The sequence below is a fragment of the Netta rufina genome, assembly GCF_964035555.1.
Source record: "Netta rufina genome assembly, chromosome: 7".
Classification (NCBI taxonomy): Eukaryota; Metazoa; Chordata; class Aves; order Anseriformes; family Anatidae; genus Netta; species Netta rufina.
In genome coordinates this window covers 17672872-17798203 of record NC_140130.1, presented here as the reverse complement: position 1 = coordinate 17798203, position 125332 = coordinate 17672872, and the positions used below count along the sequence as shown (strand labels likewise).

The following is a 125332-nucleotide window of genomic DNA, read 5'->3' as shown; positions in this document are numbered from 1 at the left end:
TCCCACGCGAGGCTAAATTAGTTGTCACGGGTCAGAACCACATCCACGGATGCTGAGCGCAGATTTATCTTCTAAACTCGCCTATATATAGTGCCGGGGAGTACCACGGCGGAGCTAAACCGCCTCCAAGTAGCAGTGTTTAGGCTGAAATCGCTCGCATAGTTGGCATGGGGGGGGGGAAGAAAGGCGAATTGTTGAGCCGCGGAGTTAGCAGCACCTCGAGGTTTTACAGCCGCAGGAACCGGGGAGCTGCCGGCCCTGCCCGCCGCCACACGCCGGGCCGGTGGCATGGGGCCGCGGGTGCCCAGCGCCCGGTGCAGCCCCAGCAGTTTCTCTGTGGGCCCGGATTTCGCCCCTAAATCCTCGTCCCGCCTTGCGATTGCCGGCCTTCGCCCTCGGACGGGAGCCGGGCTCCCTTCCCCGGGTGGAGGCCGAGCAGGGAGGGAAAATGCTTCGGAGGGCTGGAGGCCTTGGGTGATGTGTGTTGGTGGCCGGGCTGGGCGAGAGGAGGCACGAGGAAGATTTGGGCTTCATCAGCTGGAGCGAGCCGGCTAACGAAGCAGACCGAAAGATGGCTATCGCCGAGACTCCCCCCAAAAGTTTATTTTTCTTGAAATTTCCGCAGAGAGGCGGGTGCCTCTTTTGAAGTGTAAATGTTTGTAGCTTGGGGGGGCTGGGTTAGGGAAGGGGGAGAGCCTCAGATCCTCTTTGAGAAAGAGGGAGAAGAAAAGAAAAGGAAAAGAGAAAATAAAAAGGGAAGAGAAAAGAAGAGAAAAGGAGATAGAAGAAAGAAGAAAAGAAAAGAAAAGAAAAGAAAAGAAAAGAAAAGAAAAGAAAAGAAAAGAAAAGAAAAGAAAAGAAAAGAAAAGAAAAGAAAAGAAAAGAAAAGAAAAGAAAAGAAAAGAAAAGGAAAAAACGGAGACGGAAAGGCTCCCTGGAAGTGGGGCGGGAGGCAAGCAGCAGTGCTGCTGAAAGGGACCGGCTCCAGGAGCTGCCGGGGCCGAGGCGCTGGCCTGGGCCTGGCGGCGGGGCCGGGGCGGGCAGGGGGCTGCCCGGTGGGGTCGGGTGGTGACAGAGCGGTGCTGCCGGCTGGGAAGGGGCACCGGGTGATCCTGTGGTGAGGGAAGGGGGCAGCAAGCGGGGGGATTTTCCCTTCTATTTCCTTTTTTTTTTCCTCTCTTTTTCCTTCCTTTCCTTTCCTTTCCTTTCCTTTCCTTTCCTTTCCTTTCCTTTCCTTTCCTTTCCTTTCCTTTCCTTTCCTTTCCTTTCCTTTCCTTTCCTTTCCTTTCCTTTCCTTTCCTTTCCTTTTCTCCATTCTCCTCTTCTCTTCTCTTCTTCCCTCCTCTTCTCTTCTCTTCTCTTCTCTTCTCTTCTCTTCTCTTCTCTTCTCTTCTTTCTCTTCTCTTCTCTTCTCTTCTCTTCTCTTTCTCTTCTCTTCTCTTCTCTTCTCTTCTCTTCTTTTCTCTTCTCTTCTCTTCTCTTCTCTTCTCTTCTCTTCTCTTCTCTTCTCTTCTCTTCTCTTCTCTTCTCTTCTCTTCTCTTCTCTTCTCTTTCTCTTCTCTTCTCTTCTCTTCTCTCCCTGTCTCTTCTCTTCTCTTCTCTCCCTGTCTCTTCTTCCTTTCCTCCACGAGAAACGCTCCCCACTTGCCCAGCTCGGCCCCACGTACCCCAGCTCTCCCCGCACCGTGGGACCCCAGCCGCTCTTGGCCGCGCACTCCCGTTGTGCGTTTCCCCTCGAGTCTCTCACTCCCGCTTTTATCCTCACTGAGTCGGCGATGGGAAGCGACAAAGCGACGGCAAAAAAAAAAAAAAAATCTCGGGAAGAAATCCCCGAGCCACCGGCCTGCCCCCCCACCCCGTCCCATCACAGGGCCGTTCCCCCCGGGAAGGACGGGAAGGCTCCGGGAGGCTGGGGCCAGCTCCCGAGGGTGGCGGTGACCGCCCGGGGGGCAGGCGGCGGCCGAGGAGAAGCGACCCGCTGCGGGCGGCGGAGGAGGGAAGGGGCACCCCGCCGGGGAGCGGGGCAGCCCCCGCCGTGCCCGCGGCCGGCCGGCAGGTGCGGGCCCGGGGCCGGCCCCGCCGCCGCCGCCGAAGTTTCCCCGGGGCCGCCAAGCGACCGGCGGGCGCCATCTGCAGGCGGCGGCGCCGAGCGGCGCTGCCCCGCACCTGCGCCCGGCCCGGCCCGGCCCTGCCCTCCGCCACCGGGGCCGGGGGGCGACAGGGGAGGGGAAGGGACGAGACGGGAAGGGAAGAGGGGGGAGGGCCCGATCCGGTGTTGGGGGCAGGGCCGGGCCGGGCCGGGCGCACAGCGGCACCCCCGGGCTGTGCGGGGCTCCCGGCGGCCGCTCCCCGAGCCGGTGCCCGGCACCCCGCCGCCCGCCGCGCCGCCCGGGGTCGGCGGCCCCTTGCCCGTGCCCGTGCCGGTGCCGGTGCCCGTCCCGGGGGGGCTCTCCCGGCCCCAGCCGGCTCGGTCCTGGTCCCGGTCCCGGTCCCGTGCCTGGGTCCGTGCGGCCCCGCCGCGTCCCCGCGCAGCGCAGCGCGGGGCAGGGAGGAGACCGCTGCCTCCCTCCCGCACGGGGAACCGCAGCCACTGTCAAACATTTATTTTTTTCTCAAATCAGCCTTTTTTTTTTTTTTTTTTTTTTTTTTTTTTACGCGAGGGAAAGAGAGACGGGAGTGGGGGGAGAGAAAGATAAAACATCAGCTGAAGTGCCAAAATGATTTATGAGACAGTGGAAAATATTTCATAAAGATCTCTCGGAGATTCCTTACTTAAACCGTTTAGAAAACAAAGGGACTGTTTCGTGGCAGATAAGCGGAGGGATGGGGAAGGAGGAAGGAGGAAAAGAGAAGAAGAAAGCGTATTTCAGGTGATGATAAAGTCGCAGCCTGAAAACCAGAATTCAGCCCACAGCAATTTCTACCTTCCCCTTCCAACTCTGGTTATCAGCCTAAGAAGGCGTTTCCTCCTTGCTCTCTGTTGCTTGCTGGGTCAAAGGCACGTCTTTTTTAGCTGCAGATCGGCTAGTGAAATAATTCTTAGATTCTCTAGCATAAGAAAAAATAAGGAAAGAAAAGAAAAAAAAAATCAGACATCTGGAGAGTGGGAGGTTGAATTTGCTTTTATTTTCCCAAACGCACACGAGGAAGAACTTTGCAATAACAGCAATGGGCCCAATCTATTGGTTCAAATATGTGCAAAGAGGTCTTTCCTTCTTTTCTCTTTCCTTGTTTTCTTTTCTCTTTCCTTGTTTTCTTTTTCTTTCTTTCTTTCTTTCTTTCTTTCTTTCTTTCTTTCTTTCTTTCTTTCTTTCTTTCTTTTTCTTTCTTTCTTCTCTCTTTCTCTCTTTCTCTCTTTCTCTCTCTTTCTTTCTCTATTTCTCTTTCTCTATTTCGTTCTTTTCCTTTCTCTTTCCGTTCTCTTTCTTTCTCTTTCTTTCCTTCTTCCTTCTTCTTCTTTCCTTGTCTTTCTTCCTTCCTTTTCTTTGCTTTCCGTCTTTCCCTTTCCCTCCTTTCTTTCTTCCCTTCTCTCCTTCTCCCCTTCCTTCTCTCTTCCCCCTCTTCTCCTCTCCCTCCGGCCCTTCCCTCTCCCCTTCTCCCTTCCCTCCCCTCTTTCCCCACCGCCCCAGCCTCTCCCCAGGGCAGCCCCGCCGCGCACCCGCTCCCCCCGCTCCGCCTCAGCCCGAGCCAAGTCCCCGGCGGAGCGGAGCGGAGCGGGCAGCCGGCGGCTCGGAGCGGCGGGAGGCGCCGGGACCCTCCCGGGCCGGGCCGGGAGCACCGCGGTGCCTGCTGCCGGCCGTGCCCCGCCGCCCGCTCCGCGTCCTCCCGGGCCCTCCGGCGCCGGCCGGGCCGCCCCCGCCGCCCTCGTCCCGGAGGCGGCGGCGGCCCCCCCGCGCCGGAGCGGCGGCCCGGCCTCGCCGCGCTCGGCTCGGCGCGCTGGCGAATCAGAGAGTGTCGGAATCTATTGCCTTTGTCTGACAAGTCATCCATCTCCGGGGAGGCGGGCGGGGGGCTGAGGGCGCTGCGGCTTTTAGAGAGACACACACCGGGAGAGGAGGCTCCAGTCTCCGGCCCCGGCTCCTCGCAAGCACTTCCCACCTCGGGCGAAAAGTCCGCCGGGCGCCCGGATCCTCCGCCCGGCCGACACGAGGGGGGCGCGCCGGCCGCCGCCGCTCGCGGCTTTCCCGGGGATTGCTACTCCGCTTTGAACTTCCATCGGCTAGCCCCGGACCCGGGGAGGAAGAGGAGGAGGAGGAAGAGGAGGAGGAGGAGGAGAGCCGCGTCCTCCCGCGCCTTCGGCCGCCTCGCCCCGGCCCCCCTCCCCGCCGCCGGGGATGCTCGGGCCCCCCAGCCATGACAGCCGCCTGCCCCCCGGCGCCGCCAGCCCCCCGCTCCCCTCGGACTCTGCTGACTCGGCGCCGCCCCGGCCCCGGCGCAGCCCTCCCCGGCCCGGAAAGTTCTTCGCTCCCCCGCTCCCCGGGCAGGGGGGCAGCGCGCCCCGCCGCTCCCCTCTCTCCTCTCCCTCTGTGTCCTTTTTGGTTTGCTTTTTTTAAATTTGTTTTGGTTCGTTTCGTTTTTGTTTTTTTTTTTTTTCCCTCTTATTTTTTTTTCTCCCCTAAGTCTTGAAGTTGAGTTTTAGAGGCGACACGGCGGCTTCAGCCGATTTCTTCCCCCTTCCTTTGCCTCCCCATGGATATGCACTGCAAGGCAGACCCCTTCTCAGCAATGCACCGTGAGTACTGGAGCCCGGCTCCTTCCGCCGCTCTGTCCTCCTCATCCCTCCATCCTCCTTCCCCGGCCGTTCCTCCCCCCCGTTCCTCCTCCGGCTCCATCCCCGCACCGCCCGGGGGGCGACACCGGGCACCGGCACCCGCGGAGGGCGCGGGGCCGGGCCCGGGCCCGGGCTGCGAGCGAGCCCCGAGCAGAGCCCGCGGGGGCAGTGCCCGAGCCGCCCCTCGGAGGACGAGGCTTTGCCCCGGCCTCCTGCCCAGCTCCCGGCCTCCGACCCTTTCGATTTCCCCGGCCCCGCGGGGCGAGGGCTTCCCGCAATCCTACGTGTGTGCGAGCTGACAATTTGCCCCGCCGCCGGCCGGGATTTGCTCTCGTTTCGGGTTTCGGCGGCGGAGAGGGGGGCCGGCACTTTCGGATGAACGGCGGGGTCGGTCCAGGCTGCTCCGGGCTCCGCTCCGGCCAGGCTCGCTTCAAGCCTGGACTGCGGGAAAAATAGGGCAGCGGCGGGGCCGGGAAATCGGGCGTTTTCCGAGCTCCCCGAGAAGTCACGGTCCCTCCGGGTTATTTAGCAGCTCCTCGGCGTGCGTTTAAAATGCATTCCTGGCGCCCAGGGAAGTGGCTTCGTGATGTATTTTCACTTTAGAAAACCTTTCTTCCCAAAAAGGGGGACGAAGGAAGGCGAGAAGGCAGAGTAGCGAGGAATTTTCAGGGATTTTAATTTCACCCGCACGGAGGGAAAATAATTCCGAGCTTTAAATTAAAGAGCACATAGGAATATAGAGCCGAGCCTGGGACCGTCTCGAGTCAGGAAATGAATAATTAAGAGCAATTTGTAACTTTTGACACCGAAACTTTTGAGGACACGCCCTGCCCGCTGCATAAAAACAAACCGAAAAGGTCTAAAATCGAAATGTTTGCGGTTTAAAAAATGACGATTTTGCCAGGAGAAAGAAGGCGCAGAGATAGAAAGCTACCATCAGATCCCCAAACGTGGGTGTAGGTAACTGCCTTCCTGCTCGGAAATTAATGCTTTCCAGCACACACCGCTTAAAATTTAGGATTTAATTTTCGAGGACCTCTAACAGAAAACGGCTCCCGAGTTAGGCATTATTTTCAGTTCTCTCGGGCGCGACCTTCCCTCGGAAGTGATGGCAGTAATTCTGCCTTCGGTACGCGCTGGAATATGCAGGCAGCCGAGAGAGGCATCTCGCCACCGAGACGCTCATTTCTGCAAACTCCACCGAGATTCGGGAACAATTTCGGCTTCCGAATAATCCTACTAATACTAATCAGCATTCGATTTGTTCCCCAAAATGCATTTCTAGCTGGGCAGACCTAGATATTGGCAAGCAATTAAAATACGCTCGGGCGCGGGCTCCCGGTGCAGGCGCGCACAGGCAGCAAACGCGATGGGTAGGAAAGCAGCTCGGCTGCTCGGGCAGATGCACACACACAGCCCGGCACCCCCACGAGGATAAATGCCCCAAAACATCCCCCTGCTCGTACGGAAATAACCTTAGGAAAGGACCGTGTGGAGCAAACCCAAGTCTCGTGAAAAAAAAATAAATAGCCGGGGTGCGATAATTTAAATTATTAATTTTTAATCTTTTTTTGCATCTGTTGCCTTTTAATACTTTGTAATGCGAGTTATAAAAGGTGCTCTGAATTATTTATCGCGGAGTTGCCGAAGAAATTGCTGTCTTGTAACTTTAGAGGCAACATGTGCAGAGGGGGCTCTGCACAAACGAAGAAAACACAGAGCAATACGCACCCGCAGGTTTTGGTGGAGGAAGACAAGCGTGCCTCCTCCCTCCGAAGCCCTAAATATCTTTTACGAATGAGCAACAAAAGAGAGCAGCGACACCTCAGCTCCTCGGGCAAGGGGAAGGGACGGGAGCCCCTGGCTCGGTGGCAGGGAGGTGGGGGGTGATCCTGACCGGGGAGGGGGGGAGATGGAAAAAACTCTATTTGTGCGAAAGGACTTGGATCGATCGCAGGGCAATGAGAGTTTCCACTAAGTTCAGAGCCAATAAGTCAGTGTCAAAGCAGGGGAGGAAAAAAAAAATAGGAAAGGAAAGAAAAAAAAAACCCTCAGCGAAAATACAAACAGATCATTTTTCAGCAAACCGCGCGACGAACTAAGATCTCTCCGCGGGGAAGGAGGCTGGGGCTGTGCGAGAGGCCGGCTCGGAGGCGGGCGTGCTCTGCACAGCTCTATCCTCCGCCTGCCAGCCGCCGGGGAGCGGGCACCCGAGCGAGCGGGGCCGCACCCGCAGCGGTTCCCGCACCGGCAGCGGGCGGCGGGGCTCCGGTGCGCGGCGCCCAGCTCCGCCGGGCTTTCCCCCCTGCCCGCACCCCCGCAGGTGCGCGCTCGGTTCCTCCTCCTCCCCGCCAAGTTGTTTCTCGGAAGGGAGAAGGGCGAATCGGAGAAAAAGCGCCCAAGCAGTCCCGGGTGGGAGAGAGCGTTTGTTGTTTTTTTTTTTTTGGTTTGGTTTGGTTTGGTTTTTTTTGCCTGGGAACGGAGAAATAGGGGAAAGCGGAGCAATTTAAATTCGCCCTGATTTAGATTTGCGCGGGGAAAAAAAAAAAAAAAGAAAAAGAAAAAAAGAGAGAGAGAGAGAAAGAATAAAAAAATAAACAAACAAACAAGGAGCCGCGAGACCTTGTTAAGATTTTTTTTTTTCTTTTTTTTTTTTTTTTCTACTGGCGGATTTTTCTTTTAAATACCGAAAGCTGACAGAGAGAGGGTCTGCGTGTAAACGAAGCCCGAGCGCGGGACACACGATATTTTCCTCCTCTCCCCTTCCATTTCTTCCTCCCTCTCCTTTTCCGTCCGAATCCACTCAACTCCCATCCCAAAATAACCGGAGACAAGGCGCTGTGGAGGGGACTTGCTGCGGGATGAGGGAGGGCGGGGTCGCGAGGAGCTGGAATTGACAATGTGCGAGAAAATCGCGGAAAGCGAACTCAAAGAGAGAGGAAAAGCGCAAGGGTAGAAAGCAGGGGGCTGCAGTGGGGGCTGCCCGGGGCCGCCGAGCAGCTGGGCTCCGGACCTGGGAGCGTTTCGCTTCCCAACTCCGAGAGGAGCCGCAGCCGGCACCGGCTCCGTCCTCGCCCCGCGACAATGGCCTCGGGCAGCCGCCGCTGCGGGCAGAGGTGCGGGCGGCCGGGGGCAGGCGGGGCGCGGGGGGTCCCCAGCTGGCTCGGGGAAATTCACGCTTCTTCCCCCTCTGTGCCATCTCCACGGCTCTTAGTCCTTTCTAATTATTTCTTTCTTCATCTTATTCTCACCCCGTTTCCCTTTCTTCCTTTTTCTTTCTTTCTTTCTTTCTTCTTTCTTTCTTTCTTTCTTTCTTTCTTTCTTTCTTTCTTTCTTTCTTTCTTTCTTTCTTTCTTTCTTTCTTTCTTTCTTTCTTTCTTTCTTTCTTTCTTTCTTTCTTTCTTTCTTTCTTTCTTTCTTTCTTTCTTTCTTTCTTTCTTTCTTTCTCTTTCTTTCTTTCTTCCTTTTCCTTTTCCTTTTCCTTTTCTTTCTCTCTCTCTCTCTCTCTCTTTCTCTTCCCTTCCTTCTTTCATTTCTTTCTCGTTTTCTTTCTTCCCCCTCTTTCTTTCCTCTCTTTCTCTCGTTCTCTTTCTCTCTCTTGTTCTTTCTTTCCCTCCCCGTCTCCTTTCCTTTTTCTGTCTCTCTCCCACGTCTCGACCCCCCCAGCCCCTCACCCGTCACCCCCAATCCATCTGTAGTGACGGGAGATTTTGCAGTCCGAGTGGCAAAGAACCCACGACTAACGGTGTGTTTCTGGTGTGCGTGGGTTGTTGTGTTTTTTTTCTTTCTCTTTCCCCAGCAGGGCACGGGGGTGTGAACCAGCTCGGGGGGGTGTTTGTGAACGGCAGGCCCCTACCTGACGTGGTGAGACAAAGGATAGTGGAGCTGGCTCACCAGGGGGTGCGACCCTGTGACATTTCCAGGCAGCTGCGGGTCAGCCACGGTTGTGTCAGCAAGATCCTGGGCAGGTAAGGAACAGACCGCGGCCGCTCTTTCCCCTCCCCTGGGGCGGCAGCGTGCCTCCGGGCGCCGCGCTGCGCCGCTCTGTGCCCCCCCGGCCCTCACCGCGGCGATGCCCGCTCCCTGCTGCCCACCGCCCCCTGTCCACCGCCCCCTGCCCGCCACCGCCCCCGTCACAGCGGCAGGACGCGCTGCCCCGCCGGCCGGGCGGCGTGCGGGAGCTGCGGGGAGGGATCGGTTCGCGAGAGAAGGGCCAGGGAGGGGGAGAAAAGAAAATAAAAGAAAAACACCACAGGAGAACGACCTCCTCCTCCCCACCCCCCAAAAAAAAAGCAAAAAAAAAAAAAAAAAAAAAAAAACCAACCAACAACAACAAAAAGCCCATCTCACAACAATCCGTAGGCGGCCCTAGCAAATGCACAGTAAATAAACAAACAGCGGGGCAAACAGATAAATCTCCAGAAACAAAGATGCGGTGCGAAGCATCCCCGGCGGCCGCGCCGGCGGTGCCGGTGGGCGGGCTGCCTGCCGCCGCCGTGCCCTTCGCGAAGGACGTGCCAGGGCCGCCGGGGGGCCGGGAGCCCGCTGGGGAACCGCGAGCACGGCTCTGCCCGGCTCTGCACGGCTCTGCCCGGCTCTGCCCGCGCCCCCCGGCCCCTCCGAGGCCGCCCGACCCGGCCCCGGGGTCGCTGGGCTTGGCCCCAGCGGGCCGCACCGCGGCGAGGCTTGCCGCTGCTCGGGCCCGAAAGAAGCGCCCTTGGGGAAGGCAGCAGGAGCGCAGCGCTCCCCCAAACACCAGCCAACACGCACCCAAAGGGAAAGGAAAAAAACTGGGGGGTGAGCACTGCACGGGAGCGGCGGCTGCCGCAGCCCGGTACAGCCCCGTAGAGTCCAGTACAACCCAGTACAGCCCGGTATAGCCCCTCGGTGCCCCCAGCGGCAGCCCAAAGGCGGGGGGCGGTTGCCGGGGGGAGGTCGCGGGGCCGCGGTCGCGCCGGGGCAGGGGGCTCTGGGGGCGGCGGGGGGCCCGGCCGGGCACTGACCGAGCGTCGTGCTCTGGCGCGGCAGGTATTACGAGACGGGGAGCATCAAGCCCGGAGTGATCGGCGGCTCCAAACCCAAAGTAGCGACCCCCAAAGTAGTGGATAAAATCGCCGAGTACAAGAGACAGAACCCGACCATGTTCGCCTGGGAGATCCGGGACAGACTACTGGCCGAGGGCATCTGCGACAACGACACGGTCCCCAGCGTCTCCTCCATAAACAGGTAAGGGCGAGCCTGCAGGCACCGGGACCGGGACCGGGAGCCGGCCGGGGCGCGGGGCTCGGTCTGTGTGCAAGCCCCGGGGGCGTCTGGACGGTTTTACCTCCGTGCCCCCGGGGGAGCCGCCAGCAGCCCCGCCAGGCGCCGAGGCTCCGAGCAGAAGCCAGCCCCTGCCCGCAGCCTCGGCCGCCGGAGGCTGTCCCCGGGCCGGGCTCCCCGCTCCGCGGCCGGGCGCTGGCGGGGTCTTCCCTTCTCCTCCTCCTCCCCCAGCCGCTGGGGAACGGCTTCTGTCGGTGGAGGGCCTCGGGGTGTGGGAAGGAACCGCACGACGGGCAAACAGTGGCAGATCGGGGGGGAAAGGCCGGTGATGCGGGTAGAGGAGCGTTAGCCCAGCGCGCATCCCGCAGGCTGTACAAACCCCGCACAGCCATCCGTCCACCCCAGGCTGCGGGTCCTCACACCTTGGTGACACGCAGGACACTGCCCCGCACACTGAGTCACCGCGCTGCCGCCGTGCGACGCGGCTGCACGCACCTCGCCCGCGCCCGCAGTCCCTAGGAACACAGCAATGTTTGCCAAGGGTGCCTATGCAGGCACAAAGTACCGCACCGACAGAGTAAGAGTAAGAATCCGTGAAATTCTGCATGCAGTCCCAAATATACAGAGCTCCCCGTCCAAATAAATGTACACAGGCTGTGCGTAAATATGCAAGCAGACTTCTGCAGTGCCGGCATAGACAAAATCGCCCAAGTCAGTATATCGGTCCTCTTGATATACGGCAAGTTTAGCCAGATCTTTTTAATACCTGGTGTATTTATAGCAAGGGAAGCAAAAAAATAAACAGCAGGGAAAACACAGTGGTATTTTTTGTCTTGCGCTTTACATGGCAGATTTATCAAAATATGTCTAATAACTCAGGCTGTGTATTTCTAAATCTGGCATCCTATATAAATGGGTTTTAATATTTTGCAAATGATATGGAATTATCCCAAATCATCTTGAAAACAGCAGGTAGAATTAGCTGGTGGAATGTACCTTGGCTAAGGAAGATTCCCTCAGACACACTGTCTCTGTAATATACTGCTAGGCTACCCTAGGAAATTATCCCTGTGTGTGCCATCTGTATTAAAATGGTTATTAAGTTATGAACAGGGTAACATAATACTGATCGGCTAATTATACACCCTCCTAAAAAACCTCCAGGTCTCTGTTACTCTCGCAGTCAGGTATTGAAATAATAACAGTTTGACATTCAGACACCTTACAAAGGCAGCTGCGGAAGGACAGCCAGCTCTCCCTGGGAGGAATTAAGCTAGTGGTATACAAGTCCAGAGGAAGGGCTCCAGGGTCTTTGGAGGCATGGCAGACGTGGACCAGAGGATCGCAGAGGCTGGTACTGGTGCAGGGGATGTCAGCACCCCCACGTCACCAAAGCCACAGCCCCATGCCTGCCGGCCCCGGCACCTTGCAGTGCCTCACGGTGTCCCGGGGAGAAGGCCGGGGACAGATTTTGCTCTCGGTTTTGCTACCAGTTTGCGTCGGGGCTTTGGGGGGTTCACACCTCAGTTTCCCCAGCCAGGGAATGAAGATTGAACCATCTCAGGATGTGGGAACAGATGTCAGCTGGATTGCATTTATAAAATGCTTTGAGAAGGACAAGGGCTTTGTAACTGCTAAGTGTTATTGTATTAGAGAGGCTCAGCTGTGACCCACCATATTTGATTCTTACTGTGATGGCATTTGAGTCTGTATGCACCAAGGCGCAAGAACGTTTTGACTTCGTGCGATCAAAGCTTTCCCCATTCATTTAAAAAATTTGGACCCAACTTCACATCGTTCACCTTTGTATGGGGCTCCGACAGCTGTGAGAAGTGAGCCCGTAACAAGACAGGTCGCACAACTTGCAGGTCTGTGCTAGGCAAGAGCAGGTCAGAGAACTGGGAAAAAATTGCAGCAGAATAGGAAACAGCGAGCGTCTGAGGGCCCGATCCTGCTGCCGCGGAAGGTAGCGCGAGCTCTGTCACTCCAGTGGCTTTGTGACTCCAGCTCACAAAACACGAGGAGAGGACTAAGCTCAGAATTCAAATACACAGTTTTTTCACTCTTCCATTGTCCAAGTAAGCAGAGAATTAGGTAAATGCTTTGTGACAGAACGTTCCTTTGCATCCCCCTTACCTGCTGTACGATCACAGCCCAGAGTTCGTCCAACACTCCGGCTCTCTGAGCCACTTCAGATAGCTGACAATTTTAAAAACCAACCTGCTCGAAATATATTTTTTTTTCTCAAAATGTGGGGTTTCCAAAGCAAAAATGTCAGTGGCCCAGTGTCCAGAACCATTAGAGCTATATCCATGAGCTGTTTAATATCTTGAGAATACAAACGGGCTCTTTACAGAAAAAGGTGGTTATCTAGGTCCCTAGATAGACCGTGAATACTGCACTTCAGAATGGAGATCTCTTTGTATACAGAAAACAAGTACTTCACGTTACTACAAGATTTTCTGAAAATACATTAATTACATTTTATCTTCTTTCTTTCTGGGTACTAGCCTGGCATTAACAGCCTTTCAGGTGAAAGACTACAAAACAGTCCTATTTCAATTCCACTTTTACAGTCTCCCTAAATCATTTTAAGAAAATTATTTTCCATTAATTATTTTTTGGTGATAGATGAATTATATGTGCCTACATTGCACTGATCTGTCAGTGTTGCACTGCCGATATCAGGATGCATTTGGGACGATGTGTAACTCAGTATTGAGACATATCAGAAAGCTGTTCATATCAAACTCATGCAGAAAAAGGCCAGATATGAACTACAGCAAAAAATATGTCTTAACGACCCCCTCAAGATTCAGAAAAAAAATACTCCTCTGCTGTGTGGTAGTTTTGCTTTAATTATGGTAAAAAATCTAGACAGTAAGCTAGTTAATAAGCAAACCACACCAGAACTGACAGGATCAAGACAGAGCAGTCATCTCTACACCGGGAGCTCTCCTGTTCCCTTTTCACACATTAGCTCCTCTACATGATGAACCCATTGTGTATACATGCTCACGTATATATATACATGTATCTGTGTAAACACGCACATACGAACGGTGCATGTAATTAAGAAGCTGGCAAGTGACAGAAGCTCGTAATTCTTTGGTAAGCAATTAATGCTTACGTCAAATCACTCAAGTACCTTACTTCCTAAGAGAACTTTTCCATCTATCGTATAACTACAAACAAGTTATCTTCGGTCACTCCGGTTAGAGTATTTCATCTGGATTCATATACGCCCTGCCGTAAACCTTGCGGGGGCCTCCTAACTACGAACTTGGCTGCAGACATTAATGAGAATTTTTGCTTTGTTTTGCAGCATGTACAGTTAGCCTAAGAATACAGGTTTCACGGGATAATAATCATCCCTGAAATGTCTTTTAAATTAGACAATGTACCTTAGTGGGAACAGCACTGGCAGATCATGGGCATACATTCAGGGTTGTGCAGCAAGCAATGCAACAGACGTTGTAGTTTAAGCATCGTTTTCTGCCTCTCTAACGACGTGAATCCCTGACACCTACCTGCAATTTGTCCCTCTATTTTTGCTCTCCTGAGGCTGGGTTCAGGGCTAGGGACTCTCTGTTAGTCCTTATTCAAGGAACACGAAAGCCAAAGAATTATGAAGTTCAGTCAGCCTTCTGGATATGCTTTGGACCCTAGGTTACTAGGAGCAGATCTAGCTACTAAGTCATGGCAGAGAATAGAGTTTAGTGGATACGCTATCTTGGTCAAGCTATTCGGTATTTCGTCAGTTTTCTCTTATGCACTGAGTAAACGTTAATTTTTAGTGCTATGTGATTGGTTTGGGGAGATATTTTTTGTTACATTATCTGATAGTCGGCTAGTGATTCCTAGTTAAAGCCTCCAATAATGACTGCTTTTTTAAAACACATACGGAAAGATACACACATTGATCCAGGTTATAATAACCAGTGAAATATACTTGTGCAATGAAATACTGAGCGTGTGGCCAATGTCAATGGCCATGGGCAGGCCCATAGCTCGGAGCACAGCACAGCGCATTAGGAGATCAGCTTTCTCTTACCAGTTCTGCCGTCAGCTTTCTGGCTGATCTTGGTCAGGTCACACAGACTCCTTATGAGGCTGCTTTACCACCTGTAAAATGAAAATAACAGTATTTAGCTACCTTTGTAAAACACAGTGCGATCTTTCGTTAAAAAATCCCGTGCAGTTCAACACATTAAGAAGGAAAGGCTCGAAACTGGACCTGGGTTGTCTTACATCAGCCGAGGCTTTTGCCCACGCAAGGGAGTGAGAATTGAACAGAATCTCGGCTGAGGTAAACGTAACATCTCGAGACAAACAATCGAGTCTGGAACAAGGCAGGCATATTAGGGCATGTTCTGTGTCATATGCGGAAGAAATCAATGTTATGCAAACAGAGCTTTCTGAGTCACTCTCGCTAGCCTAGCTTGAGAGTTTCCCCAAAGGACACCACAGCCAAAGTCACCGGGTATCTCTCCCTGTCCTTCCCACCGAAGTAGCGTGGCACTCTAGGAAAACAGTATCTCTAATGGCAGCTTGTTCGTACTGACCAAAACCAGTGACAGCTGCATGGTCTGCAGTGAAAACTAGGAAAATTGCATAGTGTATGACCAGCAAGTGCATGTGTCACACAAACCTATCACTACCATCAATATTTAGTAGCCACATGTCCATTTAGCCAACAGAGAGGCCAAGGATTAGACTGGCCCCGTAAACTGGCTTAGCCTCTGACTGGCAATGGGTTGGTGCAAAGCAAGGGTGAAGTAGCCTTGTCCGACAGCACCCAGCATAATTTACCAGCTCTCATAACCTGGCACCCCTTAGTACATGCAGAAGAAACTCGGGATCCTAGCAGGGATCCTCTTGTCTTGCTGACACTCAGTGCAAGGTCCCCATTCAATTTCCTGCATCAGGGCATGCTCTTAAGGTAGAAGGCTTCTACCAGCACTTGCTTTTGGCTGAGCAATGAATGCAATTGGGTCACACAGGGCTTCATTACAAGGAATATACTCCTTTAAATTCAGATTCTTTTCCATCAGACACAAACCTGGCATTATCTTCTTTTCATCATTGCAAATAAAGGACAGGCTCATAAAGCAGAGGTTACAGACAATGTTACTGCAGCTGAAAGAGTAAATGAACGCTCACAGCATTTCTCTTTGTCTTATTCCTCATATCTGGCCACTGGAAGGTTGTATGGTGGTAACTACAATAAGCTAGCCGCATTTTTTCTGGTTTTCATATTACGCAGATATTAGCTCAACAGAGGCAGTTTGTGAGTAGAAGTGGCCGTGACTGGGAAGTTTTGAGCTCTCTGTTCTGGGAACATCAGAGCACAGAACCCCAACAGTCTCTTTATCATCTAAAAATCCCAACCCTTTCTTTTTGTATACATGTGCAGAAAGGTTGATTTTTGTTGGAAGTTAAACATTTTCAGGCTTTTGCATCTAGTGAATGATTGCTGCATTCTGTCATAGAGGTAGCTGCATTTCAGTGCTGGGTGAATGAGCCTTATGGAGCTAAACCTCATTTACCAGAATCACTATTATGTGAAAAAACTCATTTGACTTTGGGAGAAAAGAGGAGAAAATATAAGTGGCTTGGCCAAGCAACGACGAGGTGGTGAGAACAATATAGTCATCTGAAGGGCACAGTCCATCCAACAGGAAAAGAATTATTCACGCTTAAACAAAGCAGTGTAGCCAGGAATGAAGGGAGGGAAATAAGAAAGGGAACATTTAAGTGGTAGCAGAAGGCACCTCCTGATATGGAGGTCCATTAAGTTGTGGAATTGCATCCCACAGGAATTCCTAATTTCTTGGAATATATATAACTAGGTGGCATTAATAACACAAGCAAACATACAATAAGAAATAATCTTGTGTTGGCTAAAGAGATAGATAATGCTCTAGCAGGCCAGCTGGACCCTTTATGATACGATGACACGATGCATACAAAACAAAGTCATGTTTTCAGCCATAGATCAAGTATCTCAGAAAACCTGTCTCTGATCCTGAAGCGTATTCAAACAAAAGATTTCCATATTACTTGAATGAAAAGATAAGACTTCAAAACAGTTGAATAAGGCTGGGCTTTACTTTGATTAACTTGCCATAGTCTTTAATTAAGGCATGCTGAAATTCGAATGGAGTTTAGGCTCACTTCTTGCAATCAGCAAAATATTTAGGGATCCCGATTTGTCACAGGTCTCTATAAATGGACAGACAGGGACTTTCAGAAGCATTTACCACTGGCCTGACAACAGCGCAGCTAACTAGGACTTGAGGAAATCCCGTCTGTGTGTAGGTGGCTCTGATAATGATTACTACTCCTGAAAGCGTCAGAAAGGTTTGAGTTTCGCTCCCAAACAATTGTTCTATAAACTGAGAGCTAATGGGAATGAGGATTTTTCCACTGTAATAGCAATTAATCTAGAGCAGCCTGTACATGCGTGGACATATTTACCAGTCCCAGCTGATTAAAAATACTAAGGCAGAGCCCTAAATTGTGCAATTGGCATACAAATCATGAGTGCCTGTAATACAATGTGGGTTTGCTTTTACTTGTTTTCTCTTTTTTACTTCAAAATTTTAGAGGGATTTGGGTAGCTGACTCCCATTAAGTGAATTTAAAAACACCTCAACAATGCAGTCCTTTGAGTCTTCAGGGAGCCGACAGGACCCTTTTCAAGCTCCCGAAAGCCCTGGAAACATCCCTTATTAAATGAGAACTGAAATTCTCATGCTATCGCTTGACTAGAGGAGCTGGAAAACCAACAACAAACACCGTTAGGCTTGTGATGAAATACTAGACAGTATGATATTCAGCGTTAGCCTCCAATTTTCTCTAGTGCCAGTAACTGAGAGCTGATTTTGTAGCACTTATATGGCTATCTACCCAGCTGAAAATCACAAATCTAATCACTTGGTTTCCAAACTCCTCAGAGTGCACTTACAAATATTCATTTCCAATCAATTTGCACCTGCTAATATTTCTGAATGCTCACATGTGATGACAGAGTCAGAAGCAATGCTGGTGCTTCCTATTTCTATTGCAATAGCATAAAGAGGCTCTGTGCGTAGATCACAGCCCATTGTCCAAAACAGGCACAGCGTAAATAGGAATTTCTTTTGAGAGATTCTTTTAGAAAATCACCATATACGTGTGTCTTTCTTTACACCATCCCCTTAACATCTATGAGGCTCGTCATTCAGACAGTCCTCGAGGTTTCAGGGATTAAACAAACATCTTTGTCTGCTAAAAGGAATGAGCTATCCGGTCAGGGCTCACCCACCAAAGCCAAGTCTAGGTAAAAGGCAGAGCAAAACTGGAGAGCCCTCTTCTTTGGGCTCTTATCTGACAAGACTGAGGGTGAATGCTGGCTAGACTGCGACAGCCTCCCCCCTCTTCCCCGATAAGTAGGCATATAAATAAATAAATAAACGGCATCCTAACTGCACTGAGAACTCAATAAAACAATCACATCAAATATGAGGAGGTATAAATCTCGCGTCTGCACAGGTAACCCACTCAATTGCTTTTATTATGGCTCAGTCTGACTCCATTTATTACCATCCGTGGCCTGGGTGAAGGATGTTTGCATGGAGGGTGGTCTCCTGGTGAAATCTTATCCCCAGAGCAGTGACAATCAGCCCATACAGAGGTGGATTTTGGTGGGGAGACCAAAGGCAGATCCATCTGTCTGCATGAAAACCAATCAATAACCCTGTAACTAGACCTCTTGTCGCTGGGAAATGGACAACACAATAGTTCAATCCTGGAGCCATAGGAGAGAAATAGCTGTGGTTGGAGTGTGAAGAATGACGGGATGTATGCATGATGCGTTTGAGACGTACGGACAGAGCATGTCTGTCCATCTAGATACTGAGGAGTGACGGGATGGGGATAAGGCAGAGGGCACATTTATATATATTGTAGGCAAATGTTGGTGCGTTCAGGGGTGGGTATGGGGAAGGAAAAAGGACAGAGTTGTATTGCATTTTTTATAGGACATTTATATGGGGACTGTGAGTGCAATGCAGATCTGTACCTTCAGGGAAATATGCCTGCTGGCTGGATATTACATATGAGCATTTTGGTATGTGGCAGGGAATGTGTATCTCTTGGCAGGCACGTAGACGGTGACACAAAGCACTGGTAGGCTAAAGGAAACATAGGCAGGAGTTTGATGTAGTCGGGGAAGGATATTCCTTTGTCCTCTGTCTGGCTTGGGATTTATGTGTGTACTAGTTTTGACAGAGAGGAGAAAGAGTGATGTGCCAAAAGCCTGAGCTAACGGCCTGTGAGTTCACAGATACGCTTCCCAGAAAATGCTATGTACGAAACATTTACCCAAACCTCACTGTTAAATCAGGAGAGGAGATTCTGGTGGCTTGTCTCTGCCTGTACGAAAAACAGAAGTAGGACATTCCTTGCTGCTGCCATCCTCTAGCTCCGCAATTCCAGCAGCATTTCTAAAACTTTCACAGCATACCATTCCCCAGACTTTTAGCAACTCCCCATCACACACACACACACGCATGCCTACAGAGAGACGGTGGAGTTTGCCTCTGCTAAATAATTTCTCCTGGGAGCCCGTTTAGTTTTCCTTCCTTTGGTTCCCTTCTGCACAGTTCTTCTCCTCCCAAAGTAAGAGCCCTTCCCTCTCTGCAGGGCGCCAGGCACGGGGCTGACCTCCCGTCCCTGGCTGGGAGGTAAATGGCATCGAGGCCAGTTATCAGCTCTGGCCAAACTGCCCATCACTGTATGGCGCTGGAGAGGGCTGGTAGCCAGGTTTTGCAAGGCAGATTGATGTCTGTTCATCATTTACACAAGGAAAAGCACAGCCTGCGACGAGATGACAAAGTCACAAATGAATACCTGCCAGACAGGATGCCCGGCACCACCTCTCGTCGCAGGGCAGTTTAAATGATTCTGGCAGCAGCGCTATCCCAGCCCTTCAGCTCCCAGAAGCAGCCCCCATTTCCTTCATACAGCTGCTGTTTCTTCAAGCTGGCGGAAACATGAGGGCAACCTCACTACCCAATGCCCACGGTCGGGCACTCACTTTAAAATTGTGAGAGAGTCTTTGGGCACTCACCCTGGGGCCATCCTTAAAGGAACTACTGCCTTTCAGCATGATCGTGCTTCTCTAGAATTTCTTTTAAAAACAGTTTTTGGTCACCTGCCTTTAAAAAGAATGACTGCTGAAAACGTAGCTATGTAACAGTGCCCACTGCAAATATTTGCCTAGATTCGGGCCCAGGAAACCTTTCTTTGTTGATTAAATTTAGGCTTTTGAACTTGAAAAAATATTCATTTATGCAGAAATTATCCATACAAAACAAAACACCATTTCTTTATAAAATGAATAGTAAAGAGAGGCTATCTAGAAGAGCGGAGGAGAGGAAGGAATAATATTTTTGAAGAAAAGGAACCCACACTTGCACGCTGTGAGGGCATAGGGGGAGCGTATGGCTGGGACATGCTACAGACAAATGGACCAGAGCTGAGCAAGCAGAGGCAAAGTGGAAAATGAATAATGCCACAAATTCCCTCTCCCTAGCGAACAAACAGCAAATTTAGGGTTTTACAGAGATGATGTTTGCGGTGCTGCCTCTGACAGAGACAGACAGCTACACCATGAGGCTTGCAGAGCGTGGGGAGAGCACGGCTGGGTGGGGCTGCTGGGAGGAAAGGGCACAAGATAATGATGGAGCAAAAGGCCACGGCGGACCTGACTTGGGTATTGTCAAAAGCAGACCTGCCGTGGTTTTACATAAGGCAGCCTTGGCCGCTGTGCCAAACAAGATGCAGAGACTCGGCCAGTCCTGATACCCAACTCCCGTACGTGGCTCTCACAATTCCACCCCCCTTTGTGGATTACATGAATTTTTGTGCCCTGAGGGGATGTTTGAAGAAAAACACACGACTATGGGTGACTGCCTCTCTGAGACAGATGGGCTCCTGGTGCCCAGCAGGCAGAACTGGCAGGGCTGGTGGCACAGGGAGACGTGGAGCAGAAGGGAGCGTGGCCCATCGCAGGTGGACACGTAGGCAGGGAAATGCCCCGGCACAGTGAAAGGCAGGGGATAAAGCGATCCTGGGGAACACAGCCTTTGGAAGAGTGCAAGAGGAGGGAGCTGGCCACATAAACGAAGCCTTTGTACTGCCCAGAGCACCACCTTTCCCAGCTGAAAGCACCTCCTGCAGTATTTGAATGTGCTACTGGATCATTCTCTGCTCAGTGAAGTAATTTGAGCATGGAAACCTGCATGCATTTGTGTAGATAGACCGCCGGGTCTCTATTGTTCCTCCAGACAATCTTCTCTGTAATGGATATTTGGGTTGGACATGCCCTATACCCCATGACATGTGTACGAGGAGGAGCGTGGGTGTATCGCTAGGGCAACATGTCCGGCTGGGAGTATAGGCTGATAGCAAGTGCGTGTTCCTGCCCTGGGGAAGAGCTAAGAAGAGTCTTATCCATGGAAACAATGCTGTAACCCCGCAGTTACATGCTAGGGGGTACAGGAGAGAGCAGAGCACGGCAGTGCACATCTCCGCAAGCCTGCGCAGTTCCGTGGGGCTCTGCAGAGGTTTCTGCGTGCCTGCGGTGCAGCGGGTTGGCTGCTGGCAAGGCGTGGGTGTGCTGCTGCACCGTGCCTCTGAATGGATCAGGGGGCCAGCAGCGCGCTGTGCGTTTTTTGGTAGTTCTTTTGGGCAGAGCTGGGGGTAAGGTGATAATGTTAGCCACACCATGGCTGTGCTGAGCATGAAGCATCCATGAGGCAGGCAGTGCCCGCTAGCACAGGATGCTTGCGGCAGTGCGTGTGAGTGCAGGGTCCTGCGCCTCTTTGGGGCCCTGGCAAATCTGAGGGAATAGGGGTGTCGAGGGCAGGATGTGTCTGGAAGGCTGTGGCTGTGTGTAGCTCATCTGAGGCACAACCCAGCACTGCAGCAAGCGGTACCCAGGGAGACTGGGGCAGGGGGTGCACTGAAGGCAGTATTTCTAACGAGAGCCATAGTTTAATGCGTTGGACTCTGCCCTCCTCTCCCCTCCCCTCCCACTCTTCTCCTTATTACCCAGGTTATCTTGTTTGGGTTAAGAGGCCAATTTCAACAGACTATAATTGAAGAGTGAAGAGAATCTGATAAGATAAGGAAGGGACATCATTCCTCAAGGGATCAATAGAGGTTTCATGTTCCTCCTTCCCCTGCTGTGTCCCTAACACGCTAACGCTGTGCGGCCGTGGGCCTGGCTTATTTGCTCTGCTTGTCTGCAAGCCAGAAAGGGAAGTGTGGGAGCAGGGGGCGGCTGCCGGCCCCATCTGTCACACGGCAGAGCAGGGCAGGGGCATAACGAAGGGACAACGGGGATGGACAACGGGGATGGCGGGGCTGCGTGGGAAGAAAAGGACAGGGCAACGAGGGACCCGCTGAGAGCCAGGAGCCGCTGGTGGCACTGCGGGCACAGCACAAAGCAGCCCCCCCGGGAGCCCCCACCCCACACAAGCACAGCGGGGCCCACCTGCGGGAGCTCAGGAGCTGGGGGACGAGCCAAGAGGTCGGCACAGCGCAGGATGCGATCCACATCCCATGCGGGAAGGCTGGGCCAGCTTCTGGAGAGCTTGCAAGTCAGAGGGGTCCGCGGCTAAGATATCTTCTTCCAGCTGATTTCTTTTTTATTTTTAACACCCAGAGAAACAGACGCTGAGAGCCAGTCAGTCATGCAGTGAGCATGTGGCAGAGTTGGGAATACAACCCAGATCCCCTGACTCCCAACCTCAGGCTTTAACCAGCAGACCATGCTTCCCTCTAAGCCACCTTGAACTTTCCTCAGTGAGGATGGGGGCTACTAAGCCTCTGCGGGCTGCAGTTTACCAAGCTGTCAGGAGTGTGCTCACTGGACCGCCTCACCAGAGACAGCCTTCCTCACGCACGCTAAAAAAGTTGAAAAGAAATTCATTTCATGGCCGGTGGTTGCTTAAAAAAGGCGATTCCAGCATATGTATGTGATAAATGTTAACTGTGCATTAATCGCATTAAAGAGGACCCTATAAACTTTTCATTTCTAATTAAATTCTGGCCGGTGATTCTGGCGAAGCCAGCACACTCCGGGCCTTTGTTTATGTGGAAAATTAAAATGCAAATACAATGGAATTTATTTCCATTACTAGAGTGATATGCTGGGCTCCTCTGTTTAACAGCCTCCAATTATTTTCAAGCAGGTCTCTCTCCCTCGCTCCCTGCCTCTCTCCCCCTCCCCACTCCCCTGAGATGCTGCGACCCCGCTGTGTGGGGCAGGAGCTGGCAAAGCACCAGGAGGGCTGTGGACGGGGTCATCTGTTCTAGGCCGAGGACAGGCAGGAAAATGGAGGATGAAGGGGGAAGGAAAAAAAAAAAAAAAAAAAAAAAAAAAGGAGTGGGAGAGCACAAACAAGGAGGCAGGGAAAGCAGCAAGGCTCAAGCTAGTGCAAGGGGCAGAAGGGAGTTACCTGTTAGCAACCTTCTGAAAAATATAAGCTAAATTCCTTGGCTCACTGAATCCTGGCTGTATAGGTGGCATTTCGGTGATAGGACAGAGTCGAGAGCTTTCCCGGGAAGTTTTCTGGATCTTTCACAGTCTTTCCTATATACTTGTGACTGCTGCTGAGCCAAATCCTGGTGGCTGAGGGAGCACAGAGCAGACCCAGCGCCAGACACATTGCCTGCACAGAGCAAATAAATCCGGGCAGCAGTGACACACAATCATCGGCAGAGAAATAACTGAGCTCCCCTGCCCATTTCCAAGGGACCGAGTGTGGCTCAGCTTAGGGCAGCAGCACACAGCATGCACACAGCAGCAGCCACCACACAAACACAGACTGGCTGCAGCCTGAGATACTTGCAGATACGTACGGCTAAATGCAGCTGACAGGTCCGACTGACTGCGATTCCCCACGTGAGACACCCGGCCCAGTCAGATGGGAGCACCTTGGGCAGTCACACCCAGCGTAGGCACCCACGGGTGCCCCTCTCTGTGTTAGTAGCCAGAAATTTAGGGCACAGACACTTACCCAAACTGATAACAGACAAGCCCTAGCTAAACTCCTGAGCGTGCCAGCCAGTGCACATGCATCTGGCCGCTCACACAGCCCCAGAAATCCAGCGGTGAGCACAGGCACTCCCTGCTGCTCCTGGAGGCAGGCAGCCGCGCGGCCCTGGAAGGAGAGCTGGGGATGTTCTCTGCTCGCATGTGAGCATCTTAAGGAATCACCTAGTGTAAGTGATCCTGCCCCGGCCGAGACAGGGAAACAGGAGAAGGACACATTCACTTACGACGGTGAAAAGAGGCCATTACCCAGTCAAACAACCCAATCCCTGACATCATTATTCAATACACAGGAGCCCTGAAATGCACACTAACTCAATCACAGAGACACACGATTACAAAATAATACTGATGGAATCAATGAAACAGACATGTGGTCATACAAAGCACACACACCCCAGCGTTAATACACAATAATAGCTGCCCAACAAGCGAATACAAAACAGCCATTCAAAAACACAATGGCAAAACACATGGCCCACGCTCCAAGGGGACTTGGAAACTCCGCCAACGACCCCCACCTTTGTTGAAGGGGGCTCGCAGCAAAACTTGGGGTGCGCCTCAAACCTGGCTCTTGTCAGGCCAGTGAGCACCAGGCAGCAAGAGCCCAAAGGACGCGTGCACTGCGTGTGCCTGTGCTGGGAGGCTGGTGGGCGGCTGCCCGGCACCCTACAGCACAACGCGGCCACTCTCACCACAGGCACGGGGGCACCGTGTTCAGGACTCGCTGTAACACAAAGTTCAGGACTCTGCAATACAAGGAGAACCTACTGCGTGGCCCTAATGCAAGGCAGCCATGCGTTGCACACACACACCCCTCAGCACCCAGAGCAGCAGGAGCATCCCACTCAGGTGCCTCAGCAGACAACCAAATCCTCTCCCCAAGCCATGGTAGCGCACTCAGATGTGCGCCCAGAACACCCCCAGGGCCCCAAATAACAGAGACCCACAGACCCCCAGGGCGTACTAAGCTGAGCACTTCCCATGAGACCCAAACAGCCGCTCCTGCAAACCCTATGGGGTCTTACAGTGAGGGAGACAGGGCACCCTTCTTTGGGGTCTCCTCCCTGGCACGGCAGGCATCGGCTACCAGCAGGCTGCGTGTAACAAGGGGCTGCTATTGGAAGTGACAGCGGGGACGGGGGAAGACTGCTGGCAGTGGCGTGCGTGGTGTGTGCACAGGAATTCCCCTTCCTCTACCAAGTGCGGCTGTTTGTAGCCATTAAAAAGCCCAGGTCCTCATGCTGGGTGTTCAGTGAGTATTGATTCAGTCTGCAAGCAATTTTAATATTTCTTCAGGGACTTTCCAGCAACAGCACAAGTCATTAATTCACCCTCCCAAATTGCTTATTCAATAGCAGGAACATGGCTCCTGAATAAAGTCCCAGAATTTATGTGACTCGCATGAGTCAGGAGGTCAAACAACTGTTATGGAGCGAAGTTAAAAATCCAAATAAAATATTGACACTTTTTTGGGGAGTGGGAGGAGGGGAAGTGGGGGAAGGGGAAGAAAAGGTATTTAAAATAGGGTTTTGTTGCAATGCCCCCAGGATAAGGAATGGAAAGAGATTGAAGACAAGTTGGAGTTTGTAAAATCAATGGGATTTATTGCATATCCGCTTGGCATTTAATAACTCCTTCCTTTCCGCCTCCCCCTGCTCTGTACATGCACGGGGGAGAAACTCTCACAAAGCCACCAGGAGCCAGCCTGCCAGCACACAGCAGCGCTGCAGCACCCGACAGCTCCCCAGGGCCAGGGCCCCATCTCAGATGGGCTGCATTTCCTCCGCCGTAGGTGGGGTCCATGCCCACAATCTTTGTCGGTAGAGAGAAAAAAAAAAAGAAAAAAAGAGGGGAGAGGAAACTGAGGCACAGAGCAAATGAAGAGCCTGCTCAGTCACAGAGCCCACTGACCGCAGGCTGGGCTACGACCCAGGGCTCCCAACACCCAGGCATTCGTTTTGCTGCTGAGGATGCTGTCTTGTAAGGGAACACAAGCACACAGTCACGGGCACCAAACGCAAGGCAGCATCCATCTCACCACAGGGACTCCCACAGCACCTCAGTACAGCCCCACAGAATAGCTGTGCCCGCAGACACCACACAGGCACATCCACATGCAGATAGATGCACAGCCAGACACAAACATACACATGCTCTTACTGAGCTCATTGCTATTCAGAGAGCACTGCAGCCAGATTACACAGAAGTAGGAACATACCTGCAGACTGACACACATGCAAATGAACGTGCGGACAGGCACACATGCTCTGGTACAGCAGGGTAGCCTTGCGCATCCTCTGTGCATATATACATGTATATGTATGTGCACACACGTATTAGACGTCTACACCAAAAGAGTCATGCAAACTGCTGTCTGCTACAAATTCAGCTTTTACGTACAGTGGCCTCCTTTTAGCTAGTTGCACCGAAATGGATGCCCAGATGCACTCAGAGATATTCATTAATATAATTGTGCAGAATGTATGGGACTGTCTCGTTATATCAGACTGGTAACTGTTTCAATCAAACTGTTCTAATTTTATACCAAATCTCTGAGCCTGTTGTATCCACAAACCAACATCTATTCATTAGCACCAGCTCCGTAATAAAACAAGCAGACAAAAATCTAGCTAACCATAGAACTGAAGAGTACTTGATGGCTTGGGTATTTAGGTGTTTTTGTTTGTTTGTTGTTGTTTGTTTTTCTGGTTGGCTTCTTAGCAAAGATTTAGGTCAGATCCTTTATGTGAGTTGAGACTTTATCCAAATGCAGTTTTTCAAGTGCTTTTTTGCTTTGTGACAAAGATAACAATTGCCTATGTTTTCCTCCTAAGCTGTGTTTTGACCAAATATACAGTGTGGTTGAAATTTAGGCAAGGTAATGAGATGTTTGAAATTTCCGTAATTATGTTTTCAAAGATTAAGGTTTTTGCACAAAAGATGCTTCTGTATTAGTTCTCAGATTGCTTTGTTCACAGTTGGTTTTGCAACTGCTCTTTAAAAAAAGAGCAAGATAAGATCTTTGGACTACCACATGCAACCTCTGGTCTTCTTTGACCACAAAATATTCAAGAAAAAACGTAAAGCTGGTATAGTTTTGTAAATACTATTGCCTGTGCTCCTCTGTATGCCTCTATCTGTAAGTCCTGATTGCATCCAATCTCATCCCTACACAAAGCTGGATGAAACCATGAAATAAATTCTAGATGAACAGGTAGTTAGTTCAGCTTAAGAGGATCATGCTTGAAAATAATGTAACCGGATTAAAATCACTAGATGTTCATCAGAATATCATGACTTCCCAAAAGAATATCTTGCAATTCGCCTGAGCCCAAAACAATACAATATTCCTTTGCAAAAACTTGTGAAGTTTGAATAATTAAATATTTACAACTCACATCTTCAGGCAGGGCTGAACAATTAGTGAACCTCTTCTGGACTTGCACCAGCTAGCACTTGTGTCAGTGCACCAAGCCCTGGGCCAGTCAGTCATAGAGCCCAGAGATCAGCTCCCTGGAGCTCAGACACCATGAGAAAAGCTGCCAGCACGAGGAGGTGGGGATGAGGAAGTTCTTGCGTGTGTGGGAGGATCACTTAAACAGCGTGGCTCTTGGGAGGCTGTTTGTCAATTTGGAATTGCTGAAGGCATCGCAGCTGAGATGGTTTCATTGACAGGGAATAGGCAACAGGCTTGCTTACACATGGACAAACAACAAAATTAATCTGAATTAACTTAGAAAGTGCATTGGTTAAAACCATTAAGACATTGTTTGGATGCTCATTCAAAATCTGAGTGTCCCAAATTGAATTTAGTTTACTTTATTTCCAAAGTGAATTAAGCTAAACTAAATTAAGCTGCCTTAATTCTAAACAAGGGAGTCAGAGGTGTAATGCAGTTTAACTAGACCATTTTAATTTCACACTTCCAGTTAATTCAAATTAGTTATTTTGCATAGCCATTTGTAGGTAAACCCTTAGACTGCTACCTCCTATGGACAGAGACTGTATTTATACCAGGGGTAGGGAAACAGGACCCAGGAGTGCAGTGAGTTCTCTGCCAGCCATCATGATCGTTTTGGAATGGGATCTGAGTAACAGCTTGCTCAGGACCCACCAAAATCTATAGCTCTGCACTTGGTCAGATGGATGCAGGCATGCAATTAGGAGTAAAACAGATCCACATTCCCAAACTTATACAGATAGGCAAATGTAGATGTAGGTACGGACCTCTTAACATAGCAAGGTGCAACATAAATTATATATCCGTGTTGATACATATGAGATACTACGTAATGGGTATTATAGCCTTGTTACAGATGAGTTTAGACAGTTATGACTTACTGTTTGCAATAACTGTACTTGGTGCTGTACAACAAGATCAATATAGCTAGCTGGTGATGGCTACAACCACAGATCCGAGCAGCCTATCTGCCCATTAAGCTCTGTTAAAAACTGTAATGGTTGAATAAATGTTTATTAATTCTTCATGGGGTCTGACTACAATATGTGACCCAAATGTTTAACTACGTATAGCCACAGTTATAAATACAGACCTGTAGGCAAAGACAAACAAGTACGCACACCGCTGTATGATAAATTACAACAAACTAAGAGACAAATGCCAGTGCTCTCAGGCCACAAACAACACAGATACAGAAACAAACACAGAGCTCATATTGTTTGAAGTTCAGACTTGTCAGCGACTTACAAGAGCCAAGCAGGCTGGCTACAGGTCTGTCCTTTCCTTACAGAAAGCCAGGAAAAGCAGCCTGCTGTCTCTGGAGGCTGGGGGTCTGTGCTGCTCCCTGGAGCACTTGCCTGGGGCTGGCTGCTTTGGGCAACGTGAGAAAGAGGCATAAAGAATAAGGAGAGCAGTAAGGGCTAGGACAGGAAGGGGAAGATTCAGGAGCTTTGTGGAAATTTCCGAATTTTCCATCTGATTTTAATTTTGAATCAGGGCTTTAATAAAATCCTACACCTACATGCAGGGTAGCTGGAACCTGCTGTTCCATATATTAATATGCTTCTCGTTTTTTGGCATAGCTTCTTGTTCACCTTTAAAAAGTAATTTTAAAGGGAAAAAATATTTTTTTCCATTCTAATAGGCTGAAGTTCTCACTATTTTTTTTTTTTTTAATTTATTTAAAACCCAATGTAGAAATTGCCTTAGATCTAAACTGACACGTTCCCTGCACAGTTTTGGTTTTGATTTTGGTCAAAGACCACCTTCTACTGGTAAGGGCTTCACTCTGAGACTTTTGCCAGTTCTGATAAGCATAAGGAAGGCCCACGCCACAACACCCACCCACCCACAGGACCACTTTCTTGTCCAACACTCAAGCGAACCGCAGGGGAGCCTTCTGCAGAATGCAGAGATAACACACTGCTAATACAGAAATACAACACTGCCGAACCCCGGAACTAAAAAAAAAAAAAAAAAGTCCTGAGTGAACAGCCTCAAAAACTGAGAGATTGCCATAAAATCTGCAAGACTGTAAATAAGAATGTATTTGGTTTTTTTCTTTGCCTCTGGTTCTGGCCCTTTGGGAGACAGCCAGGTCCCAATTCCACCTGTTCTCTGCAGTCGTGAAAGCCAGAAATACCTTGGTTTTAAATGAAGGCTGAAATTTGCATGTAGTTGCTTATCTTCAAGATCTGACGTTTTATATAAAATACTACGTATGGCATAACTTGCAAGACAGTTGGGAATGTTATCTACAGCTATCTGCTGCCTCCCAGTCCAAGCCTCTTTTCTAGTACACACGTCTTCTGTTAATCAAAATGAACATCCACAAGGAATTCGGCACAGACTCCTGAATTTTAATAACTGGAAATGGGCTCAAAGCAAAGCTTTCAATTAAAACTTCCTGTGCTCCAGATTAAGATATTTAACCTTGGCAAGCCCATGTGTTTCTGTAGGTCTCTTTAACTCACCTGCTGGCACAGCCGCTGTTGCGACAGCTCCGGCGCGTGCTGTGCAGCAGTCACCGGCGTGCTGGCAGCTCGCGGGGCCATCGCCTTCGCCAGGGCCGTGCTGGTGTGGCCACGCTGCTAGCAGGACCCGAGCCGGCTGGTCCCTAGGTGACAGGAGACATTGCTTCAGCCTGCAGTCACTGATGGGCTCACTCGGAAAAGGATCAGTTACTAAGAGCTGAAAGATTTTTGTGTCTTTTCACTGAACATTTCTCCTGCTAGTGAAGGGGACGTGACCACTGGCAATGCTTTTCTCCCACTCTCTTCCTGTGGCTTCTTGTATTTTTTGAAGCTTTTGGTCATTTGTTGCTGAGGCTGTGAGTTTGTTGAGGGGGAATGATAGCTCTGTAGCTGCTGGGATGGATACTCTTGTGCGTGCCCTGAGTTGAACATCTGCTCCATGGTTGCCTATAGCACCAGAATTTGGACTTGATGAGCCTGGTGGTTCCTCTCAGGCCTGTGTTTCTACAGACAAAACCAGCAGAACCCTGTTTGTCCTTTAAGATTTCCTTAATTTGCCTTAAATTTGGGATGTCAAACATCTACACTCAATTTGTTTCCAATATTTTGTAAACTGAATGACTTCTAGATGTTTGGATTGTAACGCATTTCTGGGTTTCCTGACTGCAAAGAAAGCCTTCCAAACGTGAACTGAGTGTAATAAAAGTAGAAACACCTGCCTGAGGACATTTCCATGCTGCAGTCACCGCCTGACTGCAGCTCATGTAGATAGGCTTTAGCCAGCTGTAAGCCAGCCAGCCCGGGTCCCGACGGCCGTGCAGCCACAGCTCTGCTCACTGCAGCTCCCCAGCGTGCCTGCAGCCTCCCGGCTGGGCTCTGCACCCCCGTGCCAAGGGCTGACACAAAGCCCCTTGCGTGACTGGGAAAATGTTTCTCAAAGCCTAACGCAGCAATTTATTCTGGGAGGTCAGGGTAGGCGTGGGGCTGTCAAACCCATCCGTACCGGTGGCACGAAGCTGGGTGGCACTGCTCACAGGCGGGCCAGTGCCCTGCCTGGCGGGTCTCCCTGCCCCCAGGAGGCATCCCTGGCCTCACCTTTCTCCCCTTCCACCCCTCTTCCTTACGTCTGGACTCGTACGGTGCAGCGCAGCAGTACTGGAATGGGCAGAGATCTGCTAGGAGCTGCACGTTAATGCTCTGCTCAAATTAAATGAAATAAAACCGTATGGTGTCATCATGGGTCACTGATTTAAAACAACAAAAAAATCCTAGCTCCTCTCTAAGCCCTTCAGATAGTAAAACTGCTGCTGTGATTCTGTCTCTCCTCAAAGTGCAGCCAAGAAATGGTCGTTGCAGTGTGAGAAAAGGGCAGGATTGGGTTTTCTCCTGTGCTTTGGTGTGAGCAGGCTCACCTGGAACAGTGGCACTTCTGTCCCCTCCTCCTAGGCATGGTGCCATGCCAGGGTAGCTCCAGTGAAGATGATGGAGCTACGCAGATTAACAGCAGATAAGGAGCCAAATCTTCTCAAGGAGGGCAGGGATTGTGTTTCAAGAGATGCGAGGCATCTCCATTTCTCCCTTCCGTCTATCTGGAAGCTTCAGGAAAATGGATTATCCCTATTCAGCCACCTCTTAGGATTATCTGTGTAATCAATCTAATTGATCTATCCTACCTGTGCTTATACCCCAATATAGTACATGATCACCTCTCCTCTCTCTTCCCTTCCAAAAGGTAGAGAGAAGGAATTGCAATTTTCATGACAGAAGAGAGTTTGAATGTGTGAATATTGCTCGTGGCCCCTGAATATGGCAAGGTTTGAAGGCATTCTGCTCTCTTGGCAGCGAGTGCCAGAGCCTCGGGCCAGCTAGCAAGGAAGCCGAGTCTGCTGCTCCTGCCAATGTCAGCTGTCGTTCGGAGAGCTGCAAGTGTTGCAGTAGATTTGGAGAGCAGTAGGAGAAGCTACTGCCCCCCTCCAGCCCAATGGAAATTACACTACAGCTTTTGGGGGGTGACCGCAGCTCTCATCTTCCCAACCACATCTGCTGCTGCGAACTCAAACACGGGAGCACTGAAGTCAGCGTAGCTGAAATACAGCTCCTGTTGCCTTTGCCCACCTCCCTTCCCTTCACACGCAGCCCCTGTCAGCAGGGTACATGTCACTTCTGCTTCAAGCGGGGGAATGAAGCCAACGCCGTGCTACAGCTCGCTGAAGCACTTACTTGGCCCCTGTTATTACTGAGTCTGAGCCCTTCACTCCTCCTTCCAGCTGTCCTCACCGTGCCCCAGGTGGCAAGGCAGCGCTCCTATCTTCACACTTCAGGCAGGAAACGGAGCACAGAGAGAAATACCATTTGTCCAAAGTCCTGATGAGAGGTCCATGACAATGCAAGGAATCGAAGCCCTTCCCTTAAGTCGGATTAGGCCGCTACTGTCAGACTTTATTTCCTTTCCTTCACCCCCCAAATCCCTTGGTTGCTTTTCCTCACCATGCTATGAAGCCTGAACTTTGTCTATGCAAGCAGGACTTTCCTCCCTCATTTTTTTTTGGCTCAGCTGTGAATTCAGCCCCATCTAGACCCACGCACAGAAATATTAAGACCATCTCCTGTTTGAACAAAGCCCTGCCCGGAGCTCTTTATGCCTGCACAACACCCTCCTGCAGGCGGGGCACTGTCACCGAGGCACCCAGCGCTGCCTCATCCCATCTTTTCCCCAGGCACCCTTTGATGCCAGCACCACTGGGATCGCTCCCGAGCCCTTTGTAGGAAGGGCTGTGAGGCAGAGGGGGCCCAGCTGTGCCACCAGCCCCACACCAAGGCCCCTCAGGCCACTGTGGCTCTGTGCCGCAGGCCCGGCCGTGCTAATGAAGCAGCGAGGCACCGCGGGGCGCCTGCTCCTTGGCCATCGCAGCCGCCCTTGGACACACTGCAGAGAGCAAGGCTGAAGCTTAGCAGCGTTAGCCTTCCAAGAGCTGCTTTAATTGCCCAGTAATGCACACCCTGGGGTCTTGTAATGTGCTTCTAATATGGAGCATTTAAAGTATGGATACTCCAAAACAATTACGAGGAGTTCAGCGCTCCAACATGTGTACCCTTCCACTCGGAGAAATAATCCATGACAGGGGAATGTCACCGAAGAGAGAACACCAGGACTCGCAGCAGGACAAAGCTCTCTTCCTTAGTGTACTTCACTTGGTCCTTCCAAGATTAAAAGAACTGCTAGATCGGGACCTCCAGATGGCTCAGACCTACCTCATTTCCCTCTGATCTGCCCTAGTTTGAGTTTTGCCTTTGCGATGCTGTCTAAAGACTCTTCCAGCAATAGTAAGAGTAGAGTAACCACAGAGTATGTCAGTCTACAAGACAGCCTGGATAGAAATGTCAGAGAAGCGAGGGATGTTTCTTATGATCTGTCATTCTTTTAGCAAATAACTCCTGGACAGGTTTAGAAGAGATTTTTCTCATGCTTGTTTACAAAGAGAGAAAATTGGGCTTCTCAGAAAGGATTATATCTCAGCTAATTCTATCTTTTAATATTTTTTTCTACATTCTTGACCAAATTTGATTCGAGCTTGTTACAGTTGTCATATTACATGAGTTGACTTTCGTCTGTCCATCTGCATTCAGAATTGGCAAAAGGAATTGCAGTAAAACAGCCCCAAATAACAAAACAGAAATCAAACACTGGAGATTCCCAATCGAATACAGAACATTTAAGGAAGTCAGCTCATTTGGAAACAGGCAGTTGGTTTCAGATGGAGCTGTCTGAAGTATTAACTCTAGAAAGAGTTACTACCAGCCAACCATAGTAACTCATGAAATCCAGGAATGGATTTATAATTCACGGTATGATACTACGTACTGTAATGACATTATATGCCATTACTTAAGATAATATCACGTATTAAATTCAGATGGTGAAATGAAGTTCGGTTGCTTTACTGCCATCAAAGATCTATAAATGTCCTGTTGCTGAAACTTCAGAAGGTTCTGCATTAAAGCTGTGTGTATTCTCCGAAACTCAAAATAGACAACTTGTGCAAAAATCTCCCACTGGAAAATGAAAAATGGGAATCTACAATAAGTACCAGTTTATGCCCCTAATTAAACACAAATGCTGTTATTGGAGTCACTGACTGTGATGGAATTAGAGCAGGGATGAAATTAGTCCAAAGGGACAATTTCTTTTGGAGAAAAGAAATACCTCCGAAAACATTGGCATTTACTTCAAGAAATCAGCACTGCTGGCTGGTATGCCAAGATTTGAGCTGAGGAAGTGTTCTGCAAAATAAATAATTAAGTAAAAAAGGCATGCCTTTCTCCAGTGTCTAGAGGCAAGAACAAGGCATTAAAAGCAGCAAAAGGCAATCAATGTTTTGCTCCCTCTTACAGAGCAGTAATGCAGTATTCCTAGGTTTGGGGCAGCAGTGCTGGCTTAGTGCATGTTCCAGCCTCCAGTAAGGGTGAGCTTTTAGCCATCCTGAAGTTTAAAGACTGCATTATTATGCTGCATCTGTTGCTACAGGATCAGGTCAGCTTTGTTCATCTTTCATCTGCTGTTTCATTAGGTGGTCTCGCGTACAAGACTCACTCGAAGCCTGTCAAAGTGACAGCAGCAATTCCTGGGGACACTGCTGTTTATCACTGTCCCTAAATGAAGTGACCCAGGGTGATGCACTGCCGTATCCTGTACTTCAAGTTAGGGTCTGAAAATTCTCTTCTTTTCTTACAATACCAGAGTTAGGTCATGACTGCATGGCACAGGAACGCTGCTGGGGAAAGCCTCTTCATGACCTGCCTCTTCTTTTAGCCGTAGGAAACATCTTCTACCCCAAACCTCGTTAGGTTCAGCCATTCGATGCCAGAAATGGGTTGAACTGCAGGCTGCAAAACCAGGAGCACTCCCCTTTGCTCACTGCTCCCAAACATTTTCTCTTGACACAAAACCAGTTTTATTCTCAAGAGGGGAATGTTTCCTGCAGAGCCTTTCACCTCGGGGTGACTAGCTGCAGCTGGCCCTGGTTGGTAGCGACTGAAAATCATTACCAGCTGTCGGCTACTTGGTGAAACGAGCTGGTGAGTCTCACTCCAGCTCCTTATGGACACATCTCAGCACACATAGCTGCAATGGGCACTAACTGGCATTCTCAGCTGAGAGCCCAAGAACTGAATGGGGAAGGAAACTGAAGCTTCCTTTTCATCCCTGCCAGGGTTTCTGAAGCATTATGGACAGGACTTTTATACCACCGTGGTTTCCCAGGCTGTTTTTATTCTAAATGTCTTCTGGAAACGTGGTAATTCCCACGCAGCATGATTCAGCACAGCCTCGCTGCCTGTCTCGCTAAACGAGGCTCACCCTATGGATCCCTCCATAGAAGCTGAACTGCCTGCTGCCACCTCCCTCTATGAATGGCAAATCTGATGTCATACCTCAGTATGAACGGGGCTGTCTGATGTCATCGCAGCGCTAATAGGACATTTTATAATATGTCAGCTGAGGCTGCAGGGGAAATCTTCCAATCCATTCACTATGCTGCACTACAATAGAACATCACATAGTATGATGTGTACGTTAACTTGGACACCCTCGGGCAGATTTGGGAGGGATGGATGGATGGATGGATGGATGGATGGATAGATACATTTATACAAAGTATACATACATTATATCACTCTATTGATTTTTAAAAAGTTCCAGGTCTGCCTGGCTATAATGAGATTTTTGAACTTTGTGTTGCGATCAATGAGGGGAATATTATTGGCCTGGAGAATTGATATACCCGCTCTCTGTGGCTTGTTCTGCTCCTGGACTGCCCCTGCCCCCAAGGTGTACGATTCCATCAGACACTTAACCTCTTTTACAGTGTCATCAGGCTAAAAGGAATCTAATAGTGACACGGGACTTGTGCTCAGCACTCTGGCACTATTGCTTTCCTGTCACAAATAATTTATAGCTTTCTATTTCCATCCCTTTGCCTGCACCCCATCCCCTCTTTCTGTTTCTCTGGGCTGGGGGAAATCAATAAACTCACACAACCAGAGTGGCACTTCAGGGGGCTTTAGGGGGAATGTGAGAGGAAAGAAAAGAAAAAAGAAAAAGTAGAAAAGAAGAAAAAAGTTGTGTTATTTGCCCTAGCACAGACTTCTCAGATCAGCTCCTCAGCTAGTGCAAACCTGCGTGATCTCAGAATCTGGCCCAAGGCCCGAGGCCCTCAGAGCCCTTCTGTCCGTGCCCTCAGCAGCTATGGGCTAGGCACCACTGAGCTATATGGGGTGAGGATCTGGATGGATCTCCATCCCCAGCCAGATCCTTGACACTACCTGTGTCAGCTAAGTCCCAGGCATCCTCTGCCACTCCAGGAACTGCCCGGGTTTCACCATCTCTCTGAGTTTCCTAACAAGCTGAGCTGTTATGCTCTGAAATACCTTTCTCTTCCTACAAGGCTTCACTCTGCGGAGCTTTTTCAAAAATATCCTCTCAAAGTCTCTGCCTACCTTTCTCCATGCCATACTGCCCACCAGCTGTACAGTTGCTCTTTGAAGTGTTGCCAACACTTTCTTTAGAATGAATTTTTAAGAGAAGTGCTTGGGTGAGCAGGGAGAATACATTATTTGCTTTCACTTTTTGGAGAGATTTTTGGGGAGAGGTTAAAGCTAACACAATGCAGGGTTGACAGTTCCAGAAACTAAGCCTAAAGAGCATCTGCAGCCTTCATGCTAATTGGAGAGGCTTGATTTAAGCTGGGAAAGGAATTTGGTCTACACGGCCTTCACAGGTCATGGCTTATTTGCTGAGTCCCTTGGTGAGACAGTTGTTCTTGAGTCACAGCCACCCAGCATCTGCCAGCAGGCAGGGCCCCCTCAGCCGAGTATTAGGTGCTAGTGATTTTCTTTCACCACAGGCCTCAGCTGGATTTAAACCAGTGACCTAGAGGTGAAAGATTTCATGTAACAAGAAACGGAGCACCAGCGATTGCAGTTCAGTTTGTGTTCATTCTGAGCTGCATTATGAGCTCTGTGGCATTCACCAAGACGTCTTTTTGGGTTCCCAGGCTGCGTTCCTGCACTACCTGATAAACATCAGTGCTGTCTGGAGCTTCTTTTTCCTGTGACCTATATCCCATCACCACTCCCCACAGATGCCTTCTGCTCTCCTTTATAAAGGGCAAGGGCTTTGGGATAGCTTTCCATTTCAGTTCAAATCCCTCAGTTCTATGCCAGAAAGGTATTTTTGAAGTACACAACAAAATGAAATCTACACGGTTTGTTAATTCAGCAGTGGCTCTACTAACTGCAAAGGCTGCCTTATGACCACGCTGGCAGATCAGATCATAAATGATAATGCAGTTGCTAACTCATAGGAGAGGCTGGATCCCAGCTTGCTCGCTGAGCACTGTGGCTATGCGGGTTTGGGAAGAAGATGGCAGAGTACGGCAAGGACAATTCTTTGGGAATGAGACTGTTAAAGCAGGAGAGTCACAACTACAAAAAGACATAAGGGGCCACTCTGCTGCAGCCGGTTGTCAGGTGGGATCTTCAGGTCCTGACAGCTGGGATCGCGGGCACTGAGAAGTTGCATGAGGAGTTGAGTTCTGAACATGTTTTGCTCTTTTTCCAGGATTATCAGAACCAAAGTCCAGCAACCTTTTCACCCAACACCAGATGGGAGCGGGACAGGTGTGACTGCACCGGGACATACTATCGGTAAGGAGACCGGCACGAGGCGAGGGGTGGCGGCAGGACAAGTGGAGATGAGAATACGCTCAGCTGAGGGAACAAAGGCTGACGAACAGATGCTAGGGAGAAGGGAGGTGGAGTGAAAGAAACCTCAACAGAAACCAGAGGTTCCTGTTCTCTGCTGCCCTAGCTGCGTTGCAGAGAGTTTGCCCAAAGAAATTTGCCCAAAGCGATCCTGCCTCTACATCCATTTCACTTTCACGCTCTCTCCTTCGCCTCCCTAGAGAGAAGTATTTACCGCTACCATACCTAAGCACCAGCCTTCATTTTTTGTCTCTTTCTTTCTCTGACTCGCTTTCCTCCCCTCTCCCTGTTTCTCTGCTCTCCCTTTGCCGGAACTGGTCCATCTCTTACATAGCACAACACAGACCAGGGTACAATATTCCCGACACCTCACAACCGAGCCCTTCATTGTTCTAGCTCTGCAGTCAGGTATCCCATGGGTGTATTTCACTGAGAAAATGCATTTTCTGCTAGGGGAAATGGGTTTATTGAGGTGAGCAGAAGATGGAGGCTGTAATAAAGCTACCAAATGCCTACTAGTCTGTTGTGTTTAAAGGTCCTGTGCTAGATGTGTGATGAGGTGTTTTTCACCGATGTCTCTGTGGGCTGCATGGTGCATATGTCTGCTGCTGCTAGCATCGCGTTACCCAGTAACAAGTCAGAGCAGGAGGAAAAATGCAGTGCTCTGGGATATTATGGCTTGTCTGTGGCCTAAGACACTGCCTGAGATACTGTTGGTTACTGAGAATCAGCTGCTAAACGAAGATTTACTGGAAAGTGCTGTCCTATATGGGACAGAGCTGGCAGATAAACTCCTGTACATGAACTGTGTTCAGGAACACAATAGAATTAATGGCCCAGGATGGAAGAGCATTTCTGGATGCCCTTTTAATCTGGACTTGCTCACTGGCCTGGGAAGCACTGACCACACCAGATGGAGTTGGCAGATATTCTTCCTTCTTGGAGAAGTAGTGCAATGCCGAGGGAATGCACTGGCTGAGCCGGGATAGGGACTGCGAGTGCTGCTGCTGGAGTCTCTCATCGCTCTGGGGGATACTGGGAAGTGTGGGTCTCCATCGGATAGCGTTGGCAGGTTCTCTCCATCCTGGAAAGCTTCTGTTGGACGTGCTGACTGCTTCAGTTCAGTGCTGAATATGAGCTGAATGATGAGTAGTGGCCTATAAGGGACCTGGGGTATTCTCCTAATTACTGGGGCATGTTGGGACATAATGGGCTTGCATACCGGATGCATAACTCTATTTGGTTTATACTCTAAAGCCCTAATTATCAGGAAGTCATCATTTCTAATCTGGGTGACTTGTTATTTCTGATACACTGAAAGTCAAGAGCAGTCCTGGGCACCCCTGAGTGGCAGGAGGAGTCTGCCAGTTTACATTGGGCGGTGCAAAAGAAAGACACAAGGCTTTTATTAATCTGGACTGGAGTACGTATCACCAACTCATGGCTTCTTCTAGTGGAGAGCTGGATTTATTGGCCCAACGCTGACAAGCTTCTAACCTATACTAAGAAAAGTTGATTTTTCATTGAGTGTTTTATGTGGACACCTAAGAGGCTGGTCTGGCTAAGACAGAGTACGTGCACACAGCGTGGAGAAATGCTGGGAGGGATCCATCTGGCAGAACGTGGGTAGCCTGGGAAGTCACCAGGGGACGTGGCCTGTGCAGCACTGCGCGCAGTGACGTGGCAGGCACTGCAAAGCCTGCTCTGAAGGTGGATGGAACAGCGAGGCTTGGCTTCTGGCTGGAGTGCGCTGGCTTGTTATTACGGGCCCTGTCCTGGAAGGCTGTGGAGCTATGGTACAGGCTGGCGAAGCTGGGATGCAGCAGTGTTGGCAGGGCAGTAGTAGCGTGAGTCCTGCAGTGTGAGGGACTGGGAGTTGGTTTAGCGCCCAGGCGTTCCTGTGAGACTGGTGGCATGTGTAGCTTTCAGCTGGGGGATCCCTGAGTGCTGGCTGCTCTCCTCATGGCCCTTTTTCCCTTTTCCTTTTGTCCAGTGCCCAGCACAGCATCCCCTCCCGTCTCCAGTGCCTCCAATGATCCAGTGGGCTCTTACTCCATTAACGGGATCCTGGGGATTCCTCGGTCGAATGGCGAGAAGAGGAAACGTGATGAAGGTAGGGGGAGGGCAGAAGCTCACCCTCCCTTTTATATTCTTTGTCCCCATGTACAGGCTCCAATTTCAGGCCAAGGTTTGCAGCTGCTCCAGGGGCTAGATCAGTTTTAGCAACAGAGACCAGTTCCCCGCCACTGCCCTGCTGGCTCGGACTGCTGTTCTTCCGAGGCCTTTTCATGACAGGCCGTGTCTCCGGACATCTGCTCGGCAGGCAGAGAGCCGTCTCCATTGCTGGAGCTGATCCCAAGTTCATTCACTGCTGGAAACGGCTGGAACTGAGCTCTCCTGGTGCCAGCAGGTGCCCAGACTTTGAGCTGTGGGTAAACAAGGTTTCCCCGACTCCCTCGTTTTCAAACAAAATGCCATCTGAGAGAAGCACCAGCAATTTGGGAGTATTTCTCATTCCTCTTGCAAACAAGCTCCTGTCCTGGTGGTGAGCCATGAACTACAGCAGCTGTGGTGATCATAAGGGCCCAGTTTCCAATAGGTAGCAACCACCACAGCAGAACTGCCGTGCTCACAACCATTGGAGAGCAGAGAGGGAGCTCTTCTGAGTGCTGTGGCCCTAAGGCTGTTATCCAAGCCTTTCAGCAGGGCTCTAAGCAACTAGGATTAAGCTGTCTCCTTCTCTTCCCTACCTGCTGGGAAGGACTCAGGGCAAAGTGAATCCCAAAATGAGCCAGAAGCTGGAGCCTCGGGTCCAGATAGACAGTCAGGATGGGTGGGTGAGGTCTTGGTGCATTGATGGTGGCTTTGTAAAATTTTGTCTTGCTCTTCTAATTTGATGCATTCAAAAACTGAGGACCGGGAGGTGAACTTTCTGAGTAGTGCCTCAGCAGTTTGTTCGGTTCAGCCCTGCCTTCAGGATGTTGTTTTCCACTGCTGCCCGTTGCGTGGGGGACCTCTCAGCAGTAATGGTGGCTCGCTGTGCTGCGCGTGCTGTAGCCCCCAGGCTGTGTGGGGGGACATAATACCAGGGTCTCTGTGATGCATGGCAAGAGGAGAGAGTTCTCCTAAGAGAGATGCTGCACTTTGGGGTTATGCCAGTCATTTTCTCAGCGTTGGTGCTGGTGAGGTTCCCGTTTCTAAGTTCTGGATCCAGACATTGTGACCCCTTTCTCCCTCATACAAAGTAAAACCAGAGGCTGGAAGCAAAGACCCACTTCAGTTCCTATCAAAGCAAATGGGAAGATTTTTGCTGATGCCATTGGAAATTGGATCAGGCCCCAGAGGAAGATCCATTTCCCAGCTAGATGGCAGTAGGGCCCAGCTAAGAGAAAAGTGTAGCAATGGAAGGGCTCAGTCAATGCCTCAAAGTCAAAAAATGTCACAAGTAAGAGACTGCAAACATTGCAAACCTCTCCAGCATTTCTCTTCATTACATACAGAGGGAACAGTGACATTTCAAATCGAGTGACAAGTTTCTCTAATGGTTGTGCAAATCTCTTGGCAGTATTTGGGGTTTCTGTGAACCCCTGTCCTCATGCATTCCAGCTTGGTGATCACAAGCTCTCACCACGGTGTGTCCGTATTTCATTTTGAAATGAAGCAGTTCAATCCAGCTTTAGCAGCTATTCTTTCCAAACACCTGGAACAATCATCCTACTTAGATGCAGCCACGCAATCATTGCCAGCCCCAGAACCTGAGCTTTTTGGAGCAGTATGGTTAAACACAGAAACAATCAAACAGACATCTAAGCCTGTGACACTTCACAATGATATATTGACAGTAAGAACAACTCTCTGTCTCTGTCCTTAATTCATCCTGGACTTGATTTATGAAGGGCAAGAAACACTGCAACTCCCTGCTGTTGGCCAGGAGCCCGCATAACCTACTAGAAAAATCAAAAAGGTATCAGACAGTCATGGGAGTGTTAAATCTCAGAGTTCTAGGTGCCAGTTACATGACACAACTGCAAATGCCTTGCAGAAGAGCCTTCGTCCTGCCACCCCAGGTATCTGCCTCAGGGAGATGTCACACTCCTGCCTCAGAGAAACCTCAGCCAGCTGCTGAACATCCCCGTCCAAGAGCTGATTACCTGTGCTCACACTGGCTTTAAGAAACATTGAAAGACATCAACCACTTTGCAGGGCCAGGCCCTAACGCTAGAAGGTCCAAGGGGAGGTGTTGCACAGCCAGTGACCTGCAGTCCTTCCTGGGCATCCTCCCCCGTAGCTGTGAGGGCTGAGTGCTCCTAGCTGAGACAGGAGTTAAGAAAGCAAGTCCAGAAGAGCAGTGCAGGTATTTCCTTCATGCTCATGCTGGATGTATATTCCTTCTCGGTATTTCCCAGAGCTTCCAAGCTCTGTCTTGTTGCAGTTTCTTAACTGCAGGATTCATTCTCGCATTGAAAAGCTCTTCCTTATGGGCTCTCAATGCACATTTACTTTCCCAGCCTTCTGGAGGTGGCCCTTCCCTAAAGAAGGCAGAAGCAGCAGCACTGCGCTCTCTTTCTTTCTGCTCCATTGGGCCAGCTCTGCTGCAAGATGACGCTTTGTGAGGAATGCAGTTCAGCAGAAAGAGGGGAAGTACCAAGGTGCTCCTGAATCCCCAGCCCTGAACACCTTGTTAGCAACTTCTGCGATGGCTGGGGGAACAGGGTGGGAGAAAGACAGAGGAGCTTCAATCTGAGCACGCCCCCTCCCCCAGGTCCTCCTTGCTGCAGCTGGTGCCTACATTAGACAGTAGCGCAGATGATTAAGAAGAGGAGAGATAATTATGTGTCAAGATGATGTAGCAGAACTCCCGAGTTGGACAGAAGGAACCAGACGGATGCATGAGGTGGGCTCAGCGATGGACGCTGACAGCCAGGTGTGTCCCTCCCAGGGAGTTAGAGGGAAGAGGGGAAGTCCCAGTGTACCAAGTGTGCTGGCTGCTACCAACCGGGTGGCCTGGGAAGACAATGGCATTGAGAGAGAGCTAGCAGGGACATAGATCTGAGTGTGTCCTGGTCCAAACAAAGAACTGCCCAATCACGCGTTTTTCCCCAAAACTCATTTGTCTTCCTCAGGTGAGTGCCTAGGAAGCATGGTCAGGACTTTCCCTGTTAAGAACCTGTATCCCTTTTGTTTCCTGACCTCAGTGCCAGATTAGACAAAGCAGAGAACTGGCCTCCTCTGATTTTTCAGATGATTTGGCTAAACAAGTTAACCACCACTTGTCCAGCTGTGTGCCATTCCTTGCAGGCTGCAGGCCCAGCCAGCATTTCTGTAATTCCCCTCTGACCTTCTCCACCAATTGCATCCACCACCCTGCAGAGGCAGAGGTGGCCCAGCAGCATGTTAGGCCTTTCCCAAGACCACCAAGAGCTTTAGTCCCAAGCTGTGGCTGGAAACAGGAATCCCTGGCTCCTCACAACCCTGATACTGCACTACGTGGTGTGGCAGGCCAAGCTGAGCAGGGTCATTGTCAGACTCGGGAGCAGCAATGAGAAGTCCAGGAGGATAAAGGGGGAAAACAATATGCAAATATTTCTGTTGTTCCATAACTCCCTGACTGATAGCTAAAAGGATAAGAACTGGGGTAGCAGTGGCACTAACAAAAAATCAGTAGCAGTCCAATACTGTAATATTGAGTACTATATAAAGAGAAAACGGGAGAGGACAGATATGTGGATAGATAGATAGCCAGTTAGATAATATGAGAACAATGTTTCCAGCTGTTCCCTGCATACTGTAGCATCTCCAGCTGGGTCAAACTTTAGGTATCTTTACAAAACCACTATGATTAAAGAGCTCTTCCTCTTCAATAGCAGGCCACAAACATACTTCCTCCATAGACCCAAATTCTCATTTGGGATTCGTGTTCCAGGGAGGCTAGTGCTGTAACAATTCTCAGCATTATTAATCTTGGTCCCTGACAATATCTGTAGTATTTGACAGCATTACTGGCAATAATATCTGCAGTGCTGACAATGGCAGAGATAATATCCCCCAGTATTATCGGCATTAGCAGGGATCATATCTGCAGCCTGTTATTGGTGGGAGCAGACGTAATGTGTCCAGTATTATTAGTATCAGCAGTAATAAAACCCACAGGCTTGTTAGTATGATCAGTGCTAATATCGGCAGTAGGTTTGTGGGAGAGGAGGGGATGGAGTGATTGCTACTGTAAATGGCAATAATACTCAGGCTGTTTGCAGTAAAGGAATCCCCAGCGGAGATGGGGGAGCGAACCTTGGAAGGCAGAAGTTCCTCCTTTCCTCTCTTCACCTGTCACTTTGATGATCAGAGTGATTTACGCTGAAGTAAGTGAGGCAGGGCTGCGTCAGTGCAGGGGACAGTGGAGGGTCACCACCATTTCAGCAGGTCGGGTGGTGTTTTTCAAAGAGTATGGGTGTATCGATGCAGGCGATTCACCTGCTCCTCAGAACAGGGCTGCAGGCCATGGCACTGAGCTGCTCAGAGCAAGGAACTGCATACAGCACGAGGAGCACCTGCACTGTCGGTCCTGTAGCTGCAGAACAGGCAGTGTCACTGCGGTGCTATGCTTCACCTCGGTGCTGCACACATCATTTCCTGACTCTTATTATCTCGGCATCTCTGCTGAGAAGCATTACTTTTGTTACAGGTGGCTTTCTCTTCTCTCAGTCCAAATGATAGGACTCTGACTGCAGGGCACGGTTTTGACAGCAATCAGCATGGGGATTTTCCTACCTGGCCATGATGTCTATGTTCGTACTGGGAAGGCAGAAATGCCTCCTCTGGGTGGAGTGTGAGGCAGGGAGAGCTGCAGCAGTCCCAGTCCAGAAAGGTGTTTTTGGAAAATTTTTAACTGAATTGTTCCAGTGAAAAGTAGTGCTGAGAGGAGAGGTGTATAACGTGTTCACAGCGGTCCCAGTTTTTAAGCAATATACAGCAGCTGAGTGTGTCAATGCAAGTATTATCCCATTTGTGTTGTTCAGAGCAGCAATGATTATATCGTTTAGGAGCAGTGGTTGTGACATTTCAGGTGCCTCCATGTCATTGTCAGTGCCACCGGTGTGTCTTTGCAGGCGGTGTGACTGTGGTTATCATGTTGTGGGCTCGTGACACTAATGATGAGATTAGGTGTATCACTGCTTGCTACGCTGCCCCACTACACTCGAGGCCATTAGGCTCTTCAAAGAGGTGGCTGGGAAGGCAGTACGTCTGTGTCACCGCACGCAGCAATGTTGTTTCAGTGAAGTAGCTGCTGGTTGCCGGCTGTATTGTACCGTCATTGCAATTCATGCAGTTGTTCCTGCAGCTGATGTAATTTGCTGACTGACAACAGACTGTCATCCAGTCATGATAGCGAAGTCAATAGGGCTGTGTCACCGCAGCGCTGCACTGAGCATCCTGTGCTCTCGTGAAGTACGATCCTGTTGTTCCACAACACACCGGGGTTGTTTCGGGACACACAGCATGCTTACATTGTCCTCTGCAATATGATTACGCGTTACTCGTGGTGTAGTTGTACTAGTGCAGAGAGGTCTAGCTCTTAACTAGCCTGTATGGAAAGGCATTTGCTTTCGTAAGCTACTTCTACATGTTTACAAGCCGCTCCACCTGACTGTATCGTGACATCTGGTGTACATTCATCTCAGGGTGCAATAGGTGTACTTCTGCTCTGCCAATACTGCTGCTGAAGACAACAGAGTGTGTTTGGACCCCTGCAGGTGACACAACAGCATTACTGTGGTGCGGCTGCATTGTTTCAAGCTGTGATTTCCTGCCACCACAGCTGATGTGTTTGCATTATTCTATATGATTGCTTTATTGCAGGTCAGCAGTAGTCTTAATGACACTGCAGACACGTGCAGTTACATTGCCTCAGGTGCCAGCCCCATGTTCCAACCACTACACACAGCTGCGGGGTGTGCACCCTGCAGCTTATGGCTGTGCACATGGGCTGAGAGCAGTTTCTGGAGTGTTCCCCACTCTGATACATCTCCCTCCCACAGTCCCTGGGACTGCCCTGCTTCCCGCAGCACGGCTGAGTTCCCACTGGCCACCAGCTTGTGCTGACTGCACCTCTACAAACAGCAGTGCTCACGGGGAGCTTCCAGGTTCACTGCACCTACACACACAGGAGTAGGTAACACTCCCCTCCTTCCTAGATGAAGATGTAAATCGAAGAGGTAGTTTATTCTCAGCAGCCGCACACCTGAGCGTTTTTTGCTGGCAAGACCCCCGGGAGGACAGGAGGCACAGGCACCTGCCACTCACCCTGCGCCTTGCTAAACAAACTGTGGGAGGACGGTCAGCAAAGGGAGAGGATGGGTGGAAAAGGAGAGCTGGGGGAGACTGGATTAAAGAGCTGACAATGCATAAGCAGCCCAGCACTGCCAGAAGTACAGGCTGCTGCACCACGGATCTGGAGGTCTGTCCATAACAGAGAGGGACAGCAGTCTGTCTGTCTGTCTGTGCGTGCGCACAGGCACCCTGGGAGCTTGGGGAGTGCATGGCTCAGGAGGGCTGCAGGTAAGGCAGAGTTAACAGCTTACATCACAGGCAGCAGTTTGGACAGACTGCTGTTTCTAAAGCTTACGCTGCTGCTCAGTTTGGCATGGTTTGGTACTATCTGAAGACTGGCTGGTCTGGCTTCAGCTGTATCTGCGTGCGTCTGCCCGGGTATTTGTGTATGTAGGAATGCACACCGACTTGGTTTTGTGTTCCTGTGGCAGGATTACTGGGTTAGGATCTCCTCTTACCTATGTCTGTGTACTGGGGTGAGTGGCAGGTTGGACCCGTATTTTTGTGCATGCCCACAGAGACCTGGAAAATGTGTACATTAAGCTGTGTACAATACTGCCTCGTAGGAGGATGCATACTGTGGATCATACGGATGTCTGGGCACGTATGGCTCAGAACCAGTGCTATGTATTTCTGTGAACGCCAGGTACTTGTATCCACATTTTAAGATACATGTGAGTGCTGTATATTTGTATATATATTCTGTGTGTATGTGTTGTTACAAACTTGGGGTGTCACTGTATCTCTGTGGTTGCTAGATATCCATATGGAGCCTGTTAGTGCTGTGCACCCCTGTACATAGTTGGTACAGATGTGCATTTGCATTGGGGTCACACATTTGTGTGTATGTTCTCTATACACATATCGGTTGTTCTTGCCTGTGTGAAGGTTGTTCATTTATGTAAATAGTTTGTATTTGTTTACATGATTTAAGTTTATATATGTGAATTTAAGGAAGTTCCACTGAGTTCCAGGTTTTCACTTAGGTAGCATATGTACATTTTTGTAAGTTATTTGTTTATTCAGAAATTACACCTAATTGACATGCACCTGCATTAGTACTTCTTTGTGTCCCAGATTGCATTCTTGTGTTTTTAAATGTTATTGGCTACGTTTTATGAGTCTTTACTTATGCACAGAGCTTCTCTTTAAGTTTATTTGTGTGACTGCCACGGATGTGTGCTTGTCTGACTGCTTATTTATGGGTACTTAGTTTGTGGTTGGATCTTCTCCTGTTTCTTTGACTCGTTCTGGGAGGGGTTGTTGCAGCCAGTGTGTCAGCAGGAGTCAGCAACAACTCCTCCCAGTGTCTCTGCCTGCTGCCGTGCCCACCTGCGCAGAGGCTGCTCCCTGGCTGTGCTTGTCCTGTCTCTCTTGGGATCTTCTTGTTCGCTCCAGAGGAGCTGTACCCTGCGTCTGCCTGCCTTCAGGGGGGCGACTGTCACATCTTCTCATGGACATAAGGACTGCAGGAGTCAGGGGGAGCACGGGGCCTGGATCCATGAGGATCTCAGGTTAATGACAAAATAAAACGCAAAAGGGATAGGAATAGCTGGCAATGGGCAGGCAAATTTAGAGGGTTGTTGGTGACATGGCAATGGGACACAGAACAGGTACAACAGTGCATCAGGGTGCCATGGCAGTGGGAGATAGTGATGACACTGTTACGGGGTCAAGCGACGTGGCAATGAGACACAAGGGCAATACTGCTACGGAATCAAGGTGACATGGCACTGAGGCACAGCAGGAATCAAGGTGACATGCCAGTGACAGGCTGACCTGCCAGAACAGTGAGGGCTGCGAAAGCTCCACCAAGAATCAGTGTAATAAAGCAAAGGAGAACAGGAGGAGCAGAGTGGAGAAGCCCTGAGGAAACTCAGTGGACGTGTAGGGTGGCTGCAGAAGCCAGGTAGCCAGTGGTGCGGGACACGCTCTACCTGCACAAGATCAGTTGCATCCTGGTACCAAGGGCTGGGGCAGTCTGTTCGCAGTGGCTGTTGCATGGCAGTGATGGAGAGCAGGGATAAGGCAGTGATGACATCAGGTGATGGACGTATCCCGCGATGGCAGCCATGGACCATAGGGAGTGTGTGGGCAGGGGCACTATTCCCAGCTGCTGGAAAAACAAAGAACCTAACGGGCAGTAAAACAAAAACAAAGGAGACTTGGAAGCACCTGACAGCCCTAATTCATCACAGCCCAAGATTTTTTTTTCCCCCTCATGTTCCCATTATATTTGTTTGTAAAAGTGGAAATCAATTTTGAAGGTAATTTTCTGGAAAGAATGGAAGGGAGGTGGGAGGGCCGGATAAGGCAGAGATGGCAAGAGGAAAAAAAAATTTAGGCCAGGCACAGCCCAGGGGCAGCTCTTGGCAAGGTGAAAGAAAATTGCATATTCAATCTCCATCCATGAATCTCCCTTGCTGCTGCCCGCCTCCTGCTCGAAAACAATGAAGGCTTTCTCCCCTACGCTGCACAACGCCTGAGTATCAGCGCTCACTTTAACTTCAGGGTCATTAATTCACCTGATTATTGCAGGAGAGGAGAGGGTTGCAGAGGCATCCGTTCTAAAGAGCCCTCCCTTAGCTCATCCTTTGATTAGTTTGGGGTGGGGGGAGTTGAGATAATGCGTTGTCTTGGACTCCGTTTAAAATGGGAGGGATTGAAGAGGGGGTGGAAGAAGGTAGCGGTGGAACGGGAAAGATGTGGCCCGGGTTGTTGTGGAAGGGAGGGTTGGAAAGCGCTCCCCCTCGCATCCTCTGCCGTGGTGTTATTGCAAATTAAAAGTAGCATGTTCCACTCTGCAGCTATCTCTCGGGGAGGGGAGGGGCATGGGTATATGTCGGCATGGGGATGGGGGGGATCTTATCATTGCTTCTTCAGCAGCCCAGCGTAGTGTCACCCTGTGAGGTGACATTTGAATTTACAATTCCGCTGAGAAAAGCCATTAATTCACAAATTAACATTTCTCCCTCTCTCTCTCTAGCTCTCTCTCTCTTTCTCTCTCTCTCTCTCTATCTCACATGGATGTGCAAGCAATTGAAAAGACAAAGGAAATAGCCTTAAGGAAGAGACTTTACTGCTACTCTGTCTGTGCAGAGATTGCTACTACTGCTTCTAGATAGATAAACCAATTACCTGAGCTGCTCTGTTCATGGCAGCCTGCTATTACCTCCTTTTGTAGAGCTGACTCCATTGCCGGATTACACTGTGTGTATCTCATTAATGTAAAGCAGCACGATACCGGGCACTGTCCCTGACCCTTCTTGCCAGAGCCCATTGCTCTGCCTCGGAAGAGGGAACTGGGAGAGGAGTTGAGAGCAGAGGCGAAGGTAGGCGCGAGGTATTTCCTAACGCACAGGGATCGGGCCGCACAGAGAAGCCCCTGGAATAGCTGAGCCTAGAGGACTCGGCACTGCCCTGCCTCCAGCTGTAGTCGTGCAAAAATGTGTGTGGTAGACAGCTGTGGAGGTGTGACCAAGAAAGCTACAGGTACATAAGTGCAAGTGTAGCTGACTGCACCCAGGAGCTAAGTGACACAGGCACACGGCAGAGCTCAGAATAGGAAGGCAAAGTGAGCACTGCGGTTTCTGAACAGAGAGGGCAGATTTCTCTGTAGCACAACCCCACTGAACTCTACTCCGTGACGCCTGGGGAGACTGTCTTGGCAGAGACAACCATTGGGAACGACTCCCCCACAGCCTGGTCCTTCTCTGACCCCATCCCGCTCTCTTTCTCACACGCTTGCTTCTGCTGTGAACTCTTCAGCAGCATACATGCGCAGCGCGGGCACGGCTGCACGCTGATGCCCCCCAGCATGTGCATGATGCCAGCAGCCTGCGGTACAGGCTCAAACCCGACTTCTCCCCTCCTGCTCTGGTGAGCTTCTCCCAGAGGCCCCAGGCATGCCAACGGGGTGTGCACAGGCCGGCGGCTCCCCAGACACCTGCAGGTGCTCCCTGCTGGCAGCCGCCCCTGCCCTTTGTCCGCCCGCTCACACAACGGGATGCGTCCTAGCAGCAAGGTTTGCTTCAAGGCTTGCTGGTCAGTCTTTGCCCTGAAGCACTCCACCTATATAAAACTGGACAGAAATCTTCACAACAGGTTTTTCACCCCATAAGGGTTTGGTAGGCCCTGTTCACGCCGCTCTGCTAACTTCTGTGAAAGGCAGAAAGTGGCGGGGGGCAGCTCTCCAGGTAAATGGACCAGAACTGCTCTTTGGGGAGCCTGGTACCCCTGTGCTCAGCACACGGAGCACGTGCCTTTCCTTGGCATTGCCGTAGCTCCTTAAATCTTCCTAAAAACTCAGCCTCTTAGCGAGAGCATCTGCCTCTCCGACACTCCCCGCGCCCCTCACGGCGCGCAGCACATGGCTGGGAGCAGCATCCCGCGGCGGGCGCTGGAAGACGGATCGCAATCAGCGGAGGCATCGGCAGCAGTGCCAGTAATTCAAACCATCCTGACCGTTCAGTGAACCCGAACCTGCTGACCTTGACAGCACGAGACAGCAGCGGCCTCAGGAATCCCAACCTTTGCAGAGGCGTCGGCGGAGGACGGCTCGTGCTCCCTCCCGGTCTCTCTCTCTTTTCTCTCCCCGATCTTATCCCAGCAGCCAAGGGGGCCCAACTGGCAATCCCCAGTGCACCAATTAGCTCCTAATTTGGCTACCTCTGCGCTCCCAAGTCTACATCGCTGTAGTATTAAGCATCACTTGTTCATAGGCAGAAATCGTTCCTAGAGAGGGGTGTCTTCTTGGGCTAAGGAAAACACTGAGCACCTTGTTCTTGGTCAGGGCCAGAGAGAAACCCCCCCCCTCCTCCTCCCCAAGCAGGGACTGCTGCTGTTTCAAAGGAAAGCTGGAGCTCTTTGCTTCCCTAAGTGATAGCATCAGATCCTCCAACCTTGTTTCACTGGATCCCAGGGGGAAGCAACAAGATCTCACCGCGTGATTAGCCCGTGAGAATCCTGGCTGGACAGAGGAGGGCAAGGACGTGACAAGTGCAGGGGAGAGAGGTAGAAAAAGGTGTGATTGATTTTGCCACAAAAACTTGAATTAAAGAAAAATGTGGTTTGTGAATGTGTTAGGAACCTTTCAGGGAATACTGGACGAGGAAATCCAGCTGCCTCTGTGGCTGCCAAGCCACGCCTGACATGAACAGCGTTTTGTGTCCTTGCACGTGGAGGCCGGCCCTGACAGCAGTAGATGGCCTGGCAGAAGCAGCTATGGATACCTCTCTCTCCAGACGTGGGAGACATTCTTCTGTCTCCAGCCACAGTTCTTGAAGGCGATTTTCCCATGCATCAAGAGGTGCTAAATGCATTTCATGCCTATTTAAGGCTCTTTAAAATGTCAGGGTTTTGTCGAGGGGCCTAAAAATGATGCCTAGGTGCCTATTTCTCCTTTGTTTTTCCTTCATCCATCCAGTCATCCTAAAAGTTACATTCCACCAGGCTCAAGGTACAAAGTCCTCTTCCCACACAAGCCAACAACCACAGGGAGGTGCACAGGAGCTCAGTGCCTGACCTGAAGCTCGGTTGTAGATATCACAATTTCCATTTGGATGTAAGCTAGGATTTCTTTCTCTCACTGGCTCTGCCTCTGCTGCGAGCTCAGAGGTGTTATCCTGCTTTTAAGCTAGGGGCCTGCACTGGGACAGGCTTAGAAGGCATCTGACTAAACCTTATTGAGCTGGTTACTGCATATGAAACATCCATGAATTCTTGAGGGCCTTCAAGCCCTCTCCTACATGTGTTAGCAAAGTCTGTTATAAAGGACAGGCACGTTTCCCCAACCGGTTTCCCAAAGGAGCTGTTGTTTTTCACTTTGGCTTTTGGCGTCTGGTGCATATGAGGTAGGCCGTGGACATAGGAGTCGACTTTGCAAGCAGATCAGATACATCCTAGATTTGGGGATAACTTCACTAAACCCCAGTGAAATAAATATTAAATATACTGCTGGCTAAGCCTCGAAGATACTTATGGCTCTTCTCTGCACTGCCTCTGTTGTTTGTGAAACTGACTGACTGGGTGCTGCTGATGACTGGGTCCCCTCTTGTTTGCAGCCCACCTCTTCCAGTTTGGAACATATCTGACATACTTCTTCTATAGGGTCATACCAATATAGGATCTCTCATATATCACTAAGGGACTTTATATGAGTTCATGCAAAGAGATTCCAAATTACTAAGGATGTACAGTTATTACACGAATGAGCATTCAGAAAAAGAGTTTGCATGGTGCCAGTCCAAGCTGACTGCAGCATATTGCAGGCCTGTAGCTCTTTCACTGCACGGCATTTTAAAATTACCCATCCTATGTAATACATCGTTTATTAACCTGCTCATTCCATGTATCTCATTTGCTACTGAAATGCGGCTGATTCTGGGGTGGACCATGGCAGATGTTGAACAATACAGAGCATCAACATTGAAATTTTGCTGTGCCATGTCCAAATGAAACCACAGGAGAATTAAGATATGCTGTGGGTAATCACTCAGGCTGGATTTTGTTCAGGACAGCCAGGTTAATGTCTGCACTCTTGCAAAAAATGCCATGGGAATTTTAATGACTCTGAGTGATTGGAGCCTTTGTTTTATGGCACGTCAAAAATGGCAGCTCTAAAAACACTCTGCTTGAGCACTGGTTTAGTGCTGACTCAGAAGAGCTTCCAATAACATGATTCACTAGCATCTGGCTCAGGGGCAGGCACGGCCTTCTCTGACTTGTCAGGTTAAGGTAAAAGCGTGTGTGAGGGAAAAATAAGGTGGAGGGAAAGGAAAGGAAAGGAGAGTCTAGAACATGGGAAACAAAAGGAGATGAGGGGTTCAGAGGCATATTGGTGGGGGACCAAGCCAGCAGAACCAAGCAGGCTGAAGAGGAATTTGGGTTTTCTAGACTGCGCCTTAGAGGCATCCATGGCCTGATTCTGATCTGCTGAGCCCTAGTGCTGGTGTCCTCTCAGGTGCCAGTGTGCTCTGCTGGATTCTCAGGGATTTCCAAGAAACTGGGTGATGAGGCTGGCCGGGAACAGCCCAGCCCCGTGCTCCCTCCCTTGTCTCTAGCGGTTCTGATAGCAGTGTTGATTTGCATGTCAGGCAAAGCACTGCTTGGGAAAAAAAAACCTCTGAGTGTGGCGGTGTCAGCGCTCGCTGTTGTTCGACAGTGTAAAATTAAATTAATAAAGCCCCCAACACAGGAAAACATAACAGGAAATTAATGGCCTTTACTGTCGCTCTGATGCAGTCATTTGCAACCCTGCTTTCCGCACCAAAGACTTCATAAATGCAAGCAGTTTCTCTAAACAAGCATAGTTAGGGCTGCATGCGATGTAATTTTTTTGCATTGCTTCTGTCCTTTGGAGCTAACAAAAGGCACCCGTTTTTATGTGCTTACCAAAGGGGATCCTGCCAAGAAGCAGCTCCCCAACAAACAGGCTTAGGAAGGTGTGAGGAGGGAGCTGAGGCAGTCAGCGCGTGCCAGCGATGCTGCGAACCTCTCAGCCCTGGCAGAGGGGAAAGCAGAGCTCCCAGCACCCTGCCTCCCTGCTGCCGCAGCTCTCCCTGAGCCTCTGCACTACAGGCGACGTGGTGGACACCACAGCATCGTAAATCAGGATAACCCTTCTGATAACTTTCAGGATGTGTAAATCAGTATAACCACCGAGTGCAAGAGACTCAAAGATTTACACTAACTTGGGGATCCGGCCCGCTGTGTGACAATGTTGCTTGCTACCCCGCCAACATAAACAAAGCAGATGTAGTGGCTCCTGGAGGCGGCTGCATTTCCGTCTGGCTACCAGTCAAGCCTAGCAGTGCTAGTGAGAGATATTGGTCCCACACTCTGTCCTTCATTACAATGGTATAAATCCCCAGTGACTCCTCAGAGGTGAGGGAATCGTTGCAGATTTACAACAGCCTGAGAGCAGAGTGTGTCCCCTCACCTCCAGCACACCCAAAGGTCACAAAGCTGTCGCGATGGCTTGCACAGAAACCACCAGCTTTGGCTTCCTGGGCTAACACACTTCATCTGCACACCCACACACACTGTCATGTGTGTCGTACCCACATCTGAAGCAGCCATTTGCTAACACCTGGAAACGCCTTTACTGAAGTTCTCAGTGCAGCTGGGCGGGCCGACTGTACTAGCTCTGCGGAGACCTGGTTTTCCAGGGCCAAATTTGCAATCATACACTTAGCTGCTGTAGTAAATCCATACGATTTTCATACGCATACACACACTCACTTCCTTAAATGCACATTTGCATGCTCCCGTGATAATCCAAGACAGATCTGAGTACACACTTCATTACACATTTGCACACACAATTCATTTCATTTACATTCTCATTGAGCATTGCCATTTTGTTCGTGTAGGCCCTGCCTTAACGCCGCACTGCCCAGCTCTGCTCCTGACGCACCCCGTCACGCACAGCCCCCATGCTAGGAGCGCCCAGCTGCCAGGCCCTGGCACACACCTCGCTCCTCCCTCGCTCGGCACGCTCACTTCCATGCACACGCAGCCTTCCTTGCTCACCTGAGCTACACCCTCATTTCAAAACATAAAACCCCTTTGTTTCTGAGCCTGAGCATGCAAGTAACAAATGCGCACAGCTTATGTGTAGCTTACACACCTAAATTACACAGAGAGGCATGGAGCAGCACAGATCATCAATTTGCATACTCGGATTCAGGCTTGCGGATTCCTCTGAGGTAAATGGACACAGGAATCTGGACACATGCAGAGCTGACCCACTGCCCTGAGGTGACATTCCTCCAGCACGCCTCCCACCGTCCCTGTTTCTGCAGGATACTGGCCATAACCCAAACTCTTATCTTCTCTCACTGTCACAGTGTAGATCTCCAAAAATGTTCCTTTTCTGTACATTGCTGGATCCTGCCAGCCCCTTCCATGCTCTGTTGTCTCTGTCTGGCACTCACTTGGGATCTTTTCCACCTGAATTTGAGGTTCACCTTCCTCCCCGCCAGTTCAGCTATGGGAAATGAAGCCATAAGTGACAACTCTTGCAGCACTACAAAGTGCTGAGATGCCAAAGTGACCCGTATCGAGAAGGTGCCTTCTTTCATCTTGCCCAAAAGACTGCAGAAATTCTTCTGGAAGGAAATGTGGACTGAATTTTAGAGTCTTCTTATTACAAACCTTACCAAGCAGGGTATGAAAGTTACCCAGGTGAAACAATGAGCAGAGCGGGGCTGCCACTCCCTTGTCTCTACTGTGGGGAGCAGAGTACTGGTTTAATAGTCTCTGAGGATGAAAACAGAGCTTCTAGATACTTCTCAGCAGCCAGACTGGGCCAGCTCGCATAGCCCAGTCACCAGGCCCAGACACTGACCATGTGGAAACGTGTGAGCTGCTCCCCCAGACCAGGGCTTTGTCCCTGATCTCCCCTGAGGCAGGGCCCAGCTCAGCCGGGGGTGCCAGCAGGAGCCCGACACCAGGGTTTGGAGCCCGGGCGCGAGGTGGCGGGGCTCCTGCCGGCCCCGCGCGGGGCTGGCTGCCGTGAATGACAAGCGCTGGCTATTGATCGCGTTCTGAACTCGGCCCAGCCGATAGAAGGTAATTAATGACTCCATTTGCCTCAGTACCGAGGAGAACAATTGAGTTTGAAACTGCAACAACTGGCAGTGCTGTGAAGGGCCCCCGGGGGATGGCCAGGAAAGATGCCTGACAGGCCTGGGCTGCGCTGGGACACGAGCACATCAGAGGGGAAAAAAGCAAAGGGAAACGGGATAAAGGGACAGAGCAGTCTTAACACAAAGGATGGCTGGGGAGGGGACAGTGCTGGTAGGGACGTGGTGGCCACCAAAGGGTTGCTCCATGCTCAGCACCGCAGAGGGGACGGTGACAAAGCCAGCCTGCAGGAGAGGACAGGGTCACCTCGCTGGAGCGGAGGGATGGCGTTTCAGCAGCCGACTCAGCGCTGCCACGTTAGACAGATGCATTTCCCTTGAAGGCGTGGGCAACCAGAGGGGTTCTGCTGCGTCACCTGGCCGGCAGCTCTCCTACCAGGGAAGCACCTGTACTGCATGGCTTTGTGCTCCTTGTCCATGCTGGTGGCTTTGTGGCTTCCAGGCCTGGGAACGTCTCTTTGTTTGGGAGCTACTTAATGGGCATAGTCCTCGTGTCAGATGTAGTTAAGGTTGTTCCTGTGTCCTCTGGCAGAGTGTTTCCTTGTTATCTGTCAGGATACCTCTGTGACACCTGTGGAGCATTTCTGTGTCTTGTGCCGGAGGTTTATGCTGAGTGTTGGCTCTGTACCTTCCCTTGGCAGCCCCTCGGGAGGAGAGATGTTTCCTGTCACACGTGCAAGGCCAGCGCTGATCACGCTGACAGCAACCGTGTGCTCTTGTGAGGAACACAGTGACCGGGGCCATGGTTCACCTCTCCGGCTGTTTGTTCGGATCCTCCTGATTTAACGGAGAGGTGCCCTGTGTCACACTACTGCTGAGGTTCCCGGGCCAGTGGGAAGGGAACTGGGAAAAGTGATGTGCAGTTCCCTGTTCCCAGGCTCATCCTGCAGCTTCACCACAACACCCCTCCTGAGAGCTTTCTTCTTTGCAAATCCTCATCCCGTAAGCTTTTACTCCTAGCAGTGTTCTTCATCAGCTGAAGCTGCTGCTGACCACCACAGTGCCATTCCTCATGGCATTTACTAGTCTTTTCCAATACGTTTCCTCCCTCCACTTGTGCCATCAGCCTTTGCCAGAGCCCATCTCTTCCCCCAAGCCCTCCCTGTTCCATACTGCCACCTTTGCCCACACCCTGACAACCCTCAGCTCCCTCAGGTTGTGTATTACAGTATCTGAGGCTTCTTCTCTGAAGCTCCAGCTCACAGGGTCATGTGCTCAGACGGGAATAGCAGCTTTGATCTAAAAACAGAGATAAGTTTCTGCCCTGGCAGCTTCAGGTGAAAAATGAAAACACAACCTCTATAGGTTTTGACACCGGAAAACAAATACAGGGGATTTACAATCCTTTGGTTTTGAAGAAAATATAATGATCCGTGACTGTGAAAGTCTCAGTGTTAGCAACACAAGACCTATAAATCTGCCTTGCAGGATTATCTTGGTGAAACTTTCTCTGCTTTCTAACTAGAATCCTATATGCACAGCTGATATTATGGCTCTGTGATGTTTGGGATTTGGGTGCCATACCACTATTAAGACCAACAATTCTGCAAGCTGTTTAGACAAGGTCCTCCTCTAGGTAGCCTACAGTCCTCTGTCAGAAGTTTCTTCCCTTTTGTAGATTTTAAAGCTGGAGGGCACAGCTGGTCTGCCTGGGCCACAACAGAGCACCCCCCATCTCCAAAGCTCCTCTCTAAACTAAAGCATTGCCTTTCTCCTTACAACTTTTTCACTCTCCTTATCTACTCTCTTGCTTTGATCATTCTGCTTCCTTATCTAACCCCATGCCTTCCCTTTCTCCTCCCTTCATCCTTTTCCTTCATTTCCCACTGACTACACAGGCGCTTTCTTATCAGCTGGTCCTCGGTGTGCCAAATGCACATACGTGCACGCACACACACACACGCACGCCGACACAAATAAATAAATAAATAAAAAGGTCAGTGAGCAGAGCAGCAATAACCCCTAAAACAGTACTATCAGAGGGACATGATTGATCAATTGAATTCCATAGCGGCTGAAAAATGTGGGATTAAGTAGTGTATTATACGCACAATGAGTTGAGGCATGATGTTCATTTCAAGTTCATTTCGCCAGCCCTCTGCCACCAGATCAGGCAATCAATAGGGGCAGCAGATATCATATATCACCTCTCTCCGTGCTAGGGAGAGAGCACCATAATCTCTCGCAAATTTAGAGTGACAGATTTGTCAAGATCTGAAGGGCCCCTGAATAAATGAAGGAAAAGAGACTCCTACAGCGACTTGGGGAAGCTGTGGTTTCAGCTTCTTCACACAAAGGCATGGCCCATGCACGCACGGGGACACGTGTGCACGGGGTTCAGCCGCCAGGCAGGGGCTGCGAATACCAGCGCATGCGTGCACAAAGCCGGGCAAGCACAGGGCAACCCTCTCGGGGTAAAACCTGGTTTAGTGGCCATCAGTGCGACTTCTACTGCTTATGTGAACACTCGCCTGCTCACACCAAACCCCATGCATATTGTAGGGCTACCATCCTGGAAAACCAAACGAACCTAAAACAGCCACTGTAGACAAATGGCTGCTCAGGCACGTATGGCGATGCAGAATCTCAAGCGTACCAGAATCACGATCTTCTGCAAAAATACCCACGTGTATTAACATAATGGTGTGCACAGCCACGCACACTGACACGTGGAAAAATCCTCAAAGGCAAACAGCTTCACAAGCTGCAGAGAGGTTGAGGCAAGCATTGATACAGAGACACCCATTTTTTTTTCTGATCCTGGCCCCAGGAGTTGTGTGCCAGCCTTCAGCAGAGAGCAGTGCCCACTGGAGTCAGGGGCCCGAGCCTGCAGATGCCTCACCCTGCCAACAGCCGCCCCTGCAGTGACAGCCCGGGCTGAGTAACAGCCTGCTAACACTGCACTAACAGTGTGCAACCCAGCAAGCCAAGTCCTTGCTTTGTTTTCTCTTGGTCAACTATGTCATGAACTCCAGCTTTCGGGAAGTTAAGAATTTTCCCTTGTGCAAATAAGCCTGAAGAGAGGAGAAAATGCCAGGGATCAGAGCCAGTAAACAGCTCTGCTCTGCCTATGGGTGGAAAAGAAAGAGAAAGAGAGAAGGGGCTGCTCGAGGGAAGGCTGCTGGCTGGGACAAATCAATATGTAATATTTTCTATGGTCTTGTGAGTGGTACTGTACTACGTTACTGTATATAATGTACTATTGATTATATCATATCGTATAATCACCTATAAACGGATATATCTCATAGCCAGAAGGCAGCAGGCTCAGTTATTACTCAGGGCCACCAGTTGGGCATTAACTGTGCCAGGACAATACCCAGCTTGGCACCGGCCAGGAGCTAAAAGATGAAGCAGCAGAGTGGCATGGCTCTGGCCATTGCACAGAGAATGCCACTCCGGGCTGATGGGAGCATCGCCTGGCCATGAGCACACCCTCAGTCACTCGGAGGAGGGAAACGGTCTGTACAGATCCCTCGACCACCTCCTTGTCAGACAGCAGGTTTTGGAAATTCACAGACTGGAAGCCACTGAGAGAGTCTGACGCATGAGGAACAATAGTGAAAACGCAGGGAGGTAATTGTGGTGTAAGAGGGAGAACCTGATCTTAGGTCAGAGAGGGTTATCAGACACGCAGCTTGTGTCTGATAGAACGGTGGGCAGAGATTCAGCATGGAGGGTATGCAGATATATCAGCATGGATGAGACAGAGGATTATAACCAGTCTCACCAAAGTTAGACTGAGGCGTGACAGCAGAAAGATACTCAGCACAGTTGGAGAAGATTATAATGAGCAGACTTGCCTGAGATGAGATGAGGGATTATGACAAAGGAAGATTCACTTCAGCTGGGACAGGAGATTCTAACAGACAGACTCACCTTGGATGTGACAGATGCTAATAGCAGGAGACTCTCTCACTTCAGATAAAAAGGGGTTATAACAGAGATAAATGCACCTCATTTGAGTTGGGGGATAAGAGGGAAAAAAAACAGATGGGTGATAAGATGGTTTATCACGGGGAAAGATTCTCTTTGGATGGGGCAGGACGTTTATAATGGACTCACCTCAGAGGGGATGAGTGGGCTCTAAGAGACACGGGATGGCACAGCAGAGACCGAGATACCTACAACGTGACGGGACACACTGCAGGGAGATTGGATTGTTTCAGAGGGCTGTTGCAGGGACTGAGATGTGCTTCTGATGATGCTTCTACCAGAAAAAGGCTTTTTTCCTGATAAGAACAAAGGATTACAAGGAACACTGACTCTCACAGAGCAGGCCTACGTTTGCAATACAGTAATTCATTTTGGGTAGGAAGGGGGGCAGTCACAGACAGAGATTCACCTCTTTTAGGAGGGAATTTTATAACTCAGATATGGGCTGTGTTAAATTATGAGCTAATATGTAGCAGAGTGGGACAGAGGTCGTAACAGAAACCAACGCATGTTGGATGGGACAGAGCGCTCCGAGAAAGAGGCTTGTCTCTGGTGAAACATGGAGTCAGAAGCAGGATCATTCACATTATCCAAGGGATGAAAGACTCATCTGGGCTATGAGAGGACATGATCAGATGAGAAGGAAATTACAGTGGAGACATAACTTCTACTGGGACTGGTGGCTACAACAGACTGACTCCCTTCCAGGCTGTAACAGAGGGCTTTCTCCATGGCAGGCTTCCCCAGCCCCGTGCAGTGCAAGCCCACCCTCAGCACCCCAGTTTTCCTGTGAGCTGCCTCCCTAGTAGCCTCCGAGCGATGCTAATCGCTGCGCTTTGCTCCCATTTTCTGCTCAGCGATGGAGATTTGGCGATTTTTAACACTGAAAATCAGTGGAACTGCCGCTCATCTCTGAGCTGCATGCCATTCTCCACAGCCTGGCTCGCAGCGGGAGCCCCCGGCAGGCCAGAGCGGAGGGAAGGGGCCTCCCCGCGGCCCTCGCCTGCCCCCCAGCCCCGGGAGCAGAGGAGCCCTCTCCCTGTGCTCTGCTCTCGCCCCGAGGCAGGGTGGTGCTAACTCCCTGTTTTCTCTGTGTGTGCCCTGCAGATGTGTCCGAGGGCTCAGTTCCCAACGGAGACTCCCAGAGCAGCGTGGACAGTTTGCGGAAGCACCTTCGTGGCGACACTTTCACCCAGCAGCAGCTGGAAGCTTTAGATCGAGTTTTTGAGCGTCCTTCTTACCCTGACGTCTTTCAAACATCAGAGCACATCAAATCTGAGCAGGTGAGGGCCCGGCCTGGCCATGCGGACCCGCAGGCGCCTGTAGGGTGATGGCAGGGAGCTTCCCTCACTGAAGCCGCTCTCCCTCTCCTCACCCCTCGTTCTCTTGCTGACCCACCGCTGCACGTACATCGCCTTCACGTTTCACAGCACTTTCTAGTTGTACACGTATCGCTGCACCGATGTATGCCTGTACACAAGCTGTCTCCCCTCACGGACGTGCCACACACACCACACTATCCCTGCATCCCCACGGCCACTTCCCCCTGCAGAGGTGCCCGCAGCACGTGCCCACAGACACCACCACGGCACATCGCGGCGCTCCCAGGGCACACCGGCGACTCGCAGGGTTTCACGGGCCCGGAGCATTTTCCCTCACAGCCCGAAGCTGAGACTTGACTCCTGTCTCCTACCCAGTTTTCTGTACTTCTGCGGTGCTGCCCCCCTCTCCCTTACTCCCCCGCTCCCCCAGCCTTTTATCCCAAAAGCTGTTTGTCTTAATAAAATGAAAATCAAAAGTCTTTTTAAACCGCCCCAAGCCATAAACCAACAAAGGAAGAGAAGGAGAGGCTGGCTGTGGACTCCCTTCATCCCAGAGTCCCTGGGTTTATTACAATGAATAACCTTTATTTACTTTCATTAGACTATTAAGCACCAGCACAGTCATTTTTCCCCCTGAAACTCTGAGCAGGGCCCATAAAGCAAATCCGAAGCCTAATTGAGTTCATTTTAATTTCTCTCCGATCACAGCGAATTACTCTGGTGATAAATCAGGGGGCAGGCTCACCCCCAGTAGAAGGCCTAATTTGCAGCTAATTACAAAACTGATTTCTACAGGAAGATCAATACGAGAAGGAATTGGAAATGACGAGGCAGTCCTAGGCAGGCAGGGACGGGGCGGGGAGGGGGCAGCGTGTGGGGAGCCCGCTGCAGGAGGGGGAGACGTGGGGAGGGGGCTGGGGAAGCGCATGGAAAAAAACGCAGCAGAAAGAGCAGAAAATCAGTTTTAATTTAACGTAATATTAATCAGAGCAACTTTTCCTGCTGTTCTGTAGCCTTCCCGGTCTCTCCAGCTCCCGTGTCTGGTCCGGAGGCTGCCACAATAAAAAGGCAATTACCAGAGCCTCTCGGACAGGACACCCTTTCAGATTCAATGGCTCTCCCCCTCCCACCCTTCTGTTAGCCATGTGGCTCCCCCCTCCCCAATTTCATACCCCAGTGCACAGAGTGACAGAGGCAGGGGATGAGGCTTCTTTGTTTGTTTTTAAAGAGCTAGGACAGGGGTAGCAGCAGAGGGGAGGGAGACGACCCAGCACAGAGCTGGGTTGCAAGGGGCCGACAGCGGCTGCCTCCCGCAGCCCAGGCGCCCCTGTCACCGCCGTGCTCTGCCCTGAGTGTCCCCAACACCAGGGCAAACACCCCCCAGCTCCCTCAGCCAAGAGCAGGGGACAGGGACTTCCCCTTTCTCCCCGCCTGAGCTTGTACAGGCAGACAGCCCCTCTCCTCGCAGCACCGAATGGAGGCTCGGCCACGCCACGGGTACGGGGCCAGATCCCGTGCTCGGCCCGACCCCTCTGCCCCTTCCCAGCCAGGCGCAGGAGGGTGGAATAGCTCATCCCAGGTCCCCCCCGCAGCCCTCTTGTCACTTCATCTTCTCCATTTCCTCCTCCTCCTCCTCTTCCATCTGTGCAGGGGTTTGCCTCTCTCTTCTTCCTCCCCCCCATCTGTACACTGCTCCCTTTCTCTCAGCGCATCAATAGCGAGCTGTCTTTCTCCTCTCTTCCCCAGGGTAATGAGTACTCCCTCCCAGCTCTGACCCCTGGTCTCGATGAAGTCAAATCAAGTCTATCCACCTCTGCTAACCCAGACCTGGGGACAAATGTGTCAGGACCCCAGACGTACCCTGTGGTGACCGGTAAGCTGCCTGACCGAACAGCAGAACCAAGCTTTTTATTTATTTCCCTCATCACCATTAGCTTCTGCTTTTTCTGCTAACGCAAGATACCCCTCTGTGGCGAGCATGGAAAGAGGCAGAGAGGCCGGGGAGGAAGGAAGGGGCCAGGAGAGGCTGGCAGGGCAGCGTGGTGGCATTTCGGGTGCACCGAGAGGTGCCCAGGTGTGGCTCGAGGACAGGTAACCCCGGCTGCGGCTGAGGAGCTCGTGTGCCCTGGGCCCCAGGGACGGGTGCCGGGAGGCCAGGTGTGTCTGAATGCACACGGTGGCTCCTTCCTTTGTGTCTGGCAATGAGAGGTTCGTGGCTCTTCCATGATCCACGCTTGGTTTTCTTGGGGAAATAGTGATTTATGTTTTACTTGGCCCTGGCACTGGGAAGGGCATTTGCAAGCTAAGCACAGGGCTGCTGAGCTGACTGTGAAGCTCCCTCTTGGCAAGCCCAGGGGTCGCCCTCAGCAGCTGGCAAATGAAGTTTGCTCACAGCCTCCCTCCCTCCCCTACCTGTGGGCACATTACACTGGGGTGTGACTGGGAAGCTGGAGGAGGAAATGAACGAGAGCAAGTGCAGCAGGGAGGGACCGGGATGCACAGCAGCAGGAGGCAGTTTCAGCAGCCTCTGCTCCACAGAAGCTTCCTCTTTGCTGGCTGCACCAGCAGGCCTGGTTGGCACAGGCTGTCCCTGGGGCCGCGGGGCACGCCAGCCTGCTGCTAGTGGTAGGTGGCCTGTCCCGGCCCCGCTGGAGCCGTAAGGGGATAGACATTGTGCTGTCACAGCCCCTTCTTGCAGGGCTTCAGCCACCGCTGCTTCCTCTCATGCACCTACCTGCCTCCTGCCAGGCCACTAAAGCAGGGGCAAGGCCCAAGAGCTTGGCCCCTCTGTGGTACTTTCCCTTGCACTGCAATGGCTGTGACCCCTTCAGAAATCCCACAGCAGAGCCGAGCAGTAAGTCGTGGCAGAGGTACGATCCTGGTAGCAAGAGGAGCTGTAGCCTCTTGGCCAAAAAGCAGGCTTCAGGGTCACAGAACCAAGGGAGCAGAGTTCGTGCCTTAATGCTGCCGTGCAGAAGCCACGGGTACAGCCCCTGAGGCCACAGCCGCTGGTCCTAGGGATATTGCTGCATGCACCATCCGGCTGCCAGGAAGTTTGAGACCAGGGGGATCAGTAGCTGTTACCCTAAATACAAAGGGAATCCAGCGTGAGGTCTGTGAAATGGAGCACCGTGGGGAGGTGAACTGCATATTTAGGGAGTGCCTAGAAAGTGTGATGCCCCCAGATTTTTCAGGGCTTTTACCGCTACCAGGCTTGACCCAGGATCCTTGCAGCCAGACAGTTTCTTAGCCAACCAGAAAAATGGCTCAGCTGTGGTAGAACTGTTCCACCTTTCTTTGTATTCGTATGTGCAAGACAAAACTCAGCTGATAGTCATCCGTCTACCATTTAGCAGATCTACAGCTCTTACAGGAAATACTCTCCTCCCCAAGGGGGGCACAGCCAGCAGGAGAGCAGGACTGTCCTCCCTTCACGGAAGGCAGACCCCCATAGTGTGATCTAAAGGTGAGGTGCCTAAAATCACAGAGTTTGATATTCAAAGAGGCCATTAAAATAATTCTTTTCAGTCCTGCTGCCTAAGGGAAGCTGGTGCATTCCAGCCTATTACCATGACAGCTGAATTCCTGAAGGCTGAGGACACTGCATGAGCTTTGAGCTTTGTACATGGCTCTCGCAAGGGGACAGGAGGGTAGAGATTTGGCCTTACAGAAGAGGCTGTGGGCTGAAGCAGAAAATCTTCTCTTTGTCCCCCCAACCCGCACCATCCGCACCCTGCTCCCTGCAACACTCCCAGCTCGGCTTGAGAACATCCCCATCTGATCCATCTGGATCCAAGAGTGAGAAAAGTTCATTTCAGACCCAGCTTGACATTCCCAGGTGGCAACTTAGCACTAACATCTCAATCTGTATGCAACATTTCAATCAGCGCAGAGTAACAAAAGCAGAACTATTAGCGCTGGGAGATGTTCAATGGTGGTAATGATGGGGAAACTCAGAAACTGGAAATGAGAAGGGAAAAAAAACCCTTAACACCCTGAAAGGCGGTGAGGAAAGAAGGGCAGAGAATTTTTCCTCTACACTTAGGCCAGGATCCAATGTTTGGATTAATGGTGCCATTACCCAAGAAAGGACTTCAGATAATGCTCATTCTTAAAATGTTTTTGTTGGCAATTAAATGGTTGCAGTTATTGATCTCCATTGATCCGATGTCCCTGATTTGCATAATCTATTAAAGATGAATGATTCATGATGTGTTTGCTGTGGGGCTGGGCAGTGCTCTCAGGAAGGACCAGAAAGGTGAGGAACTCAAGGCTGCCTCCTGATCTAGCCCTGGCTAGGAGTTCAGAAAGAGGCTGGGACCTCAGCTCCCTCTCCCAGAAAGGGATATTGGAGGAATAGTGAGTATGGAACTGCTGGCTACCTGTTCTGCTGCTACAGTGTCACTTCTGAAATGCCGCTTTCCTCTTGTCCCAGGGCAGTCCATGAAGCCAGCTGATATTTGAAACAAGTCCACCCATGGAGGGTACGAGTTCTGTGTGCAGTTATTTCAGGATATAAGATTTAGCTTCAGTCTACAAGAATGTTTCCCCAACTCAGTCTTTCCAGGCAGGAAAGGTATCAATAGTCCTTTCCAAACCAAAGCTGTCTGACACTGGATTCTTGCCCTTTCAGAAGACCTTAGAGAAAGTCCTCCTTTCTCTGGCTCATGACTAGCTTTCCTCAGCAAGCTCCCTCAGCTCCCACAGGTCTGAGAATACACCCCTCCAAAAACCATCAAAACCTCAATAGAAAGTAACTAACTGAAATACTATGTACAGACGATGCTAAAGTCCCCTTATCTGTCTGTGAGCTTCATAAAATTGAAGAGCTAGAAATTCTGCAAAACTGGCGGCCACCTCCCCAACATGCAAGAAAGCCTTCCCCAAAGCCCAAGCCACCAAGTTCTATTCAAAGGCTGGGAAACATGCTCCCACTGTCCTTTGTATAGGAGAGTCAATGCATATATACACAGCTTTCTTGTGAAGGACCAGAGAGAAAGCTCTCAAAAGCTGCCTGAGAACACAGCCTCATCTCTTCCTCCACACACGGGTCAATGGGCCAGCTCCATCTTGCCTCGATGTTGTATATCTGAGGGACTGGCATAGATCCCTGACAGTGTCTTGGGCAGTGTCTTTGGGTTCCCATCAGGACTCCTAGAAGCAAAGACCCAGACTTCAACATACCCAGATAAGACAAGCACATGCAGTTGAACACCGAGACAAGACGTCTGTTGATAAGAGATGTTCTGCTTCAATTGTATTTATTGAAGGCAAACAGATCAGGCAGATTAGTATAAACTTGTACAGGGCTAGGCAAACACAGAAAACCTCTATAGTTTTCTTTTTTTCAGTAGTTTCCACAGGTCTTTGATTTTTGGAAAGTACTCAGCAGCTCACACTACAGCGGTGAGCAGAGGAGAATCTTGCGTTTTTGGCAGCAGTGACAGCAGTACTTTAAATCACAAGATGTTTACTGAGGCCTCAAATCCTTTGAGAATAAAAGGTTAAGATCCCTCTTTAAACACCATCGGAAGCCACATCTTTTGGAATACACCTGCCCGAAGGGAGGTGTCTTCAAACCAGATTGTGAGTGCAGGGGACTTAGATGAATAGTTTGGGAGTGGAGTCCTTTCCAACTCAGTCAGCTAGCCCAGAGGCTATCCAACAGAAAGGCAGCACTATGGGAAATCAAACACAATGGACTTCTGATGGATGGCTTGCAAACTTGCATATTAACATACCACTAAAGGGGAGGATTTACCTACTAGATAGATTGTAAGATTACAGGAAAGGTAAAGAACAACTTCCCTTAATTGAATCCTGTCAGTTTTAACTAAATAGACTTCACTTACCAGTCTACTACAGCCAGTGAGATCCACAAACAGAAGGCAAAAGAGAAGCCAAAGGAAGAAAAAACAACAAAAAAAAAGCCATCACTCATCAAGCAAGCTACCAGGTTCTGTACAGAAAATGGTTCCTTCTCTTTGGGAAATAATTTTTTCCCAAAAGGAACAAGTACCATCCAAGGTGAAAAATTCTGACAGCCACTCATGAGGCACCAAAACAGAGGCACCAAAAAAGCACAGATCCCATAGATCTCCCTTTTCTTCAGACCTCTACCTCTGGCATGGGGTCAGATTTCTTTTTCCCCACTTTAAGTCCATTTTTACAACTCAGTTAATATTTTCAACATAAATGTACAAAAAAATAATTACTGAAACTAAGCATATTTGATATGTCTGAAAGTCATGCGCAAATAGTAGTTAAACAGCATCTGATTTCTATGAAAATTTTCTAGAAAGTTGTGATACTAAGCACGGAGAAATCACTGGCTAGACACCTGGATCCAAAGTTTTTCGAAATTATAAACAATCTTTTGAGAACTTCAGCCTCCTGCAAGGTGAAAAGATAATATTTCCTTTGTTTCAGCTTAGTGAGTGAACTGAAGAGAATTTTGTTCAGTTCAATAACCAGGTCACTCAAAACTAAGAAACAAACTAGGATTTGAAAAAGCAGGAACATTTGTTTTCCTCTGTCAGTGAGTGAATTATGCTTGGTGTGAAAGGATGAGATCTATTAGTTCTAAACTCAGGTTCTAAAATCAGTTCAATTTCCTTCTTATATATATATATATCTTTTCCTTCACTTAATAGGACATTTTTAATGCAAAATCTGCTTAGAAAAGCCTGTCTTTTTTGTTCCAATATATTTAGGAAGTCAGGGAACTTGTGGTCATTTTATATAATTAGCATGAATAAATTACAAATACTGTTTTTAATTGAATTCTAATTCCACCTAAATACAACTTGACACATATCACAAGTAAAAAGTTAATAATCTAATAAAATAATAATACAGACTCATTCATTATTTTCCCATACAATAATATGTAAAGACAAATTATGTTAAACAACATAATTGCTTAAATAAATGTGCCCAGATGCAGTTCATCTATTTAGCAAAAATTGAATAACCATGCTTAGTGTAAATTCTGTATTTGTCAAAATATTTGTTACCACCCTAGAATTCAACCTTTTAGGAAACAGCCACATGGTGCAAATGTAAAACTAGTTGATCCATCTTGCTGTTTTACGTAATGATTAAAACTGACCATTAAATTTGCTTGCACTTATATTGTTACACTGAGAGGGGGAGCGTTTCCTTCCCCTTTTCCTTGTTCATAGTGATGAAAATCCCCCTTTTGTTCCAATCTACATTAGCCTCTGACACCAGTGACCAACAGCCCTGGTCAAGGCTTGACTGAGTTGCCTCGAGAACACCTCTCTCACAATCAGCTAGGGGCCACAGCTTGGCTTTGGTGATGGCAAATCCTCCAGATGCAGACCAGCAGTCTGCTGCACAGCATCACAGCTGCCAGCAGCCAAGCAGCCTGTGGGGCACATCTCTGGATGCCCCAATGCCCTGAAAATGGAATATGATAATCACTCACGTGGCTGCTACATGATTGTTATGATCCCGCCTCATCAAAATGAAGGAGATATTTTCTGTGAGGGCAGTCTGCAGTATGGAAGTATGCCAAATTGAGCACATGGAGCTGCTGCAGATGAGGGACAGGGGGGATGAGGAACGGCGCTGAGTTCCATATTCTGCACTTCTGAAATAAGGGCTCATTTCTGCAGAGAGGCTGCAAGCCTCTTCTCTATTTAAGATGAGGAATCAACAAAAGTAATGTCCACAGGCCCTCCAAATCTCATCAACTGTTTCCCATACCTAAGAAGAGATAGTATCTCCTTATCTTGCCAAGGAATTTGGAAAGGCAAAAGGCGTTACTACTCTTCCCTGAGACCAAATGGCTGAGGGTGATGGATGGTCAGATGAATGATCCCTGGAACAGACAGAAATGGCAGGGGGAAAACATAAACTATTTCCTACACTTCCAATGGAAGTTTCACTGACAATAACTTTATGATGCTGAAGAAGAAAGCTCATGGACTTAAAAGCATATTGAAGCGAGGAACCCAGAAATGGGTGGGCCTGAAAGAAACCATGCCTTCCTTAAATTAGCATTTAAGCGTAATGGCAAAAGCAGTGAATTTGCATTCCCCATCCATTTTCCTTAGCAAGGATTGGCATTACAGGCTGGACAAAAGAGGACTTTCTTTTTTTAGAGAAGAGAGTTGTATAGTCTCAGATTTTGGCTTTTCTTTTGAGGCTGAATGAAGGAGCCAATAAGTATAGCTATCGTGAAAATTTTTGTGATGTAGATACTTGCCCACTGACAGCAAAGACTGTGCTTTATATCTGAGTTAAGCAACAGCTGTCAGCAGATGTTAATAACTTTTGATCTCCATCAACTCTATTGGATTTAAGCAGGCCAGCTGCTCGCACAATTGAAATTGCCCACTGCAGTCTTTCAGAGAAATGGAGAGCTTAGGGCGATCTTTGGCCCTTCTCAGTAGGTGTAGGACTGCTGTGGACTACCCAGGAAGATCTGTCCTGTCTCATGATCATTTTCCATCATGTGATGAAAGCCTTGGAGACACCTATTGTGTGGACTGTGTGCAAAAATAACATGCTCTGTTCTAATTACGTTTCCCAGCATATATTTCAAAAGCGTTTTGTTTAACACATAACATTCAAGTCCCAGCCCACCAAGGAATATAAGCGTGTGCTTGACTTTAAGGCAGGGAGCAATCTGTAACTGCAACATGCTGATGGGCTGGGACACAAGAAAGGGGACGCAGCATAAATCCGCTGAGCCTATCTGTTTACCAAATGTACAGGCACGACGTTATTTCCCACAGACTTTGAAGCCTGTTTTCCTCACCTCCACCTGCAAACAAATCTACTTAGAGCCAAATGCAGCTGACCCTAGTGGAGTTCCCAAGTGACTAACAGTATGCAGCTGGCTTCAAAGATCCCGATCACAGGTCTGCTGGGTGCTCCATGTTTAACTGGGTGTGAGGACTACGAAACCTCAGTTTCTCTCCCAAGTAAAATACAGAGTGAGTAGCTCAGATTACTTGGAAAGCAGCAATTAATTAGAACAGATATAAAGTCTAGGTTTGTAAAAGTCAGTTTCATAAAAAATGGAGCAAATGGATTTAAAAACTTGACATCAATGATGTCATCAGTTTTGACTCTCTTGGAGAGCAAGATTTTTGTGTTGTTTTTTCTTTCAATGTGTATTTCAATAACACACAAGTTAAGTGTTGGGCTAAAAACATGGATGGATCTATGCAGAAACAGAAAATAAACCTGAACATGCAAGGCTCATTCCCCAGTCAGTGGGAATACAAAGAGAATGCAAGAAAGGTACAATGAGAAGTAAATTAGGTTTTACACACTTTTCTGTTGTCCTAGCAAAGGTCTGTTACTAACACAAAGAAGGAACAAAAAATAGGATGATGTTTATCTTCAGTGCCACTTGCATAATGCTCTTGCAAAAGAAGAGCTAAAAAGCTAAGAAAAGACAAAACAAAACAAAAAAAATGGTTCTAACATGGCAGAAGACAAAAGTCAAAGACAGGCTGTGTCAGTCTAGTTTGGTCTTCTGCAGGACTTTGAGAAGTTCTAAGGCGAGATTCTCACATGGGATGAAGTGATGTGAGTCCACAGGCTGTGGCCTAAATTCACCAGTTTATGAATGCTGAGGACCCCATCCCTTTCTGCTTGCCACAATGAAACCTTTCTAAGGAATGATGTTATTAGTACAGGAGGAATGTAAATGTGGAAAAGATGTCTCAGTAGTGGGTACGAACATAGGATGCAAAACCACCTGAGATACGATTCAGCTTTGACACAGGCTTCCTGCATGAGCTTGGGTACATTTTCTCTGTGCTCAGCTCCTCACAGGTAGAACAGTGATCCCTAGGGGATGCTGTGAGGATGTGTGCTCTGAGGAGTCTGAGCCTTTGGGATCATATAAATATTTTATAGAGACACCAGGAAAAGGTGAAGGATACTAAACACTGTCAAGATTGTGAGCAGTGTTGTCAAGTGGGTGCGCAAAAGCCATCCCTTATGCAGGGATGTGCCATTTTGAGATTCTTCCCTCACTGAAAGAAAAGGAGCACTGGAGGCAGCCAGCTTATCCTCCAGAAAACCAGTGATGAAAAACAAGCCGCTTATCTAGTCCTGCGAACCCCCCTGCTTCCTTCCCTTCAGCAGAGAGCACGATAAAAGCTGAGATGAGTCTCTGTAGGAACCCACAGCTGTGAATCTTCCTCTCCCCCTGTCTGGCCAAAATCCCTTCATTCGCAGGGGGAATTTAGGCCAGAGATCACCAGTTCTAGCTCTCCGCCAGGATAACAGAGGAGAGGGTTAGAAAGGAAGAAAAACAGCCATAACTCAGCAAGTACACTAAGAAAGAAAGGAGCTGGAAATGCAGAAAATGTGTAGTCCTCTGCTACGTTCCCAGCTGTATCCCCACCCTGCTCACCCTTTCAAATTTCCCCCACCATGACATGAGCTGGTATTTTTTTGTTGCTCATACACAAGGACAGTGTGTGCCATTTAGCAGAAAGGAGCTTGGGAGAACAGCTTTCTGCCTCTTTGGAGAGGGGCTGCAAACTCATTCCACCCCCCACTCAATTACGGGTCGATTTCCGCAGCAGTAAGACACTGACAGATACCTTGGGGCTCCCTGGTGCCACCTCACCGAGGGACCCCCATGAGGCTGCGAGGAGCCAGCAGAGCACGGCTCGCGGGCACCGGCAGGACTTGGGGCAGGACGGGCTGAGCATGGCACGCCTTTCCCTGTTCTCCATCCCAAATACAAAAGAATCAGAGGCCGGAGGAAATCAGAAGTGAAACCAAAGGAGGTGCAGCTGAAGTTTGAGGTGGTTAAAATGAAAAATGGGACTGTGCCACTCACAGGTGGATAGATAGATCAATCAATTGATCTCGTCCATACTGACACACTTCAGAGCTATAATTCACTGCTGGGGCAATTATTCCAGCGTGGCAGTGGCGGGAGTTATACTGGAGACAGAATTCAGGGGCTTTCAGTCAGAGGAGAGCTGCACAAGAAAAGGGTAAAGATTCCTCACTGCCACCCGCCAGTAAGGACGCACGGGATATCAGCTGCGCCTGTGCAGCTGCTGAGCAGAGACGGAAGGACGGGTAAATAGACACACTGAGGGCTGAGTTTGGTTTGAGCAATCATTTGCTGTCTGACCTTATCCTCTCCTCTCCTCCGCTGTTCTTAGAGAGAGCCGTGCTCAGCGGCATTGTGTCCCAGCCTCTTTGCCATCTTACTCCTGACTTCTTTATCCCCCTGCGCTGAGTAAGTGGTGCTGCCTCTGCAAGGTGTGAGGAATTTTTCTTCATAAGCTTTGATGTGTTCAAGAGAGGGCTGGGCTCATCTCTGCTGTGAGTCTGACAGGAGCTTTAACAGCCTCAGAACACCGGGACAAATAGCTTCTGGTCCCTTAACCCTGTGCAGCTTTGCAAGGCAAGGCCTGGCACTGTTGTTCCCATTGCGAGGGCTTTAGGCAGTCTTTCAGGCTGAAATCCTCTCCGTGGTGGCTGGGCAGAGCGGAAATCCAGGGGCTGGATCAGATTGGCCTAATGCTACAGCAGCTTAAGCAGCCTGTTTTACCAGAGATTATGGTTTCACTTACACAGAGCGCCTGAAAAATGCTGCGGTTTAGGAAGGATTATAGCTGAAAATTCCGTGCTTTAAAAGAGAAATAAAGCAGGGGAGGGACTAGGAAACCCATCGTGCCCGGGGGCTGTGCAAACAGGATTAACCTCTGCCCACAGCACCTCTGGCTTCTGCCCACCCACATCTCTGCGTCCACCTTCTCCTGCCCCTCCTGCCCTAGCGGCTCCCCACGCCTGCCCTCTCCTGCACAGCTCGGAGGTGCTGCTTCCCCCAGTGACTCTGATTAGCTGCACAACAATCACCACACACCCCAGATCCTATTTACCACACCTCCAGAAAAGTCCTTGCCCAGAAGAGCTTCCTATAGCAAAAAGGGTGAAGAAATGCCCGTCCTGGCTGAGCATACCAGAGGCTTCCCATACACAGTCCGAATGAGGAGGAACTGCACACCTTTTGGCCAGGAGGGATCTTTCCCGATCAGCTGGCCCACAAACATATGTCTTTGCTGCAAAGGAGTCTCGGTGCTCAGAGACCTTTGCTGGCCAGCCGGGTGAGAGGTACTTGGAGGAGAACACAGATGGCAAACTATCATTTTTGCCAGGTAACAAACCTTTAGGAAACAAACGCCTCAGGATAAACAGCATTCACAGATAGAAACTGCCCAGCCCTTTATAGTCTAGGTGAGCATTGCAGCCTCACAATAAGGTGCCTAGAGTTAATTAAAGCCAGTTCTACATTAATGAAGCCAGATTTATGGCCCAATTATATGTCACATTTATATATCTCTGTATAAATCAAACCCACCACAACTAACTTATCTCATATGACATTGGCAACACTTGCCATTGCGGCAGAGAGATGGCTTTCATTTGTTGGCTCTAATTTGTTTACCTGAGGGTGGTCGGCTTGCGAGATGATTTGGATAGGATCTGATCACATCGTCCATACTTCTCTTTCAGGTGTTCCAATACAGGACTCTGTTACTGCTAACCCACCAAGTCTGGGTGTACTGGAGCACCCATGCTTTAGAGTTCTACAATTCCCCGACCTCTTACCCGGGAGCCCAGTTAGGAGCAGCTTCGAAGCTGTATTTCTTGTGACTGTGCAAATCTGCACATCAGATTAGTGGCCCAATGCAAACAGCAGTGCAAATGAAACCTATTATAAGTCCCCAACGTTTCCTCTCTTCCATTGTATCTCTCCGTCAACGTATCTGTCTGGCAACACTGTACTTTGGGAACTACCAGAGTCAGTACTCAGTGCTTTTATGGTCAGAGCCACAAAGCACGCACTATAAAAAAGATCAATTGATCAATCTATCTATTCGCCTATTAATGGCACAGTCCCATTTTTCATTTTAACCACCTCAAAGTTCAGCTGCATCTTTTTTGTCAAAGCTTTTACGGAGCTTGGTTTGACAACCTTTGGCCTTTACCTTGATCATTGCGTTTAACAGATGCTCATAACCATGCTGCTCTCCTGGGGAAGTTACCTTGGGTCTGAGAGACAAAGGGGTGTAATTCCCTGGGCCAAACTGCGTGAGTGTAGCATCCTTGTACGCCCTCAGACAGCGAGAGAACGCAGCAGGAAAGGGAGCACCGAAGCTTCAGAGCATTCTTCTTCCCAACCCTATGCTTCTTCCTGTCCTCCCCTCCTGCATGTCCCCTCCCACACTTCTCCTTCTCCCGCATCCCATCCCTCCCATCCGCCACCGCACTCCATTTCCTCTATCCTGCTGCCCTGCAGAGGCATCACTGCAGCCAGAGCCTAGCCCCCGGGTGCATTTACTGCTGTTGTCTCAGCACTGGCTCCTCTGATCTACTCCTAACCTTTTTATTTTTATTTTTGTTTTTAAATTAATTTCCCTGTAGATTTTAACCACTCCATTTTCATTTACCCATTTTGTTCTTCCTCTCCTCCCTCCCCCACCCTCCTCTTCCTCCCCCTGTTCCCTTTGTCTGTCTGTGTCCATCCCTTACCCTACCACAGAAAACCTCTCCTCTCCCCTCAGTATAAAGCAAGAGCCTCATGGAGCCTCTCTCACCCCTTTCACCCCCACCACGCCGGTCGGCTCTGGGCAGGCTGATCTTCAGCCCTTCCACATGACCCTTTCAGACGATGCGTCCACGCCTTGCTACAGTGCCTTCCTTCATCATGGTGCCCACTTTGGGCAGTCCAGCAGCCAGCCTCTGATAGCAGGTAACCGGCCTTGGCCACAAACTCAGCGGGGATGCTGCAGGCAAGGGGTTCAGGTTCGTCTGACGGGGAGACCAGGAAATGCTGCAAGCTCTTTGAGTGCAAGTGGGAACCAGAGCAACGACGTTCCAGTTCTGTGTATGCAGCATGTGTTTGCAGCTCCACGGAGAGTCAGTAACAGATTTCATGCCTGTCCTTCATTTTTGCAGAATAAAATGGGAAAAGAAGCTGTAACTACACAGAAGTGACTGGTGTCCCAGCTGGATGGGTTTGGGGCTTAGTAGGGAAACACTTGTACAGCAAAATCCTGTGTTGCCTCACTAACCACGAGGCCCCTGTGTACGGGGGGCCCAGCGAGGGTACTGTGTGCTAGCCTAGGTTGATGACTGCAGTTTGAACGTGTCTGCCAGCTCTAGGACTGTCAGCAGGGTTGTCAGCATGGGTTGCAAAAACTACTGAGTCAGACCCATACACAGCCAGCGGGTGAGCAGTGCCACAGCCACACAGCGAGCAGGACTCCAGTCAGCTGGCTGGCAAGCGTCAGCCTTCACGGTGCAGGCCAGGCAGGCAGGAACCAGGGTCAGAGGCTACGAAGTCTTACAGCCATGTGAAATCAGATCTGTGGTGGCAGCCTTCAAGGGAAGGACAGAAGCAGGTCACAGAAGATGGCAGCGCCTAGGAGCCGCAGGCTGGAGGGGGCGGGGGGAAGAAAGTGGAGTTTAAGGTAGGTATGAGGTGAAACCCCCATGCAAGAGGACTGAGGCATCACTGCTGCAGAAGCTCAGGGATGGCTTCGGTGAAATAGTGTCAATCTTTTTAGGTGTCATTCCACCACCAAAGAATGTAATTTGGGCTTTTTCAACAGGCAAGTTCGTCAGAGTGCAGAACATGGTTCCTAATGTTCAAGAAACATATCTTACTTCTGCCTCCTTCATATTCCTATATTATTTTTCTCTTTTGAGCTAACATCCTCCCTTTGTCCTGGTGACATTTGCATTTCTAAACCTCCCTGTAGGAAAGCAGCAAGCAACTGCAGAGAAGACATTTTTGTTCATAACACTGTCCAAGTCTTACTGCAGCCAGTAGGAGCTCTGGGCATTTCCTAAGCCAAGGCTTATCCTGACAGACTCTCTCCAACAATATACTGCAGTGGGGATGCAGACTTAAATGGCCACCCCCTAAGCTAGAAGGCATTGTTTCAGGAGATGCACTTGCCTTAGGACATTTATGGAGAAATGGACTTGGGAGAAAGTGTTCAAAAGCTCAAAGAAAGTCACAGTGATGAAGGTGTGGTTCTCAGTCAGCAGGCTTTGGGAGAAAGGAGGATAGCTGGTACTGGAAGCATGTTACAAGCAGGTCAGACACTAGCTTTGACATAGCCCTGGAGTACAAGAATGTAATAACCCTGTTCACCTGGTGGTAATGAGAGGAGGTAATGGAAGGGGACTGCTTCTACATAGCAGCATTTTAAGAGTCTCTCTACAGGACTCTTATTCATGTTAGTGATACTATGTTTGTTATCTTCTTTTTCAAGATTGGGATTTTGACAGATGATCACTTTGCAACACATTTTGCAAACCGAGTTTTGAGTATCAGCCTCTGCGTGCTCACACCTGAATAAAAACACAGGGTTATATGTGCATGGATCAGGTAGCAGAGTGAGTGTGTATGTGTTCCCACTTGAATGGAAGTGTCAAAATGAATTAATTTTGCCTGCTACTACATAATGTTTTCTCTAACTTTTTAGTGACACTGTTTTCTCATTCATCACCTGATGTTACATCTCAGACTAGTCAATACAGAAAACCAAAAAACCATGAATTTGAAGCACAGAACTTTTTTCCCTTAAAAGAATGTGAGAAAAACAAACAAACAAAAAAAAAAAAACAAAAAACAAAAAACACCTACATCTAGTAGGTGTTAGTCATACTGCTTAATGTGCAACGACAAATCACTAAAGCAATGGTGGTGATAAAAGAGTGGAAGAGTATAGAACATAAATCCCTGAGGCATTATATATTTATTTTTATCAATACTGGGGAGTGGCTGGAAAATGGTTTAGTCGCTGTAGTTCCATTATCTAAGTGCAAAGTGAGCTAGAAATGTCATCCATGGCTCAGGAACCTCTTCAGGGAGAGGGAAAGAACTTACATTTCTTTTTTCTTTTCTTACCTCAGTAATCTTTAGGCAAGATCTACAAAAGCAACAGCCTTAGTTTAGCCCACCTTATTCTGGAGAAACTTCCTCCCCTAGGGGTAATTCTCTGTGTTGATTCAGTTTTTACTCTGCTGTTCAACTGTTATTTATTTCTGACTCCCCTGCCAAGGTCCATGCTTGTTTCAGGGCCTGCTTTATCAGTTACCATTCTGCCACGAGTAGAGCTAAGGCAGTTCTTGTTCTTTCATTCCCATATCCCAGCCCAGTTCCAGTGGCATCAACGGGCCATTCATAAACTGTCACTTCTAAAGGTGAATCAGACTGCAGTCCTCCCAGAACAGACATGTTAGTCAACATTTAAGAAAGGAGCAACAAGGGCACAAACTTCTTGGTGAGCTACACCTCACCTAGGGAATGTGAAAGGCTTGAAAGAGCAGAGATCTCAGTAGGCAACGTTGGAGGTTGAGCTGTAAATCTCCCAGCAGCTGTGGGGGAAAGATTATCTTAATTTATTTAGCTTTTTTTTTTTTTTTTTTTTTTTTTTGGTTTTGGCTTGAAACTCCCAGCAGCTTCTGAAATGATTTCAGTTCATTTAAATGCAATAAGCACTAACAGCAAAATGCCCTTCTGGCTGGCCCATTTTCAGGCTAACCAGTCCAAATGAGGAAATGCCTCTGGCACCAACCAAGAAGCCTCCAGCTGCACTTCCTAAGAGATGAAAAATCAACTCCACTCATCCACCCAATCTACACCCTTCTCTACTTCTTTGGTGGATAAAAGATACCAAGAGTTGGAGTATTACTAACAAACACTTGTATCTGTGATAAAAATGAAGTGGGACTCAAATTAATTCACATGATCCTATTATTATATATTACACCAGCACCTGGAAAGAGCCCAGCAAGTATTGATCTAATGCTAAGCACTGTGAAAATGTACTGGGAGCGTGCCCTTGCACCAAAGAGTTTGCAGCATAAGAAGAAGCGCAGAGAGGTGAAGTGACTTGCTGATGGTTTTAGCATCAGCAGGTAAACGGCAGAGGTGGGACCAGAGACAGGCAGAGAAAACTCCTGGATCACTTTCCAGTGCCTTACCCATTGGTCATGCCCTAAAGCAACATCACCACAGTTTTGGAACTGCATCGACTGCTTATAGAAAGGACCTCAGCTACATTGGCAATGAACGTGCTGCCATTCTCTGTGCAGCTTAGGGCAATTTTTGTTTAGTGAAAATAGATCCAAAATTTCTAACAGGCTCAAAAATCTACCGTGAAAGCAATTCTTTTGAGCCTCACAGTGCTAAGTTTTAAGATCCATCCCTATAGCCTGAGATCAGAAGTGCCACAATCTTCCCCCAAAATGTTCAGTAGAAGGTCAGCACACAATAAGGGCAAGACGCACAGCATTTGCCCATCAAGCTGCTAGTGAGTGATGGTGGGACAAAAGGTGACACTGAATCAGTACTGAAGGACCTTATCCCTACTGATGCCCTGTCCTGATTCTTTCCCTTTCCAGGTCGTGATATGGCAAGCACTACCTTGCCTGGCTACCCACCCCATGTTCCCCCAACTGGACAAGGCAGCTACCCAACCTCAACTCTGGCAGGAATGGTTCCTGGTAAGTCTAGAATTCAGTAACGGTGCCCACATGTTTGAACAGCATACTTGTAGTGGAAGACCTTTCACAACTGGCTTTGCTATTGCTTTGCTGCCATCAAGGTTTTTTTTCATATAAAAAACATCAGGTGCCTATAGCCAAAGTAGCTCACAACCCACTCTGTAATGTATCTCCCTCCCCCTGGTAACTGATTCACTGCTGCTATGGGCAACTAGCTATCTATAACCTGTGGCAATTAATTGGTAATTAATTAACCTTAGTATTCATTAACAGATGTAATTATTTTCCAATGACCCGTGCAGATTATTATGTACTGCTCGTGGCTGAGGATATTCAACTATCCACTAACTTAGGGTAACAACTTACGTCTGTCTAAAGCCAGGGCATCAAACTGCAAATCATCGATGGTAATTTAATACCTGCAGCTCTTGGAGGCCTGCTGTCCACAGCCTGAACTGGCCAAGAACTCAGCAATGATTAACAGCATTTCAGGAGAAACTAACCATTCACTTTCAACAACCAACTACTTACCCACCTTCTGTTTGTAAGATAGTGCCCCAGTCCAAGAAGGGACTAATCCTACCTAATCCTACATTCAAAGGCAAACTGTTCCTTTGCCACCCAATGCCTTTGGAGAAATTTGTCCTCTTGGCAAACAGCTTGGGTAATACCGCCCAGGGTGTAGGGAGCACAGAGGACCATTTACCTGGGGGCAACAGAAGAGGTTATTTCCACAGGCTCTGCTCCCCACTTCTCAGATGACAGCGAGTCCCACTAGATAAATGAAGAGGCAGGATTTTCATTTCTCATCCCCAGTAGCTCAGGACTCGAGACTTCATCTGCCACTGATTTCTGCTTATGTTAACGCCCTGGGCTGGGAGCTGTGATGGCTAACGAGCAGGTACAGGCTGTTCTGCAACCTCTGCCGCTGGAAGAATGACTCAGACAGCAATTGTGAAGTGAAGCAGCAGAAAGCTGAGGACAGAAATCTTGTAAATTACTGCAATACAATTTCCCAGGGTTTGTGAGTGAAAAGCCTAACTTAGCCCTCATCCAAATCTTGGAACAGCTGGCTAAACAAGCACGCGCTGCAGAGGACAGTTAATCAGTGAAAATATCACTGACAATGAATGTTTGTAGGTCCGAGTCTTAACACCTTTAAATGACAAATCACTGCCTATATACCACCAATACCAGCTAATGCCTATGGGCACGTTCTAGAGCTCACAGACTGCCTGCTTATCATCCTAAGACACACAAAAAATCTTGGGCTATGTTGTGAAGTTGATGTGATTGACCTCCAGATCAGGAAAAGACAGTGGATTGGTACCCTCCCCAAGCGCCACTTCAGTCCCTTGCTACAGCCAGCCAGCCTGCTGAACTCCTGGGGTGCTGCAGACTTGGCAAAACTTCAGGCATTGCCTTCTACACTATATTTTTCAAGGGAATGGTTTAAACTCCACTTGGTTCCAGAATCAGAGGAGCACTAAGACAATAAAAATCATTTTAAAAAACATAAATCAGTGACAGTAGGTAGATTCAGTTGTCAACATACATGTCAGCATACATATATGTATGTTCAAAACTTACAGAGGGTCATGGCATAAGAAACTACTGATAGCACTAAAACAGCTGGCTAGTTTAATACATACTACTAAACCACAGGCTCTTCCCAACTTCTGCTACACAGGATCTGGTGCAAGAAGTGTTCAGTGACTGCTATGTACATTTAACATCCTCATTGCAAGGATGACACTGACACTTAAACTGAGACAAAGATTTTAAGACCATTAATCACAGGGATCACTTATCCAAGAATAGGAGATTTGATGCAGAGGCTACTTATCCATAAGACAGCAGTATCCCCCAAAACACACAGATACTGAAAAAAAAGGGGGTGGGGGAATACAGGATGATGAAGAATGAAGTCGAGTTGTACTCCAAAGAGATTATTCAAGTCAAAGAGACATCTTTACATTAGATCTGATGTCAACATTCAGTTACAGAAGCTTTTCCTGTGGCCTACTCAGGCACCCTGTAGTAGTTACAGCATCTACATCACATTGGGTACCGGCTGCGTCAGCCAGACCCCACTGGTCAGACCCAGCCTGGCAGCCCTTCTGTTCCTGTCCTCTTATGTGACCAATGCCAACGAGCTGGAGATAAAGAGGCTTCCTGGGAAGGAACATAAGACTGGCTTTAATGGGTCACGCTGCAGGTCTCTCCAGCCACTGCTCTCTGTCAGGGGTCGAAACAGATTGCCTGGGAAGGGTGTACGAGTAAAGCAGGTATCAGCACTTCCTTGAGAGATCTCTGTGCCTCTAACAAGTTGCAGCTCAGAGACTTCCTAAGGCAGAGATAGTATCTTTCTGTTTAATATTAAGCACCCGCAATAGAATTCCCCTCCACATGCTTAAGCAGTGTCTCTTGAACCCATACAAGCCTTTAACATCTGCAGCAACCTATGGCAAGAAGTTCTGTACCTTAACTACATATTGCATGAAAACAACCTCCCTTACTGGTCCTGGACCTGCCACCTGCTAGGCTCACTTCATGCCTCATAGTTTCTGTATTAGAAGACTAAACGTGCCAAGGCTTAAATACAGATACCAAGAAATACTGTTAGTAAAGGTTCCCAGAGCGCGGATTGCACACAGTATAGGCCTCCTGAGACTGATCCTCTGTGCTTGCTGGCAACCTCTGCTAAGAGTCCAGGTTGAAAAGGAAAAACAAAGCAGCACATCACCAGTGGTTTGTCACTGCCCCTGGGCCAAAAAGACCAGGAGCCAGTGCTTCAGGTGTATTAGAAACAAGCAGCGAGCAAGGTGTCCACTCAGGGAGCATCTGTAAGAAACACAGTGACAGGGAAATAGCACTGTCCAGATGTGAGAGAATACGAGAAAGAGGCTCTATCCTCCTTAAATAAAGGTTCAGTGCTAAAAGCAGAGCTCATTGGAAAGCAGAATTTCTAACGCATGCAAAATTCTGACTTTCTGACATTTGTTTTTATCTTTCATTGGGATGAGGAGTCAGAATCTTGAAACTGTTCAATTTGCAAACATCAGGATGAAACATTTCAATAACGTCAACATGTTCTAGATGTCAAGACATATTAAAATAATAAAAGAGTTGAAAGGAAATTAAATGAGATGAGAAAGGCAAAATGAAACAAAACAAGAAAGTTGAAACATAATACTTTGTTTCAATTTGCAATCATTTTGGAACTTTTCCTTCCAAAACTCTGCTGAAGCTGACAAGCTAATGCAAAACATTTCCATTTCGATGAGACAGCATTTTCCAGCAGAGAGCTGTTTCTGAGAAGATTGTTTGACCAGCACTAACCAAAGTTTCTCTGTTCTGTCCGTGACAACCTTTCACTGGACTTCTCATTGTATAGTCTAGAGAAGAGCTTGTCTCCAGTAGCAGTACATCCATGCAACACGCTCAGTCACGCATCTCTGAGGTTTATGTGGATGATGTGCTAAGATACACGTCCTGCATTCGCATTTGCCCGTAACTTCAGATCACCAGCTGTGGACGTGGATGAAGGCCAGCAGTCCCTGCATGCACACCTAAAAAACCTGGGGTTGGTCAAGGATGAGTCAGGAATTGCGCTGTGCTTAATCTGTGCATTTGTGAAATGCTTCCTGCAATGGTAACAGAGCACCTTTGATCCCTGGCTCGCTTCTTCCACTTTCCCAGAAAGGCCATCAAGTTTCTGCAAACTGTTTTGGAGAAGTGAGCATCCTCTGAAAGGAACTACAGTTTACACAGAGCAGCGTAGAGCCTGCAGAGGGCTGGTGATGGCAACGGCAGGGAGTCGTTAAACAGAATCCAATGTTGATGAGGAAATTACACTTGTTTCATTAGTGATCGGGGAAGGCGATAGCTCAGTTCCTCTTGGTCACAGTTGAGCTCAAAAGCTCATTATCCTGCTGCATGCATGCTTTCACTCCTCGTCAATAAACACTGTTTCCAGTGGCTGCCCTCCCTCCTCCCCAGCTCTCCATAGCTGGGGCTCTTTCTCCTCTACTTAACCCGTGCTTTAGGAACGCTATAAACAGTTTAGGGTGACAAACTCAGAGGAGGGTGAGAGAGAAGCCTTGAAACATCAGAACTTCTCTCGACGCAGAGAAGTGATCTCCATTTGAGGCGTTTAAGAGCAGTAATTCTCATCTGGGTTGCCTTTTCCTTCTTCAGAGGCCAAATTCATCCCAGTATACCCCACAGATAAGTAGCTTCAATAGGCATAAACCTGGACTGTGCACCACTTTCTGCCTTTCTACCCTAATCCCAGAGATCTTGGCCACCTTAAGTAGGCTTCACCTACTCCTTCCCCACTAGTTGTTGGGATTTTCAGTACAGGATGTTTCTAGGTATAGAAACATGCTGAGTTATTATCATTAAATCAATGTTGAGCAAGGTCCATCGCACAGTAGGAGTTTTTATGCTGAAACTAAAAAGTACTGTGACTAAAAGAGCTTTGGACGGTAATTGTTTTGATACATACACATTTCCGTACTGACTACTTTGGTTATTATTCTGAGTGTCTTAAAAGGACCCAGCTGGACAGATCCTCCCGAGCTTAAATCAGTGCAAATCCACTGACTTTAACAGACTTCACTTCCACCATCTGAGAACCTATTTTGGGTTTTAACTCTCCTGTGAGGGAAGATTTGCAGAGATTACAGTATAATTAATTGACATTTCTTCAGTAATTGTATCACAGGCATCCAGCGCATCTTGCACTGCCTTCTTTTCCTGTTCCACAGCATCTAGTAGGAACCCCACGTGCACGTCTATGCTCTCCACCCCCTCCTCAGAGCAGAGCAGAAGCTAAGTCACGCTGTTCACTCACTGCCTTTTGAGTGCATAACGCCTTTCAGATGGGACCCAATGCTCCCAGCCTGTTAGTACTGGATTACACTGAGGTTATGGTCAGATAATGGCATGTTTTCACTTAACAAAATCATGCTTGTTTGGTTGTTTTTTTAAGTTTGGGGAGATTTACTTATTTTGAATGCAACACCATACCTCCTCAGTCCCTGAATATAATTCCCTTAGGCCTGCACAGACATCCATAAAACAAGACCCAGCTCCTTCTGCACAATAAAACTGAATATTTAAGAAGACTCTACCACATTCAAATTTTGGTTCAGAGTCTTATTAGATTACAAAGTTCCCAAGTATTTTGGTTTGGGCCAATATTGCCAAATGTTGAGAATGGATCCATAGCCCAGTTTGTCTTCTAGATTCAAGATAGCACCTGAGAAAATTCTCTTCTGGAACTGGAATACAATATTTTTTCTCTGTAACTCACTGACTGATCATAAATGTGGTCTCATAAATGAAGAGGCCAATCTCACAATTGTTGATTGTATGGATAAGCACACTGCACATTCAGTGCACAAACACTACAGCATCCTGAAGGGCACAGTACCAGGTGGGCAAGGGAGCTACATACCCTAGTTTTGCTGATGGCATATGGACTCAACACAAACACGGGCTTGATGGAACAGCACGCATAAATCTTCATCGTTAACTGCATTTCATGACTTCTTTGATTTCTTTCAGGGAGCGAGTTCTCAGGGAACCCCTACAGCCACCCTCAGTACACAACCTACAATGAGGCCTGGCGATTCAGCAACCCTGCATTACTAAGTGAGTACCTCTTTCCCACCGCACACCCCCAGCTTCGCGCTCCTTCTGTTTGTCTCTTTGTTTTCTTCTCTTTGTTTGTTTGTTTCTGAAGAGGGCTTTCAAGTATCTGGCCAGATGAAAGGCTGTCTTCCTCACTCTCCAGTCCAGTATCTAGATGGGTATATATAGCACTCATGTATTTTGTGACTGTCCTGAAGCCAATTCCTCTTTCAAGAGATGGTTCAGAATTCCAGCTCGCTTCTGTCTTCTCCATGGGCTGCATCCACAGTTTATTCCAAATCAAACCAGAAGCTAGCTTCAAGTTCTGCTACTCTCACCGTCTGCAATCAGCATCCATTCAAGATCTGTTCAAAAACCCACATGAGGTTTTACTCCTCTCCCAAGCGAACTCCAGAGTCAATTCCTGGGCACCTGGAAATCCAATGGAAGCTCTTCTTATAGGACCAGTTGGAGCAATGTTGGGAATGGGAAACAGCTTGCAGCAATGTGTTTGCAATTGCCAGTAGAGTTTCCTTGTAGGAATATATCCATCTCCAGTGACTCTAATACACCCAGAAAAAAGTCAGGGTTTTTTTCTGAGGGGAAAAAACTTCCCATAAGACTCCATCTTCTAACACAACACCTCTTTGCAAGAGAACAGGAAGATATTTATTATAAGTAAAATAAATCAGCTGTGATTATTAACTACGTATTTACTGAGGTTTAACAACTAGGTAATAGATGCACATTTTATTCCAGTGTTGTTAAACCTCAGTAAATGTGATCTTAATAATCAATCACTATTTAACACACATTCAATAACCATCTAGAGAGCTTTCATTCCAAATGTGACCAAAATCCCAAGCAACGAACGATGCAATTCTGTTTCCTTCTTCCCCTCCTGTTTTAAGAGCAACCCACTGTACTTGATCAGATATGCTCAGAACACGCAGCCCTGGCAACTCCCTGGTGGCCTCGATCGGGTGTGGGCAATTTCTGTGATCAGGTGTGGGATATTTCCGCTCAGTGCTCACGTGCTTCCCTCTCAGCTCCTCACTGGTGGTCTGAAGGAGCAAGAGGACCTCCCCACAGAGGGGCTTCAGACCAGAGGCCACTGTAACCTCTCTTCTCTGAGACGTGGCCCTTGGCTGGCCTGCACCGACTGCCTCCCACTAACCTCAGCAACAGCTGAGTCCCCAGGTTCCTTCTTTTACTTCCCTTCCTTTTCTTTGTTTCCTTTTCTTTTTCCTTTCTTCTTCTTCTTTTTTTTTTTTTTTGTTTTTAGTTCTCCTTCGTTTCTTTTTCTTCGTTTGATTGTTTTGCTTTTTATTTATTTTTTTTTTTTCACTGTTTGTCCTTTCAACCAGTCCATTCTTCTCCTGTGTTAACTTTCAGGTTCCCCTTATTATTATAGTGCCACATCCCGGGGCTCCGCACCTCCCACTGCTGCCGCTGCCTATGACCGCCACTAGTTACCATGGAAACCACATGAAACTGCAGGGCGACAGCTTAGGCCTCCACATTGTACCTGTCTGACCCACCCCGCCGCCCCTGGGAAGGCGAAGAGGACCCCTCCGTGCCTCCCGCAGCCCGCGCCCTCCCTCTCCGCCGCCGCGCCGAGCGCCCCGACACCTGACTGAGCACCCCATCCTCCCCTGCGTCCCCCCGTGCCCCGCCACGCCGGCTGGAGCCACGGGCCCCGCCGCCTCCCGAAGGAGCCCCCGGCGAGGCTGGGCCACGCGTGCTCCTCTCCGGCGCTCCCGAGACCCGAGGGGAAGCGGGCAGCGCTGCAGCTGGCAACCATCGCCTCGCGGGACCCCCACCTCCCGGGAGCGGTAAGGGCAGGGGGAAGCAGGGGACACAGCCGCTGACTAAACACTGTTCCCCAAAGATACGCTCTTCTGTGGTGGACTCTTCGAAACGCATAACCTGTGATGACCGCCCCGCTCCCCAGGACGGAGGGAACGGCCTGGCTAGAGCAGAGATGGCAGCACAGAGACCTGGCCCGTCTGGCAGCCGAGGAAAGGACCAAGTGACTTATCTGTCCCCCGCGAGGGGTTCTCTGTGCACTTCATCCCCACTCTTCAGCATGGCTTCGCCGCCGCCGGCCACAGCCCACGCGGTGACTTTGCAGGCCAGGCCGGGGGCGAGCCTCCCACATACGCCCACGATTTCTGTGACACACAATCAGCTCAGACAGGAGGATGGAGCAACATTTACAAACCGACCGACGAAATGAAGAAATATATAAATAGATATATAAATATAACTGTGTTTTTATGCTTTGTCATGAAGGTCTGTAAAAAGGAAAAAAAAAAAAAAAAGAACAAATCCCCAATTTTCTAAAAAACCCAAGCAAACAAAACCAAGAAAAAAAAAAAAAAACACAAAATAATAATTAAAAAACCCTACAAAAATAAAACTCCAAGTCCCATCCCTCCCCACCACCTGAATGGCAGACCAGTTCCTCTGACGCTTGACGCTCCTCTTTCACTCTCGGGTTTTGTTTCCTTTCTGTTTTGCACTACAATGGGATGGTGGTATTGGAGAGGATTGGATGCCAGCTCCACCCCCGTCGCCTCCTCCTCCTCCCCCTTCCCCAAATCCTGTCTCTGGGGAGCAGTGTGGACAAGTCACATCTGACAAAGTTACCAAACACATCAGTCGACAAAAAAGCACTCTGAGTCAACAAACGTTTTCCATGTCACTGGTTGGCAAACAAAGAAAACAAGCCCAGCTGCGCTCTAACTGCGCTTTGTGGTGGAAAGGAAAGTGTGGGGCTTCACGTGGGCCCATCTGATTGCCCCCTGGACAGCTGAGACTGAGATGGACAAATTCAGGATTGGCTGGGATTATTGCTTGGTTCCCTAGCCCTTAGGCTCCTCTCCTTTTACCTTAATCCCTGTACCCATGACTATTTCAGCTCACCCACATCCCGATTTACGCAGTTTTACACCTGCCCAACACCCATTCTCCAGATCCCTATAGCCTGGTGACGACAGCCTCGTTATCAGTGCCCACCACCTAATTTCCTATCTGCCTTGCTATAAGGGCCCTCGTCAATTTCCAGTCCACATGCTCACACATCTGATAATTTATAGGCCTCCATCCAAGTTCATATGCCCACACCCTTCCGGCCAGTCCCAACATGCAGCCTCATCTTTTCATATTCAGCCCTATATTGTGCACCCTAATATTTACCCCTTATCCCAAATGCTCACCTGATGATTCTCTAGGGATTCTCTGCTCGTTTTGGTTCCCAAGTGACTGGCAAACACTGTTCTGCAAAAGGCTAACTGTCAATAGAAATGCTTATTACTCCTGTATTGTCAGCAAACTCATAAACTGTTCCTTGCACTGACACTTCCTAAAAAACACTCAAAGAAAACACGAAGGCAGCTATAGCCTGTCCCCAGGGCATCAAGTCTGCCAAAGCAGATCCTTGTTGTTTTAGAGAGGTTTCAGATAAAACTAGTGGGCTACTGTCCATGGACAAAGACAGGATTGAGAATCAAACCCCCGAAGGGCATGAAAGTGAACAGTGGTGCAGTCTGTACAGCCAACATTATGTATAAAATCCATAAAATCCATAAAATCCCAGCCGCTGAGGAGATGTGGTTGTGGACTCGGTATTCTGTCTCCAAGTTTAACTTGTATGTATGAAATCCATCATCAGTAAACAGCTGTGTTGATCCCAAAGGCCCCTTTCACCTAACACTTTTAGCCCTTGCATGGCTCTAGCTGATTATAGGTCTGTGTCTTCTTTAATGGGATGCCCAAATGAAAAGGGTATTGGGGGTGGGGGGATGTTTACATAGAAGATATAGAGCTAAAATCTGTTCCTGTACAGAATAAAGTCAAAGAGGTTACTCCTGATCTATTTAAAGTGTTATTTTGCACGTCTTACCTCTGAGTAACCTGCTGCGAATTGCAGAGTTGTTTCACTGTCACTGAGACCAGAATTTGGCCCATTATCTCATTTTATTCTACATGAGAAGCAAATTCTGAATAATGTCTGAAAATTTACCTTTACCACTCCTTCTGTTTTCCTCCATTGACACCAGACAGATGCTGGACCCTGTTAGCAAAGTCTCCCCGTTAGTCTCTCAGTACAGCCTTTGCTCTACTTGTGCACCACCCAGTCTCACTCAGGGCCAGAGGCAGTAAATCCCGGTACTGGCAACTAGAACCTCCTGAAGAGGCTCATGAAAAGGAGATTGTGACACGTCACGCTTGGCAACCTGCAGCCCAGGGTCCACCTCGAGAGAAGCTAGCAGCTCAGAAACGCTCATTTTCATGAAGGTGTTTCACTAAACTTGAGACACGAGATAGGATACAAAAGCTGGATTTGGTTGGCTCACTCACGGCTGGCTTGATTTGACCCTCGGAGGGACAAATCCATTGTTGGTGTAACTCCATCGATAAAAGGGGACTTCCACCAGGCATTGGGTTGGTCTGGAAAGACCGTAAGTACAACAAGTAGTTTGATCGGGAAAATTAAAAGGAAAGCAGAATTATGCAAAGGACTGGGCAGTCTAATCCTCTTCCACCACCATCTGTAGACCCCCACGCGAATGTACTGAATTACATTTGCCAAAGAGTTTCTTGTGTTGGTTGTTTTGATTTACAGTCGGTGGATGCATTGTAAAGCAGTATTATAGCTAAAGTCTAGTAGCTGACACAGGGATTTATGTGGTGATATTATGCAGAAGAAAACCATCAATATTCATATAGATTCCATTAGACTGGACTATGCAGGAAACGCAAAAATTCTACCAATTATTTAATATTATGTTATTTGCAAAAACAATTGCTGCTTTGTAGGAAGATAATGTGTGTAATGTGAAGGCAATTCCTCTTGTATATAAGTTCATCTCCATCTTCATCATGGTAGTTATTAAAACAGCCTCGTCTCATCCTGTAGATAAGGAACACGCTGTCTGTACTGTGCAAGTCTCGTTGTGCTCACTGAAAACAAAACAATGTGTTCAATAAAGCACAGCACAAATCCAGAACCTGAGGGAACAGCCAAACCTTGGAAGGACCCCTTCCCCAACCAACCAACAGTTGCTTCATTATAAATGGATTTTTTTCATTGTTCTTTAAAAAGTTTTACAGGAAAAAAAAAATGAGAAGAAAAAGAATTGGAGGGAAAAAATTGCTATGCAAAATCCAGTGAAGTCTATGACTCACATCTCTCTCCCTCATTCTGCTGTCTCTTCCCTTTCTTCCATCTCTTTCTCATACCTTCTTTCCAATCCACTTCTATTCTTCTCTTTTATTCTTCTTCATTCCCAGTGCACTTTTCTATCCAGAGAGGGAGCAGCATTACCAGTATGAGAGCAGGTATCTGCAAGCTCAAACTCCCCAATTCTCCACCTGGCTCTAGAGAACCTTTGTCAAGTCCAATTTCTCCCCTATGCCTCGATTCCAATCTTCTGTCAAATGGGGATAACAACAGTTCCTAGTCCACAGGGGTATTGCGCAGTTGAATTAATTAGCACCGGCTCAGTGCTTTGAGATCCTGGAAAGAAAACTGTATCGAAGTGTTAAGTATTATTCTGAATAATAATGAACATTTCCATTACATTTCTCTCTTTTCATTTTTCTCACAAATAATTCTTCATTTCTTTATTCTTCTTCCTTAGCTCTCCTTGCACTTCTTTCTTTTCTTCCCATTCTTTGCTCTTCTGCTATGTTGCTTTATCTAATGGACCAATCAGAAATGTTGTGTGACTGCATCTTCTCCTGTCACAGTTGTTTTTTTTTTGAAGGGGAGGAATCTCATGAGTTCTCAAATGCCACACTTTGCTGGGAGGAACAGGGACCACAGCATTTAAAACTGGGCAGCACTTCTGAGTCCCGTTCCCTGCAGCTCCCATGTCCTTTGGGCCCAACGGGACTTGGGACAAGAAGCGGGGAGGGCTGCACAGGGCAGATCCATTAAAGCAGATACTTTTTTGAGTGGGGCAGTGGGTAAGTGGCAACCAGCCCTGCCGCATGGGAACAGGCCCCGTCTGCATGCTTTCTGACCTGTCCGTAGTGACAAGTCACATTCAGAACAAGGCATCAGAAGTAATCACAACGTGAATGTGAGGAGTTCAAACAACAAAAGGAAAACAGAAAACCCTGTGCCTATTTCTCCTCTTGAGTATAATAGTATATATGCACATAAACATTTTCCTAAAGGAAGTTTTGGTTTGCAGAACTGTTGGAAAAAATAACCCTTTCTTCCTAAAGAAAAGCAGTCTTCTGGGAAAGTAAGTGAGAATGATAGCTGCCCCTTGGGGTCTGAGCACAAGGCCTTCTAGGGGACCCCACAAATACCATAGTGTGCTCCTTGGCTGGGTCCAGAACGGTGGCAAACTTGCAAAGCAGGAAGGAGGGACCAAACAACACCAATTACTGAACTGAAAGCAAATCCAACCGTAAGCAGCTCTGTTGATGCTCTCTAGGTTGAGCTAGACATGAGCCCGGGGAGGGGAGGGGGCCATTGCCAGGTGCAGGGTCATTTCCATTCTAGGCTGCTGCAGCCACTCTTGGCTTTTCCTCATCGCTTCAGTTCTGTTTGACTCTTTTCTTTTCTCTTTTTGTGCACATGAGAAATAAAAACAATTTTTTTTCATACGTCATTTTTGTGGCTTCTGGCTTGTTTCTCTTTCCCTCTCTCCCTCCCTCAGCACTTCTCTCTCACCAGCAGGTTCCCCCTGAGGTCTCCTGGATGTTGCACTTGTTGCACCTAGCATCCTTTGGGCACCATGCAAACAGCACTACTATTGCTAGCAACCACCACACCATGCAGTGGAAACCACTGCACATGCTTGCAACCCCTTACAGCACAGCACAGCCTCTGAGTCCCCCACCCAGCACTCTGCCCCTGTTTACTGCCAGCAGGACTCCGTCTCCTGTTGATCTCACTCAGCTGACTCCCAGTGACCCATAACACAGCTGCTGTCCCCAGGTAGCTCCAAAAATCAGAGTGCTGCTGGCTAGCCACCACATTACGACATGGGGCAACCCAGAGTCCTCTTACACTCTGCACATCTTTCCTCATAACCCTCCTGGGAACAAGCAACGTCTGCTCCACGTGCCTGAGAGGGCTTTTGTCCTCCAGGATCAGCCCTGGTTCTCCTTCAGAGTATCAGACCTTTCAGGTCTTGCCCCCACCCCTCTGCTGCCCCATCTGTACCTTCATGAGCGGAATCCTGCCAGCCTGATGTTTTGTTACAGCCTGCTCTCTCTGAATCTCTGTCTTGGTCAACAGCAGGGCAAAGCCAAATGCAAAGTTATTAATAACCCATTCTCCAAACAATTCATCGTTCGCCTAACAAAGAGCTAGACATTATATTAAGGTATGCTGTAAACACACCAAGTACTGAGGTATTCGCTCAATTTTTCCTCAGTCAAGCATTAATTCTCTAGGAAGTCGAACACAGTTTAAGGTCACAGAGGCGGAGTAAAAATGTAGCAAGGAGTCAGGCTAGGCTAAATCAATTTTGCTTCTCCAATTTTGAGTCATTTAATATTATTTTCACAACAGCCCATGAAAAGTCCGTTGGCCAGATTTTCTGCTGGTGTGTGTGTATTTCAAGGAAAGTCTGTGCAGAAATGCTGTCAGGAAATCAAATGCTCGCATGAAGCTTTCTCTCGTCAGACAGTTAAAATGTTTCCTTTTGTTTTGGTTTATATTTTCCCTTGCAATATTAATAGAATAGGCTGAAAATCCTCCAACATGGCATTTTCCATAAGTGGAAGTCAATTTGTTGAAATCCAAACAGTCCGTAAAAGCAATTCAATTTCCACAACACTGCAGTAAAGCTGCCCGGCAGCTCTCGGGAAGCCAGGGAGCCTGCCTTGCAGGGCTCGCCACTGGGCAGACAGGCCCAGACCATGCTCCAAATCAGAACAAAAGCAGATTTCCAAATTCTGAAATCTTCCACGTGCCAGAATTACCCTTATCTATTGAAGTTTAGGTGAGAACAGTCAAACGGGGATCTGCCATGAGATCTGGAGATTAAACTGGCTGGAGTCAAAGGAAATCACTGTGCTCACTGGTGGGGCTGAAAGGCAAAGACCCAATACACGACACACCAGAACAAAGCAAAAAGGCTTTTCAAAATTCATCCTGGTAAAATAATACTAGGAGAAAGATTGAGAAGTCAGCATGATCATCTCATTTGAAATCCCTGTTAATACAATCCAGAAAACTGCACCCTGAGGTTCCTGTATAAGGCTCCTTAACTGAGAGTTGAACTATAGCAAAACTTTTGTAACTTCCAAGAATTTATGGATCTTGCAAAAAGAAACAATTGCATGAAAGAATAATTTCTACCATTAAACTAGTATTATGTACTTTTAATAATGTCTCATAAGCAATGGGCAATCTTAGTGTGAAAATGTTGTATGATAAAATCAAAAAGAACACCACAATCTGTCTGCAAATGAGGAAAATGATACTGTAAGAGATCACACAACTCTATAAAAAGAAATCCTATTCATCAATTACTCTGACAGGAAACATAAAGAAAAGTTTGAACATTGTGAGATGACGACAACCTTGTTTAAAAATAAATGAATTCTTTAATGAGGTGTAGGCAAGGCAACAGTTGGAACAGCTGAGCAGTCACAGTGCCAGACAACCTATCTAGATAACACACATCCGAAGGCATTAAGTGAGCTAGGGATGGATTTATTGGACCACACACAACCAGTTCTGAAAAACTGTAAGGACCTGGGGATACGGTAAAGGAAAGAATGGCAAACATGGCACCACTGCTTTAAGGGAAAAAATGATCCTGAAAATTGCCATCTAGCAAATCTACACACTGATACTTGTAGCCAATGTAAAATACTTTAAAATATTAAGGGATGATCAGGTCACTGAGCAAGTACCCATTAGTGAAGATATGCACAGTAACAGTCTGTTACCTCTTACCTGTTTTAGAAAAAATAAAGATGGAAACATTCTCAGGACAGTTAACTTCGGAGATTCAGGAGCTGTCTGCAAAGGAAGCTTGTTAGAGCACATACTGCCAGCCCCTAGTACTCGGAAATCATGAACTGAGTACACACAAAATCACAAGAATGACTGGAAATCGTGTGATTTGCACAGCACACCAGGTATTATTTAGTATATATGTATGTGCATGTATATAACATTAAAAAAAAAAAAAAAAAAAAAAACACAAAACTTCTGACTTCTGATTTTAGCACACTCAAGACCTTACGGTTACATCACTAATTGTACCTCTTCCACTGCAAGAGCCAGAAATTTCCTTATTTTAGTAAAAAGTGAGCATCTCACCTCATCACAAGGGCCCTACGGTTTAGTGCTTTAGGAAGCAGCTCAAATGTCACACGAGCTGGTGATGGCCCTGCAGCTCCTGACAATGCTGACAGGAGCTGGTTTGATACTGGAGCTTGCCAGCAAAGACTTTTTTCTTTTTTCCTGCCTTCTGCTGTGTACTGTTCTGGTGGAAGCTGCCTGTCCAAAGCATGTTTGATCATTGTGAGTCCAATACTCTCCCTACAAGGTGCAAATTCATGCCACACCAGCTGCTCAAGGAGGACCTTTTGCCACTGTTCCTTAGCAGGAGAAAGCCCATTGCCAGCCCTGGCCATGTCCTGCAGTTCCTGCCTCCTTGACACCTTTTCCATCCCTCCCTTCAAACGCTGCCTTGCCCCGTCTCCTGCCGCAGGCACGCTCCCTCTCAGCATCACAACTCCCATGGAAAACCTGGATTCTCTATAATCCCCTTCTCCTTCTCTGCCTCCAACCCCTTCAGGCAGGAGCCCCCCAGTCTCCTTGGCATACCCACTGCTCAGGTACCACCAGCTACTCCACGTACACCTCTCCTGCACACATTCATGGGACCTTCTCAATCCTTCTGGTCTTAGCCCCATTATTTTCTGTTGCTCTCTGCAGTCCCCCTTACTGCTCTGACAGCAGCCAGGTTTCGGTGCAGAGCCAACAGCCCTCTTCACCACAGGCAGCCTAATTTTCCATTCCCGCAGCTTATAAGCAAATGCTGAGCGACTTACACTGAAACCACCCGTGACTTCAGTCCTGGTGAGAAAGCCCTTAATGGACTGTCTTAACCCAGGGCAAGACATGGCCGTGGTTTCGCCAAGAGCCACACGCCGGTCTTTGCTGAAGGATAAGCCCTCAGTCAAGAGAAATATATCAAAAATGGCTTCACTTCTAAATTGTCTTTTTCCAAAACATATTCTTTACATCAGAACCGCTCTGGTTTTACCTCTCTGCCCGTTCAGAAGGAAATGAATCATTCTGTTTTAAAGAGACACGCTGACAATGAAATATTACAAACATAATGACTTTCAGCCTGAGACCAATTTCAAACACACCATGTTGAACACTTACGAAAGGAAGACAAACAAAACCTGCACAGAAAACCCAAAGGGTATGAGGCTGAGTGGTGTGAAATTTCACAGATCTAGCACTGCTGTGTACAGAAGAAGGAAGCATTTTTCCTCCACGGAAGGCTCCACCAGACGGCAGCTTTACCTGCAGCCCTACACGGGCACCTCCTCGCCCCGCCAGCAGCGCGCAGTGACAGCGCCCGGCTCATCCGGCGCCTTCCATGTAGGCACTTCCCAGTGTCATACGTGAAAGTCAAATCATCATTAGCAAGAAAATCAACAGAAAGCTCCTTCTTTTCAAGCCCCTTTCTCTAACATCAAGACCAGTACTTTTAGAATTGTTTTAAAAATCTCTACTTTATTTTTGAGGAAACTGCCTGTAACGTAGCTGAGAAAAGCGAGCTTATGGACCGAGATTCCCCATCCCGGCTGCTATTTTTCTACTGATTGGTTTTTGTTCTTACTGTTTGCTAATTGAAGAAGATTGAAAATCACTTCTCCAGATACGCTTCAAATCTCAGAGCATGACATAAAATACAGGAATCTGAATTTCTACCAAGCAATGCCTAGCTAACAGTTAGCTGTCTAACCCATCAGGAAAGTTTATATATCCTACCCCCCTGCTAAAGCTGACTAGAAATAGGATAATAGCTTGCCAGTGCTATCAGCTGAGACAACCTTTTATCTCAAGCAGAAACAGTCCACACTCAGAAGTCCCAGACTGACTGTGTACAGAATTATCATTCTTAAATGTCAGGGATTGCCTGTTTTAAATTGAGAAGTCCTATAGAAGAGAAAAAAAAAAAAAAAAAAAAAAAAAAAAGTAGTAAAAGAATTCAGCTGAGGTTACAAAGCTGGGTATCTAAAAGTTTGGAAGTACCAGAACACGGGAAGACCGGACACAACTCTGCAGGCAATGGGCCAGCGTGAACAGGACAGAAATTAAAATGAACTTGTCATACTTCTTGCTCTGTAACTCTGAAGAGTCCATAAGTAACACAGGATAAGATTAGCACCAGAAGTTTGCGATACCACAAACAGAAACCCCTCATGCACTCCCACCCTCTCTGTACTGCTCTCCCCTACCACCCACCTTTGTCCAGTGATTCATTTACATCACGTAAGTGTAACACACTAGTAGGTTAAAACTGCTAATAAACCAGGATGTGAGCGTGTTATACCTACTTAGTATTCAGTTTGCTCTTTTATAAATGATCTGGTAGAGAATCAGGCCCTCCTCTCCCTCTCAAGCTGACTCTCATCTGATTCTAATTCAATTTCTCTGCCTATTGTTTATTTCACCGCTCCCCTGTGAAGTGTCAAATGCTGATGTTCCGTCAGCCTAGAACTGTCGTTTATATTTGTCATTCAGTCCTTGTTAAAAAATAAAACAGGACTGCGCCTGCCTTGGCGCGCTCTGCCTGGGAATTCCCTGTGGTAAAATTAGTCCATTTAGATGGAAAGTTTTGTGTCACTCCCCTGTCTAAATTGGCAGATCTGGCTCTTTTGCAAAAACCAATAAACTGTGAACCTTGATGCATCTGTCAGTCAAACTCATCTTTCGTGAGCAAAGCCAGATGACAACAAAAGCCGGGCAGGCTCCTCCGATTGGCTCTTCTCATTTAGGCATATCAGGAGGCACCTGTCACTCCTCCGGCTCCGCACCGCGCTCAGAGGGACTCCATTCATGGAGCACTGAGTCCTTCCTGGGGGCTGGGTTGGGGAAAGGAGGAAGGGGGAGCTCATCCGCTTTGGTTGCAATAAATCCGCAGCTTGGCTCTTTCCTCATGGCTCTGGTGAGAGGCAAGGAACTGGCATCACCTTTTGTTCTGGCCCTTTTTCCCCCACGTATTAAATGAAAGCTTCATATTCTTCAACTTTGTAGGTCTTCTGGTGGTTAAAAGGATAAAGCAGGAGTGTTAAATGTGGCATGCTGCCTCTCTGGGGACCGAGCCACAACACCACAGAGGAGGAGGGACATATTCCAACCCCATTTCCAAAGCCACTGTGTGCACCTTGCCCATCCAGACATGCCCTACAGAGGACGTGCAGAAAGGGCATGGGTACCGCTCTGCTCGGTGAGGAGGGGACCACAGACTGGGCAGATGGACAGAACAAGGCCTTGCATGTCAAGGGAAGCATGTTTGTAAAGGCGTGAGAGAGGAAGAAAAATGGCAGTAATTACCAATAGCTCACGCCAAAGCCCTCAGAAGAACAGATCTCAGGAGCTGCTGATACCTATGGGAGTGATCCCCAGAGAGGTCAGACTTCAGACATCTCTACTTGCCCACATTTCACTGGAAAATTCTGAACTCTGCTGTCTGCACCAAAGAAGGATGTCAAAATTTTACTTATCATTTCTTCTGAATTCAAAAAGAGAATTTAGCCTAATTTTCTGAAGTGCAATCATTTGCATATTGGCATCAGGTTGCCCCTGAACCGTTCAATAAACTTGTTCTTCCCCAGAGCTGCTGTTTGGTGATGGATTTATGTTGTCTCTTAAGCCCCACCACAAATCTCATCACAAGCCTCATCTCATGCACCTATATCTTCTCATCCTGCTTGGTTTTGCTCAGAACAGCCCTGCCAACACGTCGCTTACATTGCTTGAAGGTATCGGTGTAATTGCCTTGGCAGTGCAGTAGCCAGCCAATTCCCTTAAAAACAGATTCTGGTACATTACTAAGTCTTACAGTTGCCCAAATTTCATACATGAAAGTTTTGTGCTTTTGTTTCAATTACAGCATATATGATAAGATAAAAACCCCAGCCTCCCTAAAACAGTTTTGAGTCCATGTGGTTCCACGAACCAGTTTCAACCACAGACTGAAAAATATGAGACAAAGAGCTAAAAAACAAACAGCCAACACGCTCCTAATGACATTTAAGCTCCTTGCATTATTTTTACAGGTGGACAAAAGCAATTCTTGCTTACTGAGTGTTTGAGACTTGCCAAACTGGGCATACGAAGTACTGATTTTCATGTGAGAGATGAATCTGGTAAAACATTGACCAGATTATGCTAGTTAGCATTCACATCCACGTTTGCTGGGCTAAGCGTATAAGGTCAGAATACAATCTGTACATCGTTGGTTAGGATCTTGAAAAGACTGCTGCAACACTGCTGATAGCCCACGGCTTCAGGGGTACTGAATGAGCACACAAAGTGGCACAGCCACAGGCTGCAGTCATGGAAAGAAACATTACAGGCCTTACGCATCATGGTTATGAACCATCAGATACAATCACCTAGACATACCAAGAAGAGTCTGTCTGTTGTGCACTGTATAAACTAAGACATCATTCCTGTCCTGACCAACCTACTTATAATTAGACAAAATAGCGAGGGGAAGCGACTCATTCAATGCTGCTCATCTGATCATTGACAGAAAGGGAACAACACATAAATCTCGCCAGCCATCCCAGCACTATGGATCCTCCTCTATGCAGACATGCAGAAAAGCAAAGGGGGCCACCCGCAACTAGCCCTAGCAGAAGGGTGCTGGGAAGCAATCGTGTTCTTGGAAGTGCCCAGAGGTGGCTGCCAATACCCACCTCACTGATATGCTTTGAAAGGTCTGCCAGATTCTTGAGAAAGTAAGTGAAAGAAAAGACAGTGATTATTCCAAATAGGTTTTCTACTTGCTGCATCCTTTTCTGGCAGGAGAATACATACACAAAATGTAGAGAAAATCTAAGCAAATCCCTTTGAAACACTGTGACAAAATATAAGAGAAACTTTAGGCTGTTACATAGTGGAAAGAAAGTGCTGACAGACAGCTCACAGAAGCATGCTGATAGCCCAAAGAAAGGTCATAGAGCTATTAATACAGGGAGAGGCTTGGCCAAGATTCCCAGAAGCAGCTCTCTAAAATGTAATCTGTATTCAGTGATCTAAACAAATACCACAACTTTCCAAAATCACTGACAGCCTAGTACTTTCCCAGTTCATGAGCTATTTGTTCTTGTTGCAGATGCACTCAGGAGTGGAGTGAGATTTCCTTCCATGATTTATTCCCAGGTCAGCACTCTACTTGGAGGATTCATTGGCCAGTAATCATTAAGAAACCAGCCAGCGTTCCGAACTCTGTAATATTTTGTTATTCGGTTTCAACTTTGTCAGAATATGTCAAAGGCTCCGTTTCTACATTTGTGACCAAGGGATCCAAATACAAGCTAGACACGTAAATATATACAGCTCAGTATCTTTACTAAAATACTTTAAGGAGTATTTGAGATTCTCAGCTACATATTAAAGAGTGAAATTTTTAGATTTTTATTTTTTTTAACAAAGTGGTACAGATCCCTGAAAATCTACCTATTATCTTTGTCTGTCTAATCAGAACCAAGCTTTGATTAACTTATTTTTAACTTACCATTCTTTGAAAATTATTTTCTCTAAGTTAATTTGGAAAATCTCCCCTGTTCTTCTACCAGCTAGGATACACGTTCACCATCCAACATCTTTTAAAAGTTTTACTATAAATCAGAAAGGGATTTTAATTATAGCCTCTCCTCCAACTATTTCATTGTGCTCCCCTTTCTGTCTATATCGGGTGATCATTTCTATTACATTAAGGTTATTACAGCCTGTAGCAGCAGTTCTCTTACTGTTTTCTGTTTGTAGAGCAGGGAACACAGTGGACTCCTGGCCCACAACCACAGGTCTGACTTCCAAGAAAATCCTGCTCTGGGTCAAGATTCCACACAGTAAATTACCACCAAAAGGAGGGAAGAGAGGGTGGAAGCAAAACTAAAGGAAACTTGGAACAGCCTTTGATTACGGAAACCCGGCACAGTCTTTATCAATACCTCCAATATTGTCCTGTATGTCTTTCTATTTTTATCTTTGAGTATGGATTGCCTGTTTTGACCCATTATTGTTTGTTTATTAATGGATTTTACCTCTTCATGTGTATTTTGTTTGGCTGATACAGTGAAAGCAAGAAATCAATATCTTTATTTTCTCTGATATCTGTTTGCCTTCACAAAATAAGACTGGGAACAGATATCAACTGTTTCCTCAGAAGGGACAGAGACACCAGAACATTTGGGAATCATGGTGAACAAGTCACCTAAAATACAGCCCAGACTGAAGAGGTCAAAGAGAGAATAACATGGCCATTAGAAGGAGGGATGTAAACAGTCTGAAAACAAAAGCATTACTCATCAATGTTTTGTGAGCATGATCCATACCTCCTCCATGGATAATTTTAAGTTTCTGGAATAATGATGGTGAGAAACAGCCCCTTCATGCTGCCCTCTGAGCTCCCAGAGTAGTAACCTACTACTCACAGTGGTCTCTGCTGGGAATTCCAGTGCACCCCCAGTATTTGATAGTGCACAATACTGATAGCAACCAACTTCTTTACATAAGCATCCATGGCTCTTAGTTCTAGCAAGTACATTTTACCTTTCTGTCCAAAGTCACCATCTTTTCTCAACTGTACAGCCAGATGGAGAGTTATTTACCTTGAGGTTAAGTCCCTCAGACTCACTGGAGAGCTCCAGTTTAGCTCAGTTAATGCTACAGTGTTGGTATGACAAGTTTCTTGTGCCCTGCTAAACAGAGAGACCGACTCCACAAACCTTACATTCCAGATTAATCACTATGTAATAATGCAAAACATTATAGTCATTCCTTTATTTTCTCCATGAGGATACAAGAGTCAAGTTCTTTTGGGCTTTAGGCAGAAATCTTAGCTGAACAATTCACTTGAAGATTCTTCCACATTCAAAGCCCTTTCACGTCTTCAGGAATTTTCTGTTCTGTTTTACTGTTACGCCACTTTCTTACCTTGAGCTGTGTGCCGTGTGGTCTGTTGCTGTGCTGCACAGGGCATTCTTTGACCTCTGCGTCCCCTGGTGTCAGGAAGACTCTTAATTGGAATTCATCAAAATGGTTCCTGAACATCCCCCTGAAGCCATGCCAGAGGCTTCCTTAGCAGAACCAGACCCTGCAGGTCACAAGAACACAAGAAATAGAAGACACTTGATTAGATTACAAAGCAGAAAATTCAAAGCTGATTAAAATTTTTCCCCAACAGCTTTTATTTTGACCAACTGAATTTGTAACCACAGGAAGTCACCATGACTCCAGAAAAGACTGGACAGTCTTACAGATAGGAAAAATATCCAGAGTAATTAGCATTCAACAAGCACTCTGGACAGGTATTAACATTTCTGGGATTAAGCCAACTGTAGGCTGCTTGAGCTCCCAATAAACTGCAGATTCTTCCTACATCTTCCTATTGAACAGTTCCTCTGCCTTCCTCTTAAGAATCAGTTGAGACTACTACTAGGGATTGTAGACCAGAGGAACCATGAGCCTGCCCACTCTTACAAGCCCAATGTTCCTAATTCCATGGATTTAGCATTAGAGTGAGAAAACTGAGCCCATATCTGTGGCCTATAATTCTAATCGTAGCCATTGCTACCAGAGATCATACAGCGAATAATTTGTACGTGGTCTATCTTGCCATGTCTAAGTACCTGTTGTGCACTTAGTTCTATATGCACTCAGTTAGTTTGATATGCAACTTGCCTGTAGCTAACTTTGGACCATTTTGTCTCTCTTATTTTATGCAGACTTCATTTTTAAATCATTGTCTTTCAACCACAAGAGTTTTCCATCTCCATTTCACTGTACAAAAGGATTTGTATTGTTTCAGGTTCTGCTTTCCCTTTTCAATATTTAAGGATAGTTTTTCCTATAAAAATGTTTATGTTTACGTCCCAGAGGTTCAGTGACGTTAAGTGAAATATGCCCATTTACTCCATTAATGTGCCTTTTTCATGTTCACCTGACTGGCTCAGGACAGCCTGGTCATAATCATTTCTTTCAGAGCTTGATTTGCCTTCTGCATCCAACACTGTCAATCAGAAATTTGAAGTCAAAGAGTTACACTCGTGTAAACAATGTGTAAGTGAAACTGGAATCAAGCACTGACTTTTAAGATAGCTGTTTTCAAGTCCATTGCTGCAGCTACCCCAGGGGAGACTCCCAGCACACTGTGATCATCTTGTCTGGCCTCTGATATGGGATACCCTTAGGGCTGCCCTGAATTAATTCCTGCTGCAGGTCTGGAGCTGGGGCTGAGCTAGGAGAATCTGTTGCAGAGACAGACTCGCTACCACGTATCAAGGCTCTAGTGTTGGAAAATACACTGAACCCTAGCTAAAATATTTTGACAGGTGATTACCTGCACTGTTGAAAACATGCACATTATTTCTGGTTGAATATACCTACTACCAACTTAGAGCTGCTGGAGCTTCAGATCTGTGTACACTGGGCTGCAGAGCCTTCACTAGCAAACCTTACTCTCTTCATCTTGGCATTTATAAACTGTAATACTGCTAATCTTGTTTCTATTGAAAAACAACACTCTTTACAAAAAATGTGTATTTAGATTTCATATCTCAGGGTGGGCCTCTTTATAAAAAGACACTCAACTCTTATACAAGCACCTTCCCATCAGCAACCAGGAATACTTCTGTTCTGTGGGATTTTAACCAACCTCATAGGTTTTCTTGATTAAGTTTTGCCTGATTGCCTGACTTCTAGGCAGAAAAATCTCTGCTTAGGTATTATTGCCACCATTGCCAGTTTGTACGTGTCAGTTCCTGTATACGTTTTTGTTTGCTGTCTTATCAAGCTACAACAAAAGGCTGGTCCTCACCACAAATAACTTATGCTTTAGAACCCTACCTCAAATATAGCTACATTCATGCATTTCCTCCTTAAACCAGATATCTCAAGTCACGACTGTCATTCTGGATCCTCTCAACTCCAACAGGAGTACTTCTGGATTTGATTCCTTGTACCACAGATGACTCTCAGCTTTATTTACCTGAGTAACTGCAATGGAAACCTATTGTAAAAACCTTCAGAAAGAGCTGCCTGCACCATTTCCATGGAATGATCACATCCAAAGAAGGAAAATTGAAGTGTTTGAAAATAAGTCTTCCCTTTATCCACGATGTGTTTGCATGGCTCTTTTCCTCTGTATTTGCTCTTAGTACAGTAACATTAACAGGCTTTCTAATTTGCAGGAAACTCAGGGACCCTACAAAAAGTCCTTTTCTTAAATGCTCTGCAGTTTGCCTGTATTATCTTCCTGCTTCCTACACGTCTCTCTGCCTGCTCCAGCTCCGCACTAGAGCTAGTCGGCACCTGCACTGTGCTGGCCAGAAACCGAATCCATAAGCCAGAGTCACAGCATTTTAATGACAATGTAATTACAATACGATTTTACTGATATCAGTAAGTCAGTCCTTCATCGTCCCTACCTTTGAAAACACAAGGCTGTCAAAGCCACACGTGGGATGGGGCACCCCTCTGAGAGCCACGCTGACCCAAACCACTGGTGCTGCTGTGTAAGACGTGACTCCTCATCGGGCAGCCCTGACTAGCAGCCACTGACACCTTGTGAGATGCTGGGCAGCACGCAGCACCTGGTGCATCCGTAAGCATTTTGAGGGTTAACAGGGTCTTCCCTAGCTTCCCACCCACTCAGTTGTGAGAGGGAAGTAGGGCAATACACAGGGAGGCTCGTGGCTGAGCCTGCGACACCACACAACTACTTGCTTTTGCTGCTGTTTTTTTTTTTTTTTTCCCAAGCCACGGTGCAAACTGTGGAAAAGCAGCATCCTGACTCCTGTCACAAGAGAAGGAGCATTCATTCCCTGCCTCCCCCCTTCTTCTCCCCATCCCTCTTGTGCGTTACCAATGCACTGAGCTGGACTGGAGGGAGCCAAGGAGGAACGGGATTTAACCTCTCTCTCTCTCTTTTTATTTTTTAAACAACCTCCTCCTCCACCTCCTCTTTCTTCTACTCCTCCTCTTCTTCATCCTCCCACCCACCCCCACCCTGTCCATCTCCCCTCATCCCACTCACACACCACTCCCCCCCTTTACCGGTATCCAACACTGTCAACCCAAACACATGATAAATTGCCCTGTCAACAGAATTCATTCAGGGACCAATTAATTCCACAGAAATGAACCAGGAGCCATCAGTTGCTGAAAAACTCCAAGTGCAGGGAGCGAGGAAGCTAGCTTTGTGAGTGAGAGAGAGAGAGAGAGAGAGGCTTGGGAAGTTAGTCTGACAGAAATTGGTCATTTAATGCTTAAGTGCACCGTAGACAGCCCTGTCATAGCAGCCGGCATGGCAAAAACTCCCCCAGTGCTTTATTTATTAATTATGTGGAGCAGCACGGGGGTCACTTCACTGTCTCGATACAGACTCATCAACTTTACTTCTTGTCACTGGCGGAGATCCCACAGCATGTGGGCCGGAGGGCCGGGCCGCATCCCACTCCTGTCTCCTGCCCCCCGCCACCAGCGAGCCCAGAAGCAAGTTTGCAGGAGCGACACCCGCGCCCTCGGGGAGAGCGGGCCGGGGCAGGTGGGGAAAGGAGAGCGGGCAGAAGGGGAGGCAAAGCGTCATCCTGCCGCCGCCCAGCTCCAGAGCAGGGGTGGTGGGAGCCTGGAGATTTCATTTGCAAAGCTTCCTCATTATCCTCCTTCAAATTCTCCTTAGCCGTGATGCCTGCAAAGATCTGACAGCAGTTAGGCTGCTGATGTATTATGAGCACTGCCCATCCTGCTGATCAATAGCAGCTCATGGCTCCGCACCGTATTCCCTCAGCTGTCCATACCATCCGCTGCTTCTCAACCCGCAGTTGCAAGCTCTCTGAGGGCAGGACCATCTTCCCTCCCTGGGATCGTACTGCACCAGGCAATGCCCGGTCCTGAGCTCTCAGAAACACTCCTTGAAGTGCTCTGTAGTAACAGAAATACCAATTCTATCTCTTTGCAGAATCAAAGAAAATAAGGCTGGAATGGACCACAGGAGATCCTCAAGACCATGCCCAAGGCAGGATCAACCACAGTTAAACCATTTCTAAACCTTTTTGTCTGACCTGTTTTTAAAAACAATACTGAAGGTTACACAACCTCCCTAAGCAACCCACCCCAGTATTCACTGTCCTTCCCCATGCCCCTGTCCACCCTGCTGTGGCTTTAAGACTTGAAAACATTCACTTTCCCCAGAGAAAAAAAAAAAAAGAAGCCAGGCCCTGAGATATATCTCCACCTTTGAGCAAGAGACAGAAGTATGTCCCTACCATATGGCAGAGATGTACAGATGATGCATGTACTGCTTTTCACATTCTCTTGCTGGTTAGAAAACAGATGCCTTCTGGTCTAATTCAATATAACACGCATTTTCCAGTTGGGTTACCAGAACCAAAACTTCTCCATATAAAAGTTCAAAAATGCAAAGATATCCTGAGTGTGGCTGTACGGCACTGTGCTGCTGATACACGTTGCCCAGAGAGGAAGAAGCTCTCTTTCTCCACACATGATTACCAGTGCCCAGCAAAGAGCCGCAGTGGCTGAACGCTTCCAGTCCAGGTATTATCTACTCCAGCATGAGTAAATAACGTAGGTGCATGTGCCACAGAGCTCTGTGTCAAAGTTTTGGATTCCTGGACCGGATTTTCCCGGCTTTTGGGAATGTTTAAACATGGGGCATTAGCACGTTTCTTTTGCAGATGTCTCTCTGTAAGCACGTCTGTCCCTCCACTCAAACACTGCAGTGATTCTAAAAGTAACCATAATACCACGTAAATATCTTAAATGTTCCTACTTGGGGCCAGAAATAATCTAGACCTTCACAGAGAAGGTCTTAGGAGGACCTAAGTACAACGAGGTCAGAAAATTTACTTTTGTCTTGGGACAGATGGCTACTTACCCTCTCCAAGCTACATGTAGAACACCACACATCAACAGTTCTCAGTTCTCAGTCTGAAACTACTGAACCACTTCAGTATCTATTGGGGAGTTATTTGGCACCTGATAATGATTTGGGAGGGAGAGATCTGGGGGGGCGTTCAGTGGGCACAGACCACCATCATCCACAGGTGCACATCACAGATGAAGGCCTTACCATATAATATAAGCACGTCTGACAGGCAGGCAAACACGTAACATGATTCTAGCAGATCCGTGTGGACTAGCGTAAGCGCTACTATTGCTGCTACCTTTTCGTGCAAGAGCTGCCTGATTCTGTAAATCTGTGGGCAGGTCACTTGATCAACAGCAGAGGTTGAAATGTGGAATTTGGCTGATGAACTTTCTAGTAACAGGCCAGTTGCAAGCATTCAGGAACTCAGAAGACAGCCTTAATATTTAAGAAGCAAAAAAATGTCGGGGGCATGCTTGAAGATTTCCTTCTCTTCAATCCTGTCCCCTTTTCAGACACGTGGCTAGAAAATGGCCTTTCTAAAAAATAGAAGTTACACTTGAATGCAATCATTTTTCTCCTGGTACTGACATTAAAAAAACATGCAACCAAAATACTAGCAGGACGTCTCAGTTGATAACTCTGGACTAAATAATTGCAGCTTTGGATGTGCAGAGGGCCCAACATGCAGAAAGCCGTATGAAGACCATGCAAGGCCTCTCCTTGTAAGAGGGCCGCATCTGCCCGTGCAGCCTGCATAGGATCTTGTATAAATCCCGGTACCATAGGACCTCAAAGGACAGCAGAGAGATCTGACCATGCCTCGCTTACCCTTCACAGACCTTTTTTCTCTTTTTAGCTGCTGCGTGGCACCGCATGCTATGCATGGCTGCTCCCACAGCATAGGGGTCACTGCTGGGGCCACATCACTCCAACAGAGAAGTTGCAGCATCACGGCACAAAAGAGCACACAATGCCCTTATCCTCCTGGAAACCTCAAGTTTAGTCCTAGAGAATCAAATAGGATAGCATGAACCAAATGTGCTTCCCATCAACACAGCCGGAACCACTCAGCACTGTCAAGAGGTGTTTGCCAGTTGATGTTTTTCAGGGCACCTGCTTCCACGTGCCCAGGACTCTTGGGAATGCAGCATCATGGCGCTGGTCTGCAAGGATGGGCCCGGTGAGATGCTGAGTACCTCCTGAAGCCTGTGAGGATTGAAGGCCTGTATGTGAGAACCTGATGTAACAGAAAGAAAGAGCCCCTGCCAAAGGTGGCAGGAGGTGCTGCCATTGTGTGCAGCAGAAAACCTTAGTTTGGTCCTGGAGCTTACAATGAGTGCCTGTTTTCCAGCAGGTAAAGCCAAGCTGCCTTCACCTTCTGCACGTTGAGAGCTTTCAAAGAGCACCTGAATAATTCAGGGAGGCTTTGATCTGAGTGCAGACGGACACAGGCACAAACTGTTTCCAGAGCCAGCTGGGAAGCAGTGTGCTGGCACTTCTCACCTCCTGCCACTTCTCCTCGACACCTGATCCCAGGCCCGGGCCCAGCCCTCATTGTATGGGCAGCTCAGTGACGTGTTTGGTGTCAGCAGAGACCCCACAGCCTCTCCCAGCCCGTGTAACTCGTTTACCTCCTGAGAAGCATGGTGGGGCACACCAGCATGTGCTGCTCCACAGCCCTTCTGTCACAGCTGGAAGCGTGCACGCCCTGGGGAGAAAAGCTTTGTAGGTCCACATTGCAGCTTGGCTGATCTCTGCAAAGCAGAGGCAAAGGTCTCTGCAAGGAATGCTTGGGGCCTCCTCCTACTGTTCTGAGTACAGAGCCAAAGCTGGGGGAGGCCTTCTGTATGCAGCCATGAGAGAAGACGACAACAACCTTTCACTAGGCCTCTGCGGTCCCCCTGTTGCTCCCATCCTTTTTCACAATTCTACACCTTGAATCAGGTTTTGTTCAGCCTGTCAAGCTCTATCCTGACCCAAAGGGGATTATCTATTATTTACATCAGCACAACCAGAGGCAGAATCTGGCCCTTTAAAGCTACAAGGCATGTACATTTCATAAAGCATTTACAGCTTGGGGCATAACAGTGACTTGACACTACACATGTGCTTCGATTCTGCCTGAGTATGCAGAGAACACGTCAGAAATTCATTTATTCATGTTGAGTTTAGCAGAATACTTCTTGATTTACCTCATCAGGAGCCAGGAGTCCCAGTGAGTGTGAGCACACGCACTCAGTGAAACACCTATTTTGTAAACTTTCCTATTACCACTCTGTATGGCGTACTTTTCTCTCTCTCTGACTAACCAATAAAATACAACATGAGCCATGAAAGTTTTTCAGATGTCAATATATCTCCCTCAATTGATTTGGAAGCCCAGAGCATTACTTGCTAAGGGGCCAGCCTGCAGCTCTACCTGCCAGGGGCCCACGTGCACGTTCTCACTGCAGGGAGTGGCAGGGATGGCAATGAGCAGAACGATGCCGAAGTGAACGTAACCAAAGGGTCCCCACGCAGCTCTGACACCATCTGAAACATGGCTCTGTGTCTTACAGCCAAGACACAGCCTAAGTCCTCCCACTCGCAGTGGGAAGTGGCTGCCTCTGTGGCAGCTTCCTAAGGACACGTTGGGATGGGCCTCAGCAGCAGTTCCCCGGCTGTGTGCGGGCACGGCTCCGTTTGGCCTCTGAGCAACCCCAGCCTGGAGCGGGACAGAGCCATGCCCATTTTACAGCTGGGGAGCTGAGGCATAGGAATTAATTACTGCCTGCACCGTCACACAGCAACTCATAGCTCAGCAGAGAATCGAAGTAATGTCACTTGGATGCCACTTAATGTCACTTAGTATTTGATCCGCTAGGCTGTGCTTCCCACAGCTGATCACCCTTTTGTATGTAAATCAGCCCCTACAGCTGGAGGGAAGGCACTGTAAACTCAGATACTGAGGGAGGGAAAGAAACTGCTGAAAACAGTCTAACAAGAGAGCAACATTTCCCTGGCACGGCTTGTGCAGGGAAAAATACCTTGTGATTAGCAGCTGAATAGGCAGAGGTATGGAAACCTCCCTTTGTCACCCTCAAAGCTTGGCTCCCCGAAACCTCTGCCATCAGGCAGCCTAGCAGTGACACGTCTGAGTACAGAGTGGGGCTGGACCCCACGTCCTTCAGGACCTGAGCTGTATTTCTCGTGCAGCAGGGCCCTGGTCCCTGCTTTTTCAGGAATACCAGAAGCAATAACGGAGTGGGAGCAGACAGGTTGGGTACCTCCAGTCAGGCAGTACCCAAGCCTTTTTTCTGCTCAAGTTACCTGCTAGAGAATGACAAGTTTCATAGCATGAGTAGGAGGATTAGACTGTGCCCCAAGAGAAGAAAGAAAAGGTTTTAAGTAGAAGTTAAGAGACAGAATTATAGAAGAGAAACCCAGTCCTGGAGCGCAGAGGTGCAGGCAAACAATGTGATTTGAATGCACTGTCCCCATCGAGCCTGTAAGTCTATCCAAAGCAGAATCATCCCACACATAATGTTCGCAAACTCAGGCCATGATTTAACAGCAACGCTGTGTAGATTTCCTAAGAAGGAAAGCAGTGGGTACTAAAATGCTTAGCTGTTTTTCTTTGGAGAAATCAAGTGTGCTTCAAAGATAACAGCCATGAAGATTAAACTGCAACGGTACCAGTGGAGAAAAGCAGATGGAGGCACCAGCACTGCCAGACAAATACGTGGAGATGTTTGAAGGCTGGAGGCTTTGTCAGACCCTGCTCGAGGAGGGCTGTAGGTTTCAGCTGTGGAAGGTGAAGAGAGGCAAAGAGGAAAGAAAGGGGAGGAATGTGAGGTAGAAGGATTTCATTAATTAAAAGAGATTAATTAGCACCATAAAAGCAGGCAGCATGGATTACAGCAACTGTCAGCAAAGAGCAGTGACAGCTGCAGCAGAGATGGCCAGCCACCAACGTCCCCAACCACTGGCACCTCCCCACCTCACGCTGCTCGGGCCAGCTCCAAAATCACTGAGGGCTCCCAAAATGAGGGACAACTTGGAGGACAGACCTCATCCAGACAGAGGAACGGGCTGGTGCCCATTTTTATACTTTCCACGTCATCTTGAGCAAATCACTGATCTTGCCATGCTTCAGTTCCTGAAACAGGGAGATGATTTTTCTGAACTACCAATTTAAATTGTAAGACCTTTGGGGCAGAAAGTAGAGAACACTTTCTATTATAAGGGACCAGTAAGCATTAAAGAAGTGCTGCAGTAAAAAGCTGGTCAGCTTGTAACCAAAGTCCAGAGGTGGATCATACAGCTAATAAAGTTAGAAAAAAAAAGTTAAGGCACATTTCCCTCTTCCATAAAACAAAAACAAAAACAAAAACAAACACCTTTGATATCAGTGAAGTATTTCGTAATTTCACCATGTCAGAGGCATTTTTAGCAATTTTTATTGAAAGCATCACTTCATTTTCTTTTATTTGTAAGAAATCAGAATGCAGAAAGGCTCTCAAATCACACCATCTTGATTTTACCTATGTGAAATATTTGCATTGCTCTCAAATGGCTTCACTAGTTAAGACAAAACTCAAGCCATTCTTGTTCTGGATCACAACACACTTTTTGATGTATTAAAATTTCTAAGAAACCCTATATTTAAGCCATCATTTATAAGCATCTTCAGCACATTCAACTGCGGCACCACCAGCAGCATGTATTATTCATGTTTGCAGCATCTTGCTATTTGCTATTCAGCCTTTATTAATCCTGAAAAAAAAAAAACACGTATTTGGGAACCTACGGTAATACATGCTATGGGGTGCAGCTATGTATGTGCACAGCACCAAAAAGGCTTGAGAGGGAAGCACGAGGCAACTACAACAGAGTTGGTGCCTCCTGGCACAGAAACAAATGCCATTGCTCTCCAAAAACCTGAATGCCCAAGGCAGCCTTGAGAATCTTCAGAGACAACCAAACCCCGGTAAGGAGCTGTTTCTTTTTCCATGCTCTCCCAGCTGCCGCAGCGAGTCCCACACATCATCTGGACTCCAACACGGAGGGAATGTGAGAACTGCTGTTCTGCTGCTGGCCCCGCTGCCACCTGGACCACAACTTGTGAGGGATCCATTCAACCACGGCGAAGAAGTAGGAGATGAAGTTGTGATTTACTGTGTGACATGAGGCGAGGCACTTTGCTTCCCCTGTATCTCAGTTTACCCAATGGCCAGGAGGAGACAGAGGGAGGCAAATCCCCTGAGCTGCCTCCTGGGACCATCAGAAGGGACTCCGCTCACCTCCATCCCAAGACACAAAGCATGCCAAAAAGATGCACCAGAGGCACCTTCTGCTCCAGGCCCCCGAGCCACCCGAGAGGGCTCCCCGCTCCTCTAAGGTGCAGGAAGCAGTGCCCGAGGGCTCCGTGCCTGCCTGCTGTGCTCACAGCAGCCATCTCAGCACAGAGTCAGACCCTGGGCTGCTCCAGTCTATTTTATCACAATTTACTCGGTAACAGGTTACAAATGTGGCATCTGATGAAAATAATGAGCCTTGATGTCACTTAGTGCACGAGGCTCCCTGCGTGTGTGCAGGGAATAGCAAACAAGAGCCAGCCCGGACTCCTCGCAGGTGCCAGTGCAGCCGGTCCCGCGCAGCATCCTCCCGCTGTGCTCTGCCCTTGCTGTGCCCACACGCCTGCCACGATCGAGCTCTGCCACCAAGGGCAGCCCCAAGGAAACCCACAGCAGGGCCCTGCTCCTCTGTGCCACCCGTGTCCCGTGACAACTTGCCCAGCACCCTGCAGGCCAGGGCTGAAGGACTCCAGTTCTGCCGCCAGGTGCATCCATCTCCCACCTGCAGGGGCACAAGTTAGCCGAGGGCAGGATGCAGCCCACTGCAAGGAAATGCTCTCTCTCCTTGTCTTAATGTTGTTAGTATGAGGGAAAACCTCTTCAATTAAAAAAAAAATTGATAATCAAGAAGAAGGTTACCCAGCTCTCAGGTGCCTAAGTACTCCTGGTCTTCTGAGCTGGTCAAACCTAGCTGGGCCAAAGACTTGCCAGGTGGCCCTGACCAGGTTCCTCTGCCCTTCTGAGTCTTCTTTTTTTGTTTTGTTTTGTTTGTTTGTTTGTTTTTGCTGTCAAACAAAAATGAAAGCATCCCTGTGCTCCAGGGCTATGAGCCTAAATGTGGTAAAGACAGCCTGGGGGCAATGGACAATGATAAAGGACCTAGCAGCTGGTGAGAAGGGTAAGAGTAGGTGTGACACAGAGCAGAGGGAAGGCTCAGAGAAGATGGGAGAACCATGGAAAAGAGCATGAAGCAGAGGTTAAAGCAGATACAGGAATGACAAGTGAAAACAAATAGGGAAGGGCTGTGAAACATAATGAGGGCACACAGCTCTCCACCCTTATTTCAGTTTTTGTTGTTGTTGTTTTGTTTTTTCCAGCTAGGTTTTACTAGACTTCAAAGCTTCTGCTTAAAGCTTAAAAAACTCATTCCTTTAGACAGAGAAGTAGAACAAGAAATCATTCTCTAGGACGTAGTATTTTTGGATGGTCAGCCTAGGCATCTTGACCAAGCATCTGAACAGATAATGTGTATGGAAAGTGCCAGATTTCAGTGCTTGAAAATTATTTGGAGGAGATACCTGCTCAAAGGAGAAAAGTCTTTTAGCCCCTGACACTATTCAGATTTTATTTTAATATATATATGTGTGTGTGTCTCTGCTACGTGCAGACTCCTAGGCTCTTGGGAGCGTGATACAGCATGAAAAAAAAAATCAGTCTTTTTCTGCACAACAGCACCAATTTATAGTGTTACTTGGTGTGCAGGAGGCTCCTACGAACCAGTGCTGGACTATGGGGCAAGAGGTGAGGGCTCCAGTCCTCATCCTGCTCCTGTCTGTGGGCTCAACATCCAGATCTTGATTCCCCACGTGTGAGAGGATAGACTCTTTCCAGATCCCACAGCATTTGGATTAAAAATCCTCTGGGATATAATCTGCCTTTTCTTCCATTTTTTTCTTTAAAAAAAAAAAATAATAATCAGAACCTATCATGACAAGGGCTCTGATCTCATGAGAGCTTTTCATTGCTACTGTAATATAAACACTCACCCCACTCCTCTCATTAAAATCTCAGCCTCTTCCCCAGAGCTTCAACACTGCTCATAGTCAGGTCACTGCACAGAGCCCGTGTGTAAAGGGAAATGGCAGCAGGACAAGAGAGGGTGGTTGAGGACATTCTGAGTGCTTATGTTTGCTGAGCTGGTCACAGTGACACCTAGCTTTTTTCTCTAAGTTGACAGCATAAGGCATACGAGAAATGCAAATCACTGCTTTTGGTGTGCAATATCTTGCACTGAGTTTAACAGAAATATCTGAACAAGGAGAAAACTTAAGGTATAAAAGGGCTTTTCAGTCTAGCAGAGAGAGTAGAACAAGACCCAGTGACCAGAAGTGAAAACACAGACAAATTCAAATGAAAAATCCAGCCTACAGTTTTAACTTGCTGCGATTAGCTACTGGAACAAAGTGCCAATGGAAATAACGGGCTCTTACTCTCCTAATGTCTTCTGTGACAACACGGGCCTCACTCAGGAGGGCAGAGTAGATGGTTGCAGGATTCCTTCTGAGTGTAAACCTATTCTTTGCGTTACTTAATTCACCTGCTCTTGTCAGGGCCTTAGAAGTTCTTTGTCATCTTTTCTGTTCTCGAGCAGCATACCTACAAGTTCCTTTTCTCTTTGCTCATTCCTTTTTCAGGCCATTAGCAAGTACATTAACCAATATCAGCATTGCTGCAAATTGTCTGTTTTGCCTGAATACTCCTTTCAGAAGTATATGAGTTCTCACAACCCTTTCCAGTCTGCTTGCAGATGGATTCTCATATTTGGCAGGAAAAAAAAGGGGGGTGGAGGGGGGAGGGCTCTACAACCACTGCAATGTATGAGAGTCTCTGGGATATGGCAGCCGTGACATTTTCTCTAAATCTCTGTCCACAGTCATTTGGGAGTCCCCCATCTATAAGGAAATCTGAGCACTCCTATTTTGCAGATGTGCAAGTACGCCACAAGAGACCAGTGCCCAGATGCCGAAAGCCCTCAGATGCCTATTTCTCACTGATCACAGTGCTGAGTTACTCTTACAGGTAAGAGCTCAAGTGACTTTACAGGGAGAGGTCCTACGGCTTATCCAAAGTGCCTTGGAAAATAGGCCCCCAACTCCAAAGAGCCTTCATGATCTCCCATGTCCAATATTGTGCAGTCAGGAGACAGACGGAGGGAAGCCAGCAGGCGAGAAGTTACCTTCCCCCTTCTACTCTCAAACCCGCACAGCCAAGGCCAGCTCAGCTCTGTGCACCCAGAGCACAGCCTTCTCTCTCTCTGCAACCCCTCACCCCTGGGGCCTGCTGACTGCGACAGATAGGAAAGCTCTCTGCAGCAGAGTGTCTGCTGGAATGTTTTTTAATTATCTCTGGAAAGTATGGACTGTGTATCATCATTAACTGGACTAAACACTGACGGTCAGTGAGTCAGGTACCAGTAAACGGTGCAATTAACAGCCAGAGGAGAGAAGTGTATTCAATCTGAAAGCTTTCTTTCTCAATCCATCTCCACTCATCACCCAAAGTGCTGAGCAGCGGACTTTTACTTTCAATTACATTAATCAGGTTAATTCCAAGTTAAAGTCAACATTTTAATCAAGAGGCAGCAAACTCGTGCAGGGAAGTAGAGGGCTGAGAGGAAGCAAAGAGGGAAGAGAAGGGCAAGAGGAAGGAGGAAGAAGGGAAGAAAGAAGGAAGAAGATGCAGGGAGAGAAACCAGAACATTAGGGTGCCAGGCACTGCTGAAAGAATCAACTGTGATAAATAAGGATTAAGGTTTTATGCTGGACCTCTAAGTTTAAGGGGGTTAAAATTGACCACCTTTGTAACTTTGGGATACTGGGCTGTTGCAGGGGGATATCCAGAACATAAATCAGAGCAGCCTCACAGGTGGTGTACCTGGCAGCAAGGACTGTCCATGGGAATATCTTTTCTGAGGTGTTTGCAACTGCCTGTGCTGCAGACCCTCCCCACGACACCCCCTCTTTGCCCCAGCATAGCTCTCCCGCATGCCCTGTAATGCATCAAAACATCACACGCATAAAAACCGTACCGAGTGCTCCAGCATACCCAACAAAACTCCCGCTGTAGCTGCAGCCGAATCAACTGCATTAACACTACCTGGGTATCCAGCAGTGCACAGATCAGATACTAATGACTAGGAAACATGGCCTTAAGTATTTTAAAGAAGCCTGCTTATCACATTTTGTATGTCACTGCTAGAGATTTTAAATCTAACTGAAGGGAGAGAGATACCTAACTTCCATTGGATTTTAGAAGAACCCAAGAGTCTAACGTTGCTTAGCTCCTTTACAAACCAAGTAATCCAGACCTGCAATGGAAACCACAGAAAGGATGCTGTAAGGTTCACCTGGGCTAAAGCTCCTCACTGTTGTAAGGGGCTACATAACGTGTGGGGTGAGATCCTAACACAGAGACTTACAGTTCTGCTGCTGGGCCATCACGCCCTTCTTTCACAGTTACATTAGCTCACAGTTTAGAGAGGAAGCTCGAGGTTCAGCTCCTGTTCTGCAGAGCCCTTCCAAGTCCTGACAGAGGAGCAGTCTTGCCAAGGGTGGTGTTCGGCAGTGGCCTCCTGGGCCGCGAAGCTGGCAGTGCTCAGCTCACACTGCAGGAGGTACTCCCGGTGGAGCTTCTCCCGGAGGAAACTGTTAATCCTCAGCTCACGGTGCAATGCCTGTCTCTTCTCTTGTAGGCTTGACCAAGAAATCAGAGGGAGATTTGGGAGATCAGAAAACAGAAGCAGTAGGAAAGCCACTTTCTCTAAGGAGAAGGCACATGATACAATAGACTACCAGAAACACTTGTTCACCTCTTAACTCTAGCACTGACTTCTCCCATGACCTTGGGTGGATTACTGCTTCCCAGCCATGAGTCCATCCATTCAATTGGGCAGCAGTGCTGCTTTATCTTCCCAAAACTCTTCGACAAAAAAGCATTTTTTTTAAATAAGCACTAATTAAAAATAAAATAAAATAAAATAAAATAAAATAAAATAAAATAAAATAAAATAAAATAAAATAAAATAAAATAAAATAAAATAAAATAAAATAAAATAAAATAAAATAAAATAAAATAAAATAAAATAAAAAGTCGAGGAGATTGCATTCATAACATCATAGCTGCCCAGGCTCATGTCCTTTAAGAGATGTGGACATTAGCTTTACCATCTCTACAAAAAATAGAGAATAATTATGTGTTAAGATTCTAAAAGAACAAAACAGCGCAAAGGGACTAGGAAGCATACAAGGGAAAGACAGATGTAAAGTGAGGAAAAGCCCATGACGGGAAGATGTCTGTATGTGTTACCTACTAAAATTCAAGCTTAGGGGTCTTTCAAATAGCAGCAGGCATTGCGGTTCCATTCCTGTGCTCCTGAGGTTTGATAACATAATGAGAGCCACGTGCCCCAGCAGAGCAGAATGGCACCTGCCTTTGGAGGAGAGCGAGACAGTGAAGCACTGCCATCCGTTCCCAAAAGCCATCAGGAGCAGAGCTCCAGGACTTTCTCCCCAGCAGGAGCCCAGTTCCAGCACTTCGAAATTTAAATTTTAAAAAGTTTCTTGCTGTTTCGCTTGAACAAGGAAACAAATGATGCAAAAATAGAAAGATTGGAGTAAATAAAATAAGAGCAAGCAGTTAATTAGCGGGTCTGATCAAGAATGCCCTGCCGTGCTCATTCTTCCTCCAGCACTCCCCACTCCCCTCTGTGCCGTGCTCCCGGCTCCGACCCGCAGTGAGCAGCAGAGGCACCCCTGCCCGCCGCCTCCCGCACCTCTGCTCACCGGCTCAGGTCTGCTCTGCAGCACAGCTGGAGCCGAAGCATCCCCCCGTGCCACCCTCAGCAGCTCTCCTCAGATACAGGCTCGGTAGGCACATCTCCTCCCTCCCTTCTCTCCACAGCAGGGCCAACAAGCATAACTGGTGTCAGCAGGGCAGGAACATGCCCTTTTGCCCTGCCAGTCAGGGTAAGGACACAGGTAGGAACGTGATGCCTTAGCAAGTCAGTTTCGGATCCAGAGAGAATATGAGCTGATAAGGAAACATTCTGCCGGGCCAGTGGAAAGAGCAAATTCTTTTCATCTTCATCCAGCATCCTCAGCCTGAGCACCACTGCTAAAGCCAAGCAGAGCCAGCAGCAGCGGGCATCTCGGCACAGGGGAACTGAGCACGGTTCTGCTCCTGGCTGCACTGCTTACCTGTTCCTCCCCGGGCCACGCCAGCCATCCGTCTAACCTCTCTGCTTGCCTAGGCCCTCACAGAGCAGCTCCAACAGATAGGACGTCAGCCTTCTGCAATAGATGGCTGGCAAAACCACACCTGAAGGTGCAGCAGTAACAACAAAAGTAGTTATAGCCGTAGCTTGTTTCACTTGGATTCAGCAGGGAAGTATGTGACTCGGTTTTGCAACCACAGTAAAAATGCTTCACTGGTACATTTTAGTGATATTCCTAAAACATTAAAATCTCTGCATGTACATATGGCTTTACCGTATGCCTGTAAGATAGCCCAGCCCTTGACTGCCAATTTTAGGGGCTACTGAAATTTTACTAAGGATAGGGTACCTTCCAAAAAACATATCCTGAGCGCTGAGAACTCTCAGATGCACCTCCATATGGCAGGACAGTACCACTACACCCTAGAACAGGTAGGGAGACGAAAACACTGAACAGAAATGAGCAATTTCTGGAATTAGACTCAGTCCTCCCGACCTCCATTTTCTACTCAGCAATTCCATCCCTCAGCATCCCCCAAAACAGGGTTAGGCTGCTGTGTTTGCTAGCACAGTTCACCAAGAATTCACTGCCAACTACGGTCACTTCACAGTCCTACATGGCTTTCCAAGGGGCTCAAGCCTTTGTATTTAGCCCTGCACATACCCCCTGTCATTCACACAACTGTCTACCTTACTGTGGGCTTTGAAATCAGACCCACATTGCCATGATGCTTGCTGAATTCTCTCATCGTGAGGTTCCAGGAAGTGATGTGAAGTAGAAAGCTGAGTTAGTGGTCCTCAACCCACTAGCAGAGTTCCCAATGTGGTCCAAGGAAAAACTGTAAATCACAGCTCTCGGGGATGGAAATGTGCCTGGGAGGTCACATTCTCCTCTGAACAAACCGCACCTTGCCAGTGGGCTTCAAAGGCCCCAGATCCTTGCACTCAGCAGTGGTGTGGAAAGTTCAGGGGAGAAGAAAGGAGCCTCTCTTTTCCACTGCCCAGTCCCCTCTTGTCGCAGGATGGGCTGTTTCCTCCTCTGCCTCCAGCCTCTCCAGCAGCACAAGGCCTGGGCCGGGCGGAGTTGGACTCAATCATAATCACATTTGCATAATACATTTTACCTTTCTCTCCTCCGCTGTAGTTTTCTGAACTTGCCAAGTTGCAAGCTGACCCCGTGAGCCAAGGCGTGATTAACTGAGAAATTCACAGCAGCGCCACTTTAATCAAAGGGGACAGAGGTTACAACAGCTCAATATTAGTGATAACCAGCCTTTGATCCACAGAGCTAGGCCAAGCCTGGCAGGCAAGCTGTGAGGAAATGCACCGTCAGGGCTTTTGTGGGGAAATAATACCTTATTAACCCCTTCATCTAACCTGCTGTGGGTGAGCAGAGAGAATCACCAGAAAAAGTCCCTTCCAGAGTCTTAATTACAGCCCACAAAGCTGCTCCTTTTTAAGTCTATACCCAAAGGTGTCAGATGCTAGCCAAGAGCCAACTCCACCTCAGTGGTCTTACGGCCTGACTTGTAACTGGGGTGACAGCTTCTGGGTGCTCCTGCTTCTACTCCAGGCAGGTCCCCGGTAGCGAGCTGTGGCAGCCCAGCACAGAGGCAGCGCTGAGAGGCTTTGGCACTTCTCTGCACATCGGTACATGCACACTGAGCTCCCGAGCCTGGCCTTCAACACTTCTCAGCCCAGACCGAGTCACTTCTGTACCTCTTCTTCCTTTTCCTTGCTTTCCATCTGTCTTTCCACTTTTGCAGGAGGAAGAGTCACTTCTTACTATGCATATTTAGTAGTACCTAAAGAAATGCAGCCTACCTGATCTAACCTTCAAGCAGCCTTTGTGATTGAGTAGAGGCCATCCTCAAAGTTAGGGCGTGCCAAAGGTATTATGAAATTAAATAATGGGGAAAATACCATTTGGTAAGAGAGTTGTTAAAACTAAATATGGAGACTCAAAATAGAAAACAGACCCAGAGTCCCAGAGCACACAGAACCCCAGTTATGACACCTGTGAAGAAACAGAAAATTCCCAATTTTTTAAAACTTTCAATTAAAATTTGTTTAACTGAGGACATAATCCACACAAAAAGAAATGTTATAGAATGAGACTCCTGGCAGAAATTAATATAGAGCAAAATATTTTATTCCAATAAAGTGATTTTAGTATTCTTGTTTAAATAACATTTTAAATATTATTAAATATTTTTTGAACAAGAGGTATTTTGAAATTAAAAACCACCTTTCACACTCAAAGTAGCAAAATGGAAGGTGCCGATCTTACTAAAAGGCTTCTGTCAAAAGCCTGTGAAACAAAATTTCTGTGAAACTGACATTTTGGCAATAAGTTCATTTTCAGTTAAACAATCTTTTCTGTTGGAAAACACTATTTAAAAAAAACAAACAAAAAAAAAAAAAAAAACAATTCCACTGATCATCTTTTTTGAGGGGACAGTAGACTAAAAAGGCCTTCTTCCCCAATCCTTTTTTTTTTTCAACCACTCCTCTTCATGCAAACAAAGGGTTGCCCTGAAGACCCAGGATGAGACAGCAGAGTACCCCCAGGCAAAGATATTGGGTAAGTGAGGGGAGAGCCTTCCTTAAACTAGGGGCTGCCAACACCAACAAAACTAGCTTGCACATTCCCAAAGGCATGCTTTGAAGGGCTGTCTCTAGAGACCTTCACAAGTCCTCATTTCTGACTGGTGAGGGCACTGAGGTGCTGGCTGAGAACCAACCAGCTTCCCCAGATTGCCAACGCTGCTACAGGCAGCTGCAGGCGCACATTTCGTTGAACTGACAGAAAACCACGAGGCCCCTCACAAAGCCCACCCTTAGCTAGAGGACTAAGGGATCCATTATCACATGGGTCCCACTTCCACGGCCCTCAGCTTTCTCTCCCACCAGTTTCTCCTCATCACCTCCTCCTAGACCATCCTCAGCCATTCCCATCATTTCTAATTTCCTTCTTCGTCTTCAGGATGCTGTTTTTTGTGTCATTCTCTTCCTCATTAAATATCTCTACAAAAATGGAAGGTAGGAACATCCAAGCTCACTGCCAGAAGGGAGAGCATTTCAGCAAAGACACAACACGCACCAAACGCCTGCACTGCAGTTTCTAACCTCTCCCCTGAGAGGTTAGGCAGAACGACCTAGCCAAACAAGCAGACTATCAGTTACCAATAGCGTTAACCAAGCCTCATCCCCAGCAAGTGCAGGATGCACCCCCTAGCAGAGGCCAGCAGATACCACACCAACCCACGCAGCACATTGACCTCTGCCTGCTCATACGCTAGCACCACGCTTTGTCCGCTTCCCTCCCCCTTTCTTCTCTCGCCCCCCTGCATATCCATTCCTTAATTGATCCCTGATCATCTCACGAATATATTTCGCTCTTTCCCCAGGGCAGGTCCACCCCCTTTTCCCTGTGCTCTGCCATTAAGATGGGTCTCACATCACCATGCACAGCGGCACACGCACAGCTCCAAACACCTCAGGGCAGGCACATCATTTCCAATTGTGAGCAAATGCTGTTGGTTTTCATTAATCTGCAGACACTATATTTGCCAATTTCTCCAACTTTTCTTTCTCACTCTCTCTTTCTGCTCCGAGGCAGGTGAGTGCATCAATTTTCTTCTCATCTGTGGCAGTTAAATTAAATGGAATCGGCCTGATTGCTGAAAATCAAAGAGAAGGCTGATAAAGCAATTAAATCCCTCTAATTCCTCCTCTTGAAAAGGTGCAGCTTGGCTCAGAAGCTAATTAACTTCATAATGAAAATCCTTCTTCACCCTTTTAGGCTTTCTTTCCTTCTTGTTTTTGGTAAAGGTGGTAGGTTGCCTACAGAGGAAGGGGGATGCTAGAGCAATAACCACGGCTGCCTTGGACACGGCGGCCAACTGGCACGCGGAGCTGTGTGGATTAGCAGCGAGCACCGTACCCCGTCGGTTCGGCAGCGAGCACCCCGAGGGGGATTCTGACGTTTGACCTGCCCAAGTCTGAAGTCCCTGTGAGGCCAGCAGATTGTGCTCTGCAATGCCCCGTGTCCCTCCTGAAGGGTCACTGCACAGGAGCTTGCAAAAGCTACCCCTCCGGCGGCATTCACGGGCCAGGCTGCGGGTCAGTCAGGGCCGTCTGTACCCGCTCACCCCGAATGCAGATGTACAGCCCGTGGACACCATCCCAAGGGTGCTGCTCCCACTCCCCTCCCATCCATGCACTTGTCTCACAAACAGGTCGGGTCCCCCAGGACCCACGCAAGGAGCAACCGCTGCATCAGTACTGCAGCACGATCATGCTCCAGGTGCAGCCCGGTCCTTTTTAATTTGTCCATCTGGGAGTCAGCAACTCCAGGGAAAATTAAGGGGACAAATCTATCTTCTGTAGCATTGGCCACTATCTATAAAAATATTACAGATGTGTAAGGGGAGGACAACTGGAGCCTTGGCTTCCTCAGTTCAGGACACAGCTCAGTACTCACTGCCTTCTAACTTCCCACCAGGCACACCTCTATCAACGCTGCTACTTCCCACACCTATTCCTGCTATTAAAAGTCTGTGCTTCAGGTTAAATCCTCTTCCCTTTTGCAGTAGTTTCAGAGTCAGTTTTCCAGGTTATATAACTTTTTATCAATTTTTGCTAACTTTTTACAAAATAAGCACATAACTAAAACATTACGTACGTCCTTATTCATGGAAATGTGTCAGAATATAAAGAGAGGTATATCCTATTAATATTAATGGCAATGCCATCTCACCCCTGGGAAAAGAGAATTTTGCTGTTCCTTTTCCCTTTCTGTAGAGGATGAGACATAAAAACTGTTCAGAACTGAAGAGGGAACTTTGCTTCCTAAAAATAATTAGCTGACCTGTCACCTCTTCCTGATGAAACTTGCCATGGGGGTTTTTAATTAACACAAATGATCTGATCAATGCTGCTGTACTGTATGCAAAGAACAATACTCTTAAAATAGCGTACAGCGCCCAGCAAAGGCTCGAGACCATCTTGCATATACTACCAAGTGTCTTCTTTTGGCGTTGTAATTGGGAGCAGCTGATTTATGGGACAGAAATGCTTTGGAGCATAGAGCTTAGACCAGTACTGTTTTTCACCTACCCTGGTATTTGCCAGGACCCATTAACACTGTGTAAGGAAATATTTTGTGCACGCCCGTTGACTCCCCAGCATGTTCCCCTGCAGCCCTAGACGCAGCTCTTCTGAGCACACTCCAAGCCAAATCCCGGGGCACTTCTGTCCCGTCCTTCTTGGTTTCTGAGCTCTAACCAGAGCACATCCCAAGGTGGCGTGGCCTCAAGCTGTTGGCATCCCTGTGTTATCTTCTCTGTGACAAATGGTTTATTTTTGCTGCAGCAGTAAATCTGGCTGCCGTTGTTTACTCCTCTGTCTGTGCACTCGTCAGCAGGAATGTGCTCAGCCCTGCGAACCCCAAGCCCTCAGCTAACAAAAGGCTGTGCACTCCATTAGCGCTCGCTCTGCGCTGCGGAGATCCCTGCTCGTGGGCATCAGAGGGTACACAGAGGGAGCCTCCGACCCGCAGCCAAACAAACAGGGTCGGAGGCTTGGGTTCACAGAGCCCAACCCATCAGGCAGAGCAGCAGCCGCTGCCTATCGCGCGGTCAAGAGAGCAGGCCTTTTCACTCACATCCTAGTGTTACACCCCGTACTTTAATGACAGCCCGTATTTTGCCTTTAACATCCCCAGAGATGCTCTACATCCTGAGGGAAATCCAACACACGGTTAAGGCGTATTCACTTATCAGTAATGCTAATACTGATAACGAATCAGTATTTCTTGATCACCAGATTAACAATACCACTTTAACCCAGGGGTCTTATAGTACGTTAGCCAAACCAGCTCTTTGGCACTTCTGAAAGGTGGACCCTGCCATCCACCTTTTGTGCAAATAAGGGAGTAGAGACAGACATGCAGCTGTTTGCTCAAGGTCACACAGGAAACTAGGCACAAAGCAAGTCCCAATTCCAAGCACTTGCTCCAATGAAACAGTTGCACATTTAGTCCCGCACCAGTTAAACAGCATACAGAAGATGCAGAAGAACATTAAGTATTTTCCTGCAAGGCTGCTGAGCAGGGAGATTCATGGATCTGCCCACAGGCACATCTCTGTCCCATGCACAACTACTCTTGTTCTATATACGTGGTTCTACGCCCATTTCCCCAGAAAAGCTACCACTGACTGACAGTGGCGGATCAGATCCTCTGTTTATCATTTGGAATAAACGTGTGATGTGCTTTGGAAAGAGAAGTGTGTCACCAGGTGGATAGTGAATGCTCATTTTCTGTCCCCTGGTAATTTTTTCCTCCCATGTTACCAAAGCACCCTTTACGTTCACCTGAAACTCCAGGGCTCCTTCCAAGCCACTCTGCTATAGGCAGCATAAAAGAAACAGGCACAGGAAAGCACCTTCCTGTGAATTCAGAAGCGTGTCACGCCAGGAGGCAATGCACGCACCCTTCAGCGCTGGTAAGCAGGAGATGTAGGGCAACACGCTCACCAGAATACAGACACACACCTGGGACACACACACACAGCCAACGGGTGCATAAAGCCAGGCAGACACCGAACATACTTCAAATCCAACACGAACTCACGGAACCTAGACACAACCCTACACAGCTGAAGACCGATGCACACACACACACACAAATAGGAACACCCAAGCTCAGACCCCGTGCACACACACAGACGCTCACAGAGCGGGGCAGACGGACACAGAAGTACCTGCACGCCCTCACACACAGCCAGAGCGACATCCTGCTACAGCCCTGCACAGCAAGACATTCACAGCCACGTCTGCTACCTAGGAAGTAAAGGTCCTTTCTGATCCTTTCTCCATTGTAGGGAGCAGTACACAGGATACAGGACCCAGGATTATGAAAGGGGAAGAGAAGTGGCATCATTCAGCCTGGGCAGCCTTAACCAGGGCACAGGGGGCATCGCGGTGTGGGTTAGAGATTAGGGAAGGCGCCTAGGATGACTGAGCAGGAGAAGGTTTGTATTTCAATAAACCAGGGGCTGTAACACTCTCTGAACTGAACAGCTTAAAGCCTTGTTAAAAGCAATGGTGCAGCATTCTAACCGGAGGGGCCGTGTTGTCATACAAATGAGATGAGTTTATTTTCTGAGCCGTACCATTTGTTCTGACAGGCAGGGCGGCTGTAAAAGCTGGCGAGGGCACAGCAGGGGGCCCGGCTCTGCGCACAGCGAGAGACTGAGGAGAGGAGAGGCAGAGCTGCACCAGAGTTTGGACCCGGCCCAAGTCCCTGCCTCTACCTTCTGTAAGCAACAGCCTCGCAGAGAGACTGAGGGATGAACCAGCCGGCTGTAATACCGGGGAACAAATGCGCTCTAATGAGAGGTGCCTGGCAGCCCCACAGGCACTCCACGTGCACCCACCTACCCCTGCCCTTGCCACCTCCCAGCTGGCTGCTCGATGCTGCCCAGATCTGGCTTCTGCCGGCCAAAGGTGCTGCACGGGGCAGTTGGACTCGTGCACCCAAGCCAAGCGCTCTCCTGCCCTGCTCCAAAACCCTCACCGAGGTGCCACCTGCATCACCCTGCTGGCACGAGGCAGGGAAGTCTCCTGGGTGCTGCCCCTGTCACCCGAGGTGCCGCTGACTCCACGGTGCATTTCCTGCAGCCAGGGCCTGCCTCTCCCAGAGGGAGGCGTTTGGAAAGCCCCTTCCACCATAGGACAAGAAGCAGCTTTGCAAAGAGAGTAACAATAACTTTATCCCTGCTTCTCAAGTAAAGTAAAAAGAGACCTGGAAAACACAGGCAGCATCATTCCAGAGCAGTGGCTGTAGCTCAGCCATTAACAGTAGGCACATGGCATCTCAGTTTCACCCTCAGGGTGCCACTCGTATCTGAATGACCACTGACCTCAGTCCTGGGGTACACAGTGGGGCTTTCGCACCCCTTCCCCTCTGACCGCCTTGCCAAGTTTCTAGAGCAAAGCCTTTCCTCGCAATGGCAAAAGGATTCCTTTTCCTCCTACCTGCTGGGGCACCAGGAAAAACAAGCTGCTGCTACCCTCTTGCCATCACCACCAGCAGATGCAGGGAAGGACAGAGCAGTCGGCCACTGTGGCATTGTCACTGGCACAACAGCTTGCAGCTCAGGAACAGAGAATAGGATTCCTCCCAGATCTGGAGAACTACAGTGGCCCATGGGCTCACTGGCTCATCCACATCTTAGTCTCTGGTGGCTAGTTAAAGCATTAGTTTTGTTGTGTTTACTCATCAAAAACTAAACTCAGCTCTTTGTTTCTCACATTTCACCAACTAGGCTGCAGAAACTGAACTTTTGTTCACCGATAGTAACTTTCTGTGACAGGCAGCAGAAGATTCCCTATCCCATCACCAGTTCCAGAAGGCATTTAACCACACTCAGTAAGCAGCAGATGACAGAAGGTCAGGGATGAGATTTCCCCTTTAATGTACATTTTCTCTGAACCCTTCTAACTGCACAGAAAACCTCACAAGAACAGAATTTTTATTTTAAGTCCTCTCCACAAAAAAAGATCCAAATATTTTCTAGGTGTCATATAGACAAGAGGCTGCACTAAGAACAAACTTAGCACCACAAGCATAGCCTGTCTGTTGGAAGTGGAGAATATCCAGGGGAAAATCCAGGAAACCAAAGGTATGCAGGCATACAGATCCCTTTTCAGCTCCTGTGGGATTCTCTCACCTAAGAGTTGACTGAAAATCCCATCAAATGGCTAGAAATAGACTTTATTGTTTTCAACTTTCTAACTAACTCCTTGACTTTTAATATTAGGTATCTAGAACGTGAGTTAGAGAAAGCAAAACAAATGTAAAATTGGCTTCTTGCTCCTATTTGTATCAATTTCCCATGCATCTTCAGTGAACACCAAACTTCCTATTCCTGTTCCTAACGAGGAGTTAATCCGGCCCTGGGGCTACGATCATTGTGCAGTGATAGCAGCTCAGTCCTGCTCACTGCTTTGGATCTGGCCAGCTTGAGGGGGGAACACGTGAACTGATCATTGTGGTTGCACGCGGTTCACGCAAAGGAGCAGTTTTCAGATAACCTCCCCCTTACCCATCCCTGGCTGCTCCACCCCCTCACCCCGCTGTGACCACCCAACCTATTCCAAGGCCCGTTAGGGTGGAAGACAGACAGGAAGAACAAGGCAGCCAGCAGAGCACATCTCAGGCCTGAGATGTTGGAGCGCGACAGCCCCGTTTGGCCAATACCCTAGCAAGTGAACTCAAGACCTTTAGGACTAAAAGCACCCAGTTCAACCCTGACACTCCACAGATCAGGCGGGGAACACTTACCAAGCACTCATCTCCTGGATACGCATGCAAACGGTACCCGCATCTCCTGCCCAAGGGAGGCTGAAGCTCCCAAGAGCTTCAGGCCCCAGCTCTCTGGCTGAGCCAGGACAGCACCAGAGCTCACAGCCAGTTTTTTACATCTCTCCCCCAGCAAGATGCAGCTCTTCAGAGCAGACCGCGTAACGGCGCTGCTGGCCCTGAATACCTGCCAAGCAGGGGAGCAGCTTACTTCCAGGGGCGCCCCCGCCAATCCCTATGTACTCTTGGGGTC

At 48.3% G+C, this 125332-nt stretch overlaps 1 protein-coding gene across 2 annotated transcripts; it reads left to right on the top strand.

Annotated features, from left to right (window-relative positions):
- Window positions 1-4625: 4625 nt before the first annotated feature.
- Window positions 4626-84786, top strand: PAX2 (paired box 2; the record flags this gene model as incomplete). Of its 2 annotated transcripts, none has more annotated exons than XM_084290435.1 (10): window positions 4626-4732; window positions 8571-8739; window positions 9800-9997; window positions 36697-36782; window positions 38833-38952; window positions 59858-60033; window positions 61819-61945; window positions 77509-77610; window positions 83185-83271; window positions 84646-84722. In XM_084290435.1, the coding sequence occupies 10 exons, from the start codon at window positions 4690-4692 to the stop codon at window positions 84720-84722; spliced, it is 1185 nt and encodes a 394-aa protein (XP_084146561.1). The 2 variants fall into 2 exon arrangements, with proteins under 2 accessions (XP_084146561.1, XP_084146560.1); XM_084290434.1 differs by having other exon boundaries at window positions 4690-4732; window positions 84665-84786.
- Between the last annotated feature and the right edge of the window lie 40546 nt (window positions 84787-125332).